The following is a 143,334-nucleotide window of genomic DNA, read 5'->3' on the forward strand; positions in this document are numbered from 1 at the left end:
AAGTATGCAAGTTTAGAGGATATGACAACCTCTATGCCTCGGGTAATTGTGACTACCAACCTTAAAATAAGGAAGGCTAATGGAACTTGAGGGAGTTTTCAAAAGTGAAAATATCAATGCATGGAACAATCCATCAATTCCACAAAGAGTATTAGACTCAAATTGGATACCCTAAGCCAATTTTCACCAATATAATGACAACATATATGCAAATCTTCAAAGAAATATTGCAGTTTCCAAATTTTAGATAGCTCCATATCTAAAAGAGGGTCCTTTTAAAGGAGGCCCCACTAACAAGGCCATTGGGTTCAATGAAAAATAAATACCCTGGGGGTGGGGGTAGGGAGGAAGGGCCTAACTAGTTAGCATTGGACCACAAACAGTTGTAGTTAACTTCTTGATAATGGACATGCCATCACCTTGCAATGTGATGCTCAAGGGGATGATTATTTCTTAATTGTCAAGGGGACTAGAGTCATTAACTTAGCTAATTGTTTGGTTGATGGACAAGTAAGTTCTTTGAGAAGGGAAATATTATCATCAACAAAAGTCTAAGTCTAAGTGAACCAAATTATGAGGTACATAACCTGAAGGGGATAAATCTAGAAGCGGCCATGCACAAACTAACTGTGGATTCATAGGTAACCTTGCTTTAGAAAAAGATAAATAATACACTTTAGATATGCAACAAAATGTTAATCAAGTTCAAAGACTTTTATAAGTTGGATTTATTAAGGAAGCTTACTATCTTACTTGGTTATTCAACACAACCATTTTCTCCTAAAAAATAATGGAAAATGGGAAGTATGTGTGAAATGCTCAAATTTAAATAAAGCTTATTTGAGGGATTGTTTCTCACTTCCACATATTGATCAATTGGAGGATGAAACAACAAGTTAGCAGCCACCTGGTTTTGTCCATACTAAAGAATTCCATCTTATTTGCAAGTTTCACAAAGCATTGTATGGGTTATTGCAATCTCCTCAGACCTAGTTTGAGAAGTTTGTAGTAGCCTTATATGCCTTTCAATTTGTTTTTACCAAGTCAAATCAATCTTTGTTTATAAGGATCACATCACATGCTACCTATGTTTTAGTATATGTAGATGGTATACTAGTAACTAGAAGTGATGCTTAAATTGTCTAAACTTTGAGAACGAACTTGTATAAGGAATTTGCACCAAAAGATTTAGGAGTTGTCAATTGCTTCTTGGGAATATAATTAAAGCAAACTACAAATAATACATATTAAAGTATATCACAGACTGCTTGTACAAAGCTAAAATGCAATATGTTAAGCCTTTATCCATGTCAATGACAAGTAGGGTTCAACTGTCTTGATTCGGCAATCCTCTAGTTGCAAATCCCAAGTTGTATAGATCAATTGTTGGAGCATTATAGTGTATGACAATAACTAGGCCTAGAATCTCTTGCATTGTAAACAATGTTTGTCAATTCACATCTAACCCTTTAGAAAGCTCATTGGAAGGTTGTCAAAAGGATCTTGAGGTATCTAAGAGGTACATTGAACTATGGTTTGCATTTCAAAACATCAACTGCACTTGAATTGGTAGGATTTTGTGATGGTGATTAGGGCTTAGACTCTAGTGATAGATGCTCAATATCTAGTTTTTGTGTTTATTTGAGATCTAACTTGATTACTTGGAATTCAAAGAAACAATATACTTGTTGGCAGATCAAAGGGTTGGCCACGTCCATCAACTCCCCTTGTGTTCGTCGTGGGCGCTTGGGTGAATACATTATAAGGTTAGGGTATGCGCATTTCCTAACAACAATTGCTTTTAGGAGAGCTGGTAGAGCCTGAGGTCCTACAAGTGGTATCAGAGCCGAGGTCACAGGTTCGAACCCCAAGGGTGTCGCTAGGGGGGAGATTGTTGGCAGATCGGAAGGTTAATCGCGTCCATCAACTCCCCTTGTATTCGTTGTGGGCGCTTGGGTGAATACACTATAAGGCTAGGGTATGCGCCTTTCCTAACAACAATTACTTTTAGGAGAGTTAGTAGCGTCTGAGGTCCTACAATACTATTTTAAAGTCAAACACAAAAGTCGAGTATTGGAGTTTGGCTAATCTAGTAGAAAAGCTTCTAAGATTTAATAATTGCTTATAGAGCTTAGAATTCATATACCACAATTACCAATAATTTGGTGTGATAATATTAGTACAATCACACTTAACACTAACACTATTTTACATATCAGAACGAAGCACATTAAGCTAGATTTATACTCTGTTTGCGAAAGAAGATTGTAAAAACAAGTTGTTCGTGAAAGAGTACTGTAAAAACAAGTTGACATCAGATAGGCACCATCTTTGAACTAAACAACAAACATTCTAAGTCTATCTCAAGTGTTAGGTTTTTGAATTTGAGAAACAAACTCAAAGTAGAAGATCTCTTTAAGAGGCTACAACCATGGGTGTGTATTATTTGTCCATCAACTAAATAATGAAACTATTATAAAAATAAAAAAATTACTAGTTTCGTCATGATTATATTAGTAGCTTTGTGATTATTTTCTAGGGAAACTTTTTTGTTTTTAGCCATGGAGAGTTCTAAAGTATTGTTTATTCACTATGGTCCCTTATTTTATATATTTTGAAATGTAAACATATGAGTTCAAAATAAAAAATTTGATAAAATGATTTTATAGTTTTGAAACAAAATATTAATGTCATCTTGGTAAAAATAAGAATTAATTGGTGAAAAGTGTTGAAAAAATCTCATATTTGTAAATCTAACATCTCTCGCTTTTAAACTTGAAAAGTAACTAATTTTTTACATAAATGCCCTTTAAATTTTCGATTATTTACATATATGTTTTAAAAGAGACGGTTATTTTTGTAAGAAAAAAGTGAGGGTATTTTTGTCCAAAATAGATGTTTTTTAGGTTGTAAAAAGAAATTGAGGACTAAATTTACAAATTGGGAAGGATTTCATCATTTTTAATCAAATAGCCCTAAAAATAATGATAAAAGTAAATAGACAAAGACTATTTTTCTTAGACTGATTTAAAAATCAATACTATGGTCACTACTTCAAACAACTTTCTTGAAATATCTTTTAATAAAAAATGCATTTTTTTTTCTTAAATTTGTAAATTAACTCTTTTATACAGAATAATAATCAGTAATATGTAAATTTTGTTCTAAAATGTGAAATATTTAAAAAATGAAAATACAAGGGAGATTAAAGAGATGCAAGATACTTTTTTGGTGTTAATTTTTTAAAATGAAAAACGTTTTTGTTTTTTCTTGATGATGATGAGGAAGATGAAGAAGAAAACGGGGCCATGGTTATGGACGTGATCAATTTTAGGATGTAGGACTAGGTTTTGGAAGAAGAGGGTAGGGAGCAGGGGAGGGCCCTCGTGGAGACAACCGGTTTACAACTACCAAGATTACATGCACTTGCACTTCTTTTGGAGTTTTCTGTATAGAATATTCATCACAACCACTCTTCTATTCTTACACTTTTCTATTTTCTCCTGCCTCCGAAATCCTAACTTTAAGTCCCTTCATGGAGAAAAACATGACCCATACAACTTATTACTTATCCAATCACTTCCATGCTCCCTCTCCATTCTAGATTTTCTTTCAAACTTTCTTAAAATAATGGATCTTTGATATATTTTGATTGCCTTTAATATATATATATATATAGTTGACTTAATGTTTTTTGCCCCTACTATTTAAAAAGGCAAGTTGGTTCAAAATGAAACAATCCATTCCTACAATGCAGGGTTGCTTTACCTGATCTAAATAAAAAGCCCAACCCATCCAATCTCAGCAGAAGTTGCCTTTGTTGTCGATCTTGTATGATTAAGGAAGATAATATATAGGATGAAGAAAAGTGATTTAGGGCAGCTATGATTCAAGTGGAAAGCTATGTTGACCCCACAGTAGGGCATACCATTGAGGATTGCCAAAGCTTGAAGGATGTAATAGAAATGTATTTGAGGAAGGAACAACACAACTTTTTATCATGAAAGAAGGGGACAAATATTGTAAAGTGAGGGTTCTTGATAAGAATGCATGTAGAATTATCACTTATGGAAGTATGAAGAAGGGTTCTTTTAGTCATCCATGGAACAGAAAATGTGCAAAATGCTTTACATGGGAGGTTTCATCAAAGTTTCCCAAGAATGAATGGCCTTCAATAGGTTAACCACATTAGAGTAAGATGTAGTCAGACGAGAATTCGCCAACCTTGTTAGGATAGCTTAGTCTTCTAGGTGACCTTAGATGGTGTTGTTATTCAACCACATAATGTTGCCTTGGTAGAAATATTGTCCATGGAAAAATGTGAGGTTAAAAGAATCCAAACTAATTTAGGGAATTCAGATGATATATTTTTCTTGTCCACTATGAATAGGGTAGGCATCCTTAGTTCCCAATAAGGAGTTTGTAGAAACATTGTCATTAGGTTTAATGAAGAATCAATAAATATGCTAGGGAAGTTAGCACTACTAGTTAGCATTGGGTCACAAATAGTTGTAGTTAACTTCCTGATAATGAATATGTCATCACCTTGCAATGTGATATCACCTGCGACAAAGAAGCCTTTCCCTCCTTTGAAATGGTGAGTCACGCCCTTAAAATTTAATGCCCTTTATAAAGGGGCTTAAGTCATCGATTCCAATCCGATGATCAAGCTTTCTCTTTTTTTTTTTCCAATATGCCACTCCACAAGCAAGGAGCTAGAGAACATGAATCAATCACTCTATGGTACAAGCAATTTCCTTATTTGATGCTTTGTCTGTGTTAGCTAATTGTGTTTAGAATAATCAGGGACAAGACCCCGAAATCAATAGACTTTGTCAAAATGCTTTGAGTTCCATTAAGAATTGCCTCCATAGGCGTGTGTCGAAGCTTCTTTGACTTGGGGAAAATCCACTTCCAAATGATTGGACGCTACCGGCCTTTTGCCAAGAAGTTTAGATTAATCATAGGGTCATGAAGATATTGAGACTAATTTAAAGTAAAGAAGTGTTATTGGGCACCTTTGTAAGGATCATTTGAGAAATTGGAAATAGGAGCATGAGAGTTGTAGAGTTATAGCAATTATAGTAGTGAGAAAGAGGGATAATTCTTTCTTAGCTTTTGAGGAGACTAAAAGTCGTTAACTTAATTGGTTAATTGTATAGTTGATGGACAAGTAGGTTCTTTAAGAAGGGAAATATTGTTATCAATAGTAGTACTCTAAGTTTGAGTGATCCAAACTAATTGCTTTGAAGGAATTTCAAAATGTACTTGTCTAGGAGGTGGGCAACATGAAGAGGATAAATCTAGACGTGGCCATGCACAAACTAACCGTGGATTTGTAGGTAAACCCAGTTTAGAAAAAGATAAGATAATGTGTTTTAGATATGCAACAAAATGTTAATTGGGAGGTTAAAAAACTTTTATAAGTAGGATTTATTAAGGAAGTTCACTACCTTACTTGGTTATCCAACACCACTAGTGTCCCAAAAAATAATGGAAAATGAAAAGCATATATGGACTACTCAAACTTAAATAAAGCTTCTTTGAAGGATTGTTTCCCACTCCCACGGATTGATCAATTAGTGGATGAAACAACTAGTTATCAAAAGTTGTCTTTTATGGATACATAGTTAGGCTACAACCATATTATCTTAATGTGCAAATCGAACATTTTCCAAACGGAATATTACTCCATCAGTAGATATATATATATATATATATATATATATATATATATATATATATAGAGAGAGAGAGAGAGAGAGAGAGAGGTTTTGCAATACTTTCATACGGACAAATCACATCTACTTGGTTCCTTTATATATCTGTTCACTCACTTGAAATGGACAAGGACTCATTTCATCCTAAAAAGGGAAATGAAGAATTACTTGGTTCAAAAATATCATACCTTGATGCAATTGGTACACCGATATATCTTGTAAATTATACACAATGAAATATAATATTCTCTATAAGTTTTCTAGCAAGTTATAGTCTACATCAACTTGAAGACACTAGAACAAGGTAAAATATATTGTGATATCTTCTTGGAACAAGCAATTTCGACTCATTTATTCAAAAGAATCATAATTGTAGATGTTTGAATATGTAGATGTTGGATATTTTTCAAATTCTCATAAAGCTTGAGATCAAATAAGATGTATATTTGCTCAATGAAGATCAGTGAAGCAAACAATAATAATCATCACCACAAATACTTTAAAAACACTCATGATCTATGAAATAAGTTAGTGAATGTGTATAATTAAGTTTTATGATCTAATATATTTAGGAGTCATAAATTTTCTTTAAATACAACCAATAATATTAGATGAAGATAGCAATATATGTACTACACAAGTCAAAGAATAATATAATAAAAGCCATCAACCAAACACACTTCACCAAAGTTCTTCAATGCATTAAGCTTTTGAGATTAGCATTCAATATATAAGATAATTTAGCAAATGTATTTACAAGTGTTCTATCCATGGATTAAAATTTCGAAATCCATTGGTGATGTTTTGCTAAAAAAAATGGAGTTTTCATGGACTTCGATGCAAAAACACAAAGAAATGTACCAAAGTCCAGCAGCTGCATTTCTTTAAAAAATCCTAAGTTTCAACGCCTCTAAGCAAAGCATGTAGAGACATATTTATTTAAAAAAAAAAAAATTAATGAGAGAGGCTTGGGAATTAGTGAGTGAAGGAGGAATGCCATTGCCATCTAGTCATCTTGGCTCCATATTACTTATTCCATACATCCATTCATATGGTATCAATTGGCAAAAAGGGAAGAAAGGAACCCCCAAATTTGTAAATCCAATCGTTATCATGTTTTTAACTTGAAAAATAATGCTCTTTAATATTTCATGTAATTTTTTTTATAAAAAAAAGAAAACTCGTTATAAGAAAAAGTAAGGGTATTTCTATCAAAAAGAGGGGAAAAAATGGAAGATTAGATTTACAGAGAGTCATTTCATTCATTTTAATCAAATAACCTATACATATACTCTATTTTAAATACATATTAAAAAATTTATTTATTAATTATCTTTTTCAAATTCTAATAAATCTATTGCTCAAAATATAAACATAATAATCTTCTAAATATTTTTTTACATTTTTTATAATTATAAAAAAAAAACACAAAATTATAAATATATTTAAATAAAAATAATTATGCATATATTTTTGTTTCTTTTATTTTTTATAAATATATTCAAACTATATAGATCAAAATAATTATACATATAGTATTGTTTCTTTTATTTTCTTAAATACATTCAAATTATATAGATCAAAATTTTATTATTAAGTGTATTTTTTAATACTACATATTGTTCTTTAAAGTTAAAAATTTTATCATATATTATTTTTTTAATAAAATAAGTTTAATGTATATCATTATTTGTTTTATCCTTTTTGAAAATTTTCCTAAAATTTTTATAAGTTTTTGCGATGTTTTTTATTTGAACTTCCATTTGATAGTTTTTAATATTTCTTTAAAATCAAACTACTATATTTTTTATATTTTAATCCTTGACTCTATCTACTACAATATTTAAATAATAAAAAAACTCATACATAATATTGAAATACAACTATTCAAATATCTCCAAACTAAGGTACTAAAGAAAACATGATCCATCTATATGAGAGGAGCTTTCCAAAATTGATGTCATTGTATTGTACTCTCCTTAGTTTTACTCAATGTTTTCAGAATCGGACCGGTTATCGAACCGGAAAAGTTATCGGTTCATGGTTCACTAATCGAACCGACGATCGAACCGGTGACGTCATTAATATATATTTTTATATATTAATAAAATTAATAAATAAAAATAATAAATTCTATTTAAATTTTGACAGTATCTATCATGTTTTTTAATTTTCTTCACAAAATTTTTTATCTATAGTTGTCCATCAACCCAATATTTTCAATAATTTTAATAAATTAAAATGTCAATATGTAATAAATAAAACAAAAATTAAAAAAATAAATATAAAATTTTAAAAAACTAAAATGGAAGGTTCCAGTCGTGGGGTGATGGAGGGGAGGAGAGAGAGAGAAAGAGAGAAAATTAAATTTTAAAAAACTAAAATGGAAGGCAACTTAGGGGGGATGGGAGAGAGAGAGAGAGGAGCTTTCTAGGGGTGGGGGGAACTTCCGGTGGGAGGGCTCTTTGCCGTCGCGGGGAAGGGGGGAGTTTTCCAGTCCGCTGCCGGGGTGGGGTGACGGGATTTGCATTAGGTGCTGCCAAGGTTGGGAAGGCTTTTTAGTGCGCGGTGGAAGAGGTGGGGCGGGGTTGGTGCTGCCAGCGAATGATGCTCCAAACGATAGTGGAGGTTCCGTTGTCGGCCAGACGACGCTCCAAGTGACAGTGGGGGTACCAATCGCATGGGAAAGGGGGAAGGGGGAAGGAAAATGAAATGTTGGGGCCAGAGGGAACCGACCGGTTCGTCCGATTCGTCGGTCGAACTGACCGGTTCAAACAGTTCAATGGCTTCCCGGTCCAATTGGTTGGACCGAATCGGAACCGTGACCGATCGACGGTCGGACCGGCCGGCCCTGTCCGATTTTTAAAATCATGGTTTTGCTAGTAAGGTTTTGGGTTATTTGGTTAAAGGGGTTAAAATAACACCCATATTTGCAAAATTAACTCATCCCTCAAAAAGCATAAAAAATGACACGATTAGGACAAAAATGCCCTTTCGTATTGTTTCCTCCAAAACAACTTTCCCTCTATTTTATAGATTATTTTTTTTGCTTTTTTTATTTTGTCATCTTTTTGCTCTTTCTCTTTGATCCTTTACTGTACAGAGAAAAAACCCAAGTTTTCATTATTCTTTCACCAACTCTTCATTGTTTTCCACGACAAGATATTAAGAGTTGTAAGTAACCGATATTATTTTTTTATATTATCGTTTTTTTTTCTATTTAATCTATAACAAGGAAATTTAAAATCTCGGTTCACAAGTAAAAAACATAGACTCCACCGTTAGTTGTGAAAAAGGAGTTTATTATACAGTAGATGACTTCAGTGTAAATTCTAAAATTTGAAATCATATCCTTGAAAGATGATTTCAAACTTTAATATTTGAACTGAAATTATCTCTTCAAACTCGGAGGCTAAAACATAGAGAAAAGGTATGATTCAGCTAGCTAGCATAGCCCCAGTATTGAATAGAGAATTATACCAGCAGAATACAATTCCTTTCCTGCAATCTAATATACACTCTGCCTATATCACACAAGCAATTTAATTATCATACAAATGGTATATTCGGATGGCACAATCCCTTCAATTATTGCATGCACAATCACAAAATAATCTTGGCACTGTTATTATTTTGCACTAGTGCAAAACGAAGATCACAACAGCTGAAGGTCTTGCAGACAGCTAGTGCTGCTGTTAGACTTGAAGCTATATTCATCATCTCCGATCAGGTCTCTGACAGATAACGGACTGTTCGTCTTTCTGGTGGTCCTATGAACAATTCTGTCTCTACCTCCGAAATTTCTACATATGGTACTGATTGATGTTTGGTCGATGGTTGCGGTGGCTGCAACCCACACTGAAAAATGCAGTGCTAGGCATATGAATACTAAAACTAAACTTTTGAAGCATCAAATAGCTCATGACATATACCATATCGTTCCGCTCCCTCTCATATAGATATTGTCAGTTGTGAGTTTAATGAACCTTTATGGCTCTAAAATGCATTTACATGATTTTGAGTAGCCCACAATATATATAGGAACTTTTTCTCCTAAGCAACGTGGGATATCACAATCAACCTCTATGCAAACAGACAAACACCCTTTGCGAGTCCAAATAAAGTCCCATACTAAGTCATTACAACTGATATCGAACTTTATCCCTACCCCAGTGTGGGACTTTACTTGATTCTGCAAGTGGTGTTTGTCTGTATAAGCGGTCTCACAAGCCTGTAAGACACAAGGTAATTGTAATATCCTACATTGATTAAGAGAAAAAGTTTCTGATACTACATAATGGGTTATGTTATTGCTGATTTCTTAATAGTTTAAGACTAAGGATAACTGGTTGTTGCTTTGACTCAAAGCAGGGGTTTATTGATATAATTTGATTCTCAGGAGCATGTATGATAGAACCTTCTAGGTGCATAACAATACAACTAAAGGAAACTAAATGAGATCTCACCTTTCCTCGTAACTTTGCATTTTCTTCTCCTAGAATTCTTTCCTGAATTACACTCAAAAGAAAGAAATAGGAATCAGCAATCTACAACCTACCATATGTAAATATACCAAAATGCAGGAACAAGTGTGCATGCTAACCTGCTCCTTCAGCTGCTCAATGTGCCCCTTGCATAAATGATTCTGGAGGTAGATGACACCAAGTTAATTTGTTAACATCCTGTTCACGTTACAAATGCTGGTTTGAAGACATCGGATTTTGAGGCTTAGGTATACCTTTTGTATCCTAATGTTGCTTAAGCTTTGCTCCAATTCATTCTCTATCTGTTGTAGCTCTTCTATTGAACATGAGTCCAAACATTCGCCTAATAGTCTTCTGCAGTATCTAAAGTTGAGAAGTTCAGAAACAATTGGAGGTTTTATGACAATAGGAAATATGATACTAATTGCAAAAGTTTCAAAATAAGCTTGACCGTTTAGAAACTTCGAGGAGCTCAATCTTCTTTGCCAGGTCAACAGTTTCTCCCTCCAAGTGATGCTGCAGATAGAACCAGTTACAGAGAGTGAAAAAGATGTCCCTATATATCTGTGGAAGTCTTTGGACACAAACTAATAAAAGCAAATGCTGCCAGAAGAATAATTGTAGCATAAATATCAATCTAGTCATAAATAAGAATTGATTATGGTTTAATGCTTGGTCAGTAGTTACACAACGTAGTATAGACTAGTTTCAGTGGTACATTAGCTGGAGAAGGCCGAGAAGCATGCAATTAAATGAAAGTTACGATTTTAGGAAAGGGGAAATTTTCTCCAAAGATTTTCACTGGATTCTAGGCCCAGGTTTGGTGCTATATAAAACCAAAAGTTGTTTCATATACATATTCCCCCATAAATTGATGTCTGCAACACAGCAAAGATCAGTACAAACTAACCTTCTCAAATAAAAAACGGAAGGGGTTTCCCCAGATTTGCTTTGGAGTATGACCCTCTCTAGGCAAGAATGAAGATACACAAGATCCAGTCATCTCATGTAATGAGAACACTTGCAACAATACAGCAGGTCAATATATATCATAACTTCTTTCAGATTAATATTCTTCTTTCCTGATTTTGGTTTCCATGGATCAATTGAGACCAATATATGAGGTAAAGCAATCAAGAGAACTAAGTCAATGAGGTTGGATAAAGATGTATATATGCAATTTGCTGTGATTGTGTGACAGATAAGACAGTTATATCCAACCTACTCTTAGACAGCAGCATCCTGGAAATAGCAATAAAAGCACATGTCCATGGTTTGAAAGAAATATAGAACTGTTATGAGAAAGGAACCAGATTTTTGTGTTGCAGCCATAAGGAGGGGGTACAAATACCAGCAATCAAAGATCCATTTTATCTGATATTTGTTGCATGTGGGAAACAGCAAGATCACATTGTATGTAAGCAAGAATAATGAGACTCTCGTATCATTTCTTTTTGGTTTCATATATGAGAAGGCATGTCTAACCTGCTCATTTTCCGGAACTCCTCTCTTGCTGATTCCTAGGCCCTTGGCTTTACTTTGGTAGCGTTCTATTGTCTTGTTAATACTGAAGCATCCAGAACACAACCAAAAAAAAGGGTTATTCAAGAGGACAGCTTTTAAACACAAACTTCAATTGGTATGTACAATGTGTTACATTGGCAAGTACATATTGGCATGCATCTGTGATCAACTCTTTAACTTCGCCTTAGTTGATTAAAAATCAGGTTGACATTTACCATTATAACTTGGAATTGTATGATGCATATATCATAAATAAAACAAAGTGATGTCATATTTGATTACACCTTTGCACTCTTTCCTGAAATTGAACATGTAATAAACATATCACATTATTCGTTGCTTGAGTATGTCATATTCTTAACAGAAAATCGAGCAGATCTTAATATGAAAACAAATGGTACTACAAGGCCAATTCATAGCATGACCAACGAAATATCACCATTTGAGATAATAGTGCAATGATCTCATCAACAGTTGCCTAGTGCACGTCAATATGTATCATCCAAACTCCCCTCTCAGCCCTCTAGTTGACACCAGGAAAGGAAAGGCAAGCTTGCTAACTAGCCATCGGACTTGGTTTACTGGCTGTTTAGATGAAGCAAACCAAGCTCCTTCAAAGCCTTAAAGCATGTTCACATAGATGAACAAGCTCAAGTAAAGTTTGTAAGGTCTTGAATGTTTTGGGATTGGATCAACGAAACTCATCAATTAGTAGAAGAATAAGATGGCTCCCAAGCCCATAGAATATGTTCATAATAAGCCACTGCTCTCGTGAACTAGTAACTCAACAGTATTGGCACCAGAAAGGATTGAATTATTCTCATTATATTTTGATGTTGTCTCATCTTCTTCTACACAAAGCAAAGGAATGAAATCCCAGGAAGTTTATATTTACACTATCAAACAGCAACATAAAACAAAAAATCGGCTAACTTGCAGACTTGACCAGAGTGGCGGCAGCCAAGTCTGCTGCATTTTCTAATTTGATGGCAGCTCTTTGAATTTCCTTCAATTGTTTGTTCTAAATTAATGTTAGCTTATGAGGTATTTTGAGTTCTTGGAGATCTATTTTTGACATAGAATCTAAACGCTTCAAACCATCAACTTTAGTGCTTTTAAGTAGAGATTGGAGGTCTCTAGAGGCTCCTTCATAATGATGTATGTTTGATAAACTGTCTAAGTGAGCTCCTAGCACCATATCTTCCATTTGAGGTGTCTCTCTTCATAGGACCTCACATTTGTCATCTTTGGTATATGAATCCCCAAGTTATAAATCCTTATGAGAGAGCCTAATCCTTGGCACTCTTCATTAATGTTTGCCTAAACTCTTTTTTCACTAAACTTCCCTTGTTCTAAGAAAAAAAAACCCCTAATCAACAACCACTTTTTAATAAAGACACCACACACAACTCAAGTGTTCTCATCGTCTCCTTCCCTCCAAGTGAGTCCCTATGATCGACTCCCAGCTTACCGAGATATTACCATGAGTAGCCTCCCTATACTTGGGACTGTTCGGGCCTACATCGATTGGAATAGACCATTCTTTCAATCAAAACCTATTTCTAGATTTCTTTTCCTTCTTATATAACAATATTTCATAGAGAGAACCAATAGTCTAATTATAGAACAAATCTATATATTTTTGTATTCCTTTACAAGAAAATATTAAAAACTTAGAAATAGACTCAAAAGGCAATTTGAGGCACTTTCTATTACCACATTATTTTTTCTAAGCTCTCGATTTTCAAATATATATGTAGTAGCAGTTTCCTTACTATCATTCTCTTTACTTTGACACTAGTAAAGCATATAGATCAATGTGACCATCACTGTTAAAGACATGCTACTTTATCATACTTCGTCTAAAATTGACATGTTTTTCCTTTTTTTAATCATAAATGACTTCACTATTTGCAGTGTCCTTTGATTTAGTTTGCATTGGAACATCAAAAGTCTAAGCCAAATCTAACTTAAATCAAACTTGACTAGAGGTTGGATTGGGTTCGAGTTGGATTGCGCTTGGACACTTTATAACATGTGTTGATAGTAGATGTACTCTTGCAAGCAGGAAATTAGAATATTGACATAATGTAGAAATGGCTGACCAAATTTGTTTCCATATAATCAGACTTTTCTTCTTGTAGCCAAGTCAAGTCCATTGCCCCTTGTATGGTAGTCCAACCTAAAAAATGAAGGTGCTTTTATAGTTTGAAGTTAATGGTGGAATTGTTTTTATACACCTTGGCAATAATTTTATTTTGGCAACTTTTGGACTGCAATTAAGTGTTCGGACCTATACAATGATTGGTAGGACTAGATTTATTTAATTTTTAAGTCAAAAATTCAAAGAGGATTTGATAATCAATTTAATAATTTACTAAAACTTAATGAATTAATTAAGATATTAAACACCCTAAGTACATTTAGCAAAATAATTTAATGTGCAACTTAAAATTAAAAATAACTTAAACACTTAATTTTTCTCTAAATCTCTAATATTCTTTGCATATTAGCGAGAATAAATATGTCAATCTAATAGGTTAACAAAATTAAGTTGATTTTACAAAACTATCTTAATAATTAAAATAAAAATATAGTGATTAGTTTTAAATTAATAAATTAATCATAATTTTACCTAATTTAAGTAGTCAAAATGACATTTTTTAGATTAATAAAAGGTAAGGCACTCATCCACTAGTTTAGGCTTTCAAGTACTCTTTTCTTCTGTATCAAATTTGAAACTAAGGGAGGAAATTATGACCCTAAGTTTTATCTCATTAGGAAATTAGATCCATTTAGAAGATCTATGATATTACAATATATTAGCATTTGTGTGCTTTCTTTCAAACTAAAAGCTTTATTTCCTATGATTGATTTGAGTTGTCACTATGATTCTATCTTTGGAAGACCTAGAGTTTGTCATAGTTATATTTGGGAATATGACCTTCAATCCATATAAATGTAAATTTAAAAATACAAAATAATATACATATATATATATATATGCATTTCTATTTAGTTTTAGAGTCCCAAAGAAGGAAAAGTTCAATACTGTTTGAAATCTTAGACCTTTGTAAAGAATTTGGGATGAAACCTTGAGAAAACTAAGAAAAATATAGCAAGGCAACTTCTAAGTAGAGCTCAATCAATCACGCCAAAAGTTTGGATTGATTGGGGCAAGATGAAAATCTTAGTCGATTGATCAACACCCAAGACCAATCAATCAAATAAGGCTGGGTGGCTACCTATTCCAACCTCTATTACTTTAATTTCAACACTTTCTTTTCTTGAATAAGGTTTTGAAAATTTTTAGAGGCTTAGAAGATCATCTAAGCAATTGAAATCAGAATTTGAGAAAGAAACTCAACTTGGAAACTAATGAACTAAACATTAGCCGTACCCAGATCAATTTGGAGGCAATTAGTAATGCTGATGAGATCTAGTTCCACCCACAATTCATAGGAACACTTGAGAGCAGCCCCCTCTATTAACAGTGCGTTTGGCAGCTACTAAACAAACTCTAAGTCTCACATGATTTGATTAATCAGAGAAATGTATTTAAAGTTAGATTCAATATGATTTTCATATGTGTCCATTCTAAATTGATTTTAATATGATTTATTCCAAACCATAAATCATTTGTGGGAAAAAAAAAAGCCTGCATTTTGATGATTTAAATAAATTTTAAGTTAACTTTACCAAATAACTTTAATATTTTAAGTAAAAATAGAATACTAAGTTTTAAGTCAACAACTTAAGAATAATTCAACTTGAAATTAATTTAAGTCATCAAGTAATAAGTGTTAAGTTTTACCAAATAACCTTCAAGTCCAATTCTACTCTTTTGAATAATTTGGTAATTATGTCAAGTTTTTGTTTGCTCTAGTTGTTAGTGGAATAATTCAACTTGTTAGTTGATAATTCAACATGATGTCGATAATATTGCAACTCACTACTCTCATACAGTGAATGGTTTCTTGTGGTATATATTGTTATAAGCAAAATAACCAAAAATATAAAAATGAGAGTATGACTTGGGACTTTAATCTTATAAAAGATATTTATAACTCTTAGTTTTCGCATCAAAGACTACATGAGAGTTATACTTTTCATGTACCAACATTATGCATAAGTTAATGGTTAATAGTGGGTTACCAATATGAATGCATTCATGTAATTATGTGGACTACACTTTTCTAATCTTCCTCCATTGTTCATAAACTTTATGTACAAAATAAATTTCATAATGATGGGGTTACAAAGTTGTAACATCACATTCTCATTCCTCAACTCATTATTTATAATTTTAGTCTTCTATACACAAGACTCTTCAATGCCCTATCAATTAGTTCACCTACCTATCAATTAATATACTCTTATCATACATACATACATACACACACACACTTTTATGACATTAGCAATATCATGATGATAATGCTAATTCATCTGCATAATGGCTCCATTAACTTTTAAACATTCAGATTATATACAAAATTGATGTATAAAATTAGCATAATCATAATCATCAATATATCAAAGTTGAGAATTTTATTTACATTATAATATGATCACATGCATTACACTCCCAATCAGTTTAAAATTGACAAATTCACCTCTAAGTCCATGTGCACAACATAATCCTTCAAAAACTTAAGTGGAAGACCTTTAGTTAAAGGATCTACTAACATAAGTGTATTTCTATTATGTTTAATGTTTACAACTCTATTTTGAACTCTCTCTTACAACTAGATATTTAACATCAATGTACTTTGATCCATTTGTGGTTTTATTATTTGTAAAGAATCTTACAACAACATTATCATCACAATATATTCTCAATGGTCTCATTATCGAATCAACATGTAACCCCAAGACAAAGTTTCTCAACCATATTGCATGACATGTGGCTTCATAACATGCTACATATTTTGCCTCCAGTACAGAAGAAGTTATCAATGATTGTTTATGACTCTAATAAATAGTGTAAAAATATAGCCACATGTAGACCCTCTGGTATCTTATAGCCAACATAATCAAAATTAGAATGAACAATAATCTCTAGATTATTTGTTCTTTTGTATGTAAACATATAGTCCTTAGTCCCTTGCAAATAATGTAACACTTTCTTGATCACTTTCCAATTTTTAATATTTGGATTACTTTGGCATTAATCAAGCATACCTACTACATAAGTTATGTTTAACCATGTGCAAACTTGAGCAAACATGACACTTCATACTATAGAAGCATAAAGATTTTTTTTTTCATTTGTTTTTCCTTCAAGATCAATTTTGAGACATTGAAGTTCATAAAATACATCATTTTTCACAATAAAGGCAACATTGTTGAATCTTCTACGAATTTTTTTAATATAGTTCTTTTGGATAATCCTAATAATCCACACAACATTCTCACACAACATTCTCAATGAATCTCAGTGACTATCACATAGGATGTCTCACTAAGATCTTTTGTATCAAAGTTCCTAAATAGAAATTGTTTGTTCTTATAAATCATTCTCATATTATTGCTAGCAAGCAACATATCATCAACATACAATACAATAATATAAATCTTGCTCCCATTGATCTTAAGATATATACATTGATCCATTATATTCTCTTTGAAACGAAAAGAGATAAGAACTTCATGGAACATAAGATGCCTTCGTCTAAAAGTCTACTTTAGACCATATATAGACTTCTTAAGTTTACATGTCATATATTCCTTGCCTCTATCCTAAAAACCCTTATAAGGTTGATCTATATAAACCTCTTCATATAAGTCACCATTCAAGAAGGCGATTTTAACATTCATTTAATGTAACTCTAAATTAAAATGAACTACCAAGGTCATGACTATTCTAAGAGAAATTTTCTTGAAAACATGAGAAAATGTTTTCTTATAGTCGATTCCTTCTTTTTTAGTGTATCATTTTGTGACTAATTTGGCCCTGTATCTTTCAATATTGGCTTTAAAATCATGTTTGATTTTAAAAATTCATTTGCAACCAATAATTTTAATTCTTTTGGACAATTCTACAAGATCTCAAACTTCATTATCTTTCATTGATTTTATCTCTTCTTTTATAGAATTAAGCAATAGAATTAAAATTTCACTATTGATGGTTTGATCATAAGAAGTAAGATCATTTTCCAAGTCAACATCATAAGAATGCCCATTAAGATAAATGATATAGTCATTTAATATAGCAGGTCTTAAAGATTTGAACAACTTCCTTATCAAATGGATGTCCTAAACAAAGATTAGGTAAATTTATAATCTCGGATTCTGGTGCCACCTAACTAGTCTAGAACATACATCTATACCTAGCGGGACAGTTCCATGTTGAAGAGAAAGAGAAGTATCCATCATTGTGGATGGAAGTTGTTTGAATTTTCCTGTTCTTATAATAAAAATTCTTTGTTGATCTAATATCCAGCTTAACATTATAACATTTTTAGTCTTCTTCTAAGTGGGGATTAATGTCATCCCCTCTCCACATTTTAATGCACGCACACATTATAACATCCAGCTTAACCTAGAAATATTTTAATGTAGATTACTAAAAACAGCCAAAATTAGAGTCGATTGGTTGTATTGGCAAAGATGTAAGCAAGCAATATTAGTAGTAAAAGCATTTCTTCTCGTACTTCTATACGTCATTTCCCACCTTTCTTTCTACTCATATTCTTCATCAGAAACTGTTTCCTTTTCTCATCAGGACTCTTCATGCATCTAGTTGTCAGCCTACACTGTCATGACATGGTATCAATGACATGACAGCGTCCATATCTAGCCTACACTATCATCATATAGACCCCTACACACCTTACACTATTTCACCACCATCTCATCTGAAACATGAAGTCGTTTATAGATTCCCCTCTAACATTGAAAGTATCCTTTTGGATGGGTAAGGAAAAGACACTTTTGGATATAGAACATATACCATCTGGAAGTGTCCAAATTCCTAATAAGTAAAGATTACTTTTTGTAAAGAATATTGCATATTGGTTCTTTTGTTTTTTGACTTGTTTGTCATGTTGCAGTGACAAGGAAAGTTAATCAAAGCGGGCATCAACCCAATGCTAGAAGATGACAGACTTTAGAGATTTTTGCTTGTCTCACTTAATGTAATAATCTGACTTATAAAATTTGAGTTCAACTATAAATTACTAAATGAAATATTACTATTGTGAGACCAAGATCGATGTTAACTCACGCCAGTGATGACTAGCAACATTAGTTATGGGTAAACAGAAGTTGATATATGAACATCTAACTCTTATAAGCATATAGGAAGAGTTTTATTTCATATCTTGATCGAAGTTGGAGAGAATGGAGTTTTATTTCTTGTCTTGGGTCACACAATGAGAAGGGTATATACAAGAATGCATGTATTTGTGTGAAAGTACATATGTGTTCATACTGGTACAATACAAGAATTGGCAAATGTGATCTATATTTTTATTGGGAGACTGGTTCCCCAACTGGTCTCGACCAAAAAGAAAAAACCTATAAATTAATCTGGCCATTATAAATTTCCCTTTTGTGGTCTAGTACAAACATTAAGCATAAAATTAAATGCATTCAACGGAAATGATATGAATGAATTAAAGAAATTTAGAGACCGGCGCATTGCAAGAGCAATTAGATCTTTGAAGACGTGAAGTACAAGTCTTTTTCCCAAAGCCTTGCTGTCAGGTACTAACACACCTTGGAAGCGTCAAAGGGTGAGTGACATAAAAAATTTGGTTAGGCTAAATAAAAATTAGGTGAAACCCACAAAGACCTTTTCACAAAAGTAAACTCTACAGTACTAATGTTTTTTCATGCAAGGACATGTATGAAATGAACTGCTCCATTTTACACCCATGGATATATAGTAATTATTAGGTAATGGAGTAGAGGAAGATGTTTCCTATGAAGGCCTATTGTTGGATCTCCTTTGTAGAGGGAGTAATCAGAGGACGAATCAGGATCAATACAATGAGATTCTCTCACCATTTTTATTTCCCCCGTGAAGAGAATGGAGTTGGAATTTGAGAAAGGCGATCGAGAGAGATATTCCACAAGATTTGAAAGATGAACCACAAAGGAAATCCAGCGAAACTAAATCACTGTGAGAATGCTTCAAAGGAAAGAAAGAAAACAGGAAAGAGGAGGACCGCCCTGTGTGTGACAGATAAAGCCTGATATCATAGTACTTGCCTACTGGGTAGCCTGGTGTACCAAGCGAGAAGGCCATGGCTTATAAATCTTAATGCATTTTTTGCCAAATCCATAAGAAAAGACGAAATATTTCACATGCCCATTGGACCATTACCATTGTATTTCATGGGTTTAAGATACACATAAATTAAGAGCAGAAAATGAAGAAGAAAAGTAGGGTATTTGTAAATGAGGTGATGATAAAAGTACCTGGAACTAGAGAACTCAAAGACCTTCCCCCTTGGAGAGAAGATGATGAGTGCAACTTCAGCATCACAAAGCACTGACAGCTCAAAGGCCTTCTTCAACAGCCCACTCCTCCTCTTTGAGAAGGTCACTTGCCTACTCGCTGCATTCTCTATCCTCTTCATCTGAGTTTTTCCCCTCACCATTGTTGCACCTTCAAGAACAAAGGGAACAACAAGGATTTGTATTCTAAATATGGATGAGATATCTGGATATGCATCTCTTTGAAGCCAAAACTGGAAGAATAAAAGAGACATATCCAGGACCCAGAAAAGGTTTCCATAAATAGAAAAAGGGAAGCCACGAAATCTCACCCAAAGTAGGAAATTCCCAGACAAGCGTTTCTGGTGTAGAAGATCTGCAGAGTGTGAAGCTCAGAAACCCTAGGAAGATTTCCAGAGGAAAAAATTGACAGCAGCTGGTGTGTGACTGATTTTCCCTGCCCCTTTCTTTTCCTTTCAAGATCCAAATCCAAGCTACAAAAATAGGATATCAATTCAGTTATTAAAAAAAGACTCGGGAGATCGTGAAGACCACAACCTCATCTCTTTCTTCTTTTGGTAAACTCTGAAAAAACACACACCCAAAAAAAGCAGTAAAGTATAAACCTAAAAATAAAAATAAAAATAAATGTTATAATCAGTCCACTATTATTATTATTATTATAGAGAATAATTGCTATGAGGAATCTTGGACGACCTTAAGCGGCACAGAGGCTCGATGCCATTGGAGTTGCTAAAGTGACACGTGGTGGAAAGCCACTGACAACCTCCGACTCCGGTGAACCTCGGAGTTGGAGAACAGCGTGAGGGTTGAAAGATGGGAAACATTCCTGTCGGTGACCAGTCGTAAATGCATGCAAAATTGGAGCACTCTGTGGCCACCACTAAAAAGCTATAACCACAATCCCTTCCTTTACTTGCTTATTGCAATAATATTTCATCAGTGGTCCGTACATCTTTTTGACAGACATCAACTTTTTCCGTACAAGTGGGAGGACCAGTGGCCAATGAGGTGGCGCCACGTGGGAGCACAACCAGACCGTGTCACGTGGATCACCTTGTGTGGCGGGTCAGGTGACTTAGGTCCCAGTTTTGGGCGGTATTGGTTATCCACGAAACAGAACTACCCACTGGACTGGGCCTTCCGTGGATTTTTGTCTTTTCCTTGTCATTTATGGGCTCTTGTTTAGATCAGGAATTGTGGGCTCCACTGCCGAGTGTGGCCCATTTCCTCGTTGTGCTGTAATGGATTTTAATCAAGTATACCAAGAAGATGGTGTTTAACACGGGGGGTGAAGGGGACCATGCCCACTTGATCGACCATTAATTTTGCACGGGTGAAAGCTGCATTGGCCCAGTTTTGTGTGGGATAAGTGGATAAGATTGATGGCTACATAATGGGTTCGGGACAGGTAACCCGCATTCCGACATTATCCCATCTATATAAACCCATTTCCAGCCCGATTATACTAAAAAAAAAAAAATTAAACGGGGCAACTTGTCTCACCTTTAATTTTTTTAAATTTTAAAAATTTTTAATTACATTAAAAATAAATATATTTTATAAATGAAAAAAAAAAAAAAGGCTACCCCATTTGTCATCCCAGTGGCTCAAAGATAGAGCTGAGAATAGAGGAAGAAGAAGGAGAGGCCATGTGATGGAGAGCGACAGTGAGTAGTGGTAGCAGAGTGGTCTTCCTTTTTTGCCAAGACGTATACGAGATGTCATCCTGTTTGCTGAGAGGCACCCAACACCCACCACCAGCTCTTTGTCTTTCGTGGACCCGCATGCACACGCTCCTCACTCCGACTGTCGGGGTTTTTTTTCTCTTTCTCCTTTCACTCATCATACCTTAATTTTTATGCCCTCGTCTGTTCCTAATTTTCTTAAATTAGTTTCCTTTGTTGACTTTATCCACTCATGTAACGGTCCAAAACTTTCACGTTTTTTCTTTTGTTTCCAACCATGGCCGCGGCCGTTGCCGACATCTTAGGCCTAAGGTTTCAACCAACCCAAAATTGCTTTGTGAAGGAGATTACACTAACGTTAGTAAAACTCAAATAGTATTATCACCTCATGGTAAAAAGTTAAATGAAATTTTCTATCACTAATAATCTAAATAATTTCATTTTACTATTATAATTGCATTTATAATAATAGATAAATAAAATCAAAGTCAAAACAAAAATAAAGCTTTTATTCCACATGTTACATGGCATATGATTAATGCTTAGCTTTTTTAAAAAATATGATATAGTTACCAATTTATCTATAAATCCAAAATGTGCTTTTACTCTCTTGTCATATCAAAAAAGTGGCTTTTCCATACCATATTTTAAAAAATCATTACAAAAGTGACAAGTAAAAAGTGACCATGTGGTCACATGAGCTCTATTTCTCTATTTTTGATAATAATCTTATCTTTTGTAGTTAAACTTTTTTTTATATCTAATATCATTCTTTATATTTATATCTCATTTCTTCGTACTAAGACTTAATTCTCAATATTTTTATTCAATAATTTAAATTTAATCAAAGATATCAAAAGTTCAAATTAAACAATGTTGATTTGTTGTTTATATGGATTATGGATTATGGATCATGGATCATGGATTATGAAACTTGTGAGAAGTTTAAGTCAAAAACATAACATAAGAGAATATGGAAATTAGTAGCATATCCAAAAAATGACTTGAGGAAATCTAGCTATTAATTTCAGATGAGCAAAAATTAAACAAAATGTGTGTAGTTTAGTGATAACGATAATTTGTTCAAATCCCCTTATGTTTTTTTTTTTTTTAAAAAAAAAAACATGCATTGAATCCACCCCTGATTAAAATTTAAGAAACCAAAATACCCCTAGACATGCATTGGATTCGCCCTTAATGAAAATTCAAGAAACCAAAAACCATAATCATATGTTTGATAGTTTATTTAGTTATTTCTCTTGTTCTTGGATCATTCCAAGATAATTATAGTGAATAATTTGTTCTAGTTTTGATGGTAACTTAAATCTTATTATGTTTAAAATACTCATTGTTTTACTATGAATGTATAACGAAGGTGGTGTTTGTTTTTTTACTTAATTCTAAATAGAATCTTAATGCTTAATAGTGTTAAATATTAGGTTGTTTGTTTTTGTAGTATTTTATTTTTATTAAGTATTAAAAAGTAAAAAAAACCATTGTGTTATTTTTTCTATTTAGAAAAAGCCACATATTTTGGCTTTTTCTATTTAGTGAAAAGTTTATAATAAGTCATGAAAAAGTAAAAAAACAAACAACCTAAATTCTAAAACTAAATAGATTTTAGCAAAAAGCCAAAAAAACAAACACCACCGAAGTCTTATGGGCTTTGGACTTAAAATAAAAATAGGTTTTGGGCTTGTTATAGTAGGTTATGTTATAATATAAAACCGAATTAATAAGTTTGGACGTTGGGCTTTGAGCTTATTATAGTATATTATTGTATGCTATGGTATTATATAAAGCCAAATTAATTGCCATTGGGCTCAAAATACAAATAATTACACTTTAAAATTCAATTGAGTCTGAGGCCCAAAATAAGTTTTGATGTTGGGCCAAAACTGATGCAGTAAAATCAAACCAAGCTGGCTTTAAAATGTCTGGGTTGGTTCGATTTTTCCAAAAAAATAAAAATAAAAAATCGAGGTCAATTCGATTCTTTGGTAGACATAGACCGACTTTGTTTGGTTCAGTGAGCTTTTCTTCAAATTTTAAACCTGATCAAATTGACCTTATTTGCACCCTGGTTGGGATCCAAAAGAGAAGTTTGAAGGAGGGGAGAAAATGAGCATGTGTAATGGGCCTATTTGTGGGCCTCATTGGCCCAAACAGTCATAGGAGAAACTACCATAATTGGTCTTCCACAAATGACGGAACCAGCCCAGCCCAGCCCATAAAATAGTAGCTGTTAATCGATTAAAACTAAAAAATTTGGATAATCAAGAGACACCCAAACTTTCTCTTGTGATCCTATAAATAAAAAAACTTTATATTTTGTATTTTTGAAATAAAAAAATATTTTAAATAATTAAGGTATTAAAAAAACTCAATTGTTATTCGTAATACCATTTTTATTAATGTAACATTTTACATTCCTAAATTATCATCTCTTATTCCTTCCCTCCTCTCTCTCTCTTTCATCTTCCCAGTCCTCCCCAACCTCACGTCCCAATTACCCCTTTTTTATTTTTTATTTCCCAACCCCACCCCACATTTTAAAATTCTTTTTCTTTTATTTTTATCTTCCTTTTCATCTCTACCCACCTAACCCCCCACCCCACCTAAACTTTGTTTTTTTTTTTCATTTCTTTTATTTTTTATTTTTTTTCACACTCAATTTTTTTTTCATATTCTTCTTATATTTTAAAACAAAATAATTTCTTTAAATAATAAATTATAAAATGATTTTATTATATTCAATGTTTTAACGTGAAATTCATAACTCAATTTTTTTAAATAAAAATTATTATTAAAATTTAAAAATAAACATTATTTAATTGGAATGGTTTTTTAAAAAATGTATTTTTTTATTGTGTTCAATATGATTTTTTTTGTAACCCAAACAAAAATATTGCATTAGTTAAAATTTGCAAAAAAAAAATAATTAAACATTGAAATTAGTAAAATTGGCAAAAACGGATCTTGTTAAAATTAATAATTTATGTGGCTATTATAATGTTTTCTTACAAAAAATAGTAATTTAGTAAATATTATAAACAAATAAAATAATTAGAATTTTATATTTATTATAAGCAAAAATTTATGTCATGAAGAATTTTATAAGTATTATAAACAAAAAGTAATTTAGTAACTATTATAAACAATAAGAAAATGTGATTTTTATAATTATTATAAGTAAAAAATTTAGCCTAACCACTGCCGCCCGTGGTTGTTGACTTCCATTCTTGCTCCAAATCCTAACCGTTGTCATCGCCACCTCCCAAGACGCTGGAGCCCCACCCACGTCGCTAGAGCCCCAACCAGGTGGATGGTTTTTTTTTTGAATAATAAAAAAAAAGGTATAAATTTTACCTAAAAATTGTCATCAGATGATTGAATTTCGTAATTTATTGTATTTCGCATGTGATTCGCAGTCTTAATCAACTATAATTTAGGTTTAATATGTTAAGAGTAGATTAGAGATAATTATTTATTAAAAATTGTATATGTGAAAAAAAAATTAACAAAAAAGTGTTAAGTTTAAAAAAATAACTATTGCGAATAACAACTCCTAAAAAAATTTAGTATTTCAAATTTTGAAATTTTTGAAAACATGAAATGGTTTTATATATATATACACACAACTCTCTTAACTCTTAAAATACAAGTATACAAATTAAGAAAAATGAATAAAAAATAGTAAATTAAAATTTAATCTACAAATCCCACATTTCATAGTAGTTTAAAAAGAAAAATAAGAATTTTTTTTTTTTAGTCTTAATAAATGAAACAAAATTTTTTGTTGGGCATTAAATAATATCATCTTTGGCATCTTCTACGGTTCTACTTCTACCCACTCCTGAAGCTTGCCAACTCACACACCCACCAAGACTGTTGAGAGCAATGATAACTTCATCGTCAATCATATTCGTTTAAACTGAGAGGACATTGAGGCGCGAAAATGGTTGAAATATTGTGCCCCTGATACGGATCATAAGTCAATGTCTAAAAGTTGATCGAACGTTGTTGATATGGTCGGTTCAATTAAAATGGTGGCATAATTAAAAAATTAAATAGATAGAAAAAAAAAAGTATAATATAAAAGGAAAAAAAAGTGAGAAGTCTTTGTAATTTAGTGGCCTATAAAAAATGCAACAAAATTAGCACTTACCCAACTGCGCAATGCTCCATAGATGATTCACCTAAACAACTTAATGTCACCTGAATGGATGGATTAATTAATATTATTAGATTAAAGTTTATTAGAGAGAGAGAGAGTAATATCAAGAAATATTGAATTTTAAAAAACGTAATAATTACTTTTTTTTTCAAAGATTGTAATCAAGCGTCTTTAATCGAGTTCTTAATGATAAATGGACCGGCTTCGAGAAAATTTATGAAATTTTGTATTTTCTATTTTGAAAATATATAAATTATGTCATGTCAAAATACATTGGGAGAATTGTGTTTTAGATCTAGGTGAGTCCAAAAATTAATATTTGACTCATAAAAATTACATAATTGATGAAAATTATATAAAATGTGAAGAGACCAATACACCCTTCAAAACTATTTTAAGTATTTTCTATCATTTTGATAAATTTTTTTATCTTAATTTTTTTTAATAATCATTCTGAAAATTTATTATTTTTAAAAGACTAATCTTTTTTAAATATATTCTAATAATATATCATTTTAAAAAATAAATTTGACATATTTTTAGTTATTTTTATATACACAATTTTCAAAGATGTTTGATTTTTAAATAATACTAATAATTTATTTTTATTTTTATTTTTATTTTGGAAAATGATGTATTTTTTTCCAAATCACTAAATTAAATTAAATTTTATTGAGGTTTACAAAAGAAATAAAATTTAAATAAATGTTTTTATACTTTTTTTTTTCATTGTTTTTTAAAAGATAAAAAATTTATATCATTATTTTTAATTTTCACAATTGCTCAAGGTTTTAGGCTTAAATGGTGAACTTATATAAATCAAAACTTAATTTTTAGGTCAAACTAGGTTCAAAACACAATTGTCTCAAATACATTTAGGAATGACATATATAGGTATTAGAGCAAAAAAAAAAAAAAAAATCTTTTTAGAAAATAAAATTTTAACTTTTAAAAAATTGATTAAGATATTGTAATTTTTAAAAAATTAATTCAATACAATCTTATAAAAAACTAATTTACCTTCGCTTAAACCTTTTTAGACTAAAATATATGATTCATTTGTAGAGAATAAACAAGAAAATAGTTTTTCAGATTTGAGTATTTAAGTATAATTTTCAATTTTGTTTTTGAAAAACATTCTTCAACACTGATCTCACAACTTTTTAAAAATTGTTTTAGAAAATGTTTTGAAACGTGCTAAAATTGTTTTTGAAAAACGTTTTGAAACAGGTGGGGAGCTTTTATAATCAAAACTATATACATCGTGTTGCTTTATTTCAATTTTTTAAAAAATTAAAATAAAATTTATTTATCATTATCCAAATACGAGATAGGGGTTGCATCTTTTATCAAATATTTCAGACATAATATTTGAAAGCCACAAAAAATTGCTAGAAATTCAATTTATTACCAAGAATAGAAAATTTTGTACCCTTGCTAAATTGTAGATAACCTGGTCCTAAAAAACAATATTAAAGTGATTGTATGTTTTTTAAGCATGAAAATTAAAATTCCGAAATTAAATTAAGTAAAAAACATTTCAAAAATATTTATTTTTTTATTTTTAAAAAATGAAGGGGAGAGGGAGGGGGCTTCGGTGGTGCCGTCGGTGTGCTTTATATAAATCGGGTCGTTTCGTCATAAAAGAGAAAAAAAAAAGGGAAAAAAGAGAAAGGGTGGAAAATTTCTCATCATCTCCGAACTCTGGACCTTCTCTCTCTACAAATCTCTATCTTTCCAGTCCTCATCAATGGCATCCGAAGAGCAACAGCAGCCGCAGACAAGAGAGGAACCAGCCGATGAATGCCTGCATAAGACCAAGGTGGTCCAGTTTCTCGGGCGCACCACGCCCATCATTCTTCAGAACGAAAATGGCCCTTGCCCTCTTCTCGCTATCTGTAATCGCCCTCCTCTGTCTTGCATTTCTAGGGTTTCTGATTTCTATTTCTGTTTGTGCAATTCTTGTTTTTTCATTGCTTGCTTTCTCAATTTTGGGGATGGTTAATGAGGAAATGCGGGGAAGTGAGGGAGATACGGCCTGTGTGCGCTTTTGATTGCGAGTTGTTTGGGAGATGAGAATCTGTGCACGCCTGTGCCCGATAAGGTTTCTTGGCCTAGTTGAGTTGAGTTTTCCAACTTCTTTGGAAATTAGAAGACGAGGAGAAGATAGGTGTACGAGGTTTTTGTTTTGGCTTCTTTTTCGTCTATTTTCTCACTTGCCTAACGGACAAGGAAAATTTTATTTCATTTCTAGGGTTTCTGAAACTTTTACTTTTCCTCTGTATTGTCTATCCGTGCTTACTCGTTATGAATCATTTCAAGAATGCGAGGAAATGCAAGAAATTATAATTTTGATTTTTAGGTACTTGATTATTTGGGAACCTGGATAACTAGAACCTCCATTCAGCTTAGTCTAATGCCAGTATTTGCCTTGGTTGGATTTTCAATTTTAGGAAAACAAAACAGCAGAGAACATAAGAATAAAAAAAAAAAATATTTTGTTTAATCTTTATACCTAGTTTTTCTCAGAAACAAAAAGGTAGGAAATCTTTATAAACTTCTTGTTTTTCTGTTCTTATTGGAATCACATGCTGTGCATCTAGAAATGCTCACTCCACAACATGTATGTATATATACACATTCTGCATAAACTTTCACCTTGTCAACACTGTCTAAAGATTTAACCTATTATGTGTCCTCTTATTGTTTTCTGGGAATTAGAATCAATGCTGTTTTGCTGATGAATGATTGAGTTTGCAATAGGTAATGTTCTTCTGTTAAAAAACAACTTGAACTTGAGTCCAGACATTGCTGAAGTCTCACAACAGAAATTGCTTTCTCTGGTGGCGGAACGGTTAATCGATTCAAACAGTAATATCAATGTAAGATTTGCTTTGTTTTGTCATCTAAATTTGTCGCTCATTGTATATGTTAGTTGAAATCCTCTTTTTATTTGGATGCAGAATAAAGATGCAGGGTATGTTGAAAATCAACAGCAGAACATTTCAGATGCAATTGATCTGCTCCCATGTCTTGCAACTGGAATTGATGTGAATATAAAATTTAGAAGGTTGAAACTTCTGCTTTTTCTTTTTTTTTTTCAATTGTTTATAATTATTATTTTGCTATCATCATGATCATCTTGACCAAAAAGATAAATGGGGCTTGCAGAATTGATGACTTCGAGTTCACTCGAGAATGTGCAATCTTTGACCTTCTGGACATTCCACTGTATCATGGTTGGATAGTTGATCCCCAGGTGTGCTCTCAGGAGCTTATTATCTCGTTCTTTTAAAGAAGTTTTCTTATTTTGAAACATTAGAGTTTCTTTTTTCTTTTCCTAATTCAGTGTCCTTTAAAGATTGTCTTTTACCATTATTTCATTTCTCGTACTTGATTGGTTTGAACATATTGGAAGGATATCCATTTATCGTGTCTATCACCTATTACAAGTTTATCTCCCTATATATTCAACATATTAATATGAAGCCTGTGTGATGCTTGGGAGGTAGGCAAGGAGGACTAAAGCTAAAAGTTACATTCTTAACAAATAACTTTGTGAAAAGCTTAATACGAGTTTGTATCACTTGATACTATGTAATATTTAGTGGCTTTTCTGGAAACCCCCATAAGGGCTTTTGTACCAGGCGTAGGTGCTGGAAGGGACACTATGATGACAAAGACATTGTCACTTATAAAATATTATGGGCAACCACCCACTTTGTGATCAGCAAATGGTGGCCTTTCTGTAATATATAACTAAATCTATCAACAGAATTTCTATAGATCCTAATTTTTAGCAAACAAATATTATGACATTCTTTATCTGTAATTGCCAAGCAACCCCCGAAGAAAGAACTTCAGCAGAATTCTTACAATGAAACTTAATATATGTTGAGAAAGAAGAGATCACAATCCTGAGAATTTAATAAAAAACTCATCATAAAATTGCCAAAACACCAAAAGAGTAAGGCAGTGATTGGATGGAATATGGTTTGCTGTGGTAACCGCCTTTTGAAATAGTGAATTGAAAAATGAAAAAATATATGGAAAGAAAAAGAGAGGTGGTTTTATGCGTATAGCATCCTCTACTTGTAAGCTTGAATTCCGAATAAAATAGAACATCCAAGATGCAAGCTAAAATTACCTACATTTTCTCCAATATTTCTCTCCATTTACATTTAAACAAAATTATACACAAAACAATTAAAAGCACTGCTGTAATCCTCCATCACGTGGTCTTGACAACCATCTGGATAGGGGTGTTCTGCCAGAAACCCACCAAGGACTTCTCTGTTGCTAATGTTGGCTGGAAATGAAAGAGATGTCCAATCTATCAACTCAGCAGGTAAGACTAAGAACTCATGCAGAACATAACGATGCCATAGTTGCATGTTGAGGATGTTAAGAGTGGATCCAAGATTGTAGGGTAGTGGGTGGGGTTGGAGTGGAGGGTGGTGGGTGGAAGAGGATAGCCTGAGTTGTACTTGTACAATTAGAAGTTCCAATGCATGAATCACCAATTGGTGATGGGCCTTGGGGTTGAGAGATCAAAGCAGGAGAAAATGGTAAAGGTGATGAACAAGTAGGTGCTACAATTTGAAAGATGAGGCCTTGACCTTGATTTATAGGAAAGAAATTACAAAAGTAGATGGAGGAGAAAATAGGTTTCTTGGCTATGGTTTGTTGGTGTCACACATTGGTCAACTGAAGGGGTAGATGGGATTTGGTCATTGATTACTACTCAAAAAGAGCATATTTTAGATAATAATTCTCATGAGTTTCACGTCTTTTGAGTAGTAATTATACCTAAAATACTCAATTAGCATGTTGTTGCCCTTGCAAGAGTTACTAACAAGTTTTATGAAGTTTTGGAGTCATTGCAAAGTATGTTTTTGATAAATTGGTAACAAAAGAGATGAATCAAATTGAAAAAAACAAATAAAGTTGATGATGATCCAAATGCATAATGAAAGAAGCAATGCAATCGGTTTGGATTGGGATTTGGAGCTTAATTGAAGGTGGTGGAGATGGATTAAAAATGAAGAAATGGGAGAAATTGCAAGGAGGAGTCGGAAAAGCATGTTTTTCAATTTTGCATAGTCATGCGAAATGAAACAGAACAGGCTTGGCTGCAGCATATAAGGGAAATGTGAAAAGTGATTTCGCATGACCATGCGAAATTTTCGCATGACCATGCGAAATTTTCGCACAGTCATGCGAAACGCTCCAGCAAAACGAAAATGCAGCTAATGGACTTTCCACTTCGCACCATCATGCGAAATTGCTAGGGGCTCGTGCGAAAATGCATTTTCTCCAGATTCCTTGATGAAGAAGCCTCCGGAAGGCCTCTTAGATGATGCCAAGTGTCCACTTGACCTTGGCCTATAAATAGAAACATGATTGACTCATTTAAGGACTTTTGATACATTTTCTAATTGTAGAACTTTTTAGATTTCTTTTCTCTATATAATTCTCTACTTTCCTTCATTTTCTCTCATTTTCTCGGTAGCCAAACATGTCTTGTGAGATCAAATCTCCAAGCATGAGTGGCTAAATCTCGTTTTTCTCGGAGGAAGGAAGATTTAAAGGCAAGATCTATGGTGAATTAGAGAATTGAGCTTGATTTGCAAAGGTAATTTGATCCAATTGATTGATTAATTGAAATTTGGGGATTTTTCTCTTTAAATTATCTTGGATGATTACTACAATGCAAACTAAGTAGATTCACCAAATTCTTAATGCTAGATTTGATGAGATTGAATAGTTGCATTGTGTGAATCATTGGAAGATAATTTAAGATGAATTGACTATATGATTTGAATTGATCTCTTGGATTAGATTATCTAATTTGAAGAGAAATTAGATCTAGACCTAAAGCTAAATCAAAAATCGGTTTAGATGAAAATTTAGGTTTTCAATCTAACTTGATAAAAATTAGATCTCAACATCTATTCACCATGGAAATTGCTTTCTAGAAAGTCCTAACTCCGAGAATCTCACATCTTATTAATTTTCTTCTCTTTTACACTTCATTTTCCTCTCAATTTAAATACATTGTTATTTTGGAATTTTATCATGCAATTTCAAGTCAATTTCACTTGATCATAATCATTTCTTATCATCTCATTCAAGCCTTAATTACCGAGAATAATCCATCCTTGTGGACGATACCTAAATACCACTATACTACAGTAGTTTGTACTAAAACCATTTTTTGATCGGGTACAAATTGCTATAGAATTGTGAATTAGGTTATAAATTTTGTTTTGATCAAATAAACGACAAAATCCGAGCGATCAGTCATCTTTGTCTAATTAAGTTGAGAATAAATTGTCTTGTTTTTATCATGCACTGCATGATGCATGTGAATGAATTTTCAGTTCATATAGTTTAAAACTTTTAGTACTAATGTTTGTTATCAAAGCATTTAAACATGAGTGTTAAACATCTATTATAAATTTCTTTTCTTTATTATTATTTTGTGTTTCAAATTGAGTGATGATATGAGCACAACAATAGAAAAATGATGGTTATTATTACATGAATCTTTTGTACTAGGCATTCTATATGAACTGTTAGGTTTGAACTTGGAGCCTCCCACAAACCCTCCCAATCCTTTACTGCTTGAGTCAGGCTTCAAGGACATACACGCACAGACACACACGCACGGATTTGAACCAAACAAAGTCGAAATGAAGCATCTTACCTAAAAAGGAGAACAAGCTACACTAAAGAGTACAAAACCATGATTCTGATAGAAGTTCAATAATTTACGAAAAGTTTCATTGGCTCATATGGAGCTGGGAATATTAGGGTTTCTTTTGCTTTAGTGTCCCCATGATCAATTTAGTTCATACTGAGGATTGTACATACCTACATCAAACTTCTAACAACTTTTGCCCTAAATTCTCTCTGTGATGATTTTTTCAAGATTCAGTTTTTTGGGTAAGATGGTGCCATTTAAGTGCCTACACTCCATTGCTCTCTAGATGGGCATTTTGCTCATGCCTTATTATTACTTCATTTTTAGTGTATGTTGTAGTTTTACACTCTATTCAAAGAAGATGAGCATTATATAGGGTTTTAGGGTGCATAGTGGCCATTCTCCCAACCACCTATTTAGCCCTTCCTTTGGGAGACAATTTTAGGTCCTCTAGGATTTGGGATGGGGTGGAGGGAAAATTCCAGAGAAGGTTGTGGAATAGACTGTACTTGTCAAAAGGAAGAAGGCAAATTATGATAAAAAGCACTTTGTCCAACTTGTTGATTTACTTAATGTCTCTTTTTGTCTTATCCCATAGAGGGTAGTTATTAAATTGGAAAAGATTCAAAGATATTTTCTTTAGGGAGGGGGACCTTTGGAACTTAAACAACATCTGGTGAATTGCTCTATAGCTTACATGGACAAGCAAAAAAAAGGGTTAGGCATAAGAAATTTATCCATCTTTAATGAGGCTCTTTTGGGAACAAGTAATTGTAGGGAAGTATAGGCAAGAAGAAGGGAGTTGGTGTTCTAAAGAGGTGAGAGAGGGTTATTTATCCAAAAAAAAGAAGAAGAGGTGAGAGAGGGTGTGTGGAGGAGGATCAAGGGTGGTTGGAGGCTTTCAAGGGTAGAACAAGTTTTAAGGTGGGTTTCAAGAACAGGTTGGAGTTTTGGAAAGATAGGTGGTATGGGGACACTTCTTTAAGGGAGACTTTCCCAAAGCTCTAATCTATAGCCTCTTTAAAAAATGATTGGATAGCTGGTGTATGACACAGTGGTAGTTGGAGCCCTAGGTTTATAAGACAATTGCATGATTGGGAATTGTAGGAGGTAGACGTTCTTTTTAGGAGGATGCATGAGCATTCCATTAGTATGAATACTAAAGATAGCTTGGTGTAGTTGTTTATGAAGACTGGCAACTTTTTAGTTAGGTCCTCCTATTTCTCCTTATCAAATAGGAGGGCAGAGCTGTTTCCTTATGGTGCAGTATAAAATTCCTAGGTGCCATCAAGAATTAGCTTCTTTGCTTGAGAAGTATGGTTTAGATTCTTGCCCTAGTTGTTTAGGCCATTTGGAGTGAGAGAAACAAGAAAGAAGAGGAAAAAGACTTAGAAGGGTACTTCGTTGTGTGTGTTTTGGACCATTTGGAGGTAGAGAAATAAGAGAGCATTTGAAAATTGTGAAATTATGGACTAGGCAATTAAACATTCCTTCTTGTATCTCTTCTGAGATTAGGTCAGAGTGGCTATTGAGGATTGTTTCTTGTCCTTGTTAGACTTTGTGGTTTGGTTAGGCTAGGCTTGATGTAAGGCATGGTTGCTGGTTTTTGTGCCTTTGCACTGTTTTTTTTTTTTTTCTGCCTTTTGGCTTTTTCTTTGTATTGTGTATGCCTTCACACTTTTTCTTTTGTTGATAATACAATCTTTACATACCTATCAAAATAAATTATACTTGCTTCAGTTTTATCTACATGTACACCTTGCAATCATGATAATTCTTTTTCTTTAAAATCTTAGATGTCTAATTTTTTGAAGCATGCTAGTTGGATGTTGGAAAAAAAATAATATCAGATGCTGCGTATCAGGGTGTCCAATTGGTTAGGGCAAATGCTGAGATGTGTGGTAGAGGCGCATAGTCCTAGGTTTGATACCTACCATTGGTTGAATGCCTTAGATTTATACACTGTGTACTTTGGTGCGCCCCTTTTTGGCGCTTTAATACCCTTTTCATTTACCTATAAAAAAAGGAAACTGGCCGAATGCCATGGATCACTAGTTTTGGTTATGGTTGGCAAGGTCAGCACCCCAAGGTTTGGGCCCCCATGGAGAGTCCGAAGGGCTCAGCCATGAAAAGTTCCTCGGTTATTAAAAAGAAGAAGAAGAAGAAGATCAGATGCTACCAGCAGAATGACTATTTTCTTGCCTGGGGCCACTTTGTTGCTTAGAATGTGGTTGATGCAACATATCTTGATTAGGTTTCAAGCATATACTAGTGTTTCTATATGACATTTGGATTGATGATTGATTCTTCTTGTGCATGTGTACCAGGATTCTGAAACTGCTAATGCAATTGGGTCAAAGTCCTATAATGCTCTCATGGGGGAGCTTGTTGCCCTGGATTCAAGAAATATGGAGGGTGAGCCTAAGAGTACTCCTGAAGAAGACTGTATCGATTTTGCTGCTGCTACAACTGCCACTCTAGGAGTTCCTTCTCCATCCCTTTCAAGAGCTAGATCTTTTGAGGATTCTCCACATTCTATCTCTGATAACCAGACAGTAAGAAAAGGAGACCTTGAAGAAGAAGCGGAGCTGTCGAGAATCTTGAAACTGTCTGAGGCTGAATTGTCAACTACAGTGGATGATTCTCTTATAGTTAATGCTATTGGAGGGATTTCTATCCATTCAGATTCTGTTGTAGTTAATACTAATGGAGAGATATCTGTCAGTTCAGGTGCAAGTTCATACCCCAATAAGTGTATGCCTGTACCACTTGTGGAGACACTAGAGGTGCACACTGGTGGTACAGACCAAAATTTTCATCAACAAGAAGCAGCCATATCAGATGACTACAATGCCTTAAGCAGGGATAAGAATAATCTGCCATCTTCCCAAACCACTCCTGCAGAAGGGGTTTGTTCATTGTCAAATACTGATGGGGGAAGTCACATCAATCAGCCAACTTCTGAAGAATCTAGAATGCATTTTCCAAGTGATGATGTGGTTGATAAGACTAATGGTGAAAACTTGGTCCAGAATGAAAATGTACCTTCCCCTTCTACCAGGAGAGATCCTATATCTGCAGATGAGAGCAGTGTGGATATTTTAGGAGGGGATGAAAAAATTCAGAAACAGTTCACTTCTACAGCCAATGTTCATGTGCAAACTGATAATCAAAGTGCTTGTGGCACAACAGAAGCTTCTGGTTTATCTACTACTAACACAGATTTGTCTTGTGGTAGAAGACCGAATGTGGTTGTGTCAGCAGGTTTTATGCCGAGTGTTGATGATGGTGAACCCATATATGAAGGAGAGGAGTGCATATTGGATTCAAATACAACAATTTATGAAGACCGAGAGCCCATGTATGAAGGTGAGGTGGTTCTAGCGGAACAAGCCGACAAAGACACTGTGGATTCTTGTAATATAGGTTTCAAGGATGAACTCACTCCACAACAAGGTAAGTGGTGTTCCTTATTGAATAAATTGATGTAGATGTTCCTAAAGTTTATTAAAACTATGAACCTTCATTTTATTCACTACAGGGGAACTGGTCAGGAACTTTTTGAAGAACAATGCTAATCAATTGACCGTTTATGGGTGTGTTGATTTCTTGCTTTAGCAGTTCTGATTCTATCATCTATGTGTTCTTCTATGCTGGGTATAGGAGATTCTTATGTTATTGTTCTTCATATATTTATAAATTTTTTTTGCAGCCTCTTTTGCTTACGAGATAACTTGAAAGAACGCGAGCTTTGTGTTTTTTTCCGTAATAATCACTTCAGCACCATGTTTAAGGTCAAGTCCAGGCTAGAATTTTTTTTTCTTTTCCTATGGTCTAATCTGTGGCTGATCAGCTGCCAACTACTCCAGCAGCAGTTGAAAAATTAAATAAAACAACTCCAAGATTTTAGATCCTATACTTTTGAATATCTTTTGAAGGATAATTACTCAATCTCATCTAATCTGCAGCTTGATGGTGACCTGTATCTTTTGGCTACAGACCAAGGTTACATAAATCAGCCTGATTTGGTATGGGAAAAACTAAATGAGGTAAGATCATTCACTCATTAATATTTTTTAGCTGGTGGCATGTGAATCATTAGTTTCTTGAATCTTTGGTTTGGGTCACTAATCCAGTCCTAGTTGAAAGAGAACTTCAGTTTCTCTTTTAACAATCTGCATTTCGCTAATTGATTCATAGAAAATGCTCAAATTTTTTAGTTAAGAAATAGCTAAATTGTCATCTCTTGGTGGGCTTTCTGAAAGTACATTTTGAAAAGAAAAGGAAGCAATCAAATAATTTTTTTTTCTTGCATATTTTTTTTGGTGAAAAAACAGTATTATGAAGAAAGCATATTCATTTATGTTGCTGACATGCTGAGGTGGTGATGGTGTTAGGGGGCATTGGACCCCCCCTAAAGCATTTTTGTTGTTTGAAACATTGATCTTTTCACCTTTTTTCCTTTGTTGCTTCCACATAGTATTGAAATACTAATCAAACAGTATCTCACAAAAGATTTTATTTTCAAAATTTTATCAGAAACAAAAAATGTATTAAATATATACAAAAGAAGGATGAGGAATCCTCCCTTAATCATCAAAACGTATGTTTAAAGCATGAGGGGAGCCTTGTCCTGGTTTGAGGAGATGTAAATTTTGGTTTTCTTATATGGGACTAAAACCATGTTCTATGGGTATCCTTGTATAGTGGAGGAGTTTAGAGCTTTTTGTTAAGGGTTTTATGATTGTGGGGATGATTTCTCATCCTTCCCTTATACCTTTTATTAACAATTAATGCATCTTTGGTTTTTGATTAAAATATATATATATATAAGCCTTTAAACTACTGAGAGTGTGTTTGACAATGTTTCTCTTGTAAGTGTTTTCTCTAAAAGTGTTTTTGGAAGAATCACCTATCAAGTGTTTCTCTAAGAAGCAATACAAGTGTTTTTCAACTTTTTAAAAGTGTGTTCTAATTTTTTCCAAATGCATGATTTTCTTCAAAAACACTTTTTAGGCTAAAAGTGCTTTTTAAAAACACTGTTAAGCAAACTTTAAGTAGACCTATACATCAGTAAAGTAGTACCACTTGGGAATATTCAAAAAACAACTCATTGCTCCAATATTGGAAAGGACATTTCAGTTTGCATAATCATGGGCTTTTTCAAAGTCAACTTACAAAACATCCATCTTCTTGGACTCATCAATTTGGAAGCTATTGCTTCATTGGCCATCAAAGCTGCACCCCGAATTTTTCTGCCTTCCTTAAAGGCATTCTAAGCCTCCAGCGCTACTTTCTTCAATTTGTTATGCAACACTTCTGTCAAAATTTTATACAGACCCCTAACCATGCTAATGGACATTTTATTTAATTTCCTAATTCAACTAGATTGATATGTTATTTTATCTAGGGGTGCCACATTTAGGATTTGATATTCCAATTTTGATTCTCCATGCTTTTCAGGTTAATGGGGACACTGTGTTTATGACCAGTAACTTTAAGGAGTTCAAGGTGGAAAGTCACAGCAGTGGCACTTGGGATGAACAAAATGCTATGGCCAGTACTGCAGTATGTATTTCTTTTTTATCTGCAATATTAGAATCTGTCATTAATGGCTACCACAAAACTAATTAACATTCTTATGCCTCAGGACTATTTGGCTAGCATTGATAATTCGGCACAAGGGGGCTTGGATTTGAAGTAATTATTCTAACCCTGTGCATATATTGATCTCTCCCATCTTTAGTTTGAATAGAAGACCTTTAGTGATAACTACACTTTATTTGAATGGTTTGATTGCATTCTTGTGGTACTTTTAACTTCTAGACCACATGAGTTGCTTTACTTTATGCTTTCATCAATCTCTTTGCACTGTTTGTATTTCTTTCTTCTGTGGAAATGAATTTGTACTCACAACAAAGTTTTTAATCTTGGTTTTAGCATATTTGGAAGTTTGATGGGGGGGAATATGTCTGAAGTTCCTAGATCACAAGTTCTCCTAATATATTGCAATTCAATTTCTTGTGCTTTATGGAACTTCCCTTAAGAAAAGTTGTCATGTATCATATTATCCAATTTTCTTTTAGAGAGAGAGATTCTATTTCTTGCTTGGAAATTTGCCTGTTGAGCTGTAATTCATATTTGTACTGTATATCATCATGGCAGTTCTGATCTGCAACTGGCAATAGCTCTGCAACAGCAGGAGTTTGAGCAACAGCCACAACGTCAGAATACGAATACGCAGCAACCATCTAGTAGTGGAAATTCAAGGCTGATCACTGGTCCTCAGGTAGACACTAAAATTTTTGCTTAACTACCAATGCTTCCCTCCCCCTGTAGACATGCACAGAGACACATTCTCTCACTCTTGAGACCTTTGAATAATTTCCACTTTTCTCACTTGACTTAATTTAGTGCTATGCCTGGATTTTTGGTGTCCGAGTTTTTTTACTCAAGACTATTTGTCAAGTGCTCTCTGCTAGTTGTTTGGGTAACATTGGTTTATCAGGCCAACCTGAATGAACCTGTTCATTTGAGCTAATGTCTCAAATATAATATTTGAAATTTGTTAATTTATAGGAAATGTTAGATTTAACATGTTCATTTAGATCATTATAAATGTTATTTTGATTAATGCTTTCTGCTTAATCGGGGTCCATTATGAAACAGATTTCTCATTGTAGGCACCATAATTTCTTTTTATTGTACAGCATTGAAGGAGGTAAAGAAAACAAACATAATTTCTAGCATTTGTTCTAGGCCTTAAGACACTAATAAGACAACTCATCCAGTCTGGTTGAAATAGAATTTGGTTGATCTTGTTTGTAGTGGTTACCCTTTTTCTCAGCTGATACGTGGAGAATGTTACCTTTTTCTTTGGTTCTGACGACTTTGATTACTTTGGTTCATTGCTTATCAAGAATACTCCCTAGACTCTGCCTATATACCTACTGCTTCCAACCTGTTTACTGAAGAGACTGCCTGTACCTTGGTGAGACTCTTCATAAAGAGAAAATCCTGAACACCACTATAAGTACTGCTCTTACCTGAGCTCGAGCTAGTTGGTTTATAAGGGCTGCAGCATGAGCATTCTCAGATTGAGAAATCTCAACCTGATCTAAGGTTGGGTTGACTAGGTTGAGGCTTTGCCAGCCAGACCTCAACCCAATTTACCATATGCATAATAATCATTTATACATTTTTTATGCTATATGACTATATTTTAGGTGCCATACATCAATGTTTCTTTGTGAATGCAAATAAAAAAAAATGAAGTCGTGATGATTTAGGTATGATAATTAACACTTTTACTAGAGATAGGTTGATATCATCTTTATTTATATCTCATTAAATACTTGATCTAAAAAAACAAAGCTGATAAACTAAAATATGAAGCAAGGCATGAACCAATCTCACAAGTAATGATTATTATTGTTGTTATTATTATTAATAGTAATGATAATAATAAACATAATAATAGTAAAACCTATAATATTGCTGATCTAAAAAAACCTATAACAGTGCTAATCTAACCAAACCCCGTACTGTCTACAATGTCCAAGAAGGGCAACAAATGAAAGCTAACATACCAGCTTGACCACTTAAGTAAAGAATTGAGAACCATACCTTTCAGCTCTATGCAGACCTTTCCAGTTACAGATATAATAGGAAACCTTGTTTCTTTTTTCTACCAGTTTCTTTGAAATTGTGATGATATGAACTGTATATTTGTTGCAAGTTTTTATGTTGTTCTGTGGCTTACTTTAATTTATGTTTTATAAAAAAGCATGATTTTGTAAAAAAATTGGTTCTTTGGGTATTACTTAACGGATTATGCAATTAATGGAGTAATCAATAATGTAAATCTAAACAAAGAATGAATTATTTCTCCAATCCAAGCAACCTAAAGAACCTGCCCCAAATCCAAACGAACCGACTTCAGGTTGAAAATCTGACTTAAGCTGAGGTTGGATTGGCCTTGAGTTAGCTTTTGGGCCCACTTAACCTATCCAAGTTGCAACCCACTGAACCCCCTTTCTTCTATGTTCTAATAAATTGTTGTCTTTAATTGACAAAATGATATTGTTGCATATCCTCTCTCTTTGATATGAAAAGTGTATTCAAACACTAATACTCTTATAATAATAAATAGGACTTAGCCATGGATAAGCTAGAACAAGCACTGTTTTGGAACACCAAAGTGAAGCACTTGGCTTGATGGGGCAGAGTTATTTAGGCCATTGGGTTGGGAATGCACTAGGATGGTCATTATTGTATCAGAGTTCTCTCTCTCTCCCCTCCTGCTCCTCCCCCCCACTACAAAATATATATATATATATATATTTATACATGTAGATGAAATAATAAAGTATGCAGAAAAAGCTAATTTTATTTTTGGACACCTCATGAAAAATGATATCATTTCATTTGTTTCACATAATATTCTGCTGCATCTGCATTGTTGGATTCTTGTTGTAATATGAAATTTTCGTATTTGCATCCTTTCTCAATTTTACTTGAGTTGTCATTCATTATTTGTTTTTGCTTCTGTGTTATAGAGAAATAGGTATGGTAATGATCAATTTTCTTGATTTCTAAATTTAACTATAGAAATGAGATGTTTCATGTCTCAGGATAGGCAATTTGGATAATTGGTATTAGCGGACTGTAATTTGATTTTACTGAGAGTTGAAACCAATGCACATATGAATGTCAAATAGGTTAGGATTTAGAGTATTAATATGAAATTGACCTTCTAAAACATATTTTGCATAAAAACCCAAGGTCTAAATGACTTGGGACACTTGTCCGCTTATTCGACATTTAGTGTTTCTTTTCTGATCCTCAGTTGAGATTTATGGTTATGAATTTATATATGATTGATGGTTACCCCACACCAAAAAAAGAATTGCTTCTGCTTCAAATAAACTAAGTTATAAATTTATATATGATTGATTTTTGTCTGAAAAATTTATAAAGAAATAGATCCTCAAGACTGGAGTGTAGGTGTCTGAGTTGTTTTAAGTGCCAGAAAGGTCATCCATGTAGCTGTTTCAAAATAAGTGGGGGTTTGTTGGGTTGGGTTGGGTTATTGCGGCATCTCTTTGTCATAGTAAATTGGAAATTGTCCTTTCAAGCACGGAGCAATAAAGTCAAATTACATCAACAAAGTCTCTTGCTTGTGCATGTTTCACGGTGTAGCCAAATTTCCACAAATATTATTAATGCGTGCAAGTGCTGCAATTTTCATCAATTCTCCTCAGCAATCAATCTGAATATGAATGTTGTGCTTGGTAACTAAATTGATGATATTTTGCAGGCGCCAAGAACCAGTGGCAGAAACTCCTCATCTGCAAGGCATGATGCAAAATCTTCAAAAGAAAAGTGTATTGTGATGTGACGTCCGCATGCCAAGGAGTTGGAAATTTGTACTGTAAATGGTGTGAATGTCTCTTGCCTCTCCATTGCATCCCTAGACAACAATTTAACCCTTGGGTTTTTTTTCTTTTTCTTTGTTAACCTCATGTGATTTCTGATCTTGTTTGTAAATAAAGAAAAATATATAGTCCCACATTGGATAGGCCCTGCAATCCTATGATGCCCTTTTTCTTTTCTTCCTTTTTTTTCCTCATATAATTGGCTTTTGTACCTTTTCGGGAATTATAGGCAGATAATATAACCAAGTCCCCTCGCTCATTTACTGTGTAGGGTTGGGTGGTGGGAAATATGGTTTTACTTATTTGAGGCCTTGGTAGGGTACACTGGAGGACCACCTAGCCCATGTTGTCCCTCCCCACTTGCCCCTATCCACAACACCATCCTCCCAAGTGATAATCAAAAGGAAATAGGGATGATTCTATCTATGACCATGCCCCCACAATTGAACTGAAAATTTATTGGGTAATTACATGTGTGATGTTGATATGGCATGACAATTTGACAACAGGGTATCAATGAGAGAGTATCCGATCGGTTGTTGTCCCCTTCATCTTTAAGCGAAGTAATGTATTAATTTCATAGGGCTCCAACTCTGTCTGCATCCAAAGCAGTTGAGCCTTAATTCTTGTTGAGAAGTAGCAAGTGTTAAAAAATGTGCGTTGTCACTGTAAGTTAGGTTAAATAGAGGATTGTGGTGTACCGATTCTAGGGAAATAAAGAGAAATTTAAAGAAAATTAGCAGGAATTGGTTATGGGGTCGCATTTATTTGGTTTCGAACCAGATGGTGATGGCGACGGTGTTACTGATTGGGGGAATTTTGTTTTATTTTAATCTTTCCCAAACAGCTCAGGGCGGATGATAGATTCTCAATTCTGCACACAGAGTACACATCTGAATTCTGTCTTGCGTAGTAAATGGCCCATGTACCCCCAACTGCGGTGCACCCAGAAATGTAATGAACAGAGCTACGTTCTTGGGTTCCGAAACCATGGCCTCCTCGTTGTGCAATTTACTCCAAATAAATTCACATGTGTGGCGCTCGGTTTTTAGCTTTTTAGACTCTTGACTCGTATCTCTCTCTATCTCTATCTCTATCTCGCTGAGTGAGCCTGTGTTATAAGAGACTGGGCGTTCAATCCCGAGGTAAAATGGCCTAACAATGAAAAAGCAAGGGGGGGGAGGACTCCTAAACTCATCATGTCCTCCCACAGTTGGGTGTTTCGTGAACTTTTGGTCATTCAGTCGTACAGTTAAACAAGGGCTACAGCCCCCCCTACACTCTCCAATCAAAATATCAAATTCACCTTCCTTGTGGGGTCTCCATCGAACCTTAGCTGAACATTCTAACACACGTTGGACTTCTGACTATCCACCACCGACAGGGGACAATTACCCTCACATGTATTATTCCCTTTTTCTTTTTCTTTTTTAATTATTTGTTGTTTCATTATTGCCTTTTATTACAATTAGAATACAATTAATGACAGAGCACCAGATAAGACGAGTCATAATAGAGGCGGAGAGTGGAAAAAACTAATAGGGAAAAATTATATAAGATTATATATACGTTATATGAATTGGATAATATTTTTGTATTTTCAAACAAGTGAAGGGTGATGCAGAGATGGATTGAGATTTGGGTCTTGATTTGATATTGAAGGCGGAGAGACCGGGGAGAGGGATATAGAAGGGAAAACGAAAAAGAAAGGGGAAAAAAAACAAGAAGGAAAAAGAGCGGAGGATACGTTGGGGAATGGAGAAAGGGACAAGACCACAACATTTGTGAATTGGGACCACTTCCACCTTTCTCTCTTTCTTATATCTGTTGTCTTGGGAGGGGACCACTCTACACATGTCACAATCTTAGGACTGTGAATACGACAAATCTACAGCTGTGATGGTGACCCCACTACCCACCACCACCACCACCACCTCTTCCTCCTCCTCCTCCTCCACCACCTCCCCCTCAGTCTCCACTCTTCCCCCCCACCCCACCTCTTCTCTTGCTTCTTCCCTGATTTCCAAGTTTTAATTAATCTCCAATGATTGAATAATCCCACCTCATACCCATCATGCTAACATGATAAGAAAGAAAGACAATGTTGGTGAGAATGAGGGTAAGAAATATAAGAATACCACCTTTTCATATTCATTCTCACCATCCTCCAATCCAACAATTATTCTGTTCTTCCCGCATTATAATACTTCATCATCTCTGGGTATCAATATTTTTCCTAATCTAACGGAGCGGACGGTTGTGATTTTGTTTTCATATTCCCACTCTATACCACCAACCACAGTGGATTTTCAAAAGTCTCAATTATTAATACCATATCAATATGGTATAAAATTAATGCAAAATTACCAAATTAAAGAAAAAACCAATGAAGTAATTGGGATATAATTGTCCTATGTTTCATCCCCTTTCACTTTTTTTTTTTTTGGTCTCTCTTTATTTCACTTTCCTAAGTGTACTTTTGGGTTTGTCCTCTCACTTTTTGGAGCCCATAATGCAAATTCATGATTTTTTTTTAAAATAAAATTTAATATTAAACGTAGGATTTTGTAATTCAATCATTAGGGGTTGTAACATACAAAATTGAGTACCTAAAATTGTTATTAGGTCATCATCTTGGTGCCAAATTGTCAATGGAATCCATGTCATTTCACATTTATTTTAATTAAAAAATATTAGACTTTTGATTTCTCCCCTTTTTTTCTCGACCTTATCTATAATATTTAATTATTGTTACAAGCTGTCATAATAAAATAAATAAATAAATACAAATTTAATGTGGGTATTGTACGAATCAAATTCTTGTTTTCTTGTGATCTCCAAGTTGAGCTCAATTATGAGGTTTATAGTCTACACCCAACCTCCACGGCTCCACCTCACCTACAATTGAACAATTTAAGCTTGCCCTCATTTATAAACTCCACCTTTTCTTATTCCTGTTTATTTGAATTTTAAATTCTTTCATCCTTGCAAGTACATTTGTCTATATAACAAAAAAATAATAATATTTATTCTTTGAAAATATCTTGTTTCAAAGATGCGGCTTTAAAAAATTCGAGTTTTAGTTGGGTATTTTTTCAAAACAAATTTTAAAAAATATGATCAAACATATATATATATATATATATATATATATATATATATATATATATATATATATATATATTAAGAGTTAATGAAAACAGTTTTTATTTATTTTTAAAAATTATTTTTTATTTTATTTTACTTATATAAGAATATTTTATTAAAATTTTGACATTTTTTTTATATATTCCAAAAAATTTTTAAGACTAAGACATGACTTTAAAAAGTAACCACCAAAACTTTTAAGTTGGCGTGTATGTTATTATAAAAACCGGTAAATGACATGAAATAGTATTTATTTATTTTTGGATAATTACTTGAAAGAGAAGGCAAGAGAAAAATTGCACAAATTTGAGAAAAACATCACCTTAGCCTCCAAACACATCCATATTGGCACCTGTTCTTTTCCTTGCTTACAACGTAACATTTCCACTTCAAACAAAAGGAACTCAAAAATATAAAAAATATATATATTACCACCGTCTCTTGCTTAACCCCAAATTTAGCCTAAGTATATATATAATTTTTTATTACAAAAAAAGGAAAATGATGAATTACGGACACATCAATTTTCTTTTTTAAGTAAATGTAATATATATGCGATATTACACATTAGATAATAGAGAAAATTCCTAATATTATATAAATATACATTCTTTTAACTATATATATACGTTTTAAAGTTATGAATTTAAAACATATAATATTTATATAGTTCAATATCAGAGTTAAGTTTTGGATTTTGGTGTGAAAGTTTGTTTGACCTCGTGAGAGTTATTTGTCTATTTGACTCTATAATTTCGTAGGATATGTGATATTTCATATCGAATAGGAAAAAAAGTTTTTAACATTATATATGTATGGATGATTCTTAATAATATAAATATATTTTAAAGTTATGATAAATATGTTTTTTAGGACTTTGAAATAGAAAAATATCTATAGCATTTATTATATAAATATTTATAACAAAATTAATGATTAATTAAAGAGTGGGAGCAAGCAAATATTTGTTTGAATATAAAAAAAAAAATACAAAAATACGAATGAGTGGGTGGCGAGTCATTTTGGAGAGGTAACAACCAGATGAGAGTAAATTTCAAAATCCAAAGAAAAAAGGGGAAATAAAAACGAGAAAAACGTAGAAAAGAGACTAAACTGAAAAAGCAAACACCACCCAAATTGACTATGGGGAGACGGTACAGTGACAGCTCAACCCTCGGCCGACTTTCTTAAATTGCAATACATAACCACCCTCATTTTGGTTGGAGCCACCCCCCCTTTAATGACTCTTCTCTTCTTCTCTTTTTCCATACGCCCATAATTATTTACTAATTAATAATAATGATGATAAAAGAAGAAAGGTATGGAATTGGGTACATAGGGGAGGCAGTTTGGAGGGCAATAAATGTTCACCTGAAAATTAAGGGGGGGTATCTTTTGAGGGAAGTCAGCATAGCTTTAGCTTTAAACAGTGATGCCCAATGAAGGGTAACTGTCCTAATTGAAAACAGTGCTTCCTCCATTATCACCCTCCTCAACCCTCTCAAAGACTCAATCCAATAATATAATATAAAATCAGATTCTAACAAAAAAGAAAAAAAAATGGTGGACTGCCCACATCACCCCCATTCACAGTTGGTGGCTACAATTAATTAAACCCTACTTAAATTCAAGCTTTGGTTTGATCAGAGACTTTAGTTTGGGTCAAGAAAAAATATCAAGGAAAAAGAGGGGGAAAATGAAAGGAAAAAAAGAAAACTCAGGAAAAAGCAATCAAATTGTCAGGCCACAGAGGCAGCTTTATCTCTGATCGCTTTACCTCACAGTCACACCTCTCTCTCTCTCCCTTTCTTTCTTCCTCTCTCCCTTCATGGTAATGATTCTATAGCCCCTGGCCTCTTCATCTCTCTCTCAATCTCTCTCCCTCTATTTATATTTGAAAATTGTGGAAGCTCTCTCTTTCTCTCTCTCTCTCTCTCTCTCTCTCTCTCTCTCTCATCTGGATGCTGCTTGCTTCTTTCTCTTTCTCTGTGTATGTAAAATCTGTGTGTCTACAGAAGTGGTGCAGAAAGTTGTGTCTCAGATCCCGATATACGGCCTCTCTTCTTACACCAATAACGAGAAAACTGTCTGCTTTTTTATCTTCTTTCTCTCTCCACCACCATCACCACCCCCTCCCCCTACTATAAGGGAGAGACACACCCCCTTCTCCTCTGTTGTGGTCCTCAACCTCTCAACCCTACACCCCTCCCCCTCGCTTTTCCTTTCTTCCTCTAATTGTTTTTTCCTTTTTCACTAGTTCTCAGCTTTCTCCACCCACCAGCAACACTTTACTTTGATTCAAAAATACAAGAACCAATATGCAGGAACCGGGTTTGGGAATGATGGGTGGTGGCGGAATTGGTGGTTTGAGCGACGGTGATCAGCAGCAGCGCCAGCTCAAGGCGGAGATCGTCACACACCCACTATATGAGCAGCTACTTGCAGCTCATGTATCGTGTCTCCGTGTGGCCACGCCGATCGATCAGTTGCCGCTGATCGACGCGCAGCTGACGCAGTCCCATCACCTCCTCCGCTCCTACGCGTCGCAGCAGCACCACCACGGCAACTCCCTCTCACCCCATGAGAGGCAAGAGCTCGACAACTTCTTGGTACACTGTTTCTGCCAACACCCATTTTTCATCTCCCTCTATCTTCTTGTTTCCATTACTTTGTTGGGAGTTTAACATAAGCTTTTTTTCTCTCCTGGTTTTGTTTTGCTTTGTGGGTGTTGTTATTACAGTCGCAATATTTATTAGTCTTGTGTACTTTCAAAGAACAGCTTCAACAACATGTCAGAGTCCATGCTGTTGAAGCTGTCATGGCCTGCCGTGAGATAGAACAAACCTTACAAGCCCTCACTGGTACGTCCCCTCTCTCCCTCTCCCACATATATGATTGCCAGATTTCCAGATATTTTCATATCAATTTAGCTGGTTCATTTGCTTTGGATGGAAATGTTTTTGTTTTTTGAGGTTTGATACGTTTGGTGGGCGTGAAGATAAGAAAAGATATTTGGGGTTATTGTATGTTTGTGTACCCGTGCAAGGGGTGGGTGCAGTGTTTGTGTTTGGGGCCTACCCAAAGGAAAATGATAGTTTATAGTTAAAAGGGGTTAGTTATAAGTTAGGTGATGGAAGGAAACAAAGGAGTGGCAACACCACCCAACACCAACCAACAACCGATAAGGTTGCATTCGAATATTTGGTTTCTAGAATACTTTTTAGTTTTTATTCATCATGATCATCACTTTTCTCTTTGCAAGACCAATGTGTTTTCCTTCTGTTTGTTGCCTTCCGCTGTTTGAGTTTCAGAGACTTTTCTTTTTGTCCAATCATCATTGTTTTTAGTTGGAAGATGGGATCATTCTCATTTAAAATGAGATAACATAGCATTTATATCTTCTTGTTTATTTCCTAGTGCTGCATCATTCATTGATTTGGGTCCATGTATCTGTCCTTAAGGGCACAGACATATGGTAATAGAATGAAGGAATAAGATCATGCACTAGGTATTTGTAAGGTTTGGGCCTCCCTTCAGAAAAATTTGAGCTTAGATTACGGGCTGGAATAAAGATGATGGAGAAATTCTTCTTCTGCTCATCATGCATAGGGATTCCACTGTGTTTTCAGTGTCCTTTCATCAGGAGGTTATGATTCCTTCAGACATAGTTCATTAAATTTATGGCCTATATTGAGAGCTCAGATCCTAGCTAGTTCACTAGGAAAGGGAAGTACTAGTTGATGTTGTATAGGTAAGGAAAGAAACACACCATTAATATGCTGTGTTGGATTGGATGTGTTGGGTTGGTCTGATTGAAACCTATTGCATATCCAGTTATTTCCTTTTCAAATGAACTCCAACTTGGGCACTGGTGATGATTTCTTCACTACAAGTACACTTCTGTAGAATAGTTATATTTTCCCATTCCATTAATATAAAAATTTAGATCTATCTCCTTACTAAATCTCCAGTGGTTTTGGTGCAACAAACAATAAAGGAAATGGATTTAAAGAAAAAAAAATAGAAACCTAGAAACCTCCTAATGTGTTTGGATACTTATGTTCTTAGAATATAATTATTATCATCTGATCATGAGCCATGGGAGATGGGTTTGGGACCTAGGTCATTTTTCTCTTGGAAGCAAAGGGAGCTATGACTTGATCAATTATATCCAAGTATATATGATTTATTGTCATTGTAATTTAGCTTGTGAGGCACCTCTAGCTTCTTGAATTAATTCATTGTAATTTGCCTAATCTTAAACTTCACAAAGTTAATCTACTTTAATATTCAATAAATGATCCGTTGAAGTGAGGTTGCTCAAGTTAAGTTTGGGAAGAAATGTAGAAACCAAACCCAAGTTAAGGTTGGGTTCCTTAGGCTAGCAAAGGCACTTGAGCAAGACAATGAATAGGCTGAGCTTGAAATATTCGTGAGTGGGTTGCTCATTCACAAACCATATTCAAGGAAAGGGAAAAATGAGAAGGAAGGCCACTTTAAATACATTGAAAACAACAAGTATAATCAACAAGAAACAATTTGATATGTTCTATATTAAGAATATTTACAAATGGATGAGTTGATAAGAGATTATTTGCCAATACAATAGCTATAAAGCTATATGAACTAATCTTAATTTCTTGAAAGATTATGTTATTTCTGTTAAGAGGATCAAACATATTCTAGGCTTCTAGCAAAATTTTTCATGTCTTATAAAGTTTGTACAGGTTTGTTGCATGTGTCAACTGTTTATTTGCATACATACTTACATGAGTAAAAGAGCTAAATGGATTGGAAACCAAACTGGTCCTATATGTCTTGATATGTGATCCGGAGAGGTTTAGTTCTGTTTGGAAAGCATTTTTTTTTTCTTTTAGAATGTTATAAATAACAATTGCACATAACTTTGGTAATACCTTGGTAGAGAACGAGATAAAAAAGTTTATATTTGAGTTTTTAAATAGAATTTTATTCTTTAAAACAACTGAGAACTCTTCTTAAAAATTATATTTTAAAAATTTTCCAAACAAGCCTCAATTCTTTAAAATTTTCACTCTTATCTCATCATCTAGACATAAGACCATTGCCAAAATGCATACACCTAATTGTCTCACCTCAAAACTCTATTATTTACATGTTGTTGGATTTTTGTTAACATATTCAAGGAAGGATTGGGATTGGATTCCACTTCAATGCATGTGGGAATAGAACATTTCTCTATCTTTAACTTTCTAATTACGTGTGGATGATGTGCAAATCTGTGGTTTCAAAGTCATGTCCCTTCCACTACTACTTGTTTTCATAGTGAATTAAACCACATTAAATGGAAGCTCTTTTTTTATTTTTTATTTTTTATTTTTATTTTTATTTTTATCAGTTCAGAGTTTTCTTTTGAAGAAAATTGCTTTATTTTGTTTTCCATTGATTTATTGAGAAAAAAGAGAAAGAAATTACAAACATATGAATATAATTATTTTTTATATTCCATGTTCTTTGGTCAAGAATAAGAGTAGAGATCAAAAAACAAATTCAAGAAAATGAACACTTCTATTAGGCTAACTTAATTAGAGGTCAATGTTTTTCCAAACCAATAATATAATTTTTTTGTACCACATTTTCTTCATAGCCAAACAGTTTTTTTTATGTGTATATATACTACGTTTTCATCATAATCAAATGGATTTTTCCCACATATTTTATTGTAATGCATGTTGTAAAAGTTTACTAATGATAAAAGTCAATTATTTATTTATTTATTTATTAATTCCTTGAGCCTTTTATTTTCATTCTATGAAATATATACAGTTTGAATTTTGTTACAACAAAAGAATGATACACTTCTCATGTTTGAATAGAAAAAATAAGGCATGCACACAAACCATGGATTTGTATACCTTTCATATGTCATTGCCTAATGAGGGGTGGGAGTTCTATCTCATTGAGCAATGAAAACACTTCATAAAATAAGTTTCCAAGTTTCAACCCATTATATCCTTGATATAATACTTTTGAAAATGGAAACATAAAAAGAAATACTAGAGGATGCATACCCTACCTTATACCAATAGACAAGACAATGCAAATATATAGTTGAGAAATGGTATGAAGTATAAACACAACACCTCTTGATTCTAATATTGGATCATAGTCTAGTCATAATTATCTCAAAATAAAAAATAAAAAATAAAAAAATAAGTTTTTTTTTTTCTTTAGGAAAGAAAATCAACTTCTCATTTGATTATTTGATTGTAAATTTATATTTAAAAAATAGGAAACATAACAAAGCTAAAAGTTTTAGTTATGCTTAGGTTTTAAGTTAAGAAAAGTTAGGAGAAATGATGGAAATATGACTTTATGATCTTCAAACTTATTTGATGTTGCTTACTTCTTGTTCCTTTTTTCTTATTGCTTTTTCATTGATTTTGGACTCATGTAGTAGATGGACAAATTTATTCCAATTTAAATTAGTTATAGACCAATCAATAGGAGTAAATTTATAACTTTTTCCTTCTACCTTTTCCTTGTTGCTTGATTGTGAAGACAAACAACTAGGCAATGAGACCCTCTGCATGTCTGAATGATGATAACCTAATTATAAGTGGCCACTTTAATTCCTTTTATTGGATTGCTTTTTAAGAATTAAAAGATACAGGGGACAAGTATTTTAAAATGTCAATCCATTCCTGTATTGACATATATGATTTAAGTTATATGGGCTTGGGCTCTTTTCCTTATTTGTCTTCATTATTTTTGGTTATTTTTAGACATTTTGTTAAATTTTTTTTTTTCCTTCTCAAAAATTCAATCCAGTCCTCAAAAATTTTTAGAAAAGTTATTTGTTTATACCCATACAGCAGAAAATCATTGGACAACAAAAACTTGTACTTCTTAGTGGGTCAGGCTTTGAGGTCAACCCAGATGAGTTCAGCCTGAAGTCTAAATGTAGGTTTAGCTCAGCCCAACACAAAGTAGACATTGACCAATTCCCCCAAACATGCTTCTCAGCCCAATATGTAGCCCAACTTCAATCAAATCTTATTTTTCCCTATTCTTTTTCGAGGCAAAAATCATAGAGGACAATGTTATATTTAAGTTTTATTTCACAAATGACATTTCCTCCTAGTTGGTCAGGCTTTACCTAGGTTTTTTTTTTTTTTTTTTTCCATGTACACATTCTTTACATGGTGAACATTTGACCCATTTAGGAGTTGATTTTGGTAACAATGATTTTACTTTGTAGAACTTTTATTAGCAATGTTTTTATTAAAAACTTTTTGAGGGAGATTTAATTATTGTTTCAACATAAACTCAAAAGTGTTTTAAGTAATGTGTTACATATAACAAAAAAGAAAATGATTTTTGGAAAACATATATGTTAAAGTGTTGGATTGAATCTGTTTGAGAAGTGCTTCCTCGTAGGAATCAAGGATTTGACAAACTTTTAAAGATTGTTTAATACTCATTTTAGTAGTGATTTTGTTAAAAATCACTTTGATATTGCCTATCATCTTAAGTTAATATTTTGAATCATCTTGGCCTATTGTTTGACTTAACACAACATGACATGATAAATAAATTTGCTCTATCCGGATAGGTATGTCCCTATGAGCAAATATTCCAGATTAGTGATTTTGACTTACCAATCTATTGTTGTGCCATACTCCTTTGCCACCATTTAAATCAGCTCTTCTAAATTATCTGCAGTATTGTTGCATGAGTAATATTAAGATTAAGGGTTTGATAGAATGCACAAAGAGTTCCCATTTTCTCCATTTTTTTCTACCTTCCAAGAAGGAAGTTCTCTTTGATTTTGTAGAATTAGATGAGGTTTGGTGCACATGAAAACTTAACATTTGAATCAGATTCAATACATAATGACTTAGGATGTTTGGCTTTAGTATATGACTTAAAACTTAGTATTTAATTCTTAATTAAAATATTAAAGTTACCCTCATTAGTATTAAGTAATGAACCTTGCTTGGAAAAATAATGGAGATAAGACTTGATGGTTGCAGTAGCTAGAGAGTTGATAAGAAGCTGAGACTTCAGAGTTATCTGCAATAAGACTACATAACTATCTTGATTTAGAAAAATAACTTAAGTCTAATTTTTAAGTTATTCTATCAAATATACTCAACATGCTTATTTGGTACCTGCTTGCATACTAAATCTATGGATATATAATGCTGTGATCATAGCTTCATGTTTGAGGTATCTTTCATTTCCATATATTTAACTTCCTTTTTTTTTTTTTTTTTTTTTTTTTTTTTTGGCTTTTTTATAGCGATTAAGGACATGCAAAAATGAAAACATGGTCTGAAAGATTGTTCTTGTGCATGACCTGCAGAAATTATTAGAGATAGTCTCATAGGGACATGGCATTATTGAGAATATGTAGTAAGATATTTGGGCTTGCATGCAATATAGTTGGTTGGTGACTGAGTGAAAATATAATTTCAGGGGTGAGTCTGGGAGAGGGGAGTGGTGCAACCATGTCTGACGATGAGGAGGAGATGCAGATGGATTTTTCATTAGATCAAGGAGGGGGTGACGGGCATGACATGATGGGGTTTGGTCCACTGCTGCCAACTGAATCTGAAAGGACTCTCATGGAGAGAGTACGGCAAGAACTGAAGATTGAACTCAAGCAGGTGATGTTCTTTCTTCAATATTCATCTTCTCTCATCTTGCTCTTCTCCTGGTTACTGGGTAACTCGAGTCATAATACAATAATTCCTCAAATGTTCTGCAGGGATTCAAATCAAGAATCGAGGATGTGAGAGAGGAAATTCTCAGAAAAAGAAGGGCAGGGAAGCTACCAGGAGACACAACCTCCGTGTTGAAAAGCTGGTGGCAGCAACACTCAAAGTGGCCATACCCAACTGTAAGCTCTCAATTTGCCCATTTCCTTAACTTGAGTGATTTGTTTAAGACAAATTGTTCAAGTGTTTGAGGCATTCTTACAGGAAGATGACAAGGCAAAACTAGTGGAGGAGACGGGGTTGCAGCTAAAGCAAATCAACAATTGGTTCATCAACCAAAGGAAGCGCAACTGGCACAGTAATTCTCAGTCGGTGACCGCCTTAAAGTCGAAGCGCAAGAGGTAGAGAGATCAGCATCATCATCGTCATCATCATCTAATTTCATACTAAAAACGGCAAGATGAAGAACATACTTGTGTGTCAATATAGCAGCTGCTTATGTAACCTCCTGGGCATGCAGATAACTCTCTAGACCAAAAACAAAAAAACCAAAAACACCTGAAGCTGGGAGTTTGAAACAACCCCTGGAAGTTAGAGATCAGGTACAGAATGTAATTAATATATGGGCATACATATAAGGTTGTAGATTCCTAACTTTTTAACAAATGTAAGATGCTTTCCATTACCTCCCTTTTTACCTTACTCTTTCTTCTCTTAAATTCTTATTTTCCTCCTACTGGTTGATTACTGCTACCTCTGAAACAAATTGTTGCAACAATTCTAAACCTTTTCACACAAATTTGTATAGACTACTTCATTAGTAGAGAAGACCAAATATTGTAATATCTTGATTTGAAAAATCAAAATGAAAATGAAAGTGGGCGAAGATAGTAATGTTAGTTTAAAAACACAAAATAAAATAATTAACACAATGATTTACTAGGTTTTAATGTAGTTCAAGAAATAATTTTTCCACTATATCATAAAAAATATTACGTATAATTATTGGTTTTTCTCAATTCTTCTACTTATATCCATACTCTAAATCATGAGTCTATGACTCTCCTACTATTTCATTCTTTCTCATATCTCCATGGGTCTCATATAATTTTTACAAATACATCTCTTTCTCGTGACAATAACTAAAAAATTATAATATTACAATAATATAAAAACCAGATAAACATTCTATACAATATTTAAAAAAAAAATTATAATAATTAAGAATTCTAGGCGTTTTCCAACAGCGAAGAAGAAATGGTGAGTTAATGGGGTATATTTGCTTTGCATGAAGAATGCATGAGAGACGAGAGGAGGTCAGGGTTGGATCTGGGAAAATTCAAAAGTAGTCTTCGGTTTGGGAAACGGGTCTGCGCTTGTACCCTAATACCCTAAATGTGAAAAAGGACGGCTCCTTGGAAGAAAAGAGGTGCAGTTTCTGACTTCGCAGAAACCCCCCATCCAAAGCCGCCAGTCAGTGATGACTCACAGGACAGTCAATGGCCAGTCCACGTACGCTACAGACTACACACGCCCTTCTGCTTTCTAGCCATGACCAGACTCAGTCAAGGATAAATTGGGTTGCACCATTACTCCAAACTTACAATTAATTTCAGGAAATTTTGTTGACCTTATTCCTATTAATTTGCATTATCAAAAGGCATCGAGTTAGGTTGGGTCGGGTTTGCACCTAACCCGAGTCCAACCCAAACTAATATATAAAATATAAATTACAAATATTATAAAATGTTAAATTTAGTCCGGATTTGACTTAAATTACTAAACCCTCGATCAAACCTAATCCAAGCATTAAAAATAGGTTTTCAAACCCTCCCAAACATTATTGAGTTCCAATTGGCTCAAGCTACCTGCCCACATAAATTATACCCATGATTATGAAGATTATAATAAAGTCATATTGATCCAAATTAGAAATGTAGATACAAGGGGCTATTCTAAAATATGAATGGACCGTAAGTCGAACATTGACAAATGAATACATAGGTTCTAGACACCACATTGGAATGAATCCCAATAATGCCCAAATCAAATAAATTTAAAATAATATATGATCATATTATTCTTCCATACTGTTGAACCCAACTATTTAAAAAAAAAAAAAAGTCATGTTCATACCATTATTAAAATAATATTTTTTTTGCCTTCCCCCCAAGTTGTTAATTAAGAATGGACTATCAAAATTATGACTTCTTTTTTCCATTTATATTTTTTAATGCCATTTATTAATGCTAAGGTCTATAAATATAATTAAAAAATTAATTTTAGTACATTTCATCCATTTTCACAGCCCAGCCCATTCTAACCTACGGGCTTATATTGTATTAAAGGCCAAGACCGGCCCAAAAGGGTACGGGTTACCGGGCCCATGATGTCATTCGTCTTCTTCAAATGCCTCCAAAACCAATTTGAAAGTCGTAGCTGACCGCATTTTTTAAAATTTTTTCTTTCAATTTTCCTTTCGCGACAGCCAAACTACGTCATTACTTAATCAAAAGGGCTCCACCTTCTGGCCAAACCTGTGGGAACCCTGGAAACAGATTGTTTTAATTTTCGTTTGACGGGAAAATATGATACAAATGATGGAAAATTGTCTGCGGAGCTTTCCAAGGAGAAGCGGCTCTTGGTTTTCTTCTATTGGCCAGCGGACGCCTTGGAATCTTTATTTGAGTAGAGAATCTGGGAGAAACTTGTCAATAGAAAGAACAAAGAAGACCCAAGAAAAGGATTTACATTTGCGTATTCATATTGAGAATTCCACAGTTGAAAGTTTATTGGAAGTGGGTCCACACCTAATCTCTAGATTGGTAATCCAATTGTTGTTCTTATTGTGCGTATTCAAAAAGAACATGCCAAATATTTCCGTTCAGTACTAGATTTAGAGATTTCTTCTCACAATTTCTTGATATCCCGCTGTGATTTACTTTTACGGGTTCAACCCTCTTCTCTCTTTAGCATTCCTGCCAGTTCAACTCTAAATCTGTTGTTATTGAGATTTAGTTCAGATTCTGAAAAGCTGCCCTGTTTTTGTTTAGGTGCCAGTTCTTTGCCTGGTGGCTATGAAATTTCAATCCAGTGTTTACAGAAATTGGAGTTCAGTAAAATCTTGATTTTCATTTCGTGGTTTAAACATCTGGGTACTCCAATTCGTGGGGCTAATCTGAATTCCATTGGATCAAAATTCTCTAATTCTAGATCAAATCACAACTTTGAAGGCTGTTGTCATTCATATTCATTCATTTAGAGCCAGAATTGCTTCTTCATTACATATATCAAAGTTTCAAGTAGCTAGCAGTCTTGTTCTATGGCTGAATCAGCATATGTCAATTCAGCGCCTTCTGATGGCTATAGTCAGGGTCAAGAAATTGTGCCATTTCCTACCGCTAAGGGCTCATTGAAATTTTTTCTTCTACATGGGAATCTAGATATTTGGGTCAAGGAGGCCAAAACCCTTCCTAACATGGACATGTTTCATAGATCTCTATCAGACATGTTTGGCAGATTCTCAGTGAAATCTGCCCCAACGATTGAAGGGCACAAGCCTCATAAGATAACCAGTGATCCGTATGTCACAATTTCTGTAAGTGGGGCTGTGATTGGGAGGACTTTTGTGATTAGTAATTCTGAAAACCCTGTTTGGATGCAGCATTTTTATGTTCCTGTTGCACATCATGCTGCAGAAGTGCACTTTGTTGTGAAAGACAGTGATGTTGTGGGCTCTCAGATTATAGGGGCTGTTGGCATCCCGGTGGAGCAGATATACTCGGGTTCAAAAGTTGAAGGAACTTTTCAAATCCTTAATGGGAGTGGGAAGCCCTGTAAGCCTGGAGCTGTCTTGACTCTATCAATCCAGTACACACCAATTGAAAAGGTGACCCTTTACCAATTTGGTGTAGGGTCAGGTCCTGAATACACTGGGGTCCCTGGTACATACTTTCCCCTTAGAACCGGCAGCAAAGTCACACTTTATCAAGATGCCCATGTCCATGATGGCTGCCTTCCAAATTTGAAGCTTGATAATGATGTCCAGTTTGAGCATGGGAAATGTTGGCATGACATCTTTCAAGCAATAAGTCAGGCTCGTCGTCTGATCTACATCACAGGATGGTCTGTGTACCACAGTGTTAGACTGATACGAGATACTGATAATTCAACAGAATTCATGTTGGGGCACCTTCTGAAGACCAAGTCCCAGGAAGGTGTTAGAGTGCTGCTCCTTGTATGGGATGATCCTACTTCTCGAAGCATTCTGGGTTATAAAACAGTAAGGAACGAAAGAACTTTCTTTAGTTATGATTCAGTCTTTTAGTAGTCTAATTTGGATTTAATGTCATGCCATGTTTCCTTTTCTTTATTGTGTACAAAATGTAACCATAGCTGAATTCTCATACTTGGTTTCATTTCTTTTCTCTCTTTTAAATGTCATTACTTCAGAATTTTTTCTCTCTTTAAAACGTCTTTACTCCAAAAATTTGTTATTCTTTTCTCAGTCTGTTGATTCTATGTGCTATGGGGATGGGCTTGCTGGTTTGATCTTGCCTGCCCACTGAAAAGGGAATGGCCACTAGTTTGGTTCTGATAATATAGGAATGCTTGCTGGTGATTTAATTGCAAGTGAACAGTAAAAATAATGTTGTTTTTAGCCTCTATACTATCTGTTTTTATGTTGAGAATGATGGTTTTTTCTTTTCTCTCTGTGTCAGTGTGTATATGAGGTGGAAGTGTGATTGGTGTATCATACTTATGAACTATTTAAGACAGACATGCAAATACTTCTCCTTTGGTGAAGTACAATTAACAGTATCGGAATGTTTGCTTATTATGTTGATTATGTTTGATGTTTACACAAGGGATTGGGTAAAATACCTGTTTACATGTTTGTCCCACTACAGATCAAAGTAGAATAAATATTAAAAGGCTACCTTGATACATTGCCTGTCAAATATGATGTTTCATGCTTAGAAGGTGGTATAAACCAGATTTTTTTTTGAAATAAGTATCAATGATGTCAGAGAAGTTTCCTATAATATCAACTTATGTGTCATGTTGTATGGTCGGATGTGACCTGAGTTTTCAGGTACAAGTCAACTTGTGTCATATGTGGTTAACTTTTAGAGGGAAATTCTACAATGTTATGACAATGAAATCTTAAAATTATGGGGTTATATTTGAAGTTTACTCTAGAAAGTTTCTAAAGCAATCTCCAGGATTAGATTACAGTAGTCTGAGCTGTATCAGTGGGACTGGAATGAAGGGCAGGCTGGAGTTAGGTGTCTAAATAATGAACCAAATATATTGCAAAAGAAAATGACATAAATTCCATGCTTGTTCCTTGTGCATATGCAATGTGGTCAGCTTTGTATGGCCATAAATTTGTCAACATTTCTATATTTTGAGTGATCTCCTTATTTTGACTGCTTGAAAAATCTTTTTGAGACCTGTAGTGGCTGTTTCTGCTAGTTTGAAATATAACTGTTTAGCTTCAGAAGGTGGTTAAAAAATTTATTAATATAGTGAAAATTCGGGGTGTGGTAATTGTTGGAGAGTTCTAGACTCTCCTATGAGATGGCTGAGTATTTATAACTTATGTCTATTTAGGTTTAGGATTTTGAAATTGTTCGTATGCTTTTTATCTCTGTCATTTCATTGTAAACTTTTTTATCATTAGTCAGGTACAAGAGCCTAAATATTAGTTTGTGTAGTCAACACTGATATTACTATTTTTGTATTAGATCCAATCAATCCTGGGTACCCTCTGCATCAATGTGGTTCTTGTCCATTCCTCGAATAAGCTCATCACGCTTAACTGTGCTGATCAATCTTTGGCTTTTGGTTGTATTCCTAAAAGGTTCATTTTTTAGTATGACATGGTACAAGACTGTCATTTGTAGAGCAGTTGAAAGATTGAAAGAGATTGCCCAAACTACATAATGTTTTATGCTAGCATGATTGTATTGTGTCCTTACAGCACTCTGCACAATTTCTACCTTTATATTATTTTTATTCCTTCCTTCTGTATGTCCCCAGATGGATAGAATGGTGAGAAATGATTTGTGTTGGATAAGGCTTTGTTGTGTTGATAAGTAGTGTTTTATGCTTTTATCGTTTTCTTCCTGATACTTTATTTTCAGTAATCTTAACATTCTTATTTGGTTGCTAACTTGTCGCCATTAATGCATCTACTTTTTATTTCCACATTGCTCACCTAATTAAATAGGCAACTTGATTATCTTTCACTGAGTACTTAAAAAATTTGTGATATGTAGGATGGGATCATGCAAACATATGATGAGGAGACTCGCAGGTTTTTCAAGCACTCTTCTGTGCAGGTGCTACTTTGCCCTCGATCTGCTGGAAAAGGACATAGCTGGATCAAACAACAGGTTTGATATCAATTGGTCTCGTCTCTTATCAGACAGTAATGTCCATGCCCCTACATCTAGATCTTCGGAAAATGTGATACTTGTTTTAAAATCCAACGGTGTGTACATGCCCAGAGATTATTGCCAACAGCTTCATAAGCTATATCCAATGTGAAAAAAAAAAAACAATAATATTGGAAAGGGCTGTATTATTGCTTAACTTACCTGCATTGCTTTTGTTTACCTGTATATGAGGCTTCCTGATGCCTGTACATTCCAGTTCACTATCTGCCATGGAAAATTTGTTGAACCTCTGGTTTTTATTTGTGTTTTCAGGAAGTTGGGACAATCTATACCCATCATCAGAAGACTGTGATTGTGGATGCTGATGCAGGTCATTATAAAAGAAACATTATTGCTTTCATTGGAGGTCTTGATTTATGTGCGGGGCGATATGATACTCCGCAGCATCATATTTTTAAAACATTACAAACGGTTCATCAAGATGACTACCATAATCCTAATTTCACGGTAATAATTCAATCGATTTCTTTGTTGATGCAGGATTTTAGTTTTTGCTCCACATTTGGGAATTATATTCTTCACTTCTCTGTCCCTTCCTTGACATTCTGCTAGTTTAACAGGTACACAGAAACATGTAAGAGTGGCCACAGCACTTGGATGCTTAGTTGGTTGCTTTGTTATATTCCAAATTGGATATGTTATACATCTTAGTAGTTGGTTTATTATTGGTAATTCTCATTGAGCTTATATTAATCGAAAATTTGCTACATGAAATGAAAATATTGAAGGAAACCATATAATGAGAAAAAAATTGCCTTTAATAGGTCTCTTATGAGCTCTTTTTCAAATCTTTCATGATCATAGGGCTATTTTTTTTGCATAGTTCTTGAATGAAATTATCTAATAGGCCAAACCTGATAATTTAGTTTGAGAACATGTTATAAATCCATATGTTCATTTGATAGAAATGCACTTAGATCAAGCGTGGAAGGTTCATAGTGCATGATCTGTCTATGAAGCAATATGTTGCTCATTACTTTTCTTATTATTGTTGCTGTTGTTACCATAAACACATGTTAAAATCTTACATACCATATCATGAATAATAAACAGCAAGGGGTATGTTCTTGTAGCTCCTAATATCTGGCTTCCAATTTACTAGAATGAAGAAAAAAAGCTTGGAAGCACTGTGCTATGAGGTGTAATGGAATCAATCAAAACTAGGCTAATTAAGTTGCTACTAATCAGATTTTGCTGCTGTCATATTTGTTTATTCTTTCTTTAATTTTAAACTATTTATCTTGTTACCTGAATAGGGGCCTACTACTGGATGTCCACGAGAACCCTGGCATGATATGCACTGTAGAATTGATGGTCCTGCAGCATATGATATCCTCACCAATTTTGAGGAGCGCTGGTTAAAGGCTTCTAAACCCCGTGGACTTCAAAAGCTGAAAGCATCATCATATGATGATGCTTTACTCAAGCTTGAGAGAATTTCCGACATCATTGGGATGGCAGATGCCTCCTGCCCAAATGAAAACGATCCAGAAGCTTGGCATGTCCAGGTAATTTGGATGCCAGTTGTCTGTTTGCATCAGATCCTTTGCAAGACCTGGCTATATATTGAATGCTCTATCTCACTTGACTGACTTTTTGAACAATTGAAGGTCTTCCGTTCGATTGACTCCACTTCTGTGGAAGGCTTTCCTAAGGAACCAAAGGAAGCTACAAGCAAGGTGAGAAAAAATTTTGGCCACTTTGTTCCACTTGAGTGAACATGTCATTCTAATACTGTTTCTTAGTAATGGTTAATTAACTATTGTGTTAACTATGTTGTAACAGAACCTGGTTTGTGGGAAAAATATACTGATAGACATGAGTATACATACAGCATATGTCAAGGCTATTCGTGCTGCTCAGCATTTCATTTATATTGAGAACCAGTACTTCCTCGGGTCATCTTATAATTGGGCTTCTTACAAAGACTTAGGTGAGTAACTGTTAATGCTTTAGAGTAAATTGTCTGGTTTTGATCCAGATAGAGGTTTTCTTCATGGTAGCTATTACACTGTATTTCCTCATGGTGGTTTGAGGAAGTAATGTTAGTAAGGTTTTCAAGTTTCACTACCTTGATATTGGTTTTGAAGTATGCAACAAAATTAAAGAACCTTGTAATTGGTGCCCAACATAGATAAGCGGTGTTTGACATGGTTACCTATAAAGAGTGGAATGAAAGTGACAATTGAGGATATACATGTCTCTCAATGTTGTTTTGGATATGAGGTGTTTGAGAGATTAAAAGCCAAAATGGGAGTGTCCTCATTGCACCTTGCCAAGCTTATGCATTTTATAAAGAGGTGGTCAGTGTCATGGCAGTTATGCTTGGTGCCACAAAGCTAAATTATTTGCTGGATTGCAATTTATTAATTATATTTCATATTGGTTAGTTGGATATTCTACTTTCTTCCTTCACACAGGATGGCTCGCAAGTAGGTGGTATCCTTGCTCACTATATTGTTATATTGTTTCGTCATGTTCAACTCAATTACTTAGAAGACATAGTTCATGCTTGGAACCTTATGATGTGATAGCATATGTTTGGCTCTTGTAATAATCAATGTTATACTGATTTTATTGGCAATTGGCATTTGCACAATAGAAGCAATTTAAGCATAATGCTGACTTGCAGGTGCAAACAATTTAATACCTATGGAAATTGCTCTCAAAATCGCTAACAAAATCAGAGCAAAAGAGAGGTTTTCTGCATATATTGTTATCCCAATGTGGCCAGAGGGCGTTCCTACAAGTACTCCTACACAGAGGATTCTTTTTTGGCAGGTAGGCTTCAATAATGTTATAAGTATTTCTTCAGAAAATGCATCTGACCTTGGTGGAAATAGATCAATGAGGCATCATGACAGCTTATAGAATATTCATCTTAACAAAAGAATGATGTCTTATTTACTTTCATGATTGTAGGACTACTGCAGATTGTTATGCTTCATCAGCATATTTTCTGTAATGACTGAGGGTGCATTTCCCATGAAATTCAAATTGCTCCACATGATGTGAATATCGCTTTGTTTGTGATATCCCACATCAGATACAAGAAAAAGTTCTTGAGCACTATGTATGTAGTGGGCTTCTCCTAACTATGTAAATGTGTTTTAAAGCCATGAGAGTTATTGGCCCAAAACAGATAATATTTGAGGGAGTTTGACCCGTAAGGGTGTGTCTGTCTGAGTTGCGCCTCATAATCCCATGGAACACAACCATGCATGGGGCCCTATTCTGGATATATAAAACTCTGGAGCTACTAAATTTCCATGAAATCTCCCACTTGGCCCTAGTGGAGAGTACCTTAATTTCTTTGAAGTTCATGGAAGTCACAGTCCTTGGAAATTATAATGCATATTAGGTTTTCATAGATTCTTTCGTGATATTCCAGACAGTGAACCATTACTGCCTTCATGTGTATTGACACTGTTGGTAGAAATGTCAGAGACTCTTATTGCTTGACTTCTTAGGGAAAGCATTAGTTCTCTAATTTGTTGTTTGTCTTTCAATATCCAGTGCTAAGCCTTGTGTTCTGGCCTTTAATATCAAATAAGCTTACATCCCTTCAATTAAAGATTCTTTTGACTGTTCAGTGCTTAATTAACATCTTTTTTTTATCAGATAGCCCTAGAACTCCATAAAATCAGCTTCTCTGTCAGATGATTCTTAGGAACCTTTTGACATAAATAATTTAAGTTCTTCTCATTTTCCATGAGATTGTCACATATGAATCAATTTTCAAGTTAATTGTAATTTTACTATGTCAAAGAAATGGTAATGAGATGTGACATTAAAGTTTGGGATGATATATCACTATTTGTAGTTCTGCTTCTTGCTTAAATGATGTTATTGCTGATTGTGCAGCACAAAACAATGCAAATGATGTATGAAATGGTTTACAAGGCACTGCAAGAGGTTGGGCTTGAGAACCAATATCATCCACAAGACTATTTAAATTTCTTCTGCCTGGGGAATCGCGAGGAAGGAGTTGACACCTCAAATGCAGGAAATCAATCCGCAGCAAACACCCCTCAAGTATCTACTTACCCCCTAATACAGTTTCATATCTTGTTTTCAGATGTTATTGTTTCTGAATTTCCCACTCATACTTCTGCCTTGAATTCTGCTATTGAAAAATGTCATGAATGTTGGTTATCCAGGCACTTGCTCGTAAAAGCAGACGCTTCATGATTTATGTCCATTCAAAAGGAATGATAGTGGATGATGAATACGTGATAATAGGGTCTGCAAACATCAATCAACGTTCCATGGAAGGAACCAGAGACACCGAAATTGCAATGGGTGCCTATCAGCCTCATCATACCTGGGCAAGAAAACAGTCTAGCCCACATGGTCAAGTAAGCTTCATATATCTTGCTGTCTGACTGATGATGCATGTTTCAAGTTAGACTTTAAAGCTGAAAGTTTATAGAATTTAAATCCATGGTAGAAACATATGATGGCAAAACATTTGTGCAACCATTAAGAAAACCATCCTTAGATGAAATTGGTGTCTGAACTTTTCTCCATTAATGGACTTATGTTCATCTTACAAGTTGTCTGATCATTGCTAGATAAACCCTGAATACCTGGAACCTTTGCTTTGATATCTACTAATCAAATACATAACCAACTGATTAGTGTATCTACCAAATGCAGATATATGGATATAGGATGTCACTATGGGCAGAGCACACTGGAGTACTGGAGGAATGTTTCAAGCAACCAGAAAGTGTTGAGTGTGTTCGACGGCTGAGGTCCTTGGGTGAGCTCAACTGGAGGCAGTTTGCAGCAGATCAAATAACAGAAATGAAGGGACACCTTCTGAAGTACCCTGTGGAAGTGGAGAGAACAGGGAAGGTGAGGCCTCTTCCTGGGTCTGAAACATTTCCAGATGTCGGTGGGAACATAGTGGGGACTTTTACAGCCATTCAAGAAAATCTCACCATATAATCCCTCAGTGGCTACTACTAATAAGGACCAGAGTATGTGCCTCACAAATGAATGAAGCCAAAGTCCACAATCAATCTTCAGTGTTTTTTACTCCATTGATACTTTTGACCGCTACGCATTATATTGACGGTTGTTTGCCGACACCCCAACCGATCGTTATGTCCAGGATGTGGATTTATGTAGCCTGTGCACCTCCATTAAAGTGGGTGTTTGGAGTCTTGGACCACCCCACCTCAACATAGAAAATGTAAAACATGTCTAAGTTTATTACTGCTATTATTGGTTTTAAACGGATGATTCTTGTCAAGATGTCTTAAGAAGTCTTGCTAAGGTTAAAAAACAAATATTTTAAATTTTATATTTTAAATTTAAATTTTTATTAAAAAAAAAACAAATAAAGGTTAAAAAAGAAAAAAAAAAAAAGGAAAAAGGAAAAGGAGAAGGCAAGGGGAATAAAATCATTCCTTTTCTATTTTCTGACGTAACCAACCATTACAAAGACTAACATTTCTTTTATTATTATTTCTATTCTCTCCGCATTTTTTGACCCACTCAAATCTAAAGACGTGTACAAAAATTTAATAAAGATGATGGGGGCTTGGGTATTCGGTCGTTGATGGGAAAAAATTAAGGGCAGTTTATAAACTATCCTTGAAAACGGTATGGATAAAATTGTCTTTCTTATTTATGACAATAAATAAAAATTTATTTTTAAAAATAATTGGCAATAATTTTTAGAAAAAGGAGAAGAATAAGAAAGATATTTTAAGTATTTTAATAATATTAATAAGATTTGTATTTTAAGGTGGGAAATATTGACGGGACACGTAATCTTGCCGCTTAAAAATATTTTAAGGTAATTTTTTTCGCATCAAATCATTTTGGCTGACGTGTAATTTTTCCGGTGTGGAAATTATTTTTATGCCCTTTAATAAAATATTTCTATTTAAAAACGCGAGTGGGAAGGAAGATACATGTGACATTGGGTGCACCGAGAATACCATACTCCATTCCATAGAGACGCACATGGGCTGCCAGCCTGCCACCGTTCTTGGAGATTCGAAATTTATAAATCCAAGTACAAAAAATGTAAGGATGACCGATTGGAAAGCAGGTGGAAGCACGTCCTTGTCAGTAGCCTCACACTCATCAATTTAACCTTTCCTCAACACCACAATTTCACCCTCGACTCCAAATATATCTCTATATATAAGTTGTAATACCACCCTCTTTCAGAGTCTCAGATCTCATCTCTCATTTTTTATTCACATCCTCACACACACACACTCTCTTTCTCTCCAATGGGTTTTCCGGCAAACGGCGCGGCGGCATCGGACAGGAATTTGAAGTTTCTGATCTATGGTCGGACCGGCTGGATCGGTGGCCTGTTGGGGAAGCTGTGCGAAGCTCAAGGGCTGGAGTACAGCTACGGCTCAGGGAGGCTCGAGAACAGGGCGTCGTTGGAGGCGGATCTGGCGTCGGTGAAGCCCACACATGTTTTCAACGCCGCCGGAGTCACTGGCAGGCCGAACGTGGATTGGTGCGAGTCGCATAAGGTAGAGACTATCCGGACCAATGTGGCGGGGACCTTAACGCTGGCGGATGTTTGCAGAGAGAAAGGTTTGGTGTTGATTAACTATGCCACCGGCTGTATATTCGAGTACGATGCGAATCATCCGCTGGGGTCAGGTGTCGGGTTCAAGGAGGAGGATACGCCCAATTTTATCGGATCTTTCTACTCCAAGACCAAGGCCATGGTGAGTCTGTTGAGTTGTTTAAAATTTTGCCATTTTTTCATTTGGATTTGTTACTCATCTTACTCTGTGTTCATTCCAATTTTGATTTTGCATTAGTCTCTACATGAAGTCTTGGTAGATCTCTCAAGCAAAAATGCATTTCTTGGATAAGATTGGGTTCTTCCTGGGGCTATAGAATCTGAATTTGATGTATAGATGCCTGATAAATCATCTAAATTTATGTATCGGATCTGTCATATTGCGTCTGGATCTGGTTTGTTTCTTCAAAATTGCGTGCCTTTACATTTACAACGTGTAAGAGCAATGATTCTTTTACAGTCACGTGATGCTGTCTCGAGCTAAGAGTATAGACGTCCAGCTGCTTACATAAGCCGGAAACTTGTGAAACGTTACCCATGTGCCAGTGGTGTTACCTCTTGTATTTCTTTCTTGAATGGATTCTTAATATTGAAGGATATTTATTAAGTCATTTCCTGAAAGATTGTAGGTCGAATCCGTATCATCATCATTGATGTTTTTATTCCTAGTCAATGATATACTGATGTATGATTGTTATGTCGCCTAGGCAGTAATGGAAGTGTGGTTGGCATGATAATTAGTCCTCCTAACAGTGATTTTCCTTTCTTGGTATCTAAAAGGTGGAAGATTTGCTCAAGAACTATGAGAATGTATGCACGCTGCGTGTCAGGATGCCCATCTCATCCGATTTATCCAACCCTCGCAACTTCATTACGAAAATCACCCGGTATGAAAAGGTGGTTAATATTCCAAACTCGATGACCATATTGGATGAGCTTCTTCCCATCTCCATTGAGATGGCAAAGAGAAACCTCACCGGAATCTGGAACTTCACAAATCCTGGAGTGGTCAGCCATAATGAGATTTTGGAGATGTATCGGGATTATATTGACCCCAATTTTGCATGGAAGAATTTCACTCTCGAGGAGCAAGCTAAGGTGATTGTTGCCCCAAGGAGCAACAATGAGCTTGATGCCAGCAAATTGAAGAAGGAATTCCCCGAGCTCATGTCCATCAAGGAGTCCCTCATAAAATACGTGTTCAAGCCAAATCAGAAGGCCACAGGGGCTTGAAGCGGTTAGGCTTATAACTCTCAGTTTCTTTATTGCTATTTATTACATTTTGTTGATGTGGGTTGAAGTAATCTTGGTATCCATGGTTGCCTCTTCCCAAGTGAAATGAATGATTGAGCGTAATATGTTTTCGGTTGTTGTATTTATATTTAACTTGATCATGAATAAATTAGTTGGGATGTGATTTATCAACTCATATATGTGTTATAGTTTTATTGGTACTAGGAAGTAGGAGTTACTCTGTGTTTGAAGATTGGATCAAGAATCCACTTATCCACCACAAGAAATAGGAACAGATTTGACTTATTAAATCATAGGGAACACCACAGCTACAATGACCAATTCACTGGAAACAGACAAGTCACAAATACCACACCTACAATAACCAATTCACTGGAAACAAACAAGTCATAATGACCTATTAGTTTGATTTTATTCTACTGTTTTTCTGCCTTTCTGATACAACCCACGCCTAGGCAAAGCTTACCTCCTCAAATGGCTAGAGGATCCAACCACGTCAACCCATAACAAGAAAAGACCAAAGTTTTATTACCCTTCAGGAGAGGCGGTGAAAATCTGTTCTCTCCAGGATTCCAAACTCGACTACATGGAACTTAGTTGTTTCCAAGGATCCCATTCTTGTGATAGATGGAAGAACCTTTGAAAACTGGTTTCTTGTGAGACACGGAGTCGGAAGAATAGCCAGCACCTGGGAGAAATGTGTACACCACAAGTGGGCTTCTTACCTCATGGACCCCATCTGTCCACCATATTGCACCAGACATGATGGGCTGTTGCCAAATCTTAGGTCCATACACCTTCACTGTGAATGATTTCTTCTCTCCGATGGCAGAGAATGATATTACGGATGGCTCCACTGTGACACTGAGGGTGGTAGGCATGTACATGCCGGCAGTGTAGGTTGAGTTGGGAGAGCCAACATTAGTAACCGTCCTGGTGAAGACACCCATGATTTGGTTCCCATCTTCCACAGCTAGCGAGAATGAGGGATAATTGAGATCCCAAGCTCTTCCAGGCTCTGTGCTGTTGCAAACACTGTCGTCCCCTGTGACAAGTCTCAGTGTGGAGGTGTTGTAACCCTGCTTGCAGAGGAAGCTTATGTAATCTGCCTCTGATGCATCATACACAAGTCCAGGATCTGTTGCCTTCAAGGGGTTGATGTGACCCGACCCATAAGCAAATTCGAGGTCTTCGTGCTTCCTTGGGTCCATCACATGAGCTATATCCATGAAAACATCGATACAGTGAGAGAATTGAAACAAAAAAATTAGTTTGCCCACTAGCATGAGGGCAAGACGTTGAGACTAAATCTCTGATCCTTCACCTGTGGTCATGAGGGCAGATTTAATTGCAGCGGGAGACCAGTTGGGGTGGGCAGCCTTGACATAGGCTGCGGCACCACTAGCATGAGGGCAAGACATGGATGTCCCAGAGATAATATTGTAGTCGACACTCCTGGTGTCCAGATAGTAGATGGAAGGCGGTGCCACGGGTGACCAAGCAGCAAGGATGTCCACACCAGGGGCAGTTATATCAGGCTGTAGATCATGCATCCAAGATTAACGTCTGAACCCATGTGGTAGGGCTTGAGTGAACAACATGTAAACACTGAATTCAATCAAAATAAGCAAATCATCAGCTCACCTTAAGAATGTCTGGGGTGATCGGGTTGGGTCCTCTTGAAGAAAATGAAACTACATTGGGTGCCATGACGTCGTTCCAAGTCTCACTAAATAGAATAGTCGCCAAAGGATTTCTGAACAAGGGTTTAGTTTATTTAATTAACATGATTGCAAAATCAAACTTAGTGGCCAACATAAAAGAGGGCTAGTCCAGAAAGTAACTCACTTGGCAGTTCTGATGTAATCCAAAATTGCAAGGCCATCTTCTACACTGATTTGAGTTGCTGGTAATGGGTAGTTGAAGGCATAATCAGTTATTAGATCAGCCATTATTGTACCTACACCATCTGCCAAAAGAACGGTAGAACCATCCCAAAGGGTGTCACAGAGAACAATCTTTCCCTTAATTTTGTACGAGTTCAAGGTATCAGGTAGGCAATATCTTGAAAGGTCCGAACTGTAACCAGCAGAAACGTTTGCAGCATCTCCTCCCCAGATCAAGGGAAATGTGGTCCCGTTGAGCTCAAAGCTGTTAACCGAGAGTCCCTTCATTATGCCAAGGTAAGACAAATAACCGATATCAGCAAATATAAATCTGATTACAGGTAGTAAAACACAGAAGGTTCAATCTCAAACTCACAGTGTAGACTTGTCCATTGCTAAGCACCACCTGGGCAACAAATTTTCTGTCAATGCTGCTGGCAGCAACAGTCAGTATCCAAGGCGCGTAGTTGGAAACTGTTACTGGAAAGGGGCCAGAGTTACCGGCAGAGCTTGAGGTTAAGATACCATATTTCATGGCATGGAAAGATCCAATAGCAATTGGGTCTTCGAGGTATTCCAAAGGGAAGTCAGCTCCAAGAGACACTGAAATGATATCTACACCATCTGCTATAGCATCGTCGAAAGCTGCAAAGATGTCTGCAACAGCACACCCATAATACCAGCAAACTTTGTACACAGCAATTCTTGCATTAGGCACTGCACCTCTTGCAGTTCCCTTAGCTAGTCCAAAGTAGCTTGCTCCATCCACCTCCCTGCCTGCAGCGGTTGAGGCTGTATGTGTCCCATGCCCTAAGGAGTCCCTTGGAGATTTGAAGTCTGAAATGTCATAATATCCTTCACTGTTGTAGTATCGTGCCCCAATGATCTTGCTGCGTTGTAAAACCTTCCATTAGTCTTGAAGCCCATGAAGACATATGCCATAAAGACAAGCATTTATCCCAAAGTCTCACGGCATAATAAACCTGTAACCTCCTGTTCTACCTCAATTTCCTCTTTGCATAGAACCTTATACTACAATATTTAGACTGATACCAGGGATGGAGTCACTGACTTTTTTTTTTTTTTTCAATTTTCTTATTTCTTTTGTTATAATGGTGATATGATTAATGGCAATTTAGCATAGGAAATAATTGTAGGGTACTCACTTGTTGCAGGTGAAATTGGCAGCTTGGCATGTCCCATTCCATTTAGAAGGTGGGGAGCCAAATCCTTCATCATTGAAGCTTTCAGATTCTGGCCAGATTCCTATAAATAGACAAACACGAAAAGCCTCCAGTTTATAATATTATCCTGGAAATTCGAGTGAAGCCAAGTAATAGTGCTTGAGATTTGAACCTGTGTCTAGAAGTGCAACAATGATTTCTCCTTCTTCGGACCCTCCAACAGTGCCCTTGCTGAAGCCCATGAAGTCCCATGACCTTGTTGTGTGAAGCTTTAATATATGGTTTGGAGTAACTGAAACCACTCCCTCCATTTCTGTAACACAAATCATTTGTTTCAAGTATTAACACTAGCACATACTCGTCTTGTTCATTCATTCATCACTCTTTATGGTAATCTCACCTGATAATCTCCCTACTTCTTCGTCAGATAATCTAGCTGCAAACCCATTAAAACTCCGGCCATAGCTATAAACCAGTGACTCCTTGGCTGATGAAGTGCTGTAATGAGATAATGAAGGTATAAATACAATTTTATTATGGTGGGGAAAAAAGGACATGGAAAATAATGACGCGTTTCTTTCTAAGTTTGGGCTCCATTGTTTCAACTAGCTGCTAGGACTAAACTTCAGAATATGAATGGCAGCAAGCAGTAGCAGCAAACCTTCCAAGCACAGTCTCAAGCATGGAGTGGTGAATTGGTCTGAGTGGCTCATCGCCCAGAGGCCGACCTCCCATGTACACAACATGAATCTACACATGCATAAACTCCAATTCCTCAGAAATCAAATGCACAAACATGTATAGTATATCTACATTCAAAAGTTAAGGAGTATCAAAGCCATAGACTCATTTATTTCTACCTTCTTCTCGTCACCCTGGCATTTCATCACAAATGCTACAAAGAGAAGAGCATACAAAAGAGAAGTACACAGCCCCATCTTGGCCATATCTAAACCGTAAGGGACGATGTCTTAAGAATGTAGGACTTATGAGGTATTTATACAAGCAAAGCATTGATACGTACTCTGATATATCCGCTCTATCTGTTGTGTAGCTTTACTGGCACAGGCCTGTCTTTGGTTGCTTCTGGTTTTGGGATTGTCGCCAACGTTTGAGCTCAATCAACAACAACGAGTGAAGTAAAAAATGAAGTATTCTTATGAAGAAGCTGTTGACATTGATTTGGTCGTTCCATTTCTCTTGTGGCACTTGCTATGTTTCGCTTGTCTGCAACTTTGTTGGCGAATAGAAGTTGTTTTGCTTGGTGGTGGGACTGGTTTGGCCTTTGCAATTTGGATAGTCTCTTTACATTTTGCATTGCTGTGTCCGTCAAATACCATATTTTATAATTTTATGGGTATATCTCTTGGGAAACTTCATAGAATCATATTCTTAATCCTCTAGGTCAATCAATTCTTAGATTTTTTTTAGTACTTTCGTTTCATTTGGTAAAAGAAATGTGTCATTTTTCTTATTGATATTGTGACCGAATTAATCAGAAAATCAACCCAATTAATCAATTTATACAACAGGGCAGTGACTGGATTTAGTTTTTGTTACCCCTCTTTTAAGACAAATATGCACATATCACTAATAAAGAAAGTACATAGCATTAAAAGAGTTTTTTTCCCGCATCACAGGCCTAATTTTCTTCAAAAATTAAATTTATAAGATTTGGGTTCATAATACTCCCGTAGATTCGAAATAACACTTTCTCATATATAATCTTTTTTGGGCTTATGCTTGAGCTTAATAAATAAATCAGAGAAATAAAATAATCGAGAAAGTAAATTTAAGTACACTCTCACTTAACCTATATTGTTTCACTCGAGTTTACATGTAAACTTAATAAATTGAAAAAAAAAAGTAACTTCTTTTTAACTTAGTAAATTAAGAAAATAAATATGGATTTGAACATATGATGTATGAAGATTATAAAATTTGAGTCCACGATGAACAAATGGAGTTGACCAAGTCGTGACTTATAGCTAAGACTCGTTATGCTCACCCACCTCTTTAACCCCAAAAATGAAATGAGTTTCATTAAATTCTCCTAATTTAACAAAAGTAAAAAAGAAAACTATTAATTTTTGTTGTGGTGATGTATAATAGAAGAAGATTGTGGGTGAAATTGAAATGATGATGAGTGTTAGTTGACTAGGATTAGACTCAAGTGCCACCAAACAGCACTAGTAATATACCCAGGTGGTAACTGGTGAGCAGGTTTCGATGTGGGATTCAAAGTTCATGATTGTGGTCCAACTTTCATGTTGGTGGTATCATTGTTCCAATAGCCACTAACATTTCATTTTCAGCCATCAGGGTCCGAGGAGCCACCTCGTTTATGTGTCAATGCTTTTGTCCCCACATGCCTACTGAATTGAGAAAAAAAAAACAAAAACAAAAAATACATCCCACCCTATACAATTTGGTCACGTGGCACTCAAATGATCAGCTCTTACCTGATAGACCACAAGCTAAGATATTTTCCTCTAAGTTTGTATTGAAATCACTAAAATATCTAAGTAAAAAATCTTGAAATGCTTTTTATTAGAGAATATGTCCAAAATGGGTTTTGAAAAATGGAATATTACTCTGATTCCATTTGTTGGTGTATATATATATATATATAGTATATGTCTATATATAGTGGGGGCAAAACTTATTCTTTGTGGATAGGATGCCTAAGTGTTAGGTTTTGAAGAAGCCTAGCTAAGATGGGTGCTTGTGTGGCCTCCATTCATTAACTTATATATATATATATATATGCCCATATGATCCCTCTGGGTAGGCCAGCAACCCATTTGGTGATCATTCAATTATGGAGTGAATGGATGACAATCATGGGATGGGGTTTCTGTCCTATTCCATACTTGGGATACTCGCTTCCTTCAATGTTCTTCTCCTCATTTATCATTATTTTCAATCAAAAACTTGGTTGGGGTTTTTTTTTTTTTTTTCTTTTTTTCTCCTGCCTTTTTGCTAACACTAGTTTGGCAACATTAATGTGATTACTTGAAGGAGCTTTATAAATGCAGCATGTCGTCCAAGCGCCATGGGGCTTTCGTGCTGCCAAGTGCTTTGTGGGTTGGGAACTTTTTACCTATGCTTGGTTACCAAGAAATTTGAGAGAAAATGTTAGGATAAAAAGAAAAAAAATAGAAAAAAAAATAGAAAAAAAATTAAATAATTTGAAAAATATAAAATTTTAATTAATTTTAATTATATTTAAAACTTAAATATTTTTATTAAAAAAATAAATATAAGAAAATTATTAGTATTATTTTTACTTTTTCTTTCTTGGGGATTTTTTGAAATTGAACATATCAACTTGTTGACATTAGAAAGCATGAGTTAATGAAGTAGAGATTTAACCACCCAAATTTGAGGTTAAAAGGGTTCACTTTGATAGTTGAAGGAAAAGGGGTAGGGTAAGAAAAAAAATAAAGGGGAGAAAAATGATAAATGAAAAAAAAAATGGAGAAAAATTAGTGTTGTAGCATAATTCAAGCGAGTAGTCTTGTTTATCTGTCACGAGCTAGATAATGAAGACAACCAACAGTTTTATCTAAGTTTCTCAAGAGGCAAACAGTTATAATCCTTGCACAAAGCCTGTCCGGATGGTTTGTCCATGCATGCCCCTACGATGTTAAAGTTAGTAAGTGACTTAAGGCAATCAAAATTTTTTTCAGAAAGAAAGTTTCCTCATCTTTGTAAAGTCCACATGGTTATTTATATCTTTTGCGGTGTAATGTCTTACCAAGTGTTTTAATAGCACCTTAGTTACGCTTGATTGTGCAATTTGATAGCATTGATTATCAATGCATAATAATTGTCTCGCCATGATGAGTTGTTGAATGAAATATTTTTCATAACGACTGTAATTAATATGAAGCATGCTAAACATACAATCTACGCATTAATGGATGTGTAAATGCATGATAGACTATGTAGAATTTATCCATCTGACCTATTTTAAGTTGAATTAGTCATCTAACCTAAGGGTCATAGGGTCATCCAACTGAGGGCGGTTTCCCATTCAGTACTTCTAACCAAACAGTCATGAGAAAATGGTGCACTACGACCTTAGAGAAAGATCCCACAATTAGGAAGAATTTGAACTTAATAATTATTTCTTTTACTATTTTTTAAGACTTTGTCATCATTCACAAACGGGAAAAACGTGAATAAATTGGTAGTCAACAATAGAGAAAAAGGAGTCGATGATTTACTCTAAAGCAGTGCCCGCGAGGCACTCGATTCTCTTCTCTGCTACTATATGATAGTAAAATACCCACCATGTGGACCCACTAACACCGTACACGTGGCTAGGCCCATTCATTGATCTGTACAAACGCACCAATCCTGGTCCCATCACCGATGTAATCCGGTGGTAGAGGCAGTCCTTTTATTTCCTGGTAATTTCCGTTGACTTGGATTGGATGAGTGAATAGGCATAACAGAGGGGTCATATTAAATATTTGAGTGGCACCAAAAATCAAATAAAATGCAGAGTATAAAGATTGAAAGAATGATGAGAAGTGAGGGTTTAGAGAGTTTGTAAGATGATGATGGTGTGGCATAATTAATAGTAAACTTGCTTACAAAATGTGGATTAAGTGTCATGTACGGACCCACCTTACCGCCATCGTGCCAAAGTCTGAATCAACAGGACTTAAATTTGATCATACATATTAATTCAAAAAGTTATTTCATGTATTGAATACGGAATAGATGTTTAAGATTTTAAAGGCTTTTAGTTTCTCAATGTATCATGATAAGGTATGCTATACACCCACCATTTAATAAATAAAACCAACTCAGCGTCCCAGTCACTCTCACTACCTAACATCTGTCAACCTACGGTCAGGATTCACCCACCTCAGATTGAGGGCAAAGGATGGTGGTGGACATTGTGGACCAGCTCAAATTGGGTTAGTGACGTACTGGGCCCCCATCTTCGCTGCTTTCATTCTCGATCAAACCACCCCCTAAGAGAATGGACCACAAAAAATGAGTGCACATCGGGCCCACCTATTCTCAAGTCACAACCCAGATAGAGATGGGAAACCGTTGGGGCCACTGGGGCCCACATCCTGTCTACCCCATGACAGCTTCCCAACTTAGGCCAGGCCCACATTAGATGGACAACCATTTGATTTCACTCGCCCACCACGCGCTGGGAGAGAGTCTGGAACACATTTGCGGCCTCCTCAAGGAGTCAAGGGAGAGGAGGCGTTGAAGTGACAACGCGTGGGTGGCATTGCGGGATTGGGGATTGGCATTGAGCATTTCTTGGGGTAGGTTATGTTCTGATAGTTGGGCCCACGCCCCACAACGAACTCAGCCCACTACGGCCCACTTACACGTGGGAGTCTCAAAGTCACGTGGGGGTAATACTTGAGAGCCCAAATCCACATATGGGTGTGACCCGAGTTTGAATGGGTTAAATTTCCAAGAAAATCCACCCGAATAGGAAAAAGTTTTCACCCCAAAAGGGCAAACTGCTGTATCTGGTGGTACCTTTTGGCTTTGACGTACTTGTACCCGGGGTGTTGCCCCTCACCATAGTTTCCTATGGATAGGAAAATTCTCCCATTGTACTCACCAATTTTCCCAAATAACCAAAAACTTTCCAAAATGTCCAGAAAGCACTTTTTTCTGGTTTTCTTTTCAAAAAATATCCAGTACTTGCCCGAGCCGAAAAAGGCCTCATAAGTCATAACCCATATCTCTTCTTCAATTATGAATTCTCTACTTCACCCCAGCTTCCCTCCTTCACTTCGGAACTTCAATCCAAAAAACAACAAACCAATTCGAGATGTAAATGATAATATGAAATAGACAGAAAAAATGGGCTTGATGGTAGAACTGTGGTGTATATTGCAAGGCAGCACAAATATTCTAAGGTTGATCCATTTGAAACAAAGATTAAAAAAAAAAATTAAAAACACAAACAACCAAAAAAAAAAATAGAGAGAAAAATCTAAACACTTTCTTTTTTTTTTTCTTATGAACTAACCCTTTTCTCTGTCTTCTCCTCATGGCTTGGAAGATTGTGTTTGTTGATTACCGGACCTACCCATGAACTGTAGCTCCTTTTTATCATAAATTTCCAGAGAGAAGTCTCTCAGCATTTGGGGTTTAGTAGCACTGGTATTCGTTGTAGTTGTTGTTGAACTTACACACGGAGCCATGGTCGACTTCTTCGCCGCTCTTGCTCCGGCGGTGCTGGTGGTTGCTGAGGTCGTTGCACTGTTGCAGAGCACCGGCGGAGCTCGGACGTCGAGAGCTGGCGGATGATTCATTCCAGGCTGAGTCGCTGATACGAATGAAGAAATGGGTCGGGCAGACATATTGAAAACGGGGCTTACTGAGGGTGAAATCGTCCAGAGTTGTGGCTGGTTTGGGGGTCCCGCGACGGGGGTTGCGGTCGGTGGGATCATCCAGAACGTGCCAGCTGCGACAGCGTTGGGTGGGATCATCATTCCGGCGTTTCCGACGGCCCATATGGGTACGAGTCCTTGTGGGGCCGCTGCCGCCACAGCGGTGGCTCCGACCGGGGCAAGACCCGACGACACTGAAACACCATCGTTTACGTCATAAAACTCACTGTTCGCCGGCCGCTTTCTTTTCTTTGGAGCCTCTCCTTCTGGGTTCGATGACGACGAAGTAGGAATCTTGAGGGTTCCGCCGACGGAAACTGCAATAGCAGGGACAGTGCCGGTTCCTGTAGCTTCGATGATAGCCTGCTCAGCGTGTTCGAGCAACCACCGCACGGTCTCACCATCAGACTTGTGACCCAGTTCCCGGGTCAGCTGAAAGATCCTGGCAGCACAAGTGGCCGGAATCCGGATTCTCCGACCACGACCCTCCACCTTGGTGTGGCGGTCCTTTGTAGAAGAACGCCGTCCCGACGATACCGGCATGGGCATCGGAATCGGCATTGGCATCTGCATCTGCATGACCGGCACCACCCCAATCGATGGCGCCTGTGGCTTCTGCTCCGCATCTGGTTCCGAATCCACCGGCTCTTCCTTCATCGACAAAGCCTGAAACGTCGTCGTTTGATCGGAAGACGAAGGCTTCGACATCCCATTATCGTTGGCGTTGTTCTCCTCTTCAGGCTCTCCGGCACTGCTGCTGAGATCAGAGGTTCCAACTTCGTCGTCTTGATCGATCTCGTGTTCCTGCAACGACGCCATTCCACAAAAAAGAGACCCAAAGTACTGTTTGGTTCTAGAGAAAACTGAAGACCTCTTTTCTCTTTATTACGTGTTTTTGGTTTTGATGAAACAGAGGAAGAGGGGTCAGAGGAATTTTAAGGGCTAATATACATGGAACTGCCATAGAGGGAAAGAAAGAGAGAGAAAACCAGGGACCAAGATTAAATAAAATGGGAGGATCAAAAGAAGAAAACGGATCAAGCCTCAAACCCTAGGATTTGTTTAAAGGATTGTGAGAATCAACGGCGGAGAATGGATCAAAAGAGTCAAGCGATGGATGGGATAGGGGCACGTGTTGGGACCTACCCTAGGCCCACCAATAGGTTTGTCATGGGTCGTTTTCAGTGGACCACCCCACAGATGATAGGTGGTCTCAACTCTCAACCAATGAGCTACACGGGTTGTGTCAGAAAAGGTCTGAAAAAGGTTTTTCATTTTTCTGACTCAATAAATGGCTTTGATTGGTTGCCACCACGTACCTTTGGTGGTCCACGTACTACCGGAAAAGCATTAGTATTACCCCACCCTCACAGTTGCACTTGGCCATGGATTGGTACATTTAGATTCCTCCCCTTTTCTCCTAACTTGTAGGTGAAATATCGATTAAATCTCCCTTTTAACTTCGAGAAGAAAAGAAAAACAATAGCTAATTGGTTTTTGGCATTTTCTTGAGCACAAAATTGTCCTCATACTCTTGAAATCTTTGTCAAATTTTATATGATATTGGAACTTCTTTTTCTTTGGGCTCCTCCTCCCTAAAGTTGAGCTACTTCCCCACAAGTATAATTGCAAATGGAACACAAATTTGAATGCTGATGAACACCCATTGCCTTACCAAACACCACCACCACCACCACCTTTTGTTGTCTAGAAACCAAAGGGGCCACATCTCTTAGTTCCTCTTATCACTCTTTCACGTTTATGAATAGCGGCACTATTTGCCTTGCTCAACCCCGACATTGTTGCGGCCTACAACCATTTAGCCACTTGTCTCACATCCTTTCATGTTTTGTTTTCCTACAAAAAGCGTTGGACCACTTGTCCCATCTCTTTCTTTCTACACTCTCCGACTCCATAGAATTTTATGTCGCCCAACTCCTGTTCCTCTCACCTGTCCTGGGGCTTACTCGTTTGAAGCTCTTTTCCGTTTCTGTTTTTTCATCATTTGGGGCCCCAACCAAACAACAACTCTCCTCAGTACCCATCCTATTCCTATTACAGCCATTTGACTTGCGGGTCAAGTTTTGCATTTTTCTGAACCAAAGACATCACACAGAAGATGAGTCAGATGACATCCCAAGTTCAGTTCTCTTCTCTCTTCTTCAGTTTCTTAAATTCCACGTTGTGACTCGATCAATTTCACGGAGGAGATGGGTATTACTTTTCTCTTCTTCCAAAGGTTGCCTTTTCGGAGGCGGCTTTCAAGGCATAATGAGCAAGTACTTCCAATAGAGGATAAAGCATTAAGATATTAATCATACTTGCCTTGATCAAAGAATGCTGATTCCTACTTTATGGAGATTTAATTTTTCTGTTGAAGCAGAGCATGAGCATTAACGACGGTAAAGTTGTGCTGCAACTGAAGTTAGCTCTTAAGTTTGAAAAAGAATAAAAAGTTCGACGACTTTTGAGTTTAGACTGACAAATTATCCTCCAACAAAATGGGGTTTTGGTATTTGAGTAAAAGTGAAAGAGAACTTCTTAAATGGGCAAAAATGAAGCTAAAGCAAACTTAAATGAGATAGAAGAGAGAGGTGAAGGGTCACGGATAAAAAGAATTCCACTGAAGACAATTAAAAGTGACAACACTTAAAGGTGGAACAAGCTAGTTGCTTTATGAAACAAAGCTATGGAAGCATAGATTTTCTCTAGTTGCAGACAACAACATATTAAAACATTTCAGCCAACCTCCTGGCATTACATCTGTTGTTTGTTATCAGTGACCATTGGCCAGTGAACCATTCTCACAGGTGCAGCTCCCAGCCTTCTTGCTGTAGAATCTCCGGTACATGGAATCAACTTCAGTAAGATAGTGAGTGCCTGGAGGTAAAAGGCTACAGTCCTTACTCGTCACAAAGTCCTTGGCCCCATACCTATGTTCCATTAACTTCAAGATTTCGACAAATTTTTCTGGAGGAAACTGCACAAACAAGAAAGCAAATGTTCTATTAGGATGAGTCATTCTTTTTGGTTTTCCCCCTTCTCTACAAGCTGAATTGTCTTTTAGAATGTATGTGAAATGAAAGTAGAATTGACTTTCATGCATGTGCATGTTTAGTGATATGATGGAAGTAGAACTGACTTATGCCACCCATATTGTAAAAGAGAATTCACTCATACAGAGATATGAAGCCAGTACTGGCCCAAGGTTTAAGTATTATACATAATATCTGATGAAAGTATACTGAACTTGATCATATCTGATGTATGAAGAATAACGAGAGTACCTCATGCCTTGCCTTCAACTTTCCAGCAACATCCATCACAGTTGCAATGTTTGACAAGCTAAAGGGATGTTGACCATCACGAAGTTGAAATGAGAACATTGTTGCAGTTAAACCACTTCCATATGAGAACATCACAACCCGTTTGCCACTCTGTAAATGATGAAAGATATCACATTTAGAAGGAAATACTAGCATGTAATGTGGGGGCATCAGACTGTCAACCCTGAAAGTATCTGAAGCACTTACCAACTCACTATGTTTATTGTGAAGAACGGATATAAATGCTGCGTAGAGAGATGCAGTGTACATGTTGCCAACTTGCTTGGGTAGCAAAGTAGATGGTTGCACCTTTGCATCATATAGTGGCTTTGCAACTTGTTGGGATGCCTGTAGAGGGACATTTAGGTGAGCATCAGAAAGGATCCCAATCTCAGCAACTACAAGTGTGTACAACACTATTCCACCACCAAGAATATAATTTAAGATTCAAGAATTATTTTCATCCAAGTAAAATAATCAGAAAAACATCATGAATATGAGGGCCAAATCAAGATTGATCTGTACAGAAAATGATGAGGTAAGTTGGAAAATTAACAGACTTATATTTTGGAATTATTAGCAGTTCCCTTGGGTTTCAGAGTAATTAAAGATCTTCCCAAATAATTCAGGAAGTTCCACAACAAACATGTAAGTAGATGCTAACTATGCCTACAAAAAAATTGATCTAAAATCTCCAAACTTAAAAGGAACCAAAGAGAATTTTGTTGAATTTCTGTTCAAATGGGTATCAGGAACCAAAACCCCTTATCCCCACCCCTCATCTCTTCCATATTTCTTTTTATGTTCTTGGATTGCAGTTGGGATTCCAAATATACCTTTTCAAGATCCCGGTTTTGGTAGCTCTCATCACTGGATAAACTTGAAAAAGGTTCCAGCTTTTGTTTACCAGCTTCATCGACAGAGCTGCCAACAAAACCTAACATATCAGTGACCAGGAGCATATGTATCAAATAAATAACTTCCTATATTCGCTTTAAAAAATAAACTTCTTGAAGTTTGAAGATACTATTCTAATCAATAAAGAAACGACTAGAACCTGGCATTTCTCACGACATCATTGAACACTAATCGAGCAAAACTTTTCTGTACAAGCTGCAGCAATTCAAGGAAAAAATCAAATAAATTACTGCTTCAAGTACTACAGAATGCAATTAAAAAAACCAGAAAGAAAAATACCAAATTCCAAAATAACATGGCACCAAATAAACTACCTTATTATATGGAGAGTGAAATACGAAGTAGTCAGCATCAGCAATGGAAAATTGCTTGCCCTCCAATTTCTCATACCTATAGAAAGCAAGAAGATGATGCATTTTCATGGTATAAATAACCACCAAAATCGAAGTTAGAAGAGAGGAAAATGCTTCCATTTAAATAACTACTTACTTGGAACACAAAAGTTTATAGCAAGAATCAAGTGCCATCAGATAACAAGTCTGTGAAAGCTTCCCATCGACAACCTGGAAACATAATTTTTATGAGTGAAAAAACTGAAAATTGGGGTATAAGAAACAAGCCATGCACAAAACCATGGAAATGGGTTTCACAAAAAACCAGCACAATAAAAATCAAGTAGTTTCTTTGCAAAGGCACTTATCAGTGAACTTTTTAAGAGTAAGTTTTTTAGTTTCTTGATTTCATAAGCATTCTTAATACCAAGGTTCACTTAACCCAGTTACATGCAAACCATGAAAGAGGTAACTCAGGTAAGAAAAGAGCACATGCATATCATGGAGCAATCATATGAAAGAGTGTTCTCGGTTTCAATAATGGAGGTTTCTATGTTACTTTTTACTTTATTTCACAAAACCGTTCCTTTATTTTACAGAACTGTTTTTGCAGAAAAGTGAAGCATATGTCATTGATTAGGAAAAGCTATGCCAAGAAATCCTACATTCTTTGATAAAACATATGCTTATGAGACTGTGACCCAAGTAAAAGTGGTTCATATCTAAATGTCTTCAAGGCAGCATGTTGACTGTGCTCCAATATTTATTTTAACAAGTTAGAATGGAGTAGTCAAAGTTTCTCTCAAGAAACACCTTCTCAAGCAGAAGGCTCACTTTGCAGAATAAATTATCAGATATTGAAACATAATGGTGATTGAGACAAATATACCATAAATTTCAATAAACTTCATGAGTTATATATTTTTCTAGTGCATCAAATTGGCAACGTTGATTTTCAAATAATAAATTCCATGAATTGAAATGCACATTAATAATATTATAAATTCAAATGGCCTCTATCATTCTCTTAGACCTCAATTACAAATTAAAGAATATGCTATACTTCACAACTTACAAAAAACGTCAATGTTGGCAATGCAAGACAATTGACAACAACACAAAGGGAAAAGAGGGAGCAGGAAGTATTACCGGATATTCACTAGCAAGATTAGGCTTGTAAAAATCATATGCATGTGACATATGACTTCCCCTCAATTTGCTTTCAAATGCAATAGGAGCATCAGGCCCTACTAGCATAGCAATAGCAGCTGCTCCTCCAGTAGGCCTAGCTGGTCCTTCTGCATAAACCTGATAAAGGAAACCTCCAGTAAGGAATAGAACATTGCTAGCTTATAACACATGAAGAAGATTTAAATCTAGATATATTTTGATGCATAAATAAGACTAAACCCAACCCAGTACATGCACCAAAAGACTCAAAAGCCCCACTGCTGTAACCTTGTACTTCTCGATACTGATGTCAGGTTATGTGAAAATTTTTGTGCTCTAAATATCATAGAATTTTTTAAATACAAGTCCTTCATCCTTGCTTTCAGCAATAAAGATGATTACTATGCATTAACCAATATTTTTAAGACAAACAAAGCAAGTTTGAAGTCATAGTAGTCCAATTATTTTTTTTATCAGAATAGTAGTCCAATATAGTCTAAAGTAGATGTTCATACCGCACTGTCTGTGCAAACAACAAGTCCATAGCGTCCATCCCATGAACTACTCTCCACCCAGTTGACACAGTTGAATAAAGCTGCAGTTCCCCCATAGCATGCATTACTTGAATCAACACCTTCGATGTCATTATTTCCACATTCCTGCTTATTTTACATGAGGAAAGAGCCATATAAACGCATGAAAAAACAGAGATCTAACAATAATAAAACGTAGAAAAACTGCATCAAACCAATCCTGGTGTAAGGGAAGATCTATAGCAAAGAGGTACATGCAGATAAGGCTGAAGTGAAATGTCTCAAGCTGAAGATTTTAATAACAAAGAAAGGGAGCATGCAAGGAAAAACAAGTAAACCCTTAATCAAATACCAAACAGATGGAAACAGTGGCATTCTTTGCTGTGAACCACTATAGCCATTAAGAAACCTCTGCAATACCAGCTAAAATATAATATTTTCTATCATAGGCAAAAATCTTAGGTTTTCATATTATCAAAATGGGTCGTAACAAGGTGAGGCTCAAATTCTTCTAACAGTAACAAAATAATGTTGCATATCTATGAGCCAACATTGAGTCAATGAATTAATGAGTCTAACTTGTGCCTGAATTGGATAAAGCCCTGAACCCCACCATATGTTCCTCAATCATTGATGTTCAAAACCACCATAACCATATGTTCAAGAGGTCCAATCACGCTTAGCCCACAAGTGATAAGGAAACAATTTCAAATGAGATGAGCACATGTATCACAATGATTTGGAAAAATACCTCGAAAATTTGCATCAGGAAAGTCTTAATGGATTTGCTTTTGTCTATCACAGTCTCGCTGCCTACTTCCAGCCGACCAATTTGTTTTGGGTCAATCCCATATTTCTCGAGGAGGGAGGTAACAACTGTCAAACTGTTCAATGAAGAAGCTATTATAAAATGGTTATCATAAAAAAGGTCTTATGGCCTATGAGTATGACAACTCTAGCAGCCAATTTTTTTCCAAAATAATACCAAACTTCTTGATTAATTCAAGGTTCAATGTCATGTAACATTTGACATTTACACCACAACTTCATACTAAATGTTATAATATATTTTAACATTGATGAAGATGTTTAAGCTCCACTTATCTTCCCAATATGAAAAGTGTAAGATGTGATTGTCAAAAAACTTTCATAACTTCTTGAAAGATAACTGTCATCTTATTAAAAGGTCCACAATTTTATTTTATTTTTTGAAAAGGAAAAAAAAAATCAAGAAAGATCTCTAAGAAAAATGCATGGAAGATAGAAGTTTCGTAATGATAAATCAGCTCCCTTCCCATTTTTAGCAAAAGAGGACCAGAGCCTCTCAAGACATGCTGCACAAATATAATTATCTACACCTTTCTGACCAAATGTTACCTTAATCAGTGAATATCCTAGTAAATAAGGAGGCTTCATTTGCAAAGTGAGAAACTACAATAAATGTTGTTTGCAATACATAGGAACAGTGAGGATCAAATGTAGAGTCACAACCTCATTGAGATGACATCTTCCACCTCCGAACAGAATGCCATACAGTCTTGTCCAAGTCCAATAGTGTACTTTCCCTTACTTGCACCATCATGAACTTCCAGAGCTTCCTATTTTGCATTCAAAAGAAACAGAAACAGATAAATTCAAAAGGTAATGTGTGATTAAGTGATTGGTTTACAAGATTTTGCAAATCTAATATAATAGAATGCTAACCACAACTTTAGAACTTTAAAACGAAAAAAATAAATTATTATAGCCCAGATACTTTAGAAAAGCCATAAGACCATTTATTTGACCAAATAATATATTATGATGTTTTTCTCACAAAATGAGGGATTTAGAAATAATATTGGAAAGGAGATTCTTTTAAAAACAAAAACAACAACAACAATAATAATAGCAATAGAAACTTTGCATTAAAAAACATGAAAAAAGAGAGAGATTGCACACAAAGAAGATATGTTGAAATGGTAACTTGAAAATAATTTGAAAAGAAAGGGTAAGGCACAAAATTAGTTTTCCAAAGAACAAAGAAAATAGAAAATTTAAAACACCAGACGGCAAACAATTTTTATAATTTAAACTTTCAAGGACCATATCCAATCAACTTTATTTTAGAATACCAAACAGAGTAAAATAAACTGCCAATACCAAACATCCGGATCTCCATCTTGAAAGACATGCTTAACACTTACCCTTCTATTTCAATACAAAATAAACATCATTCTGTCATTAATTTTTTAAAGTATCATTGCCACATCAATGAGATGCACCTTTTAGTGACTGATTCCTGAGTAAAGTATATTTCAAAAACAAAACAAAAATAAAATAAAATAAAAATCAGCAGATCAAATCCACATGCATATAATTGAACTGAAGCAATTGTTCCACTTGCATCTGCTCTAGTGATTTTTTGCCCCCTCCTTAATGGGAAAGATCGAGGATTGGAGTCTTGAAGTTCCAAGACTTAGATTTAAATCATGAGAAGGATGCTGATAATAGTAAGACCATAAACAAGCAACCGTAGAACCAATTCACCAATTAGGAGTCATTCAACAAAATTTGCACTATACCGTGCAAATTAAACCAACCACGAGCAGAAAGATTCACACAAGAGAAAAACACAAAAAAAAAATGCATCAAAATCCAAGGTTCACAAATAGAGAAAAAGAGCGATCAATGATCCAGATTCATATTTCTCCATTTCACTGTTGAGAAAATCCAAGAAAGTTAAAACGATTAAAATTTCGAATCTGATCAAACTTAGCAGACACTAGTTAAAACCGAACAACTCTCCCTTCCTTTCTCTCATTTTTCCTCCATTTTCTCGGAAACCAAACAGAGGACAAAGCCACTGGCAAGAAAATCAAAGATAAGAAAGAGAAAGGCGAGGCGAGATCAGTCACCTGCTGAACACAGGTAGGAGGGAAGTAGATGTCCATGGCGAGAATTCCCACATTTTTCGTCATTTTCTCCGAGCTCGGTTTCTCGAGAAAGTTGGTAAATGAAAAAAAAGGAGAAATTATTTCTCTCTCAATCTAGAGAGAGAAAGAGAGGGAGCGAAAGGAGAATCCTGGAAACCAGCAGAGAGGTGTGTGAGGATAGGTCATATGTTGCCGTTGAAATATATAGAGAGAGGCATGAGAGATCCCTCCAAATGCAGACTTGGTGAGTTTTTGAGCGAGTTGGAGTCATCCGGTCATGTGGCCTTCCCTATTTCCCACTTTCCCACTTTCCCACTTTCCCCTCAATTTTCTCTCTTTTTACATCTTCTGCCATCATGTCCCGATGAACCACAGAATCACCCTATTTTAATGTTTTTACTTTTTATTCCCACTATTTTCTAATGCTTTGCTATTCTCACGCCAAGATGTTCTGTCCTTTCTCACAAGCTTTCCGCCTAAAAAAAATTAATATATTGTAAGTTTCCAACATGACGCATATATTTTGGACTTTTTCCTTTTTTTTTCTTTTACTTTATATTAATTTCCCAAATTTTAAATGATTTAATTCCTTTCCATCCAGAGAGGCTAACAGATCATCTCTTTATAATCACTAACAATTTTATTACATGGCATCTATGGATATTATTTTTTTCCAATTTTATAATTCGAATATAAGAATAAAAAGAATGAAATATAACAATAAAAATGAAACCTAGGATTGGGCTGTGACGGCAAAAAGGCACACGCATTCGTGACATTAGTTTGCACTCCGGAAACGACGGACAGGCATTTGTGATAAAACCAAGTACCGAATACAGATACATTTCATATTTCCCATGGTACAAGCCCGACAGGCGACAGCAAACCGTAACCCCTTTGCCTTGTATGCAACCCACTGAAACGGAAATCCACCATACCTTTTCGATTCGACTCATCATCACCCTTGATCACGACACTCATCTAATTGCTCATGGTTTCCTAAATTCATTTCCCACCGCTGATTTTGTTGAATTTTATTAATTTTTTAAGTCCCCGGCCATGTCAACGTGTGTTTGGACAGCATGGAAAGCAGGTACACGCTGGATGTTATATACGGGCATGAATATGTTTATTTAGCCAAAGACACTCGAATTTGACAACTGCATTTATGCCCTAAGGGATCGGTCAAAGCGGGAGCGGATAACGTACAAGCGAGTGGACGTGATCGATGGGTATGGCTCACGCGATGGGAGAGCTGCGGGGCCGTCCATGTGAATCATTACTATTTAATACATGAATCGACAGTTCCGAAACGTGCCGCATGACACAAGTGTGCACGTGCCACACACCCTATTACCTTTACGAAATGGACCCTTTTGAGTATCTGGCATGCCCTTGTCCTTGGTGTAAAGTGCAAAATGGGCAATGCCCTGTCTTGTTTTGTGTGAATCATGTTATTTTAGGTACAGATTCGGTAACTCTCACAGTCGGACTTAAACATGTCGCATAAATTTAGATTATAGATAACGGTATACAGTATACACAATAAAGGTTTATATATGGCGTCATCTAATTTTTTCAAAACCTATCCAAAAAATAACGTTCATATTATACTAATTAATTAATACTTTTAAAATATAAAGTAAGAGTAACTTCAAACAATCAAAGCACACCCAATTCATAAGAAGTCAATTACTTCGAATACATTGCCCACAATTTGGTCGATAATATTAATTATAATTTGTTTTTCTTTAAAGTGGCCATTAGCAACATAGTACAAGTCTCATCAACCCAAATAAATTTGGAAATTAATTACTGTACCATATGGTGGGGTCTATTAATCTCCATCAACAATTGTGGCACAGACCTACTCCAATAACATCCACTGACCAAAAGAAAAAAAATCATTGATGCCCATTTTCAACCATGAGGATCTTATTAAATTAATAAAATGTAATAGAACAAAGGCCCATAAGCATACCGATTTTGATAAAGTGAAAATCGACTTCCACTATGGACGAATGAAGGCTTGGAAAATTTTAAAAACTATATATTATTTTCCATGAAGGCAAGACACTTGTATAATTTTATTATTTTTTGGGTTGTTTTGGAATAGAGGCTAGCGATGACTTTGACGCAAAACCACGGCGGCTGACTTGCTTGGTAAAACACGGAGTCTCTCAGAGTCCAAACTTATAAGCGTATAATTCTATGCGGAAAAGTAGTGAGAAATTATTGATAAAGTATACACTTTTATTTGAATTTTATAAATTTAAATTTATTTTTATCATTACTTTTATGAAATGAAATCCTATTTTTCCCGTGATATTATCAGGGTTCAAGATTGTAGTGACACACAATCTAATAGTCAATCTTGATTTTATTTATTAACTTATATAATGAAGAAAATGTCTCATTAATGTGTAATGAAAGCTCCTCATATATATGATTTTTTTCTCGTTAATGTTTGGGCGGTATGGGATATTGCATATTAATTATATAATATTTAACTTAAAATTTATGATTAAATTATGGGTGGTGAGGGGAGAGAGACAATACATACTTGCACTGGGTTGGGTGTTTTTGCATATCTTGAGTTGGGTCAATTCCCATTTATCTATGAGTGGTCCTTAAGGGAACACAGTCGGAATATATTCATACCCATGTGAGATTGTGAGAATATAGCACCTTCTCGTTGGTGGTTTTGTTTTTTTTTATTTTCTCTAATTTAATTTAATTTATCTTTTTTCTTTTTCATTTTTTTCATTAACTTGTGGAGAAAAAGTCTACGCCGTGATGCAGCGATGTTGAAAGGATGAAATTCTAAGACTTGGGATTGGGTGTTTTGGATGAGTGTGAAACACCGCTTCAAAGTAAAGCTATGGAGATTTGATCTGACATTGACTTGCAATAGGCGAAAAATGACCCGTTGTAAAAAATTTATGGGCTCAGATTTTTATTTTTTTCAAATAAAATTTAAAGAATTTGATGAAAAATAAGGTTTTTGGGTAACTTAAGAATTACTAATTTTTTTCATTTCAAGTCGTGAATGCAACCACGAATACAAGAATCATTTTTTTGTCCACAGCACAAGAGTCTTCACTTTCCCTTTCAAAAGAAAAGCATAAAACTTAAAAAAAATTTGTTTTTAATGTTTTTCAAAATTTGTGTTCCTTATTCTATTTTCAAGGAAGAAAGAAAATGCATTCACTTTCATTTTTTAGAAAACGTTTTTCTTTTTCTCTCTAATTTTCAGGGAGAGAGAAAAACATTTCATATTCGAAAAAAATATCTATTTTTTATTTTTTATTTTTAGTTTTCAGGGAGAGAGAGTTCTCACAAAAATAGTAAAAAAAAAAACTTTTTTTTTAATAGTGACAATTTTTTTTTATAATTTTAAAACTCTTAAAAACTATTTCCTTTATTTTTCATATTTATTGGGTCGAGTTAAGTCAGCCTATTTGGATACCCAAATCCAACTCTAATAGAATTGTTTTAAAAATAAATTAAAATTATATTTTTATACTAAATCTACATGGACCTATTCCCAATTATATAAATATTGTTCAATACATAAAGATTATAATATCTAATGATTGAAAATGAATAATTATAAATATTATTCGACTTCAATATGAGATTTATTTGGTTTCATATGAGTATTTATCATATACCATAGGGTAAATAAAATATAAAATAAAAAAAGTTAGTGAGAACATATAACTTCTCTTAATTAAGCAAACACATTTTTGGGTAGTTTTTTTCAGTAGTTGAAAGCAATCAATTTGTATTTAAAATGATTTGACTTATGCACCATAGCTTAAATAGAAAAACACAAATAAAATACGAAAAGTCTGAGCTAAATTAAAATTAAAGTCTTGGGGAGTATGGACCACAAATGTGATTATCTTGTCTTTAATGTGGATAGCTGAATCATTGAAAGTGACTCTCTTTGTCACTTGTCAGTTCCTTGACTACATTAATTTTGTGACCAAATGCATTTTGACGAAAAAGGAAAAATATAATTAAAATATAATATCAACGTACTAATCAAAGTTCAACCCTATTGAGGAGAGCAAATCCCATATTCAATTCTAATAGTCCAATATTTTAATCCCTATGAAGGATTTTAGGTGAATAATAATTAAAATCTTGAAAAATAAATAAATGCATTTTCGTTTATTCCCACCTACTCTGTCAGAGACTGCATTCACATCTGGCCATCTGGGGTAATGAAATTTTTGGGCAAGTCCCAGTCAATCATGAAATTTGAAGTTTAATGGGTCCAAGATGGCTTCCCCTACCCCCATGTGATTCACATGTCAGCAGTCTCGAATCATATTTTAGAAAAATTATTTATAAATATAAAAAAAATATTTGAATATACGTGGCTATAAAAGATACAACATGATGTGTTGAAAATTAACGTTGAAATATTAATCATTAAATATCTAAAATTAAGATATAAAATAATGAGATAACACTAGAGTATAAATGTTTCTTAATATATATAACATCAGTATTCTAAGGGCACTTAGAGCTCAATTGATAATGATTTAAGAAGATATAAAATAACGAGATAACATTAGGGTATAAATGCTTTTTGATATGTATAACATCGGCATTTTAAAGGCACTTAAAAGCTCAATTGATAATGATTTAAGAAGATATAAAATAACGAGATAACACTAGAGTATAAATGCTTTTTGATATGTATAACATCGACATTCTAAAGGCACTTAGAGCTCAATTGATAATGATTTAAGAAGATATAAAATAACGAGATAACACTAAAGTATAAATGCTTTTTGATATGTATAACATCGGCATTCTAAGGACACTTAGAGCTCAATTGATAATGATTTAAGAAAACGCTTTTAATTTTAAAAAATATTTTGAAAAAAATATACGGGGCTTATTTGATAATTATTTTTTAAAAACTATTATTTGATTTTTGTAAAACAAAAGCCTGTTTAAAAATTAAAAATATTTTAAAATTGTTTTTAGTGTTTTTAAATATGTTTTAAAAATTATTTTTATATCTAATATTTTATTTTTAATCATTTTACAGGTTTATACAATTATTTCTTAAATCAAATTTTGAAAAACAAGTGAAAATAACGGAAAACAATTAAAATACATTATCTCAAAAAACCTATGTTTTTTATTTTTTTTATTCTTAAAAATAGAAAATAAAAAATAATTTTTCGTTGCAAAACATATTTTCTATATTTTTTTATTCTAAAAAATAGAAAATTATTTTAAAAAATAATTCCCAACCAACCTTCAACCTTAGGTGTTTACAATAATTAAGTAAACATTTTTAAAAATTTTAAAATTCATTTATAGTGTTTGGTGAAAAAACATCTGATTTTTCTAAAAAACATATTTTAGGAAAATATTTTTTCTAAAAATGGAAAAAACACTTCCAAACACACTCTTATTATTTTCAACTTTGTAATTGAAGTAATTTTTTAAAATGTTTTTTTTTTTAAATTATTTTTCCTTCCATGCTCATAACCCTTGTAGCAAGTAACAACACATGGACTAATTCATGTGACTACCAGCCATCTTTGCCCAATTGCCAAGGAGATGTATTAAAATATGAACAAAATCTTTAAATAAATACCCCTATTGTGAGAACTTTGAAGAGTTCCCTTTTGCTTGAGGGAACCAACATCTATTTCTTTATTATTATTATTATTATTCGTACTCTTCTTTTTTCCTATTATTTTAAAATATTAAAGCTATATGGCCCAGGCTTTATAAAGACTGCCCTTTTCAATGTTACATTATTGTTCATAGTGTTAGGTACCACGTGTGAACGAGGGTGTGAAGGAATTGAAGAATGTTGATTAAGATAATCATTACTGAATTTGTTAGGTTAATTTCTCATAAGCTTTCACCTCCATCAAATTTTAATATATTGAAGTATGGAGAATTTTAAACCCCGATTTAAGTGGCTTTGAAAGTGGTTTTGAATATAACTTTTTTGACATTAGTGTTTCCATTAAAAGGTTAGAAAGCAGGTTAGAAAGTGGATTCGTATATAACCTTTTTGTTAGTAGTATTTTTATTAAAAAATATATTTAAGGAGAATTGTCGGTTTCGGATGCATTTCCTATTTTTTGTTTAAAAAAATATAAACTTCCATATGAAAATTACAACATCTCATACAAAAAGTGTAGATTTATTTTGTATTTTTATTAATGTTTTTATCGTAAGTCTTTCAAAGTTTTTGTGATATACGATATGAAGGATAAAATTTTCGATGCTATATATGTATACTCTTAATCATGTAAATGCGTTTTAAAGTTGTAGGAGTCATTTGGGCAAAAAACAAACAATTTTTCAAAGTTTTTATGATGACATTTTATATCGAATAAGGGAAAAGTTTTTAGTATTCTCTCTATATATATATATATATATATAATTCTCTTAATGATGTATAAGAAGTGGCTTTGAAAGTGATTTCGAATATAACATTTTTGTTAGTTGCGTTTCCATTAAAAAGTTAGAAAGCAGGTTTGAAAGTTGATTCATATATAACCTTTTTGTTAGTAGTATTTTTATTAAAAAAATATATTTAAAGAGAATTGTGGTTTTGGATGCATTTCCTACTTTTTTTGTTTTAAAAAATATAAACTTCCATATAAAAAAGTGAAGACTTATTTTATATTTTTATGAATGTTTTGAAGGTAAGTCTTTCAAAGTTTTTATTATACATCGTATAAGGGATAAAGTTTTTTATGTTATATATGTATATTTTTAATCATATAAACACATTTTAAAGCCGTAAAGGTTATTTGGGCAAAAAACGGACAATATTTACACAATTGGTATGAGTAATTATAAATGGTATAAAAGTTTATACTTGATCCCAGTTTGGTCCGGTATTTTTTAATGTAAGTTTCTCAAAGTTTTTGTAATATCTCACATTAAATAAAGAAAAAAGTTATTAGTGTTATATATATACACACACGAAATTCTCTTGGTGAGGGCCCTTGGACTCAAAATGATCAATATTTACACAATTATATGAGTCATTACAAATAGCATCAGTATTGACTTTTTACTTTAATGTAAGAGTTTGTTTAGTTCGAATGTTCATTAGCAAATGTATCCAACACAAGTACTCAAAATTTGATTATATAAAAAAAATGTTTTAATAATATATTATATAAAATCATTTCAAATCATTTTTCAAAGTTTTTAAGTAATCAAATTAAAATTTTGGGCAATTCAAAGATTTTGCAAATGGACGCAACTCTTGGGCTCTTGTGTACTGGTTTGGTCTTAGCCATTGTGTGTGGGCTCGAGGCGGGTTGGACTATGTAAAAGTGGACTGATGTTAATGGGCCAACCCGAAGGAGGAATATTAAACCGGTGGCAGAAATTGCCCAATCCTTTTCAGGACCATTGTTCGGCCCATTTGGAGGGTTTAAGCTAAGCCAGGCGTTGGCCTCATAGATCGAGACCTCTCTTCAAAGTATGTAGAGGCCGCTGACCGTGGAGTTCTGGCAAAGTCAATTTTTTGCTTCTCTTCTTCTTCTTCTTCCTATTTTTTTTTTTGATCTTTTATTTTTTATTTTTATGTGATAGAACTGTTGTTTTATCGTTTTGAACATGCTCTGTGCTTCTCCCACCTGTCCTTGACTTCTATTTGATTCTTAAACTAAAGTTTTGAGGCAAAATGGCTAAGAACATAGTGAATTTTGACATCTGAACCCTCGACTTTCCTTATAGTCGACCCTATTTGGTAGGTTTATCAATGGATGTGTAATCTAGCTTGGTGGGTTTCTGGATATAGGGCTTTTATGTAGTGGGTAGGGATAGATTTCCATATATGAGTTTATGAACATCTGGATTTTTTTTTCTTTCTTTTCGGGGTGGGGGAGTTGTGGTTTAATTTCTCGGCAGTTTTTCTGATATCTAAATTTGGTGAAAATCAGATTGATGTGCTATTAATTTCTAAATTATTGTATTGCCTGTCTGTTGCTGGTAAAATTTGTCTGGGTTTTTAGGGAATCTGTTTTCTTCTTGTGTATGAATTCAAAGAAATTCCTGAATCAAGTGCATTAACACAGAATCTTCTTTTCATCAAAATGTTTAGTTGTGATATTGGTTCCATTTCCATGCAACCTTGGAGGATTTCTATCCGATTCTATGGAGGACAGAATTAATATGAACACTGGTCATTGAATTTACGACAATTTGGGGGAGCATCATATGTTTCTTCATCTTCAAATAGGAGCCATTCAAATTGAATGTTAAAATCATGGCCATTTGGCATCCATGATATGTGGGGAATCTATGGCGACAGTTCTCTTTGATTTCTTAGGGCTTGTTAGATTAATAAGGTCTAAATAGCCACCCAGTCGCCAACAACTGACTTCCTAGAGAAAAGAAACCGAAGGATTCCATTGTCTTTCATTTTGGAGATTATGAAATTTGTGTGCCAAAGTATTGATCTTCTCCTACTGTGGATGCCAGGGATATGGTTCTCAGGAACTCCCATTAGTAGTTTGTACTACAGCAAGAGAAAGGTCATGCCTGGCATACAAATTTAGGAACCAAGCCCAGTTGAAAACATGAAACACTTACCTTCATGTTAGAAATCTCAATAAATGAAAAATTGGCTCAGGCAACCCCAATAGAAGCAGTTTAAACAGCTCCCTCCAAGCAGTAACTCAAAATTCCAGACCCATCCATGGACATGTCAGTTCTTCAGTCATGTACCTCTGATCATGAGTTAGATCAGATTGATATTTGAGTTATATCTCAATGAGATATTCCATCCAAATATAAATCAAGATTGTTCCTAGACAAAGGGTGATGATAGATTTTAGAACACCCATGGTTGCGAAGTACCTTAAATGGAAGCTTGTGGACTTGTGCTATTTTATCCACATTCTTACCATTTAATTTCTAAACCCGAATCAACTGTGATACAAATAATTGAAATTTGAATCAGAAGAACAGTTTGTGTTATTCTTTCTTCTACTAGGAATATAATTTTTTCTTTTTTGGTGTGATTATATGACTCAATATGACAGTAGGAATGCATAAATCATAATAAATTATGGATTGACATAATGTGAAAGAATGAAAGAATAAGTTCAATTTAAACTTCAACTGTCTTCTGATTTAGAGCCACATATCTCCATCGCTCTTTCTCCACAAAGTCAGCATCTAGAAACCGGGATACAAATGCCCAGAGGTTGTACACATCCTCAAAGTTGGTTAGGAGTCCTAATGCTGCTGAGACCACAGATATTCCTGAACTAGATTTATCTCGCTTTTTATTTCCTAGTGTTCCTTCCACTCCAATGGTCCTTAGCTCTAGAATCTTCTCTTTCTCTTCTTCATACTTATCTGAGAACCATATATGCTGCAAAAATCCATGACTTAAGGAAATGTTGCTTCGATCTGCAAGCTTTTGCACTAGAGTGGGCTCAACCTTTTCCCCTTTCCAATCAAACACATTGAATGCCACAGCTGGTCCTCGGTCAAATGCTACATTTGGGCCATAGATTCTGACTAGGGGAAGTCCATTTTCTGAATGTGGGTGTCGAAGGCTCATTAATGCATTTACCAGCCAGTTGATCAGGAATCTTGCTCTCAAACTGATCAGTATCAGGCCCAATGAATCCGCATGATCCAAGCCTCTACATTCAATCTGTGAGTACCCATTGACGCTGGTGTCTTTGTTTAGGGATTGGGGAATGTCAAGTGGCATCTCCAATTCCACAATTTCGGAGGATGATGAACCCTTCTGTTTGAAGTTAACATCAGAAATTTCATATGATTCCAAAGTTTCATTGCTTATTTTCTGAACAGGTAAAGGCCCAGAGGAGGAACTTGCTGCAGCCAACTCATCCTTATGCAATTTAAGCTTTGATGTTTGTTCAGTCTCTATGTCAGTAGTGGCTGATTCATCTGGGAACTGAGATCGTCTTGTAGCTGGAAGAAGACTCACAATCCCTACACTTGCAGCAGTAGTTGAATCCTTTAAGATTGAAGCACTGGATTTCTTGACAAATAGGCACCCAAACCCAGATGGGTTCTTCCCAAAAACCTTGAAAAAAGAGCAGATGAGAAAGTCTGGCCTAAAGAGAGAGAGGCCCAAGGTCTCCATGTCCTTAGGTCCCAATGCGCATGCATCAAGTAAGACATGCCACCCATTCTCCTGTGCCATGCTCATCCACAAGTAAGAATATCGAGCTCCAGTCATCCTTGACTGAAGTGGGAACACAAACAACCCTCTCCTCTTTTTCCTCTTGTTTAGTATAATCTTCTTCAGTTTTGCTGAATGAATCCTCAAATTAGGCCATGAGAACTCTGCCGACAGGACTCGGGCGCTTCTCTTCTTGGATGCACGGATCATTGCTCCCACTGCCTCATTCTCATAATCATAGACCGTAAGAAGATTTCGGTTAGACTGGAATGGATAGAAGTCTGCTAGAAGTTTAAAAGCTGATGACTGGTTGGCAGTGAAAACCATGGAGTAGTCTGCTTCAGAGATATTCATAAAATCCATAATTCTTTTCCGGATTTTAGATTCCAATTCTGACTCTTCCCCACCATAGAGTATCTGAGAATTCAAATTTACTGACTTGTAGGAGATTTCAAAGAAGGGCAGTTCTAGAGGACTGAAATTCAGTGATGGAGCAGAAGATGACGATGAAGAGGGAACTGGGGCTGTCATGTGATGACTTTGTAGCTGGGAATAGGAGAAGAGGCCATGGCCAATGTAATCAAGACATACATGGTTGGACATGGACAGATGGTAGTATTCTTGGGCTCTTATCTGATCGGCTTGATTAGTGTTGGAGTATTGTGGGTACGCTTTATTGAAGCTAGAAAACGATTCATCCAACGGAGGGAGGGATTCATGGTTGGTGAATTGGGTGTTTGGGAAGAGAGATGAAACTGTGGTGAGAGCAAAATTGTACCTGAATACATCAGCACTGCTGAGATACTTTGGATCCGTGCCATGGGGATCAGGAAAACCAGGCAAAGAAGCCAGACAGCAACCTTGAAAGCAGGCTTCTGAGGTCTCCCTAATGCAAGGAGAATACATTCTTCCTTGTTCTCTCCCCACACCCAATTCTTGTGTTTGTGGTCTTCCTTCCCTTTTCCCCTTGGTTCAAGCCAATGTTCTCTTATTTTTCACTGGGTATTTGTAGGTGCAGAATCATGAGGAGGCAATGAGTTGGGAGCTTTGGACAGATTGTCTGATGGAGAACTGTAAGAACGGGTCAGCGTTCTCATTTGCCTTTCATAATTTTCAAAGTTAGCTTTGTTTTTCTTGTTTCCAATGACAATATAGTATAACCCTCCTCTCTCCTCTAGCCTTCAAACGGTTTAGGACTTTGGATTGGCATCACAAGTCAATGAACAGTTGTATCCGATAATTCATCCTTACAATATCCATCGTTAGTGGTGGACTTCTAATCAATCAAAACTTTCCCATGGGACCCAAATGAACAGCTACAATCAACACGATCCAGATCGCCTTTAGGTCTAAAGAACATGGTCTCTGGTCCATGGAATCGTCCTGTTGCTCATCTTTTTTTTTTTTTCTCCATCATAGTGACCTTTAACGTAAAGGCTCCTCTTTTCTGAGAAATGTAAGTGGCTGTGGTGCTTCTGATAGAGATAAGATACAATTTTATCAATATGGGAAATTCGTCATGCAGATATGGAATTGGAAAGCAACAAACCAAAAGGGCCAGGGGGGATTCTATAGTGGCCGGCACTATCGATGCAATTCAGAGAGGGCTTCTTGGAAATGGCTCTTGGTACCTTGTTAAATCATACGCTCAGTTGGTGTCATATTTCCAATAGTGTACACAGACAAGTCGCTTTCAGTTTCATCTCTCTGCCCAGTCAAGGTCATTTTGCCCATCATTTGAACTTTTACTTCCACACATGACTTCTTCGAGGACTCTTCTGCTAGAGAAACCTCCATGTTTTTTCGTTTAAGTTTTGGTGTCTTTATAATCTGGCTTCCTTGCTTGGATTCTACTCCTAATTTCAGATTGACCCATATTCTACTTTGTGTCAAAAATTTAACAGGAACTCTAATGAATTGATACCGATTGGTTTGTCCCGTTCTAGTTCATGCCCTGTGGAATGGGGTATTAACCCAAAACATTACATAGACAGTAATCATGTGAGTCATAAATGACTGAAAGCTCACGTTTATCCAAATGATGATAGTTTGCCTGGTCATATGTTGCCCACTATGTCGAACTTTCTCGGCAATGTGATATCTTTTAGTGGTTGACGTGACTCGACCCTCTGGGTTTGGGTAAAGGATTTTGACAGATTAGGTTTTACTTTAACCTGATTTTGAGTGTGGTCAGGGTGGTTCTACTCAGAAGCACTTTTAAGAAGTATTTTTAGGAAAATAATTTTTATAAGGTGTTTTTTTATGAAAACATTGCAGATGATTTTTCAGAATATAGGTGATTTTTCAAAGTTTTAAAAGTTTTTAAAATTTTATTAAACGTCTAATATTTTTTTTTTAAAATAAAAATATTTTCTAAAATTATTGTGAAATGAATTGTTAATATTTTATGATATTTATAATTTATATTCTATTTATTTTATTTCAAATAATTTTATAAGAAAAATGTTTAATATCTTAATATGATGTTGACATATAATTCAGAATACCCGAGCCTAATTTGATCAACTTGAGCATAAATCAAATTTGAAAAAATGGAAATAAAAGTTATATTTCGATTAATCACCTTGAATTAGAGATTGAGTTGGATTAGGGGTCGGGTTGAATGTATAAGCACCGATGCATTACTCCTCATCACTCAAGCAAAGACTTCAAAGCAAGTTAAGGAAAATCCGAAAAAGTACCCTGGCGTGCTACACTAACTGTGGAGAAGTAACCTTGCAAATGCTTATGCGGTTGTTGTGTGCCCCAAATTCAACAATTGACATCACCTTTACGGAAAATTTTAAGAACAATCTTTTAAAATTCGTAGGGAAATTGGAAAAGAAAAAATGGAAATCAGAATGCGGGCTTGGATATGTTGGTTAGAAATTGGAAAAGACAAAAGGGAAAATAGAATTCGGGTTTGTTTGAAATGGGCTTGGGCTTGGGCTTGAATATTTGGGTTAAATATTGATAAAAACATAATAAACATGTTGAGAGTGGGAAAACAGAATGCGGGTTTGAATATTTTGGTTAGAAATTGGAAAATAGAATTGGGTTTTGTTTGAAATGGGCTTGGGCTTGAATATTGGGGTTAAAAATTGATAAAAACAAAAATAAACATGTTGAGAGTGGGATTTGAACCCACGCCCTTTCGGACCAGAACCTTAATCTGGCGCCTTAGACCAACTCGGCCATCTCAACGTTGTATTTATTTTGTAAAAAAAATAAAATATATCACTTTTTTTTCTAAACTATACTTAATACATAGGATTTGTTAATATTTAAAATTTATATCCCAAATATCTATTTCAATTAATAGTAAAAAGTCATGGAACTAAAAGAACTAATTCAATTAATATTAAAAAGTGATGAAACTAAGTCGGTATTTTTAAAAGTTAGTATTTATTACTTAATGACTTAGGTTACCTTTAAATTAAATTATTTTTAAGTTGTTTATTTTAAGTTAATAACTTAAAATTTATACTAAATTATCAAATTGATTAATATACCCTTGTTAATTTTAACTAATATTTATCCTCTTTGATTTTAAATTATTTATTTTCATTAATTTTAAGTAATAAATTTATTTATAAAATATTAACCCAATGGTTCTTCCAATCAAGTTTTGATGATTATAAAACGATGTTAAGTTTACTAACGTTTTATATTAAGTAAAATTTTCAAGTTTTAATGAAAATTACTAAAGAAAGTTTAAGCAACCTTAAAAGAAAATCAAATGACATGAAGACATGGATTCTTTAAGTATTAAAGTGTTTAGAAAATTTGTAAGGTGGTATTCTATGGTAACCTTAGGTTTAAAACTTTATTTCATATACTTGAAAGGTACTCTCTTTATTCTTACCTAAGCTTTAAAATAAATTTTTATTATGAAAATGGATGAATATGTGTTTTCATTCAAAACCTTTAGTTTAATTCTTCCTAAACTAACTTAAATTGTTTTAAAAAAGGTTTTTAAAAAGGGTTATATAAGTTGTTGGAACCTCAAATTAGAGGTTTTTATTTACTTTTCGGGTATAGTCTATTAAGAGTGATTTGAATCGGTCAAATCAATTGAAGAGCTGACTTAATCGGCTAGGCTTACCCAATGAAGGTTTGATAAAGGGTTGGTTGAACTTTAAAAGCACCAACAATAACCTACACAACATTAAATGCATCAATGACTAGTCAATCTATCAAAACTCGATTGGTTGATGCTACTTTTAGTTGTTTTAAGTTTTTAATATGTTTTCTATAAATTGAAGAGTTTATTGCATTTGTTGGAAACGGAACACATCCATTGAATTGAAAAACACCTACTTTCTCATTTTCAAAACTCTTTATTCAAGTGCATCTGATTTCAAACTTGCTTATTCCATTAATACACCACAAAATCTATTCTAGGTCTTCTTGTATTGTGAGGTAAGATCCTTCTAGGGTTGAAAACATTGAATCATCTTCCATTTATTCTTTTTGAGGAAAAAGACTCAAGTGTGTGTAAACTTAAAGGGAGTGTAAAGCGATTGGAATCTTGTAATCCAAGTGTGAGAAGAATCTTGTAATCCAAGTGTGAGAAGGTTGAAGACTTTAGTCTTAAAGCTTTGGAGACACTAAACCTTTACTTGTCTAAGAGTTTGAAAAAAGTGGATGTAGGTAGATTGTTGAACCATTATAAAAAGAGTTTGCAATTTCTCTATCTATTTTTAATTCTTTTTATTATCTTGCTTAATTCTACTTGTCTCTTTGTGTTTGTTTAAAAATTTTCAAAAAGCTTTTAACACCCGATTCATCCCTCACTCTTTCTTAGGTGATTTGCTTAATTTAATTAGTCATATTTCACATAAAACATTTATATTTGAAGTATTGTAGATGTATAATATAACCATAAAACATTTATTATAAAAAATAAGTCATGAATATGAAATCATAATTTTAAAATATACTATCACCAGTATGGGTAAATGAAACAAAAAAAATTGATATTAATAATAAGTTAACTATTTGGACTTATTATTTAAAGTTAATTTTAACTTTAAGTTGTAATATTAAATTATTAAGTCATTAATTTGATTTATCAAATACCCTCTAAAACTGATTATGAATTACTTCACTAATTTTTCCATGTCATATAATTATATATTTTTATAATTTTTAATTAACTTAAAAAAAAAAGACTTAACACATTGAATTTATTAAAAAATCTAGAAATTTAAATAATAATCCAGTTAATACCTGAAATTTATGAAGAAAAAAAACTAATCCTAAAATAACTTTCTTCTTCTTATTATTATTATTTGTAAAATTATATTTTTTTCAACTTTTCTTATTTGATAAATAGACTTCAAATTAACTGGTACTTAATTTATAATATCAAGTATATTAATTTTTAAAAATAATTTAGAACTTAAAAAATAAACAAATTACTATAAAAAAATTCACAGCTAAAAATTGCCCCAAATGACCATGCTATTTCTCTTCTCACTAGACAAACGTACTTAAAATCAAGCAATACATAATGTTTGGTGAAAATTAATGCTTAATTATTACCTAATGATTAAGTTGGCTCTTCCATTAAATTACTCTTAAATTATTTATTTATTTATTTTGCTATAATCACTAAAATTGTTCCATAAAATGAACTTATTATTATTATTTTTTAAATTATCAAAGATATTCACCATAATTGATTTTAACTAAAATTACATATTTAATTTTAAGTAATAAATTTGTTCTTAAATATCCAAATTAAAAATACTATAGAAGCATAAAATTACATAAAATAACTATAAAATATTTACTACAAAAAATGAGTGATAAATATATTCGGTGTGAATATAAAAAAGATTTTGACAAGTGTAAGCATATTGGGTAAAAGAAATTTGGAATTTAGAATAAGTTAATTATTTTGAATTAATATTAAAAGTTATTTTTAATTTTAAGTAATATTATTAAGTTATTTTATCAAACATATTTAATTTATTTAATAATTTAAATTAAGTTATTAAATTATTAAGTTAATTTATCAAACAAACCCTTAATGCATTTAAATTTTAAATGGGTTTAGCAATATTTAAAAATAACTTAGAACTTAAAAATAGATTCAATTAATACTAAAAAACATACCATTCTTCTCAGACATTAAAACAAAAAATGTCAATAGACAAATTCCCTTCCATCATGTATTTCTCTATGTTATTTAGCAATGTGATGAGATGTTACAGTTTTGGGAAGAAATTGACATTGGAACAAAATAACATCACACAAATTCTAGTTTAATGGAAGAAAATAAATCTACAAACCTCATTTTGTACTATTATGATAAAGATCACTCTGCGGAAATTACTTATAATGTTAAGTCACTTTGGTAGTACCTTAGTCTCTTTGTATTAGTATTCATACCTTGTATCTTTCCTTTTCTTTCTCTTATTAAATGTTTGAACAAATGATGAAATCCTTCAAAACTTAAGGATGAGTGATGAGAGGAATCAAGAGTTTTTTTATAACATGTTAAGTGATTTTCCATCTAGAATCACAAATGAACACTTCCCACTAGATTGTATAAATTCACACTTTTCAATTCTATGTAATATTCTTGGTATATGATAACTTTAATATAGGTACATGATTTTGGTCATTATAACTTGTACACAATTTAGCAAATTCATGACTTTTGTTATGATACTTCATATTTTTTTTTTCATATACCTTGCACATTTAATCTTCCTACATACATTATATATATAATATGAGAAATGTAAATACATTAAATTCATGACTTTGGTCATAAACCATAAAATATAGGGATTAACTTTATGTGATCATGAGGGCCACAATAATTCCAACATTCTCCCATTAAAAACTATTACGATCTTTGCATACTTATCTTGCAAAGTTACCAATATGGATCACAGAGGTCACATATCATTTTATCAAATATAATTCCTTTCATACAACACACAATTGGATGAGGAAGCAATAAACCATAAATATCGATTAGTTGGTTTCAATCTTAATGCCAAAAAATTGACAATCTTGTAACTTTTATCCCATAAAATGTGTACAAGGGAACAAGAAATTCTATTCTTGAATGTCTAAAAACAATTACATAATATTAGTAAGACCCATAGAATGAATATGTCCCTTAAATCTCTTAAGGTGTCAAAGCTTTTGTAAAAAGATATGTTATCATATCTATATCAATGTGTTCAATAAATGCTTTATTTTTATGTCTGTCGGATTCATTTGCTATAATGTCTTTATATCTTTTTGACATATAGATTTGCTATTTTCTAATTTCAATCACTTCATTTCAAAAGTCTTTTAGTGAAATATCATTTTAGTACCCAGTCTAATCAACGGTATGTACCAAAGCAAGGTTTTGGTTATTGAATTTTGAAGGTGAGACGTGGATGCCCTGTTACATTTAAGTTTGATACCTAAAAAGGATAAATTTATTTTAAAGATGACACGTGTCATACCTCAATCGATTAATATGATAATTTGCTTTGTTTTTAGGCTTCGTCCGGTTTAGTTTTAGTACTAGTCACCGGCATCTCTTTTTCCCAATAAAAAATATATCTACTCCCAAAAAAACCGTTTCCTCTGAAATGAGTGATACTTAAAACATTGCAAGGGTTTGTTTCCATCGTATCTAAGATATGTTTCTTATTATATGCCGCCCTCCTACCATCTCCATTTGGTTAGACAAGAAAAGTGTCGTCTCCTTGGTGGGCTGAGTTGGGGTCTACAAGGCATCCGTTGGTGGGTTCCACCCATGGCTCACCTTAGAAACACAAGGCCGTCATTTGTCAATGTTCCATAGAGTCGGAAAAAAGCCCCCTTTTCTTTTTCCGTGAGTGGAGTGTATACGCAAATGGAGGAGGAAGGTAAAATTTCCTTTTCCTCACGTCAAAAAAAACCAAACCAACATCTCCCGCATGCTTTTGAGCCGTCCACGGCACTCCGCACTAAATGTTTGATTATCATTCATGTTTGTTTATTATATTACTATTTATTATCATTTCAAATTATAAAAAAATAAAAAAATAACATTCATGAAGAAATAATGTGTCTATCACTTTTTCTCGTTCTTAGTCCATTGGATAGATACAGATGTCATATCTATATCCATCACTTATATTACTCACAAACCCATCACTCATGACATTTACCTCTCCTCATATTTATAAAAATAGACTACCTATAATTTAAGAAACGTCTTATATAATAATTTATTTTACAAAAAAAAATATATTTCAATTTTGAATTTAAGATACTTCCCAACAATTTTCTCATTAATGTTCATATTTATATGGATATAATTTTTTTTTTTCCTAAAATTAAGTTGAGGGAGGCTTTGTACAATTCCTCAAATCAACAAATAAAAATAACACGTCCTATTTAATAACAATTTAAAAAAATATTTTTTTAAATTGTTTTTTTTGATGTTTTATAAAATAAATATCTATTTAAAAATTTGAAATATTTTTAACTTGTTTTTTATGTTTTAAAATATATTTTAAAAATAAATTTTATATATAATGTTTTATTTTTAATCATTCTTCACATTTATATAATTATTTTTAAAACCAATCCCTATAAAATAATTAAAAGATGTTTTTTCAAAACACGTTATTTAAGAACAAAAAATTATTTTCTAATTTTTTATTTTCAAATGTGTTTTTGTTTTCGAAAATAGTTTGGAATCGGGCCAAATGATAATCATTTTTCATTTTACTTTCATAATCCGCTCCCCTGATCCTCGTCTACCTGTTCATAAGATGGTCAGTTTTTGCAAATAATTCTTTACATTGTTTGCAGCAAATCATTCGTCATAAAGCAGCGGGGAGAAAAAGCCATAATCCACATTTATTTTATCAAGTTTGGGATTAGTTACAGCCCCACTATTCTGGTATCTTCATATATCTACAACATATAACAAAACAGAGTATTTCGGGTGTTTAAGCTGAAGCAGCTGGCTTGCAAATTGGTAGATCATTTTCGACATTAGGTGGCATCCGAAGAATGGGATTGCTCTCGAAGAAATTGACAGGCTTTAGGTCGAAGCTTGAGGAAACTGTTGGCATGACAGGGAAGTCCTCTTGACATGGTATGTGATGGAAGCCCAAAGTATACCAAAGCACAATGTCCTTGTTCTCAATTGGCCTATTCCTGCAATGTTTTCATCATATCTTCAATTTTCCATGCTCTGATTACAACCATATTATAAAATAAATAAATAAGTAAAAAGCTTACCGATCAGACCATACTGCAAGATTGTCATCACCCTGGCTCTGGCTAACCAACAAGCCACCTGCCCATTGCTCACTCCGATTATACGGGGTGACCCATATTTGATTGTTAGTGAAAGCGCCACGCTTCTGGGGAGGATCTCCATGATCGAGCAAGCTAGCAGCTGTTCCACCGGCAACCACCTTGTATCCAACGGGGTTCCCAACCCGTGTCTTTTTGGACGGATTGATGACATGAAACTCAGCTGGCTCATAGAGTTTGAATTTGATTTGGGCGTCCTTCTCCGTCTTTGCCACCTTCCTGGTAGCCTTTAAGAAGCTCCTCCTTGGCGATTCCCCATTAGCAGTCATCTGCTTCTCAAGATTCACTTTAACAAATGAATTATCCGAGCCATCCACGTCCATGTCCAGATAGAAAGTGAGGTAGTGGTCATGGATAACCCCGATGACATTTTCTGATAAGAGGGTGCCATAGAGATATTCCTGCCCTGGCACTTGGTTCATGTTCACATAAGGGGAGCCTTTCACCATCAGGATGCCACTAAGTCCAACCTGTGAGTATTTTTCAAATCAGTAGTTGAATACGAGCACTGGGATAGAACATATAGCTGACTAACAATAGTTATTAGACTGTAACTTTCCATGAGACAGTTCGTCCATGAAACCTCATCCATAGAAGTGACTTATCTAGGTAAGGCGAATTTCGACTGGTCTAAGGTAAGGTGAATAATAGATATTTTGTACAAGGTTAAATGTTATAAATATACTTTGGTCTTATTCATTTATACCCCCTATTTGATGGTCTATATCTCTCCATACATACTCAAAGATTATATGGCAAAAGCTACTAACAACACATACGGGATTCAATTGACTGGTTTGATTAGTTGCTAACCTTGATTCGGATGAGGCCATCAGTCTGAAACACCCAATCCACAATATAATCATAATTGGCCACTGATGCTGCCATTCTAACCACAAGCGTCACCTTCGGTCTCACCTCTCGGATCTATCAGTAACCAAAACAAAACAGCTATCGTCATCCATTATTTTCAAACTTGGGGTACGTAATTACTTAAACCAACAAAATCAGAACATGGACCGTGTCATGGAATATGAACCCACACGGGGCATATCCATCGGGTCCAACCTTACCCCCATGCCTGTAATTGGACTCTCTGCGTGCCGCCATCCGATATCACCTGAATAGCTCTCAAAGATGCAGATCATATTTGATTGTACGAATGGCGTGCCATCAGCTGCAGCGAACACACCATCCATGTAGTATGCGTTTCGCGGACAATCGTTAAGCGGGTCAAGGGGCATTGCCTGGAGTCCAAACCCGTATTCGCCAGCATCCATGTAAGTCTTGAAGTACCATGCATCAGTTGGGTCCATGTATGGGACAAAAAACTCGGATGTTAAGCCTTTGTACATCACATTCCTCAGCAATCCGGTGTCCGGGTCCCGAAACATGACCCGGGAAATTATCACTCCGGCTCTTGATTCGGCTTTGAGGTGGAATTCCCAATTTGCCCATTTGATCAAGTGGTCGTTTTCTACTGTGAAACTCGGGCCCTTGGGCTGCTCTATGGATATCGGGTTGAGTAGGTTCGTGGGTTTGCTCTGGGCGGAGTAGCGATAGTCTGTGTTGGCGGCGTTGGGTATGGGGATGTTCTGTCCTCGATCTGAAATCTCGACCACTTGCTTGCTGTCCAAATCCACAAGCACCGTCAGACCTTCGATTGGCCTCATGTAGAAGTTGACAGTGTCCTTCATGGAGTAGCACTGGACCTTAATCAGCCGCCTCTTCTCCTCACTCTTCCCAAACCACCCCGTCGAAAGTGGCAAACAAGCGAGATCCGCCAGATCAATCCCGCGCTCGATGATCGTACGGTTGAAATTCCCATCCACAAGCGGAGCCTTCGTGGCCATCGTCATGTCCTCAACGGTCATCGTCGGGTAGCCGGAGGGAGGAAGGACGTCGTCTCGAGTGACCTGACTCGTGGCCAAGTCCACTGTCAACAAGTGCGACTCCCCCCCCACAAGTGCTATTACGGAAGCCCTCCGTGGCAGCATGGGGTTGCCTTTCTTCCACCGGAGGACGAGTGGCTTCGCCGGCTCCTCCAGGTCAACGGCGTGAATCGTATACCTCTTCGATGCTTTGAGCGGCGCGTGGGAAGAGAGGGTTGTACGGACACGGTTGATTTCTTGGACCGTGAGGGGGTCGAGAGGATGGTGGGGGACATCGGAAGAGTGGTGGCGGCGGTGGCCTCCTGTGGGGTTGGATGGGTTTGTTGTGAGGTGGGGTTTGGATTTGGAGGTGCACCATGGTGAGAAACTGGTGCAGTCGAGAAGCTCAGCCTTGTTGGAAGGAAGATAAGGGAAGTTTGCCCAGGTGAAGAGGAGAAGAAAGAGCCCCGTAACAAGAAAGAAGAGGAGGCGCAGCAGATTTCTGCCTTCCATCTCTGTATGAGTGTCCAGAGGAAAAAGAAACAATTTGCAGATAAGCTTGAAAGGGCAGAGAATCAGAGAATCTCAGGTGTTTATGTTAGGAGTGGGATTCAACCATGCCCCGTCATTGCCGAGTTGTAGAGAGTAGGGAAATATCTTTTTATTTAGATATAAAAGGAACATATTTTTAATTATGGTACCTTTGACATTTTCTATACCTCTTCAGTAAGAATCACATAGAATATTCCTTTCATTACGTCTTATTTCCAATGTCTGAATATCCCTGCGGCCCCTACTAAAAAGCAATGATAAGTGATAAATAACAAATACTATTCTCTATTTGGTTAGATCACTTAGATGAATTGTATCATCAATTATCATATCCATACATAGGTGTGATTTTTATATCTTTACTCATTTTATATATATATATATATATATATATATATATATATATATATAATTTTTTATATTAAAAAATTAAGGGCATGTTTGAGTATTATTTTGAAAAACAGTTTTATATTCTTCGAAATTAAAAAAAAAAAATTACGTTTGACAATCAAAAACTATTTTTTGTTTTTTGTTTTAAAAAATAGAAAACATGATATTTTTAGAAAACAATTTTAATTGTTTTTTTATGGTTGCTTTAAAATATAATTATACATATATGTGGAATGATTAAAAATAAAATATTAGACATAAAAATTGTTTTTAAAATATATTTAAAAAAAAAATAATAAATAAGTTTCTAAACACACTTTTGTTTTATAAACCATAAAAAAATAAAATAGTTTTTTAAAATCATTCTTAAAAAGTTTTTTTTTAAAACCGCGAAAACAGTTACTAAATAAATCTTAATTTTTTAATTCAAAAGAATCATAAAATAATACTCATAAATGTATCATCATAATATAATCTTTTTATTTATAATTTTTAAATATTTTAATCATGAATATTATTAATAAATAAATAAATGATTACTTACTAAATAATAAATTGTAAAACATTTTCAAATAATACTCAACATATGACACCTTCCATATTTTTTTAAAAAATGCTTACAAGAATCATTACCAAACGGACTTTATAAACGTTTCTTAAAATTACTATCAAATGAGTTTTAAACTTCATTTTACTTCTTATTAGAGCATTAATAGTAATAATAAAATTAAATAAAAAGTGATAACACACTAATTTATTTCCTAACATTAAAAATATATAATAATATAATTAACAAAACTATTGCTATTACAATGATAATTTATATGTATACCTTATACCTAAATAGTTTGTTAAGGCTAACTTTGTTTAAAATAAACAATAAAATTTAATATTTTTCAAGATATTATTTTTAAAAGATATAAGATAAAAATAATATATCAAATTTAATTATAAATGAAACAAAAGTAACAAGATTATTATCATATTTACTCTTACAAAATTCCTCAGTCTCATAATCATCGCACTTTGAATTACTATAATTTTGCTTATATAGATTTTCTGATATATTTATGACCACGACAATCAACAACGTTATGCCCTACTTCCCCACCATTAAAGCACTCTATTTTTCGTGTTTTAGATGAACCCTTTTTTCTTTCATTTGTTTAGTTCAAGATCTTTTTCCCTTTTTAGAATTTGATTTTATTAATAATCTTTTTATAAGCTTGCATGGTCTCTTAAGCTTTTTACCAAATAAAGAAAGCTCGATTATATATGCTCAAGAAATTTGAATGGTCTCTTACCAAATAATCTTTTTGATTAAAAGAAATTTGAATCTCTCTTAAAGAACTCTACTTTAATTTTTGTCTTTTAACTTATTTCAAGAGCTATAAACCGAGTTTATAATCCTAATATTGTTTCAATTAATACAAAAATATATTTGCATATTTTTAATATATTTTTACTTCATAATTTACTTTGATTTTTTTATATATTTATATTTAATTTTTATTTTGTATTTTATAATTTCAGAAGTTGCAAATAAAATTTATTTTTCTTTTTTTCTTCTCCCTTTTAAAGTTAACACAAAAACAAGGGGAAAAAAAAAAAAACAAGCAAACAAAGAAAAAAACAAAAACGAATATTCCTCTTTCTTTTTTATTTGCCATAGGACCACTATCTTTCTAAAAAGGCTCTTCACTCCATACACCGGACACAACTCCCAATCCACTACACATCACAAATCCATTAAAAAAACCCCACTATCTCTAGCTCTCTGCTCTCCCCCACAGAGATCCGAGCCTCTTCCATTTTTATTTTCAATCTCAACTCTCTCCTCTGGCCCCTTCCTCTCACGACAAAAAGGACTCCCCATTCTCATCTCTCCCCCAAACAAGGAAGCCCAGCACACTTCCGCACACTCTCACTCTCTCTCCCTATGCAATGCTATTTTACATGTCTAAAGTTATTATATTGTTTAATTTATATTATATTTATATTTATCGTTATAAAAATAAATTTAAAATTAAATATATAATATTATTTTATATATTTATTTATAGTGCAATTTGTCTTCTCTGAGGCTTAATTCGTCTGCAATAATTGCTTTTCATCCACTTGAATAAGCCATCCCGAACCCATTTCAGCCAACTAACAACCCATTGGGCCTAAAAAAAAACAAACGGATTTTCATTTAACCTCAATGCCTTGTCCGACATTGAGAAAGGCTTTGCAGCCCTCATTACACACATCAAATTTGTTGCACCTATGGCCCAGAGACGGGTCAAATCTTAGGTAGTATTTGTTTTTTTAATTTAATTAAAAAAATTAAAAAATTTAATTTTTTTATTAAATTAAAAATAATTTATTGATATTAATTAATATAATTAAAATAAATTTATGATCAATAAATTTAATTTAATTATATTAATTGATATCAACACACGTTACTTACTTTTAATTGAATATAAAATATCAAAATATTGAATTTTTTCTATTCAAACCAAAAACAAATACAACTTAAATATATGTTTTATTCCAATAGCACACTTTGGCCCAAAAGAATCGGCCCAATAACATGATTCAAATCCGGCCCAAAATTTTTCCAATGATTTGTTTTGAGAAAAAAAGGAGAACAGTGAATGGCTTGTAAAAATGGAATGAATGAATGGAGTTGAATCAGGTTTTGCACCTAAATATTTTCGATTAATTCTAATATAGATTGTTATTTTATGTGTAATTTTTTTGGGTTAAAATTGTAAAATATTTTAATTCTTCTAAAATATATTTTGTTTTGGATGAATTTTCGTTGCATTTAAGTTGTTTTGTAATATTTTATGTACATAGATGAAAATAAAATAAATAGACAAAATATTTTCATAACTAAATTTTATATTAATTATTTTATTGCTATAAAAATTGATTTTATTTTTAATTTTTTTTTCCAAAAAATAAATTCAACTTAGTTAATTATTCATCAAATTTATTTTACTATTGCGCTTTATTTTTAAATAATTTTGTTAAAATAAATAAAAAATTAAAAATTAAAAACAATAAAGAATTGTTTTCAAATAAATTAAAATAAAATCACAGAGTCATCATGTGGGGCATGCACAGAGTCCTATGGCCTTAAAAATATTATTCTTTTATTAAAAAAAATATTTAAGAGGATTTATAAATCTATATATGGTAGTCTTCAATTTAATTTTTAATGAATGTATGTATATATTATTTAAATCCAAGTCAACTTATGTTCTTTTTGTATGGAGTCCATGTTACTTCTGATATTATTTTATTGGCAAAAGGTTTGTGTTATGTAAAGATTTTAACTTGATTATATTTTAAATTCATCATGAACATTTAATTTTTCTTTTGATTCATAATTAACTTAATTTGAGAATATGGTAAATTATAAATGATTAAATTTTGTTGTTCTACAAATCACAAACAAAAATTGAATGTAGAGAGTCAACAAATTTTTTTAACTTATTTTTTTCTTGAACAGAGTTCACAACCATAACTTAAGCATGAATTTGAAATATTTTCTAAGTTGCTACTAAAGGAATTCTAATTTCCTAATTAGAAGTTTGCCATTTAATCATGGTTTTAAAAATCGGATTAGATCAATCGATCACGATTTTGGTTCAGTTTGGTGAATTGGACCGAAATATGGTTAAATCAGAATAAAATCGGATGAACCGATGGTCCAATCGACGAACCGGTCGGTTCCTTCCGAACTTGACGGTTCCACCATTTTTTTATTTTTTATTTTAATTTTTACAATATCAAAGCAATGTCGTTTTGATGGCTTTAGCGAATACACCCTTGCGGTGCCTTAGCTCCGTCCCTTGACCAACATAGCTCCAACAATAGGTCGATGGCCTGCCTATTGCCGACGAACCCCCCACACATAAAAAACCACTCCTCCCTTCCTCCTTCCCCTTTCGGGGGTTCCAAACTTCCAACACCAACAATCTGTAACATGACGCCCTAACTCCACCCCCCAGTCGTCCCAGCTCTAGTAGTCGGTCGTTGGCCCGCCTGCCGTTGACGAGCCCCTTCTCACACAGAAAACCACTCTTTGCCTAGAAGTGTACCTTTTAATCATGATTTTAAAAATCGGACTAGATCTATCGGCCATGGTTTCAGTCCAATTTGGTGAATTGGATTGGAATATGGTTGAACCGAAATCAAATCGGGTGAACCGGTAGTTCGATTGACGAATTGGATAGTTCAACTATATATATATATATATATATATATATATATATATATATATATATATATATATATATATATATATATATATTTTAATGGCATCAAAACGACATCGTTTTGATGACTCTAGCGAACCCACCGCCACAGCGCCTCAGTTTCATCCCCTAACTACCTTAACTCTAGCAATAGGTTGATGGCCCACATGCCGCTAACAAACCTCCACAGACAGAAAACCACTCTTTGCCTCTCATCGCAAGTTCCAAACTCCCAACTCCAATAGTTTGTACCGTGACGCTCTAGCTTCACCCCTTGGCCATCCTAGCTCTAGTACGTAGCAAGTCGTTGGCTCATTGACGAGTCCCTCCTCACATAGAAAACCACTCTTTGTCGCGCATTTTCCTTTCCCCTCGTTGACAGCACACCTTTATGCTATTGACAAGCAGGTGAAAGTGTGAAACTAAAATCTTAAACTCCCATTTTTTTTTTTTTTTTAAATTTAAATTTTATGTTTTATATTTAATGTCTTAATTTTTTGTTGTTATAATTTTAATGTTATGTTTAATATTTAATATTTATAATTTTTTCATTTTTTGTTTATTTATTGCATTTTGAAATTTTTGTTGATTTTCAAATGAAATTCTAATTTTTAAATTTTAAATAAATATTTGATTTGAAAGTAAATTTCTTATTTTGAATTTTTTTTTGTAATAAATTTCAATTTTTTTAATTCTTTTATTTTTAAAATTATTGATGACTTGATTCTCTAAATTAATGTGGGGTTTTTATAAATTGTTGATGACTTCATTTTTTAATTTTATGATTAAAATTGTGATTTTTGTTTACAATTTGATAGAGAAATAAAAAAATGGAATAAAAAATGAAAAAACTCAACAAACAAAGTAGATATTGTCAAAATTTAGATATAATTTATTATTTTTATTTATTTATTATTTTTTAATTTTAATTATATATATAATATATAGTTGTGACATCACCGATTTGATCGAATCCGACTAGTGAATTATGAATCTGTAACTTTTTCAATTTAATAACTGATCCAATCATGAAAACATAACTTTTAATCAAACTAATGACATCCCTTTTCTTGCTTAATTTGCAAGCAAGATATTATCGATTGTCATTAGACAGAAGAGGGGTTGAACTAGACTAACTAAGAGCTAGATTCGATATTCCATATGCGACTGCTATTATAGAACAATAGATTGGGAAAAAAGATATAGATATTTAGAGGAAAGAAGTATTCGTGTTGTGGACAGCTTAACCAAAGAGAGTAGAAGAACCTTTTCCTCCCTTTGCAAAAGTAAGAAATCGAAATTTAAAATGTCCCAAAAAGATGAAGTCATAGCATAATTGAAACATTTTTTTTCTTTTACTTTAATTTTTGCCAACACTTTTATTTATTTATTTTTGAATTTTTGTTAGTGTTACAATCGCAATCTAATTTTGGCCATAATTATTCTATCAAGTTTTCAACTTGACAATTTTTTTTCATATATAGTTTAAGTTTATGCAAATCAAGAGCAACACGTAGTTTAATATCATGCATAAAGAATATCGCTTATCTTGATTTTAATCCAAAGGTAGTGACCATGTTTTTGGAACAAAGTTCAAGCAAAAACTAAAAATGGTTAATTTGTTCTCATCTAGACTAAGAATTGTTCATGTTGGATAATGAAATTTATATTTGGACTTGTTTAATTTAGAATCTTTAAATTGAACTTATAAGGATCAAGAGATTTGTCTCCTTAATGTCATAAATTTACCAATAATTTTTTTTCTTTTACATTTTTTTAAAAATCATTATGGGTTAGGCTCTTGTAATTAAGCTACAAGCAATTGCAGTTTAAGCTAATGCTTTAAGAAATATGATCAAATTTTCAACTTTTGATGTATATTAGATTATTGAAACATACCATCTGTAATAATGACTGGTTTAAATAAATCAAACTTGGCTGTAAGATTTGTGTACAAACTTTTAGTTGTCTGATCTATGTTTCTAACTATCCATAAAATTAAAATGAGCTTCAAGATTTTTGTATACCAATTGAATGCATATTCTTACAAGGAGAGAAACAAATTGTTTAACTAGAAGTTCTCTTTCCCCTCGGGATTATTGCATATTTCCACAAATTGAACAAGTTCTAGGTTTCCGTCCTATCAAAACATTTGAAGGCACTTCTTCTATTCTCCTCATTGCAATTTATTATGAATTTTTAGCTGGTTCAGGAAACACTCTTTATAGAAAAAGATGTATGAAATTAGCTGGTTCTATTTGGACAACAAAAGTTCAAAACAAGAATCAAATCAAATCGGATGGCTTCAGAGAGAGAATCTTAATGTCATCAACCAGCTCTTTCTAATATGCCTTCATGAAGTTCCTCCGGTAGATAATATAAACAAAAATGAAGGGACACTGGAACTTCAGAACCATACACGAAGGGCTGAAGCTTTGTAGCTGTGCTCCTGACCAGCAGTGATGAAGTTCCACCGTTGAGCTAGCGCTGAAGTTTAAATTGTTAGGACCTTTCCTTCCTTCAACCTTTCTGGAAGTCAGAGAAAAGACTTAAATTGTTGCTTTAGAACTGCACAAAAAAGAGTAGCTTGAAGGAAATTAAGTTTGAACTCTTCCATTTATCCAAATCATAAGCCTGCAGTGATGCTGTTGAAAACATTGAAGGGCTCGGATATGCATTCGATTACTGTGCAATAAGCCTGGCTATCATGAATGAACTTTAGTCCTTAAAATCTATAGATCATGTTCAAATGCGTTGCTTGTTTGTTAGGCCAATTTTACACTTGGGACGACGGACCCCATTGATTTTTTTAAGTATTAATGCAGGATAAAGTTGAAAATAGTCATCACTGCTTTGGCAGCAGATGGAACGAAGGTTTCAAAGTCATATGAGAAAAATAAGATAAACTGAAAGCCTTTCTTGAGAAATTTACTGTTTGTTTCTACCAAACTTGTGTCTTTCATGTTATTTAGTTTGGTTGCACTCTCAAAATGATTTCCCAGGAAAATGGAGAAGTGTAGTTAGAAAACCTGTACTACTGCAGCAACTTCTGAACTTATTGTCAAACTTCTCTACTATTCAGTTATCCCTCCTTTCATCAACATAGGGTAGAGGGTATATAATTCAATTATTAATGCGATCAAGATTGAACTAGCAAAAATATCTGTGGAGCTGTCATCCATATGTGCAAATGATGCACATTGTGGTTGGCTTTACTCCCCAACAAATTATTTGGTCTTGATGACGCTATGCTGACCAAATAATCATATCATCAGTGAAGTATGACCAGATCTTGATGAAAGCTAAAAATTTCTAAAAACAAGAGAGCTATATATAGAAGAAAAGGAGAATGAAATTAAAATATGTACATGCAGTTGGTTTCTGATATATAACGGTACCTTGTTTCTTGAGGCAGATGGTGGTGGCCTTTGGATCAGTTTATATTAAGCAGAAGTAGTCACAGGGCAACTCTCCTTTGGCGGGTCATTGGAAGTTAATCAACACCGGAGATAAGCCACAAAGGATTATCTATTGCCATCTCCTGCCAGAAGGAGAGAAGCCCTACAACTACTTCGCTTAGTAGTGAACACTGTCCGCTCGCCACATGATCATCTGGGTTATGCCAATTAGGGGACCCTTGAGCTTCACATATATATAGTCCAGAAAGCTCTTCTTTTCGAGCCCTAGCTATGGAATAAGCCATTGAGAAATGGCATATGCTAGAGGGTTATGCCAGGGATATCCTTTGATGCCTTCTCTTAAAGTTAGCATTCCATGCAAAGGCTCTTGTCTGATCAAAAGCTTCTTACTATTGTTTGAGATTCTACATAGCATGATTTCGACCTATGAATGTTTTTTTTCCTCCATATCTGTTTGGATCAGGGAGGATGAGAAAAAGCAGTCCAGAGGAGAGATGCCCTCTTTCGCTTACAGAAGGAGGCAAGAAAATTTGGGCCTCAAGGTATATTATGTGTCATATTCCTCTCGTTTTTTTTATTGTGCTTTATGTTTTCGTCTTTTGGGTGACTCTGAATTCAACACAACCTTGAATCCAATGTTATTTTTGTCCAATCAGGATAATGGCCATAGTCTTCACATGCTTTTGTCTTCCTTGTATCTGGCCTATGAAGGCATATCTCTGTTTGTTCTTTTACTAAGAAAACAAAAATTGGTATCAATCCTCGATCGATTGCATTAATTTGTTTGAGAAACCATCATTCATTTGGTCTGAATAAGTTGAAATTTTTAGCATCGGATGTTGAGTTGTTCTTCTAACTCAGCCCTTTAATAGGAGTGTTACCTACTTCATCACTAACTTATGGACATGTCTAATCTAACCTTTCCTCTCTCAGAATCTGACAACTGTTTGCTTCATTATGATCCCATGTGAAGTTGAACTTAGATATTTGCAGATTGGTTCTAACCAATTCCCATTAATTGTATAGTAATGGGTAGACCCCATATATTCTATCCTTATTTCAAATCTTTACTTTTTCCTTCTTTTCTCTCATATATTCATTACCTTTCACAGTTTTCTGTCAAATATTCATCACCTAATTTATCTACTTTGGCTTCAACCCTACCATTATTTCAAGAGCTTTCAGCTCTAGCCTGTTGCCAGTGGATTTTCTTTATGCAACTTTTTGAATTTTCTGATCATTTCTACAATAACTTTGTCCCTATAATTTAATTACACCAAAGATTGTTCTTTTATGACTTCTATGCTTTGAGGTGTTACTACCTTCATTATATTTCAGACATCAATGTTTATAATGCACTGTTATATAGTACCCATTTATTTAAAATATTGGACCTAGCTAGCTAGGGGCATTTAATTTTCTTAAGATTTACCCATCCTAAATCCATGTTCATTTTCTTTCATCATGTTGACTACCTTCACAAACAATTGTCGACAAGCAAACCAACCTTTAATCAATCCACTAACAAGTTTCAACAAGGAAATAAATCTCCACGCACAACCGTAACTAATGTAGTATTAAAGAGCAATCAAGGACTGAACACATTTTTCATTCTCAATTAACCTCTTTCTAGACCAAGAGTTGCTTCAAACTATTATCAACTCCCAACTGATCAATACCTCTAACTCAAGCGCATGAATCTCCATAAAAAATAAAACAAGTAATGATGCTCATCGTCCATCTACTTGGACAGATCACTCGCAAGTCTCTCGCTCAGAATCCTTAGTCCCATGTACCTGCGCCATAAAAAATCAAGCATCATCTCTCGAGTAGTAACATATGCTGATATGGTCTAGGATTATTTCAATATCAATTGAGTAGGGTGTAATATTTAGATGTATATACCTTCCAAGCATCATGACGGTGGCCTGAGGATTAGTCCCAGGAGAGGCGTTGAAGGTTGATCCATCGATGACTCGTAGGGCATCAACGCCAAGAACCTTATAGTCATGATCCACCACGCTACCAACTTGGCAGCCTCCATGATAATGCCATATAGTCATCACGGTGTCCTTACAGAACTGCTCTAGGGAGGTGGAAGCATTATCATGCCTTGGCACCAAGTTGACTGGGAAATTGAGGGTCATGTTGATCAATGCTGGGACTGATAAGTAATCATATTTGAATTGGGAGAATGCCTTTGACTCTATTATTTTTTCAATGATTTGCATGCCATTAACACATCTCTGTAAGTCCTCAGGCTCTTTGAAGTAGTTGAATGTTACGGAGGGGTTGTCGTTGGGGTTGCGGCTTTGGAGCTCCAGATGGCCCGTGGAGATTGGGCCCATGATTTTCTCAAGGATGAATCCTCCTCTGAAGGCTGTTTCGTCAAGCTTGCTCATGGAATCTATGGCTTTGGCTATGGCTTCTGGTGTTCTTTGCTTTGGGGGCACTGTTGCCAGCTGTCCAATCTGCAAATGGGTTGTTTCATATTTGGGCCCAATGGGTCATTCATGATGGTCCAAAAGCCCAAAAGAAAAAGGAAAGCAGAAATGGGGGATGAAGTGTACGTGTACCTTGGGGGAGAACATTCCGAAGTCCCTTTGAGGACCGCTAGCGGCGAAGTTTTCACCGCTTGCGGCTTCGATGTAGGTGCCAAAGTGGGTGATGCCCACGACTTGAATGAGAGAGACCTCAACTGGGAGAGGAGAGGGGATGAAGATGGCGTTCATTGGGTTATCTGACATCCTCTGGCCCACCATGGGCAGGTCAAGTACAAGTGAAATGTTATGGGCCTTAAGGTGCTGGGCTGGGCCCACCCCACTCAACATCAACAGTTGTGGGCTTCCAAGTGCTCCAGATGAGACTATGATCTCATTCTTGGAGCCTCTCTTCAGGTACGCTTTGTGCTTCTTTCCTAACGCGTCTCTGAATATCACCCCATGAGCCACTGGCCTTATCTTTCCTGTTTAATTCATCCAGTGATGTCATCATTTACATAAAAAAAAATTAAAACAAAACTATTTTTTTTTTTTTAATTGAAGAAATAAAAAAATGATACCTCTTCTTCTGAAGGTGATCTTATGCACAGTTGCATGAAGAAGAACAGTAAGTCCGGTAGGGTTAGCATATTGCAGCAGATCAGCCGCCGTGTGACGGTGGCCGTCGGGGTCAAATATGGATCCACCAATCTTGGTCCCATATATATGGTCATACGTAAACCCATTGTACGGCAACACCCCAACCTCAAGCAGCCCATCTCTCACCGCCGACTGCCACTGCCGCATCGGCGGCTTGAACGCCACCACCTTCTCCACCCACTCATAGGACTCCTTCACCATCCCACTATCCCACCCCACCTCTTCCACATAATCCGGCCCCGCGCGTGTGTAGAACCCCGCGTTCAAGCAACTTCCGCCGCCAAGAACTCGCGCGCGAGCGTTAATAACGCCGTCCTCTGATACGAACCGCTGCGACGGCGATGTTGGAGAGAAGTCGGAGAATGGGGCGCCAAAGGAACCCAGGTTGGTGATGTTGGGGTTGCCGTAGGGTGCGCCGCCACGTTCCAGGAGCAAAACGCTGTAGTTTTGGGAGAGAGTGGCGGCTAAGGGGCAGCCGGCTGTACCACCGCCGACAATGATGTAGTCGTAGTATGAAAGCGCCGGCGCGGACGTGGCTTGGTGCATGAAGCTGTAGTTTGGAGCTGTAAAGAGAAAGATTATACTAATTCACTACACTCTCTGTACATTAACATTCATACAATAATTAAGATTATTGTAGAAAATTATCAAAAGCTCGACAACATTTAAAGAGCCGCATTTTATGCTTGTGGTTGGTGAGGTCGGTATGACTGAATTAATCAAATTGAAGACGAACCCCCATGCATGCCCTAATGAAACTGACACCATTGAAACACTGTTAATTACGAAAATATCTCACCACCTGCCACTTCCAAGTTCCAACCAAACTTCATAACACTCTCGACAGGTAACTTATTTTTGGACCCCAGATTTCTATTTTTTTTTGGGTCACTGCATGGCATTTATTCCCTTTCTTAATTAGAAGTTGACTGCGATGAGAGTAGTATCGATTTTGATGGAAACATATCATTTAGTATGAAGGCAGAGTCATGGGATATATTCCTGTTCTTCTGATGCTTAACTGCAAGCACAGGACCCTTTCAATAATGGTCTTGTGCAGCAAGGCCTTTGTGATAGTTATCTACGTTTAATTCAAAATATGGGTAGCTTTTTAGTAGCACATTTTTCAGACACGTGAGGTGGTAAATGAGGCCAAGTTTACATGCTTGTAAACTTGTGACATTGTGATATTAATAGGATCAACGGTTAAAATATAAGCCACTTTTTTCAAATTGATGACCTTTTACCTCCTAAAACATTGATTTTTCCCCATTGTCAAACAAAATCAATTTCAATATCTGATCATTTATTCCATTGTTAAATAAGAAATATTAAAATATATATATAGAAGAATTAAAAAAAATTAAACATAGGGAGAAAAGAAAAATGAAGGGAAATTCATTATTGGTGAAAATTTGAATGGATTGGAGAGACTTATTATGAATATTTTATGTTACCAAATTGTGTAAGCAAGGGACTTCCTTTCAGAAAAATGTACAAAGGGCATGCAGCAAAATGCAAAAAAAAAAGAGAAAAAACAAAGAAAAAGAAAAGGGTAGTGAAGACTGGGCACCTTTCTCTGAAGAACAGAAGCCATGAAAGAAGACAAGCACTCCAGCAAAAGCAGCAAGAATGAATCGCCACAACCCAACTCCCATTCTCCCACACCTCACTTGGAATCCGCCCAAAAAAAAAAAACCCAAGAGGAAAATGGCTTGTACAATGTGGGGTGTTCTACAAGGCTTCTTTATATAAATCAAAAGCCCAACAATTTCTGCGGGCAATAAGTTTGGCCTGGTACAAAGATCTCTTGTTCACTTTCTCCAAGACCAAGACAGATCACAAACCTATCTCCTAACTTGTATTCTAATCCCCCCAAGGCCTAAAGATTCAAGAAAGTGCAGATACTGTGACACCCATTTCCCGAATTTAAAGCAAAAACAAAGAAAAGGAGGTCCTTTTTTATAAGCAAAAAGGAAAGAAGAAACTTGAGATATTGTAGAAAATATTGGACTATTTTTATCACGAGTTGCCAAATATATAATATTTTTGTGAGTGTGAGTGAGAGAGAGAGACAGTTGGGCATTGAAAACTGCACCTAATCAGTGTGCGTCATTTGATTTTTGGCCACAAAAAATGTGGGCCAACATCACTACTTCTCCTCTGAATTTGAAATCTGAAGTGGGGCTGGTCCCAATCAATAGACGATAAGACTAATACTAAGAGGTTTGTGAGAAGAAGGAATATCAAAATTAGGTGTGGAAGATTTAATTGAGATCCAACTGCTTGTGAGAAGTAGTTCAGGTTCACTAAATGGGGAAGGTTACAAGTAGAAATCCTGTTAGATAGTGGCTCTAACCATACCGTCCAGCGCAGCTCTTTCGTCCTCTGCATTTATATTGACCATTACCTGTCCCCTAAATTAAAAGCTGACTTATTTGGGCAGTTGGTATGGGTTATTAATGCTTCTTCTTCTTTTTAAAAGATTATTTCTCTCTTTTATGTCTTAATTAAGGAGATTATTTCTATACCATATGTTTTTTTTTTCTAACAAAAATTCCTTGTAGACTCTGAACCCAAAATCTTAACTATGGGGGATTTTAAATTTAATTTTCATAATTAAATTTTAATAATAATTGATTTAAAACACTCTGGTGTAGTATATCATATTAAGAATTTAAATGGTTGACAAAGAAAATTTATTTCTTGGGTCATGATCAATGGACAACTACGGCAAATGATAGTGACAGTGACAGAAGGGATTGCACCGTCAATCTATTTGCCACCGCTTGAGGGGCGCCCCAAAATAATTCAAAAGAATTTGGATTATAATGGGCTAGAGAACTCAGTAGAGAAAGTAAATAGTTTTATGTTTTTCATAATAATAAAAATGGAAAAAAAAATATATTTATGAATTAAAAAACAAAAAATAATTTTTTGTTCTTAAAAATGGAGAATATGAGGGCCGGGTGGTCATGTTTTTTAAAATTTGTTTTTAAAAAAGTTTTTTTTATTCTCACTTAAAAATAGTTTTTAAAAAATATAACCAATTTGGCCCAAAATTTTCTTTTGTTTTTTAAAAACGGGTCAAAATAACTTTTACTTATTTTCTAAATTTATTTATTTATTTTATTTTTTAAAAAAAATATTTTTAGAGAACAATAACTAAATTGTGTTAGAAAATTTTAAAAATAGTTTTTTATTTTTTAAAATAAAATGTTATATTTAAATCACACTATCAAACAAATTTTGATATTTTTAAATAATATCTTTTAATTATTTTCACTTATTTTCTTATAACTAATTTAAAAAATAATTATTAAGAATAATAAAACTATAAAAATTATTTTTAAAGCATATTTAAAAACATAACAAACATATTAAAAACATTTTAATTTCTTAAACAGATTTTTATTTTATAAAACATTATAGAAAAGCTTCTAAAAAGTCTTTTCAAAAACTGTTTTTCAAAACTACTTTTAGAAACACTTTTCAAACAAAGCCATATAGGGCAGAGCTAGCTATAATAAATCACTTAAAGAAAATTGTGGATCTTTTACAAAGACATTGTAACATATCAGTTACACCCTCTTTATATAAATAATGTACGGGAATTTCTTAGTACATAATTTGAAAACTATAGTAATTCTTAAATGTTTTTGACAACCGTCCAATTGGTTGGTTGAAATGAATTTTAGTCTTAAAGAGATGAAATGAAATCATAGGGAACATTCATGACATTGTCCTTTGCCCACACCAATTGGAACTACTACGCATGAGGTCTTTTTTAGTATTAATATTGATGAGGATTTTCTACAATTAATATTGTGGAAATTTTCATTATGCAATGGCGTATGAATAATTGCTTGACTGTATTATAAAGCCATCATTTAGCACTTCAAAAAATGAAAATTTGCAGAGAATAATGATGGTCATGTACTGCATAAGCCTTATGATTAATATTTATTTATTTATTTATTTTATTTAGTGCAAGGATCCCATCCTTAATATCATCCTCTCTCGTTATGACCTCTGGTTTTTTATATAAATAAAAGGAAGGCTATTATTGTGGAGGGTACAGGGGAAGATACTCCACACTGCTGCTGCCGTCTGCTGTCGCAGCCTCATTGACAAAGCATTAAGTTTCCAACATATCTAATAAATTATAATGCATGCCATCTTTATCGGCGATTGAATTGGAGAGGTAAATGCATTCTTGAAGTCGAAAGTCACGACTCGATTTGAGCAACCAAAATTACTTCAGTAGCAGCATTTTCTTCAAAGCCCAGTGCATCAAAGAATTTGTGGCATGACGCTAAGCCTCATGTCTGATAGGGGTGGGTCAGGAGGTGAGGTGAGGTTGAGTGGGTGTTAATGGGACCTTGACATCACTTTCACCAAAAAACGAAGTGGAATCAATAATTACCTTCATATGAAACAACGCTTGCTTTACTTTTCCATGCTTTGATGCCTATTGTGCCGGAGGTAATGGGGGAAGAGAAAATGGAAAAGGAAAATGTTTGCATTTTTTGATGGAATCATGATGAGGGTTACAGCTGTCACCTTGGTTTCATGTCGAAAGGATATAAAAGGAAGGAAAAGTTTTAGTATCATAATAGGATTGTTTAGGTTATGTTTTTGGAAAGTATCGGGAAAGAAAAAAAATATTAAGAAAAATGATTTTCTCATGATTATCCAATAAAATATTTTAAAGAAAATTAAATATAATTAAAATTAATTAAAAACTTATACGTTTTAAATTTATTTAATTTTTATATTGATGAATATAAATAAATAAAATGAGTTTGAAATAGCAAATAAAAATAATTTATCATCTTAAATACTATTTTTATTTTCCTTCTTTTTTTTTTTCTTTTACTTTTCCTTTCTATTTTCTTTCCTTTGTATTTTCCCTCAAATTTTTTGATAACCAAACATAGTCTTAGCGTTCTAACTAAATACAACCTCAAAGCATCACGGAGGAGATGTTAATAAACAAAGTCTCACTTGATTCATCAAATTGAAAGTATGGTTCATTCTAGCAAATCAAACATGTTAACGAATCAGTGGGGTTCGTGTTTTGAATTTGAGGACCATTACGCTATTATTTATTTATTTAGTTATTTGAGTTGATTTTCCTTTCCTTTTAAAAAAATAAAATTAGCACCATTTAATACCTGAAATCAGATCTCAGCGGCCAGGTGGAATGGTGATCGGTTATTGCGGCATTAGAATCAACCATTTGGTACAAAAATATACACCATAAATGGCACATGGGCAGGGCAGGGCAAGGAATGGTTCAGAAGATAGAATTCAAAATCCCAGAAGATAAGGGCAACCATGCATAATTCAACTAGAAGGGGCAGGATGTATTAGTAATTGATGATATACTGAATCAACAACAAAAGAATGGAAAAGGTTGCTGAACTTGCAATACAGAGGACCTCTTCACTGGAGGCTCAAAAAATTATGAAAATCCAATTGGGAATGAAGGAGCTAGTTTTCGCATATTATACAGCATGCATCCAGGACCAAACAGAAAAGAAAAGAAAAATTATATAGCAAAGAATACCTGAGAAATACTGAGGGAAATGGAATGGATTTGGAGACACTACATCTTTTGATGCAAGAGAAATGAATTAATAGAGAGAGTTGTAGGTAAAGAAGGTAGCAATGATGGAGGATATGCAGATGAGAAGTGAAGGAAGTAGGGTGATATTCAGTAGCTTACTCTCACCCAAGTAACCAACTAAGGTTATTGTGCCATCTGCAATTACTCGAGCGACTGTCCCAGCTTCAGTTGAAAGCAGTCCACCATTGTAGGTTCCACGAGAAAGCCTTGATGACATAACCCGAGAGAGGAGTGCCAGATTGACACCTGGGTTCATAGATAAGTCCAAAAATACTGTTAGTCAAAAAAACCACCCAAGGAATTAAAATTAATAGAACAGTTTTGTTGTTATTAACGGCAATGCGATAGTGGTTCACAAATGAAACAATAAATCTCAAAATGGGATCAATAATTAGAACCCAAATTGTTTCGCAAAGGCATCATAAATAGAAGAATTTATGTTATACTCTTAAACAAAGCTATCAAAAAATGAAGCACCAATTGTCTCTGTCCCTCTTGCATAAGAAAGAAAACGCTAGGTCAATTTGCCTTGAGTGTCTGGAACGGGTAATTGTCCATATTCTACCATGGTCATTCCATGATGCTTATTCCAAAAAATAAAGGATGTATCGATATGGTGCATTAACTATTTTGAATAACAAAGATTAAGGAGATAAAACTCTGAATCATTTAATTTCATGATTATTCACTTACAAGTCACTTGTATCCAACTCATGGTTGGAATTTTTCTATCTGATGGTTCATGGAGATTTAATTTGGTGATCCAATTTGAGATAAAATAAATGTTATGTTTTAGACACAACAGCAAACTTAAAGAGGGTCCTTGTATTGCATCCTTCTCCTCATACTCGTCTTTTAATCTTTTTTCTTCTTTCTTTCTTTTTTTATTTAGTATGTAAATTATTAATGGATGTCAATCAGAAAAAGGTCCAAACCTGAGATACAGGAACTATAGAAAGAAATCAAAGAAAATAAAATAACAAAAACAGAAAAACACTAACAAGACGAATCCTAATAGTTTTTCCATCTAGGATAAGGTTCTTCCATCTCATTCAAGGGGATAAAAAAAAAGGTTGCTAAAAGTCATTAAATATAAACAAGAGGAACCATGCTACCCAGAATTGAGAAATGATGGGACACTTAATTGCAAATATGAACCACAACTAGTATGCCTCACTGCTTATGATGAATTAAAAACTCTGGTGATTTTCAATTGCTTAGTATTCCTAATAGTTCGTTAAATTAGTTGGCTCCTTTCCACAAGGGTTGTAAGTGTTGTTGGAGCGCCTCTTTTGTTTCTCACTTTAACTTTCTTTTCTTGAGGTCAAATAAAAAAGTGAGTGAGTTGAATGAGAATGCTAAAACTGACCTTCAAGGACTTCAGCAGAAACAAACATGATGAGTCCTGAGCAGACATATTGTGGAACAGAGTATGGAATTATTATGTTGAAGCTTAGGAGTATGCCAATGAGAACCATTATTTCAGATGCCAGTAAAATTTGCCTGCAATCAGATCAATCAGGAAAAAGCAAATTGTCAAATTATGACAAAACAATTCCAAATCAGAGAGATGTTATACTAATATGTCATCATCATAAAGTGGAGTTAGATAAAATGTAACAGAACTCACAAGATATTAATATAAGTAAATTCAACAGATCTTCACTAATTATTCATCATGCATGCCCAGTAAATCAGATGTAAAACAGAAAAACCTATTGAGATAAGACCAAATTTGTACATAATGTATAGGAGCAACTCCAAGTACAAGTAAAAAACTTTTCTTATATTGTGTGCAAATAAGTAATTTCAAAAATATAAATTATAATATTAATCGAAAGGAAACAGTTCATTAGACATTAGAAAAGTAAAAATGATCTACCATTGGAGAAATATTATTAATGCACATCCTTCCTCAGATTAAAAAACTATTCATTGAATACATACCAACCGTCACATTTATGGCTTTAAATCTAATGATTTTAGATGATCAGAACACCTTTATTATGATAGGACTAATTTGCTGATATTGGTTTTTAAAGCATGAATATGTGGATGACAGATGAAATGACAGTGTAGTCTAATCATTCTCTTTCCAACAATTATGCCAATGGCGGGAAGAGAAAGGTGGTCATGTTATCTGGTGCTTTCAGCTCTTAAAGCAATATTTACTGTTTTGAGGAAATGCCGCTCAACAAAGTTTTTATCCTAACTATGAGGGGTCAGTCACACTAATGTTTATCTCAACTTTGCTCTATCTACAAATTTTTTTTATTAAATTGCACTCAATAATGTATCTTTGCATAGTCCCAATCCATATTCATTGTAGTACTTTCATCATGATAGTCTAAAATAAAAATAAATAAAATAAAATAATTCAATAAGCAATTAACAAACAGAAGAATGCCCTTGAAAGACCCAACAGGGTTTGTGGGATGTTCCAGGTTCAAGTCCCAACAGGGACAAAAATTTAGCTATAAAAAAAAACAAACAGAAGAATTATCTTTTTCTGGAACGACCCACAGTGTCATATCAAGAACAAATCAAATGAGGTCTGTGAAATGGAAACTTCAAAGAAAGTGAACCATGAAGAAAAAGATATGAGATTTGATGATTAAAGCTGGAAAAACAAAAAGAATAATAGTGGCCTTGTCCCATAAAGAGTCAATAGGGATAAATGTGAAGTTTGAGTGCTCAGTCTTCATTAAGCGCAATCGTGATAGTTGAGTGCAGGGAGCATAGCCCGACTACTAATTCTCCCTACCATAAGATATCTTGGAAAGAAGATTGAAATATTTGTTTTTTTTCCCCTTTTCTCTTTGGTAGGCATTTTGCTATAGTATCCAAAATTTTCCAAGCCATCCTCTTTACCTTGTTACCAATCAAATTTTATGATTATCCAATCTGAAAGTTTTGACCCCTTGAAGAGTTTCGCAGCTTGGTTTCTGAATATGTAGCATATTGACTGAATTCTATTAATATTATGGGGATTTCAATTGAGTCCTGTTGGCAAATCATGACTAGTTGAATCCATTTTAAACCCAACTTTTTATATAAATTCACCAGGTTATCAGTCTACAAATAGAATTGGAAGGCAGACAAGGTTCATATCGTTATAAATTTAGTCTTCCTACCTCATAGCTATGACATGTTCAATCACAACTTATAATATCTCTGATAACCAGAAAACATCGTCATAACATATACAGCTGAAGATACTTATATAAAAAAAAAACATATATGGCTGAAGATCTTCATAATACCTATCCAATGATTCTTATACAATATGACATTTATAATATAATTCAAGTTGGTGTATCTTATACCCTTTTCACCAGGGCTTATATTAAAGAATCCATGTTATTATCTTCTTTAATTTCCAAAATTTTTGGCTCAGACAACATAACAAACATCAAAATTAACACGGTTAGAACAAAAGTGGGCATCTTGAAACTTACCTATCCTCAAACATGTTGCTTATGTAGCTTCCAACAGCAATGTTTACTGGAAGAACTGTTAGGCCAAGACATGCAAGAAAGATTGCCACTGTGCTCGTGGACCAATTGAAGTAATATGTGGTAACAACACTTGATTCTGAGAGTAAAATCTCTATTGCATATTTGAGCATGAAATAAATCAATAGTTGAACCTGATTACATTATAGAAATCTGAGTAAGAGTTCAGGTAATATTAAAATTCTTTTAAATCTAAACAAATTCAGTGATGGATAGAGATCCAAGTGAGGGAAAAGCATTCCAAAGTTTTTGGACCAAAGTAAATCCACAGGCTTGGACTGATCAAATAAATAATATACTTAATAAATAATTTCTAGGAGCAGATGTTTAAAAGAGCTATTATAAAATATTAAGCATGAACAAAAAACAGTGCTTTGGTATAAGATTCCACTTTATAAGCCAACTAGCAAAAATAATCTCTCATTCATCAATGTTTGATCGAATAGCACATCTACACTGGCTATTTTAAGTTACGTGCCTTCGTAGATGGCTTTCAAAATTGAAGTTGAATCATTTTACTTTTTCAAAAAATGGTGCTGATTAATTAAACTAAATTCACCGCAACGAATTCAATACAATTATTATAGTGTGTGTTTAGGATGCCATTAAGTTTTCAGTTTTCTTATAACCAAATTCGCAAGATTTAATAGTGAATTTACACAGCTGTAAATACACAGAGATAGAGATCTTTCAGAAAATTGGTATATTAAAGAATATGTTGCTTTTACGTAAATATTAAATAATTTAAATCTAAGTAGGTACCATTGGTCCCATATTTTTGGATTCCTTTCTTTTTTCACACCTACTGTTCAAGTTGATAATGATATGGAATTGATGAATGAACTTCCAAGGTTATGCAAGAGCAAATGAATTTCAAAATAAATACATACCTTTACAGAGGTAGTAAGTAATCTATATGCTGAACCAATAGAAGTGGCTGGCCCACGAGACTCCTCAGGAGCTTCTTCACTCACATCAATGTCTTGGTCACCATCTTCATCTTCTTGCTTGTCTTCTGAACTTAAGAGCAATGGTTGAGCTAGACCCTTTTCAAGTGCATTCTCTACTGGTTCTGTCATTAAAAAACAATTAATCATCTCAAATTAAACACAATATTCTGATAAAATTTCAAGAAAATATTTTATCATCATGTAATCAACACAATGAAGACATAGGAATCTCACAAACAAATATGGGAGTCTTGAGATTGTACACAGGTTAAACCTCATTCTGTGTTAGAACTCTGCATTCCTTGAAAACACAACTGGCTAGAATTAAACTTTTTTTTGGCACAATTATAAAGTTTTGAAGTCCCTTTAGAGTCAGGTGAATTCTCTTTAGCTGCAAGGCCTTTGCAATGTCTATTGTTCTAAGCTAGCAGCTGAAAGGCGTGACTGGAATAATGGGTCAGAACTTCCTGATACATAATGCAGCCTAAAGCATGCCTGACCAGAGGTTTGTTTGAATTGATGACTCAGCAGATTCAACCAACACATTTTTAAGGCTCTATAAGCTCACATCAAAAGATTCATCAGGCGACCAAAGGCCTGTGGCCCAGACATTAAAAATAACTTCAACCTAAAAGATTTTTCCAAAAGAAATATTAAAGGAGGACTAGTTTGTATCTTTCTGATAAAACAAGTAAGCTATGGAATGCCTGGAAAATAGAAAACAAATCTAAACAAGTGATCACTTCTACCTACTAATTCATTCATTTTCATTATTAGAAGAATTTCGATAAACAAAAGGAGCATAGCACCCACTAACAAAAGTAAAAAAATTGCATCTATGATACATGTTAAAAATGCCTCAAGAACCAAACATTTTAAATAAAATACTTAAAAAAGAAAAAGAGTCCTAGAGAATGAAGAATTTGAAGATCCTGAACAAATAACACTAGAGCCTTTCAAGAATTAGAATACTGCAGTGACCAAACAAGAAAGGGAAGTTTTGTATGCCATATCACTTCAAATTGTTGTTCTTTAAGGTGTTGAGTGCATCTGTAGTTTTGGGGGAACTCTAGGTCTCATCAATCAGAGGCTATTATTTATATTGAGAAAAGGTGAACCCTAAATAACACAAGTAATGATATAGAAATAAACACACCAGCATTAGATTCCTGCTGAATATTGCTCTCTTGGGTCTCGCGAACAGGCTCTTTAAATGAGATCCATAGCCAAATTAAATAAACCAGCCATGCCACAGCCATAACCCAACCAGGCAAAGTGTCTTCGTTAAATGTGATCTTGTAGATCTTGAAATTAATTTGAAGCAATCCACCAAGAGCAGGACCACATGCCATTCCAAGAGCACTGGCACTAACAAAACCTGCAGAAGCCTGCATGCGAACTTTTAGTGGTACACAATCACTGATATACCGTCGATTAACAGCTCTAGCAGAGCCCAATCTGCAATATTGACAAAAACAAGTGTCAAAAGTGCATGGTGAAGTAAAAATATGAACTCAAATGCCCCAGTTACAACATGCCTGATATGATATAACAGAAGAAATGTTAAACTTAAGAGATTCGTTTGATCTTTGACATGAATGATAAAACAAAAGGTGATATTCCACTCCGACAGACAAGGTGGGAACTTTCCTCCTTTCAGTTCAGAACAAAAAAATTCCCTGACAACAGTGCTGCCTCATTAGTCAGAATAGGCAGTTGACAAGAAGAAGAAGAAGAAGAAGACTAGCCATGTTGAACTCATCTTTGGTTTCAAAATAATAGCCATGACAGTCATCGGACATCCCATGGGGAGAAAAGTGGGTACCCTCATAGAAGACATCATCCCAAAACTAAGTAGGTTAGATAATTGCCTTGCAGATTGTGATGCATCAAAGAGCCAAGTACTGAAGTGATAAAATAAAGTTAATCCTCATGATAAAGAAAAGTACATGCCGACCTAACTTAGCAACTCCTTTGCTATCTACAGTTATCTTTACAGGGGGATTATATCCCACCACCATCTAATGCTCTAAACCATGCACCATTCAGATCTCAGAGTATTTCAAATGCCCATCATAAACTAGTTTGCCCCTTTAAATATCTGCCAATATAATTACTTTAAGACCATACCTTGCTTAACCAAATATTATCAAAACAGTAGCAAACATTTTCTACTGTTTTTTATCTCAACCATTTGTTGATAATATCAAACACAAAAACGATTTCAAACTTTCAGCAGAGAATGAAGCTAATGCAAAAAATTTACCAAATGCATCAGCAAGACCAAATTTATAACTTTGCCATCTGTCAGTAATTACTTAAGAAATCAAGCCAAGAAAAAGATAAAAACTATCAAAAGCTCCAAATTTTCAGGTTTTGGTTAATGGAAAAAATTACCAAGTATAACCAGACACTCATTTGTCTTCCACAAACACAGAAAATTAGACGTTGGCTTGAAGTTAAGGCAAAAAGCAACCTACATCAAACCTGCTAGGATTTATAAACAAATGGATAAACTCAACCTACTAATAAAAAGTTTGACAACAAAACCAAACTTCGAAGATGTGCTCATGGAAGTAATAACATCATGTCACAAGAGGAGAGAAAAAAAAAAGCAGCATTACTTACCCACAGAAAAGACGACCAAGTAGGAGAACCACTATTGAATCAAGGTCATAAGCCAGTGCATACATGGTATTTCCCACAAAGAGAACAATACTGCTGAATATAAGAGGTCTGTAGTATGATTTATTTGACCAAGCACTAAAATACACCGAAGAGAACACTTGAGCAACAGCCATTGCCCCAATCACAACACCACAAACTGTTGCTGCAGCTCCAAGGCTCATGGAGTAGTTATCCGCTGTTGGGACAACAATATACGTATTGACCATATAAAGAAATGTATTTGCCAAGTTTAACAGAAGTGACATAAAATGGTATTTCTGATCGTCGACATGCTCCTCAACAGCAGTAGGTAACTCTTCTTGCATAATAAGTGCATGTTGGGCCAAAAAGTGAAGGAAGTTTGTTGAGTGTGTTAACCTGTCTACGGCTGCTTTTATTGAATCAATCACAGGATCCTGCAGAAGACCTCCAGTGAATAGGATGTAAGCAAATATAAAAAATTCAAAGTAAATAAAAAAAAAAACCCTTTAACCAAATGCCAAATAACCAACCATTTATAGAATGCTGCTAGCCAAGAAAGCAAAATTTAAAAAATACAACAATTTACAGGGCATGTAACAACAATAAAGGGAAAACTTAAACAATTTAAACAAGTATGATTGAGTAGAGATAAGACGATACCTGGAAAGGAAGGGCAGGTTGATCATAAATTGATAAGTAACTTCCTTGACGGTCCTGAAGATCTCCAAGATTGCGAGATATGGCTCCCACAACAGCCCCTACTCCCTGAAAATTCAATGGCCAGTCAGTGATAGCTACATTCAAGTGGAGCAAAACAAAAACAAAAATCATTGAATGATTAATCTGCTTCTTGTTCTACATAAAACTCTTCCCTAGTTATAGATATCCCTTAGCCTAATTGGTGGCACCATTATAAAGGTTCAGTAGGGAAAGCTTTTGTTAAGAGAGAGAAGAAAACCTTGATTCTCATTCATTGTGTCTACTTACAATTGAGAAAATATATATATACAAGGCTAGGAGTCCTAACTACCATACATGTGACCTATATTAAAAAGGAAAGATTGTACACTATAAATTCATTATATTCAACACTCCCCCTCAAGCTGGAGCATATACGTCATATGTACCAAGCTTGTTACAAATGTATTTAATCCTAAGACCTCTGAGAGATTTAGTGAAGATGTCTGCTAGTTGATCATTTGAATTAACAAAACTTGTAGCAACACATCCTGATGCGATCTTCTCTCTAATGAAGTGACAGTCAACTTCAATATGTTTGGTCCTTTCATGAAAGACTGGATTGGATGCAATATGTAATGCGGCCTGGTTATCACAGATGAGTTTCATCTATTCATCCTTTCCAAATCTCAACTCTCGAAGAAGATGTCTCAACCATATGAGTTCACATGTTGCCAAAGCCATAGCTCGATACTCAACTTCAGCACTAGATCTGGCCACTACATCTTGTTTCTTACTCTTCCAAGATATTAGATTACCTCCAATAAAAACACAGTACCCTGAAGTGGAACGTCTATCTGTGGGTGAGTCAGCCCAATCTGCATTTGTGTAACTAACAACTTGAGTATGACCTTTGTTCTCGTACAACACACCTTGGCCTGTTGTACTTTTGATATATCGAAGAATGCGGATTACGACATCCCAATGGCTATCACATGGTGACTGTAGGAATTGACTAACAACACTCACAGGAAAAGAAATGTTTGGACGAGTAATGGTGAGATAGTTCAATTTACCTACGAGCCGTCGATATCTCCCAGGGTCTCCTAAAGGCTCCCCCTGTCCTGGTACAAGTTTGACATTCGGATCCATAGGTGTGTCTATCGGTTTACAGTCTAACATACCAGTTTCTTCCAGGATGTCTAAAGCATACTTCCTTTGGGAAAGGACCACATCGGAACTGGATTGAGCTATCTCAATTCCCAAGAAATACTTGAGTTTCCCCAAGTCTTTGGTCTGAAAGTGGGTAAAAAGATGTTGCTTTAGTTTCTGAATACCATCCTGATCACTGCCTGTAATGACGATGTCGTCCACATAAACAACCAGATAAATACACTGCCCCAAGGAGTTATGATGATAGAAAATTGAATGGTCTGCTGTACTGCGAAGCATGCCAAACTCTTGAACAACAGAACTAAAACGGCCAAACCATGCTCGAGGAGATTGTTTCAAGCCATATAGAGAACGGCGTAACCTGCACACTAAACCAGACTCTCCCTGAGCAACAAAACCAGGAGGTTGCTCCATATAAACTTCCTCAGCAAGATCACCATGAAGGAAGGCATTTTTAATATCCAACTGATAAAGAGGCCAAGAACACATAGCAGCCATGGAGAGAAGCAAGCGGACAGAAGCAATCTTGGCAACAGGGGAGAATGTGTCACCATAATCAGAACCATAAACTTGAGTATAGCCTTTAGCAACTAAGCGGGCCTTAAGGCGATCAACCTGACCATCAGGACCAACCTTAACTGCATAGACCCAACGACAGCCAACTGTAGATTTACCAGAGGGTAAAACAACAAGATCCCAAGTGCCATTAAAGTGCAGAGCATCCATTTCATCCACCATTGCCTGTCGCCAGCCTGGATGAGAAAGAGCTTCATGGGTGCTCTTTGGAAGAGAAACAGAGGATATAGCAGAAACAAAAGCAAAATAGGGTGAAGATAATCGATGATAACTCAAAAAATTGTAAATAGGATGAGGATTACGAGTAGAGCGAGTACTTTTCCGAATAGCAATGGGTAAATCATTAAGAGAAGGCAGAGCCGAGGCAGGAGAAGCTAAAGGGATAGGAAGTGAGTCAGCAGGTGCCTCAGCAAAAGGGAGAGGAGCAGCGACACGAGGGCGACGATGATAAACTTGAAGTAGTCGAGGAGGCACAACATCAGATGGGGAGACAATGGGAAGGGGCAAGACTTCAGAAACAGGAAGAGACTCAGAAGTGGTGGAAAAGAATGGTGAGTCCTCAAAGAAAGTGACATCAGTGGAGATAAAGTATCGATGAGTCTCAAGGGAATAACAACGATAACCCTTCTGAAGTCTGGAATATCCCAAGAAGAGGCACTTCATGGCTTTGGCGGAAAGCTTGTCCTATCCAAGAGTGAGAATATGAACAAAACAAGTACAACCAAAGACACGAGGAGGAAGGAAATAAAGTGGTTGGTCAAGGAAGAGAAGGAAATGAGGAATCTGATCATGTAAAACAGAGGAGGGCATACAATTAATTAAATAACAAACGGTAAGAACAGCGTCCCCCCAAAAACGAAAAGGAACATTACTATGGAGGAGGATAGTACGAGGTGTCTCAACAAGATGTCAATTCTTGCGTTCAGCTACCCCATTTTGTTGAGGAGTATGAGCACAAGAAGACTGATGAAGAATCCCATTATGAGACATAAAGGAAGTAAATGGAGCTGAAAAATATTCCCTGGCATTATCACTGCGTAACACACGAATAGAAATATTGAACTGGGTCTGGATTTCAGCATAAAATTTCTGGAAAATAGAGAATAACTCAGCTCGATTTTTCATTAAAAATAACCAAGTACATCGAGAATAGTCATCAATGAAAGTGACAAAATACTGAAATCCTAAAGTAGATGCGGCCCGACAAGGACCCCAAACATCAGTGTGGACAAGCTCAAAAGGAGACTTTGCCCGATTATTCAAACGCTTTGGGAACGAGACACGAGTATGTTTCCCAAGCTGACATGACTCACACGAAAGCGACGACAAAGTGGAAAAACGAGGGACCATCTTCTGGAACTTGGAGAGACTAGGGTGGCCCAAACGACTGTGAATGAGGAGAGGAACATCAGTGGAAATGCAAACTGTAGGAGATGAATCCGAGGTGAGGTGATAGAGGCCTTGAGACTCACGTCCTATGCCAATCGTCTTCCCCGTACTCCGGTCCTGCAAGGTCACAAATTTATCAGAAAAGGTAATAGAGCAATTAAGAGTACGAGTGATTTTGCTGATGGAAATAAGATTAAAAGGACATTCAGGAGTATAAAGGACAGAAGTGAGAGGTAGAGAAGGCAGAGGAAGGGCTAAACCAATACCTTTAGCTACAGTTTGAGAACCATTAGCTAAGGTAACAGTAGGTAAATCAGAGGTAGTAGTAATAGAGGAGAAAAGATCCTTATTACCAGATAAGTGATCAGAAGCTCCAAAATCTAGAATCCAGGGTCCAAGAGAAGATGTGTGGATAAGGCAGACAGAAACATTACCAGGCTAGGCAACAGAGGCAACAGAAGCCTAAGATGCCTGAGATGCGGAGGAGCTCGGAGGCTAAGGCAGTTGAGAATCAGAGGATTGGGCCACATGGGCAGTGCGAGGAGGCCGTCCATGTAACTGATAGCAACGATCGCGAGTGTGGCCAAGTTTATTGCAATAGGTGCAATGAGGACGTTGGCCTCTACCTCGGTTACCACTGCGTCCTCCTCGAGAGGTAGTGTGAGAAACTAACACAGAAGAATCTGAAATGCTATCAGATGGCAAAGTCTGAGTGGACGAGATACGAAGGAGGCAAGCAAACACATCATCCAAGGACGGAACTGATGAACTACCAAGAATTTGATCGCGGACAAGCTCAAGATCCAAACGGAGGCCAATAAGAGTAAGGACCATGAAGAACTTATCAAACTGTGTTTGTTGAGCCCCAACATCAGGAGTAAGAGGCATCACAGTCAAGAACTCCTCCTTAAGAGAGGCAATTTGGCCAATATAAGTAGATAGATCCAAGTCCTGTTGGCTGATATGGACAATAGCAGAAGCCACCTTATAAAAACGCTGGATATCATTCGTGTATAATCCTTTGGCCTGAGTCCAAAATTTAAAACAAGTTTTGTAGGCCCGAAGATGAAGAAGGATCTTGGGATCAACGGATTGCCATAATACACTACATAACTGGGCATCTATCTTTCTCCACTGTACGCGCTCAACCTCAGGGATATCTGCCTCCTATGTAACCAAGTAATCCTCATATCCTTGTCCCATAAACCAAAGTTCAACAGAGGCAGACCAAGAAATATAATTTTCACTGCCAACCAATTTCTTCGAAGTAATCATAGGAGATCCAGATATGACAAAGGAAAAAATGGAAGTTTTAGTAGCCATATCCACTTATCTGGAGAATGAAGTATATTTGGATCGAAGAGAGCCCTAATACGGCTTCAGATGCGGCTGAAGAAGGAAAAACCGAAGAATCGCCCGTGTGAGAGACCAAATGGAAAAGAAAAACAACCGTGGCACCACCGGAAAGGTAGAAGAACACTTCCCAAGGCACGTGCAAGGATTGGGGTTGAGAAAAAATAGTCGGAGGACGCCGGAAAAAAACTGTTCGGAGGGCCGGCGGAGGCAAAAGAACCCCAAAAGAGGCACGTGCAGGGCTCGGATGGCAGAAACAGGTATGAAGGGTGGCTAGTCGGCGTCAGGTGAGGCTGGAGGAGGAAGCACGTCGCCGGAAAGTGGCTCACGCGCCAACGCGTGAGATGCAGTCACCAGCCGGAAAAACGTGCTTGGCCGACGCGTGGGTGGTTTTCTGGCTCCGGTGCTTTGGGAAAAATTGGAGATCTCCTCCAGGCGCTCCTTGCGGTGTGGGAAAAAGACATCGCCGGAAAAGTTCACCGGAAAAGTCGCCGGCGGTGAATGTTTTCTGACGACGATTCGACCGACCGGAAAGCTTTGGGGTCTGGGGAAGGTGATCGGAATGAAACACGGTCACAGGAAGATTTCCCGGAATTGATGACACGGGGAAACTAGAAAGAATTAGGTTTTCTCCCTTGGCTCTGATACCATGTTAAGAGAGAGAAGAAAACCTTGATTCTCATTCATTGTGTCTACTTACAATTGAGAAAATATATATATACAAGGCTAGGAGTCCTAACTACCATACATGTGACCTATATTAAAAAGGAAAGATTGTACACTATAAATTCATTATATTCAACAGCTTTGAATTCAGATAAGCGAATATTCTAAGAAGGGAACTCCTCATTCTCCACCTTTATCACCTGCTAGGATCATTACTAGGATCACTTTTACATATGATAAAATGAAATATATGGACCCCCTAACATCAGAATATTTGTTCCCAACAAACTCATATTAAAGAAAACAGGCAAGAATTAAAAGGGAAAAGCCCCATCCAAAGTAAATTCAAATCTAGAAATCTAGAAATCTTTTAAAGGAGAAAAATGCCTGTGTCTTAGACATATTACCACATGCTTGAACACTTGCTGCAACTGGGAATAAGGATGATTAGCACGGGTTTTAACATAGTAATCAGTGAATCTATAGCCGAAGCGTTTATCAAACTTCTTCAGGATCTTTCGCAAACCAATAGCATTTATCTCAACAAAAAAAAGAAGCTTTAACAGATCTCGTCCCACTGCTCTATAAGCTTCTCGTAGTTCAGATATTTGAGAAATATCTGGCTGCTGCTGAAGAGTATCATGTTGTTCTCCAAGCTTGGCTATCCTGCTTGCTAGTAGCCCTTGTTGTTCCAACAGAAAGAGGACAATCTTTTCAATCTGAAATTGTAATAAGGAGCAAATTAAATTCATTCCATATCAGGGCTAATAGACACCAAACTTTAACAAAGCCTTAAACCTAGTACTTGGGGCCAAATAATGAGGATATCAACATACATATATGCACATATACATGAATCACAAACTATACATATATGCATACAGAGTCTGTAGGATTTACAAGCTAGCATGAATCACAGATATGCCAAAGCACAGATCAGAATGTTGTTTAATGATTAGATAGTTTGGATTCACTAAGAAAACAAGTCAATTTGTGTGCCATCTACCACATCATCAGACCCAATTGACAGCTCTTGCATGTCAAACTGGTAAACTCTTTTGCTACCATCAATAATGGCAAGACACTCTGCCAAAGGCATAAGAGAGAAGGTGAGTCCCCACTCAATCTCCCACTTGAGTTTTCCACTCAACAAGAAAGCTCATTAGGAAAGTAGAAAGAGCAGAAGTACTGTTCTCCAGTTTCTGGCATCAACTGCCAGTAAATTCAATGCTTAAATTTTAACAGGGCATACCCTACTCCACAGTGTTCTTGATTAAAACTAGTTACCCAGAACTAAATGCGTTTGCATTCACATGAAAACATAAACTTGTATATTTGTCATAAAAAATTCTAATGTACCTGAGTATCCAGCATTCTAGAGAAGTCCTTAAGAACATGACGGCGATTTTGTGTTCCACCTTCAATTTGTTGAACATATTGTTTTACTTTCTTCTTCATCAATTTGTAGTTGATGTAATACCTGGAGGAAAACAGATTGGAAGCACACTGAAGGTGTACACATAACATCTCAAAAAAAAACAAAAAAAAAAACAATAAATGACAATTCTAATAATACTAATAATAATAACATAACAAGAATAAAATTAATAGTAGTGGTAATAGTAATAATAACAACATCAACAACAATTGTAACCATAATAATTCTTATGATAATAATAACAATAATAATAAGACAAGAAGAAGAAGAATAACAACAAAAAATTTGAATAACATTAACTTCATCAACCCAAAATTTCATCAATTTGTCCATGACCAATGAAACTTATAATATCTCCTTCAATCTTCACATGACTCTTCGACACCCAATAGGGACTTCTTAGTCTTTACAATATTATTCCAACACTCAACCCTATCAGTTCTTTAGCATATTCAACCCTCATTTAGATACTAGCCAAAGTAAATTCTCTCACTATTCAGGTTTCTCCAAATGTATTCCTGCAAGCTGCTAAGTTGAATATTCCCAGTTTAAATAAGATTATTGAATCTTCTTGCACTCTACCAAACTATATGGTTCCTTAATCACTGAATTAATAAAAACATCCTTGCATATCTTACAAGTGTACAACATGTTGTGAATTAAAAATCAAACCAAATCTTTTAAGTTACCATAGGCTCCAGGACCTGGTAATGAACTAATTAACTAACTAAAACAATTCAGACTATAGCCAGATCACAGAACATGTACTAATATTCAGATAATTTTCATGCAAACTAAAGGACAAAATGACTTTCATTAAGACAATGCCTAGCACAGATTTAGGTTTTTTGTCATTTTAGGATATATCCAATCCTGAGCAATGCATAATGGATTATAAAAACTTATCAGGCATACCCTTGCCATTCCAGGATTTGTCTTTCTTTCAGCTTTTTCCCAAAGGCAACCATCTCTCACCTACAAATAAATATGAAAGAAAATACATCAGAATACTGAGATCTATGAGAAATAAAACACATTTTAAAAAGAAATAAGTATGAAAGAAGGAAAAAAAAAAAAACAGATACACACGCAGATTTAAACTAGAGACCGAGCTAAAACCATTGGAAAATGAAAAACATCGTTACTTGAAAAACAACAATTAAGTAACTGTTCTCGTAATTGTTCTAAACCAAAATCTACAACTACGGCAGATTAGCGACAAGCAGAGCTACGCCAAACAGCAACAAAGTGCGATTTCATGAGATTTTTACTAGTGCTCAGTTTGGTTGCCGAGAAAACTAGAGAAAATCAATGAAGATAAAGTTGAACACCTTGGATTTCCAAACTCCAGATAACAAGAAAAAGAAAAACTGAAAGCTGACATTTTCAATTCAATATAAGGTTTGAACTATCCTCTTCTCTTCTTTCTTTTCGGTTAGCTTCTCAGCAATCAAACGGAGCACGTATCCAACCAAAAAGTCAAAACGATTAACACAAACAAACATACCAAAGAAGATTTCAAGACCTTCGCTCGAATGTCAATTATCGCTTCGGAAGAAACTTAGATGACCATCAACGAACACGTAAACAATGACGCATCCAAAGCGTAAAGCCTCAAAAAATAAAACAGGAGACCAAAGCCAGAACCAAATCACCGATAAAACGACGCGAGATCGAAAAAGCTCGGAATCTCTGTACTACACGGAAATCGGATCTTTGAGGATTCGGATACAAACCGAATTTCGAAATTCACACAAACCCGGAATCAAAGGTAAGCACAGCAGCCTGTTCTGCTCAGATTGGATTTGCGAAAACCGAACGGTGGAAATCTATTAATCGAATCTACGAATTTGCAGAGAGATAAAAATGGTAGAACTCAGACGAGCTTTCTACGGAACAGTCTCGTGTCAGAAATGACGACGGATCCCAAATAATTATTCTCAAAAAATCAAGTGGCCTTATGATATCAACCTTTTGATTCTGATAGCGATATCCCCCTTTTGTTTTTTCTCCGTCTGATATTGAAAATGGCTAGTTACAACTTACAATTAGTGTTAATACCACATGGTTAGCTGTTTACTTCCAATTTTAACATCATTTACCTTAATACGATTTTAATAAAAATAAAATTTCAAATAACTTTACGCATGATCAAAATCACCACATTCCACCCGCCGCCTTACCTTCATAATCACATGGAAAAAAAATATTTGAACCAAATTGAAGATAGATATGGTAATGACTTTACTGCCATGTCACGGCTGGTAGACGCAGTGGTCATTCTCTTTTTCCAGCATCAAATAATTACTTTATTATAAGTGGAAGTAATGAGTATGTTCTACTTCATCCCTTCTCTCTCTAGGGTGGAGTGGATTTGTCTAGGCCTTTGCGTTTTTTTTTCCCAACATGCTTTCAATGATTAACGAGTGTCCTGTACAAATTTAATACCTTGATTTTTTAAAATATTGAAATTTGAAAGAGAGGTTGAACATTTATTCAATTTTATCATTTTAATATTCCTTAAATACTTACTAAATTTCTATTAAAACAATTTATAAACTATATTTGGTTACAAAATAATTCTCGAGATTTTATCATATCCGTATTCACATCATAAAACTATAATGGGTGATTATGGTTTTGAGTTTATATTGTGTATATATAGAAAAAGAGTTTTTACTAAAAATAGTCTATTTCAAAAAAATAATCCATGTAAGCATTTATATCATAAAACTATAAAGGATTATTACGGTTTTAAACTTATTTTTTATATATGGAGAGAGTTTTTACCAAAAATAGTATATTTCAAAAAATAATTCACATTAAAATTATAATTGTTGATATGGAGAGAGTTTTAAACCTATTTTCTATATAAAGAGAGAGAAAAAGAGTTTTTACAAAAAATATTCTCTTAAAAAAAAACCGTATATATGTGATTACATTTTTTAATATGTTTATAGAGAGAGTTTTTTTTAAAAATAGTTTATTTTAAAAGATAATTAATAAAATAAATTTGGTTACAAAATAATTCTCAATCTAATGAGTTTTTAGTTTTTATTATATTTCATATCAGAAAATTGTAATTGGTAATTAAATATTTTTATTTATTTTTAAATTAAATCTAATATTATGAATTTATTATATTATTTTTATTTAATAATTTAAATTAAACAACTTTAAGTTATTAAATTAA

General features: G+C 34.8%; 12 protein-coding genes and 1 non-coding gene across 17 annotated transcripts; 4 read left to right on the plus strand and 9 right to left on the minus strand.

The window, feature by feature from the left end:
• Window positions 1–9,001: 9,001 nt before the first annotated feature.
• On the minus strand, window positions 9,002–20,777 carry LOC117905671 (agamous-like MADS-box protein AGL19). 2 transcript variants are annotated; one of them, XM_034818557.1, is made up of 8 exons: window positions 20,506–20,777; window positions 20,156–20,345; window positions 11,690–11,771; window positions 10,656–10,720; window positions 10,459–10,567; window positions 10,324–10,365; window positions 10,187–10,228; window positions 9,002–9,578 (listed from the first exon to the last, which is right to left on the minus strand). In XM_034818557.1, the coding sequence occupies exons 2-8, from the start codon at window positions 20,335–20,337 to the stop codon at window positions 9,447–9,449; spliced, it is 654 nt and encodes a 217-aa protein (XP_034674448.1). In that variant the 5' UTR covers window positions 20,338–20,345; window positions 20,506–20,777; the 3' UTR covers window positions 9,002–9,446. The 2 variants fall into 2 exon arrangements, with proteins under 2 accessions (XP_034674448.1, XP_034674455.1); XM_034818564.1 differs by having other exon boundaries at window positions 10,459–10,558; window positions 20,506–20,775.
• Window positions 20,778–27,719: 6,942 nt separating this feature from the next.
• Window positions 27,720–42,382, plus strand: LOC117932899. 3 transcript variants are annotated; one of them, XM_034854209.1, is made up of 12 exons: window positions 27,720–27,957; window positions 28,823–28,941; window positions 29,023–29,129; window positions 29,231–29,318; window positions 35,093–36,221; window positions 36,307–36,361; window positions 36,478–36,559; window positions 36,734–36,814; window positions 38,229–38,333; window positions 38,416–38,465; window positions 38,931–39,054; window positions 42,085–42,382. In XM_034854209.1, the coding sequence occupies exons 1-12, from the start codon at window positions 27,810–27,812 to the stop codon at window positions 42,163–42,165; spliced, it is 2,169 nt and encodes a 722-aa protein (XP_034710100.1). In that variant the 5' UTR covers window positions 27,720–27,809; the 3' UTR covers window positions 42,166–42,382. The 3 variants fall into 3 exon arrangements, with proteins under 3 accessions (XP_034710100.1, XP_034710109.1, XP_034710118.1); XM_034854218.1 differs by having other exon boundaries at window positions 28,865–28,941; XM_034854227.1 differs by having other exon boundaries at window positions 27,869–27,957; window positions 28,781–28,941.
• A 4,646-nt stretch (window positions 42,383–47,028) lies between these two features.
• LOC117926752 (homeobox protein HD1) lies at window positions 47,029–54,785 on the plus strand. The gene is made up of 5 exons (XM_034846040.1): window positions 47,029–47,958; window positions 48,090–48,210; window positions 53,810–54,000; window positions 54,102–54,233; window positions 54,316–54,785. The coding sequence occupies exons 1-5, from the start codon at window positions 47,668–47,670 to the stop codon at window positions 54,454–54,456; spliced, it is 876 nt and encodes a 291-aa protein (XP_034701931.1). The 5' UTR covers window positions 47,029–47,667; the 3' UTR covers window positions 54,457–54,785.
• A 1,807-nt stretch (window positions 54,786–56,592) lies between these two features.
• Window positions 56,593–65,775, plus strand: LOC117926746 (phospholipase D beta 1-like). Its single transcript, XM_034846027.1, has 11 exons — window positions 56,593–56,876; window positions 57,105–58,333; window positions 60,336–60,452; window positions 60,768–60,962; window positions 61,772–62,023; window positions 62,126–62,194; window positions 62,301–62,448; window positions 63,148–63,296; window positions 64,380–64,550; window positions 64,676–64,873; window positions 65,175–65,775. Exons 2-11 carry the CDS (start codon window positions 57,374–57,376, stop codon window positions 65,466–65,468), a joined length of 2,553 nt encoding a protein of 850 aa, XP_034701918.1. The 5' UTR covers window positions 56,593–56,876; window positions 57,105–57,373; the 3' UTR covers window positions 65,469–65,775.
• A 912-nt stretch (window positions 65,776–66,687) lies between these two features.
• Window positions 66,688–68,512, plus strand: LOC117932414 (bifunctional dTDP-4-dehydrorhamnose 3,5-epimerase/dTDP-4-dehydrorhamnose reductase). The gene is made up of 2 exons (XM_034853658.1): window positions 66,688–67,225; window positions 67,864–68,512. Exons 1-2 carry the CDS (start codon window positions 66,770–66,772, stop codon window positions 68,314–68,316), a joined length of 909 nt encoding a protein of 302 aa, XP_034709549.1. The 5' UTR covers window positions 66,688–66,769; the 3' UTR covers window positions 68,317–68,512.
• A 181-nt stretch (window positions 68,513–68,693) lies between these two features.
• LOC117932422 (cucumisin-like) lies at window positions 68,694–72,373 on the minus strand. Its single transcript, XM_034853670.1, has 10 exons — window positions 72,268–72,373; window positions 72,069–72,157; window positions 71,808–71,905; window positions 71,580–71,720; window positions 71,390–71,489; window positions 70,600–71,113; window positions 70,186–70,505; window positions 69,982–70,093; window positions 69,662–69,875; window positions 68,694–69,556 (listed from the first exon to the last, which is right to left on the minus strand). The coding sequence occupies exons 1-10, from the start codon at window positions 72,352–72,354 to the stop codon at window positions 68,931–68,933; spliced, it is 2,301 nt and encodes a 766-aa protein (XP_034709561.1). The 5' UTR covers window positions 72,355–72,373; the 3' UTR covers window positions 68,694–68,930.
• Window positions 72,374–76,101: 3,728 nt separating this feature from the next.
• LOC117929648 (transcription factor TCP9-like) lies at window positions 76,102–80,302 on the minus strand. The gene is made up of 2 exons (XM_034850006.1): window positions 77,430–80,302; window positions 76,102–77,196 (listed from the first exon to the last, which is right to left on the minus strand). The coding sequence occupies exon 1, from the start codon at window positions 78,610–78,612 to the stop codon at window positions 77,449–77,451; it is 1,164 nt and encodes a 387-aa protein (XP_034705897.1). The 5' UTR covers window positions 78,613–80,302; the 3' UTR covers window positions 76,102–77,196; window positions 77,430–77,448.
• A 93-nt stretch (window positions 80,303–80,395) lies between these two features.
• Window positions 80,396–87,221, minus strand: LOC117929640 (hydroxymethylglutaryl-CoA synthase). The gene is made up of 12 exons (XM_034849995.1): window positions 86,970–87,221; window positions 85,564–85,670; window positions 84,824–84,956; window positions 84,055–84,198; window positions 83,519–83,677; window positions 82,527–82,600; window positions 82,352–82,427; window positions 82,177–82,232; window positions 81,956–82,043; window positions 81,327–81,467; window positions 81,081–81,230; window positions 80,396–80,773 (listed from the first exon to the last, which is right to left on the minus strand). The coding sequence occupies exons 1-12, from the start codon at window positions 87,030–87,032 to the stop codon at window positions 80,570–80,572; spliced, it is 1,395 nt and encodes a 464-aa protein (XP_034705886.1). The 5' UTR covers window positions 87,033–87,221; the 3' UTR covers window positions 80,396–80,569.
• An 8,724-nt stretch (window positions 87,222–95,945) lies between these two features.
• Window positions 95,946–98,807, minus strand: LOC117934430 (molybdenum cofactor sulfurase-like). The gene has a single exon (XM_034856110.1). It carries the CDS (start codon window positions 98,068–98,070, stop codon window positions 96,112–96,114), a length of 1,959 nt encoding a protein of 652 aa, XP_034712001.1. The 5' UTR covers window positions 98,071–98,807; the 3' UTR covers window positions 95,946–96,111.
• A 1,480-nt stretch (window positions 98,808–100,287) lies between these two features.
• TRNAL-AAG lies at window positions 100,288–100,368 on the minus strand. Its single transcript has one exon. It is a non-coding gene; the product is annotated as a tRNA-Leu (tRNA).
• Window positions 100,369–106,005: 5,637 nt separating this feature from the next.
• On the minus strand, window positions 106,006–108,998 carry LOC117933083 (primary amine oxidase-like). Its single transcript, XM_034854453.1, has 4 exons — window positions 107,571–108,998; window positions 107,311–107,424; window positions 106,420–106,967; window positions 106,006–106,335 (listed from the first exon to the last, which is right to left on the minus strand). The coding sequence occupies exons 1-4, from the start codon at window positions 108,879–108,881 to the stop codon at window positions 106,125–106,127; spliced, it is 2,184 nt and encodes a 727-aa protein (XP_034710344.1). The 5' UTR covers window positions 108,882–108,998; the 3' UTR covers window positions 106,006–106,124.
• A 9,471-nt stretch (window positions 108,999–118,469) lies between these two features.
• On the minus strand, window positions 118,470–122,122 carry LOC117904028 (protein HOTHEAD-like). The gene is made up of 5 exons (XM_034816561.1): window positions 121,696–122,122; window positions 120,044–120,685; window positions 119,559–119,947; window positions 118,888–119,453; window positions 118,470–118,778 (listed from the first exon to the last, which is right to left on the minus strand). The coding sequence occupies exons 1-5, from the start codon at window positions 121,778–121,780 to the stop codon at window positions 118,724–118,726; spliced, it is 1,737 nt and encodes a 578-aa protein (XP_034672452.1). The 5' UTR covers window positions 121,781–122,122; the 3' UTR covers window positions 118,470–118,723.
• Window positions 122,123–125,467: 3,345 nt separating this feature from the next.
• LOC117932538 (SPX domain-containing membrane protein At4g22990-like) lies at window positions 125,468–142,088 on the minus strand. Of its 2 annotated transcripts, none has more exons than XM_034853814.1 (11): window positions 141,649–142,088; window positions 141,057–141,116; window positions 140,063–140,183; window positions 139,111–139,422; window positions 133,529–133,633; window positions 132,848–133,302; window positions 131,376–131,677; window positions 130,160–130,341; window positions 129,213–129,403; window positions 127,124–127,257; window positions 125,468–126,000 (listed from the first exon to the last, which is right to left on the minus strand). In XM_034853814.1, exons 2-11 carry the CDS (start codon window positions 141,107–141,109, stop codon window positions 125,762–125,764), a joined length of 2,094 nt encoding a protein of 697 aa, XP_034709705.1. In that variant the 5' UTR covers window positions 141,110–141,116; window positions 141,649–142,088; the 3' UTR covers window positions 125,468–125,761. The 2 variants fall into 2 exon arrangements, with proteins under 2 accessions (XP_034709705.1, XP_034709712.1); XM_034853821.1 differs by having other exon boundaries at window positions 141,057–141,119.
• Window positions 142,089–143,334: the final 1,246 nt, after the last annotated feature.

The sequence above is a fragment of the Vitis riparia genome, chromosome 2 (assembly GCF_004353265.1).
Source record: "Vitis riparia cultivar Riparia Gloire de Montpellier isolate 1030 chromosome 2, EGFV_Vit.rip_1.0, whole genome shotgun sequence".
Classification (NCBI taxonomy): Eukaryota; Viridiplantae; Streptophyta; class Magnoliopsida; order Vitales; family Vitaceae; genus Vitis; species Vitis riparia.

Excerpts from the sequence above, each read along its gene's own strand:
- LOC117905671 (XM_034818557.1), bottom strand. The coding sequence starts at position 20,337 with ATGGTGAGGGGAAAAACTCAGATGAAGAGGATAGAGAATGCAGCGAGT. Across the intron at positions 10,721-11,689 it reads GAGTTCCGGAAAATGAGCAG|CATCACTTGGAGGGAGAAAC; the intron begins GTTAGACATGCC and ends TTCTATCTGCAG. Across the intron at positions 9,579-10,186 it reads ATGCAAAGTTACGAGGAAAG|TGTGGGTTGCAGCCACCGCA; the intron begins GTGAGATCTCAT and ends TGCATTTTTCAG.
- LOC117932899 (XM_034854209.1), top strand. The coding sequence starts at position 27,810 with ATGGCATCCGAAGAGCAACAGCAGCCGCAGACAAGAGAGGAACCAGCC. Across the intron at positions 29,130-29,230 it reads GTGAATATAAAATTTAGAAG|AATTGATGACTTCGAGTTCA; the intron begins GTTGAAACTTCT and ends TGGGGCTTGCAG. Across the intron at positions 36,222-36,306 it reads TGAACTCACTCCACAACAAG|GGGAACTGGTCAGGAACTTT; the intron begins GTAAGTGGTGTT and ends TATTCACTACAG.
- LOC117926752 (XM_034846040.1), top strand. The coding sequence starts at position 47,668 with ATGCAGGAACCGGGTTTGGGAATGATGGGTGGTGGCGGAATTGGTGGT. Across the intron at positions 47,959-48,089 it reads AAGAGCTCGACAACTTCTTG|TCGCAATATTTATTAGTCTT; the intron begins GTACACTGTTTC and ends TTGTTATTACAG. Across the intron at positions 48,211-53,809 it reads AACCTTACAAGCCCTCACTG|GGGTGAGTCTGGGAGAGGGG; the intron begins GTACGTCCCCTC and ends ATATAATTTCAG.
- LOC117926746 (XM_034846027.1), top strand. The coding sequence starts at position 57,374 with ATGGCTGAATCAGCATATGTCAATTCAGCGCCTTCTGATGGCTATAGT. Across the intron at positions 63,297-64,379 it reads AGAGGATTCTTTTTTGGCAG|CACAAAACAATGCAAATGAT; the intron begins GTAGGCTTCAAT and ends CTGATTGTGCAG. Across the intron at positions 64,551-64,675 it reads CCGCAGCAAACACCCCTCAA|GCACTTGCTCGTAAAAGCAG; the intron begins GTATCTACTTAC and ends TTGGTTATCCAG.
- LOC117932414 (XM_034853658.1), top strand. The coding sequence starts at position 66,770 with ATGGGTTTTCCGGCAAACGGCGCGGCGGCATCGGACAGGAATTTGAAG. Across the intron at positions 67,226-67,863 it reads ACTCCAAGACCAAGGCCATG|GTGGAAGATTTGCTCAAGAA; the intron begins GTGAGTCTGTTG and ends GGTATCTAAAAG.
- LOC117932422 (XM_034853670.1), bottom strand. The coding sequence starts at position 72,354 with ATGGCCAAGATGGGGCTGTGTACTTCTCTTTTGTATGCTCTTCTCTTT. Across the intron at positions 71,721-71,807 it reads AGAAGTAGGGAGATTATCAG|AAATGGAGGGAGTGGTTTCA; the intron begins GTGAGATTACCA and ends TTTGTGTTACAG. Across the intron at positions 71,490-71,579 it reads TGTTGCACTTCTAGACACAG|GAATCTGGCCAGAATCTGAA; the intron begins GTTCAAATCTCA and ends GTCTATTTATAG.
- LOC117929648 (XM_034850006.1), bottom strand. The coding sequence starts at position 78,612 with ATGGCGTCGTTGCAGGAACACGAGATCGATCAAGACGACGAAGTTGGA.
- LOC117929640 (XM_034849995.1), bottom strand. The coding sequence starts at position 87,032 with ATGACGAAAAATGTGGGAATTCTCGCCATGGACATCTACTTCCCTCCT. Across the intron at positions 83,678-84,054 it reads TTGTTTGCACAGACAGTGCG|GTTTATGCAGAAGGACCAGC; the intron begins GTATGAACATCT and ends TTCCTTTATCAG. Across the intron at positions 81,231-81,326 it reads ACAATAAACATAGTGAGTTG|AGTGGCAAACGGGTTGTGAT; the intron begins GTAAGTGCTTCA and ends CATCATTTACAG.
- LOC117934430 (XM_034856110.1), bottom strand. The coding sequence starts at position 98,070 with ATGTATTCTCCTTGCATTAGGGAGACCTCAGAAGCCTGCTTTCAAGGT.
- LOC117933083 (XM_034854453.1), bottom strand. The coding sequence starts at position 108,881 with ATGGAAGGCAGAAATCTGCTGCGCCTCCTCTTCTTTCTTGTTACGGGG. Across the intron at positions 107,425-107,570 it reads GTCCAATTACAGGCATGGGG|ATCCGAGAGGTGAGACCGAA; the intron begins GTAAGGTTGGAC and ends GGTTACTGATAG. Across the intron at positions 106,336-106,419 it reads CTTGCAGTATGGTCTGATCG|GAATAGGCCAATTGAGAACA; the intron begins GTAAGCTTTTTA and ends AAAACATTGCAG.
- LOC117904028 (XM_034816561.1), bottom strand. The coding sequence starts at position 121,780 with ATGGGAGTTGGGTTGTGGCGATTCATTCTTGCTGCTTTTGCTGGAGTG. Across the intron at positions 120,686-121,695 it reads CTTCTGTTCTTCAGAGAAAG|CTCCAAACTACAGCTTCATG; the intron begins GTGCCCAGTCTT and ends TTCTCTTTACAG. Across the intron at positions 118,779-118,887 it reads ACCGTCATGATGCTTGGAAG|GTACATGGGACTAAGGATTC; the intron begins GTATATACATCT and ends TTTATGGCGCAG.
- LOC117932538 (XM_034853814.1), bottom strand. The coding sequence starts at position 141,109 with ATGGTTGCCTTTGGGAAAAAGCTGAAAGAAAGACAAATCCTGGAATGG. Across the intron at positions 139,423-140,062 it reads CTAGAATGCTGGATACTCAG|ATTGAAAAGATTGTCCTCTT; the intron begins GTACATTAGAAT and ends TTACAATTTCAG. Across the intron at positions 130,342-131,375 it reads TCAGCAGGAATCTAATGCTG|AACCAGTAGAGAATGCACTT; the intron begins GTGTGTTTATTT and ends TTTTAATGACAG.